General features: G+C 37.7%; 13 protein-coding genes and 3 pseudogenes across 22 annotated transcripts; 10 read left to right on the forward strand and 6 right to left on the reverse strand.

Moving 5' to 3' along the window:
* The first annotated feature begins 4,332 nt into the window (after positions 1 to 4,332).
* On the forward strand, positions 4,333 to 4,683 carry LOC103957559 (BURP domain protein RD22-like). Its single transcript, XM_048590649.1, has one exon. It carries the CDS (start codon positions 4,333 to 4,335, stop codon positions 4,681 to 4,683), a length of 351 nt encoding a protein of 116 aa, XP_048446606.1.
* A 2,918-nt stretch (positions 4,684 to 7,601) lies between these two features.
* On the forward strand, positions 7,602 to 9,951 carry LOC103957489 (BURP domain-containing protein 3-like). Its single transcript, XM_009369653.2, has 3 exons — positions 7,602 to 7,761; positions 7,856 to 7,964; positions 8,641 to 9,951. Exons 1-3 carry the CDS (start codon positions 7,723 to 7,725, stop codon positions 9,711 to 9,713), a joined length of 1,221 nt encoding a protein of 406 aa, XP_009367928.2. The 5' UTR covers positions 7,602 to 7,722; the 3' UTR covers positions 9,714 to 9,951.
* Positions 9,952 to 15,901: 5,950 nt separating this feature from the next.
* Positions 15,902 to 17,310, forward strand: LOC108865848 (annotated as a pseudogene).
* A 1,717-nt stretch (positions 17,311 to 19,027) lies between these two features.
* Positions 19,028 to 21,344, forward strand: LOC103957490 (BURP domain protein RD22-like). Its single transcript, XM_009369654.3, has 3 exons — positions 19,028 to 19,186; positions 19,281 to 19,389; positions 20,063 to 21,344. Exons 1-3 carry the CDS (start codon positions 19,148 to 19,150, stop codon positions 21,133 to 21,135), a joined length of 1,221 nt encoding a protein of 406 aa, XP_009367929.2. The 5' UTR covers positions 19,028 to 19,147; the 3' UTR covers positions 21,136 to 21,344.
* A 1,616-nt stretch (positions 21,345 to 22,960) lies between these two features.
* LOC103931045 lies at positions 22,961 to 30,346 on the forward strand (annotated as a pseudogene).
* Positions 30,347 to 49,444: 19,098 nt separating this feature from the next.
* Positions 49,445 to 58,443, forward strand: LOC103931029 (protein ANTI-SILENCING 1). 3 transcript variants are annotated; one of them, XM_048581836.1, is made up of 12 exons: positions 49,450 to 49,694; positions 50,339 to 50,725; positions 51,711 to 51,879; positions 51,981 to 53,065; positions 55,383 to 55,409; positions 55,720 to 55,812; positions 56,013 to 56,091; positions 56,254 to 56,344; positions 56,771 to 56,876; positions 57,011 to 57,127; positions 57,263 to 57,362; positions 57,886 to 58,443. In XM_048581836.1, the coding sequence occupies exons 2-11, from the start codon at positions 50,381 to 50,383 to the stop codon at positions 57,329 to 57,331; spliced, it is 2,181 nt and encodes a 726-aa protein (XP_048437793.1). In that variant the 5' UTR covers positions 49,450 to 49,694; positions 50,339 to 50,380; the 3' UTR covers positions 57,332 to 57,362; positions 57,886 to 58,443. The 3 variants fall into 3 exon arrangements, with proteins under 3 accessions (XP_048437795.1, XP_048437793.1, XP_009338712.2); XM_009340437.3 differs by having other exon boundaries at positions 49,451 to 49,694; positions 57,882 to 58,443; XM_048581838.1 differs by lacking the exons at positions 57,011 to 57,127; positions 57,263 to 57,362; positions 57,886 to 58,443 and having other exon boundaries at positions 49,445 to 49,694; positions 56,254 to 56,297.
* Positions 58,444 to 60,918: 2,475 nt separating this feature from the next.
* On the forward strand, positions 60,919 to 64,788 carry LOC103957563 (protein ALTERED PHOSPHATE STARVATION RESPONSE 1). Its single transcript, XM_009369747.3, has 4 exons — positions 60,919 to 62,251; positions 62,805 to 62,974; positions 63,225 to 63,448; positions 63,741 to 64,788. Exons 1-4 carry the CDS (start codon positions 61,294 to 61,296, stop codon positions 64,516 to 64,518), a joined length of 2,130 nt encoding a protein of 709 aa, XP_009368022.2. The 5' UTR covers positions 60,919 to 61,293; the 3' UTR covers positions 64,519 to 64,788.
* Positions 64,789 to 67,643: 2,855 nt separating this feature from the next.
* LOC103957492 (two-on-two hemoglobin-3) lies at positions 67,644 to 69,224 on the reverse strand. The gene is made up of 3 exons (XM_009369657.3): positions 68,925 to 69,224; positions 68,682 to 68,812; positions 67,644 to 68,080 (listed from the first exon to the last, which is right to left on the reverse strand). Exons 1-3 carry the CDS (start codon positions 69,059 to 69,061, stop codon positions 67,872 to 67,874), a joined length of 477 nt encoding a protein of 158 aa, XP_009367932.1. The 5' UTR covers positions 69,062 to 69,224; the 3' UTR covers positions 67,644 to 67,871.
* Positions 69,225 to 70,416: 1,192 nt separating this feature from the next.
* Positions 70,417 to 73,955, forward strand: LOC103957493 (serine/threonine-protein kinase AFC3). 2 transcript variants are annotated; one of them, XM_009369658.3, is made up of 12 exons: positions 70,417 to 70,554; positions 70,717 to 70,837; positions 70,943 to 70,969; positions 71,056 to 71,209; positions 71,299 to 71,347; positions 71,624 to 71,738; positions 71,898 to 71,989; positions 72,080 to 72,227; positions 72,991 to 73,055; positions 73,135 to 73,232; positions 73,396 to 73,501; positions 73,616 to 73,955. In XM_009369658.3, exons 1-12 carry the CDS (start codon positions 70,447 to 70,449, stop codon positions 73,757 to 73,759), a joined length of 1,227 nt encoding a protein of 408 aa, XP_009367933.1. In that variant the 5' UTR covers positions 70,417 to 70,446; the 3' UTR covers positions 73,760 to 73,955. The 2 variants fall into 2 exon arrangements, with proteins under 2 accessions (XP_009367933.1, XP_048437835.1); XM_048581878.1 differs by having other exon boundaries at positions 73,638 to 73,955.
* Positions 73,956 to 74,110: 155 nt separating this feature from the next.
* LOC103957495 (putative pentatricopeptide repeat-containing protein At3g15130) lies at positions 74,111 to 76,305 on the reverse strand. Its single transcript, XM_009369659.3, has one exon. It carries the CDS (start codon positions 76,303 to 76,305, stop codon positions 74,245 to 74,247), a length of 2,061 nt encoding a protein of 686 aa, XP_009367934.2. The 3' UTR covers positions 74,111 to 74,244.
* Positions 76,306 to 76,338: 33 nt separating this feature from the next.
* On the forward strand, positions 76,339 to 78,451 carry LOC103957496 (pentatricopeptide repeat-containing protein At2g20540). The gene is made up of 3 exons (XM_018649912.2): positions 76,339 to 78,011; positions 78,144 to 78,216; positions 78,310 to 78,451. The coding sequence occupies exon 1, from the start codon at positions 76,339 to 76,341 to the stop codon at positions 77,965 to 77,967; it is 1,629 nt and encodes a 542-aa protein (XP_018505428.1). The 3' UTR covers positions 77,968 to 78,011; positions 78,144 to 78,216; positions 78,310 to 78,451.
* On the reverse strand, positions 78,358 to 79,707 carry LOC103957497. Of its 2 annotated transcripts, XM_009369661.3 has the most exons (3): positions 79,245 to 79,676; positions 79,058 to 79,159; positions 78,358 to 78,971 (listed from the first exon to the last, which is right to left on the reverse strand). In XM_009369661.3, the coding sequence occupies exons 1-3, from the start codon at positions 79,468 to 79,470 to the stop codon at positions 78,442 to 78,444; spliced, it is 858 nt and encodes a 285-aa protein (XP_009367936.2). In that variant the 5' UTR covers positions 79,471 to 79,676; the 3' UTR covers positions 78,358 to 78,441. The 2 variants fall into 2 exon arrangements, with proteins under 2 accessions (XP_009367936.2, XP_009367938.2); XM_009369663.3 differs by lacking the exon at positions 79,058 to 79,159 and having other exon boundaries at positions 79,245 to 79,707.
* Positions 79,708 to 80,425: 718 nt separating this feature from the next.
* LOC103957498 lies at positions 80,426 to 81,961 on the reverse strand (annotated as a pseudogene).
* Positions 81,962 to 87,501: 5,540 nt separating this feature from the next.
* On the forward strand, positions 87,502 to 91,001 carry LOC103957499 (NAC domain-containing protein 100-like). 5 transcript variants are annotated; one of them, XM_048581911.1, is made up of 4 exons: positions 87,502 to 87,657; positions 87,961 to 88,181; positions 89,028 to 89,299; positions 90,110 to 91,001. In XM_048581911.1, the coding sequence occupies exons 2-4, from the start codon at positions 88,016 to 88,018 to the stop codon at positions 90,716 to 90,718; spliced, it is 1,047 nt and encodes a 348-aa protein (XP_048437868.1). In that variant the 5' UTR covers positions 87,502 to 87,657; positions 87,961 to 88,015; the 3' UTR covers positions 90,719 to 91,001. The 5 variants fall into 5 exon arrangements, with proteins under 5 accessions (XP_048437868.1, XP_048437860.1, XP_048437866.1 ...); XM_048581903.1 differs by having other exon boundaries at positions 87,514 to 87,688; XM_048581909.1 differs by lacking the exon at positions 87,502 to 87,657 and adding an exon at positions 87,695 to 87,860.
* Positions 91,002 to 94,748: 3,747 nt separating this feature from the next.
* On the reverse strand, positions 94,749 to 99,437 carry LOC103957503. Its single transcript, XM_009369674.3, has 14 exons — positions 99,177 to 99,437; positions 98,622 to 98,749; positions 98,450 to 98,515; positions 98,232 to 98,345; positions 97,628 to 97,696; positions 97,486 to 97,542; positions 96,950 to 97,003; positions 96,811 to 96,873; positions 96,660 to 96,722; positions 96,168 to 96,332; positions 95,914 to 96,069; positions 95,423 to 95,503; positions 95,241 to 95,302; positions 94,749 to 95,135 (listed from the first exon to the last, which is right to left on the reverse strand). The coding sequence occupies exons 1-14, from the start codon at positions 99,358 to 99,360 to the stop codon at positions 95,060 to 95,062; spliced, it is 1,338 nt and encodes a 445-aa protein (XP_009367949.1). The 5' UTR covers positions 99,361 to 99,437; the 3' UTR covers positions 94,749 to 95,059.
* A 1,825-nt stretch (positions 99,438 to 101,262) lies between these two features.
* Positions 101,263 to 114,133, reverse strand: LOC125467939 (intracellular protein transport protein USO1-like). Of its 2 annotated transcripts, XM_048581921.1 has the most exons (15): positions 113,862 to 114,133; positions 107,160 to 107,521; positions 106,983 to 107,051; positions 106,744 to 106,857; positions 105,059 to 105,133; positions 104,916 to 104,972; positions 104,668 to 104,733; positions 104,392 to 104,505; positions 104,116 to 104,229; positions 103,526 to 103,588; positions 102,714 to 102,878; positions 102,506 to 102,628; positions 101,866 to 101,946; positions 101,690 to 101,751; positions 101,263 to 101,583 (listed from the first exon to the last, which is right to left on the reverse strand). In XM_048581921.1, exons 1-15 carry the CDS (start codon positions 114,013 to 114,015, stop codon positions 101,508 to 101,510), a joined length of 1,695 nt encoding a protein of 564 aa, XP_048437878.1. In that variant the 5' UTR covers positions 114,016 to 114,133; the 3' UTR covers positions 101,263 to 101,507. The 2 variants fall into 2 exon arrangements, with proteins under 2 accessions (XP_048437878.1, XP_048437884.1); XM_048581927.1 differs by lacking the exons at positions 101,263 to 101,583; positions 101,690 to 101,751; positions 101,866 to 101,946 and adding an exon at positions 102,000 to 102,138.
* Positions 114,134 to 114,885: the final 752 nt, after the last annotated feature.

The raw sequence follows: 114,885 nt of genomic DNA on the forward strand, positions 1-114,885 counted from the left end.
GACTCAACGTGTTGACAGTATATGCTATTTCTGGTCTAGTGATGGTCAAATAGATCAACTTTCCAACTAGGCATCTATACTTCGCAGGTTCGTGAAGTGAACTGCTACATGTAGGTGATAGTACCAAATCTGCCTCCATTGGAACCTTCGTGGGTTTAGCACCCAACAATCCAGCCTCCTCCAATATGTCCAGTGTATATTTCTGTTGGTAAATTGTGATTCTAGCTTTCGAACGTGTGACCTCGACTCCAAGGAAATACTTCAGAGGTCTGAGATCTTTAATTCGAAATTGACTACTAAGGAAAGTCTTTAGGTTCTTAATTTCTGCCTCATTGTTGCCTGTAATCACCATGTCATCAACATATAACAATATAATGGTGAGTGAAGTACCTTGACTTGAGTGAACAAAGAGTAATCTGCCTTAGATTGGCAGAAACCGATGGTACGTATTGCCGAAGAGAACTCTCGAAACCAACTTCTGGACGCCTGTTTAAGGTCGTATAAAGATTTATGGAGTCGACACACGACATTCTCCCCTTGTCGAGGATAACCCAGGGAAGGCAACATGTAGACCTCATCTTGAAGTTCGCCATGGAGAAAAGCGTTGTGGACGTCCATTTGATGTAAAGGCCAATTGCGGACAGCAGCCACAGTCAAGAGGCAGCGAACGGTAATAAGTTTGGCCATCGGTGCGAATGTCTCCTTGAAGTCGATACCTTCACGTTGGGTGAAACCTTTGGCAATAAGACGTGCTTTGTAGCTTTCAAGAGTCCCATCAAATCAATACTTAAGTTTGAAAACCCATTTACAGCCGATGGGTCGTTGTCCGGGCGGAAAAGGAAAAAAACTCCAAGTTTTATTTTCTTCGAGGGCTGTGAGTTCAGCTCGTATCGCTGCAACCCAGTGGGGATTGTGACAAGCCTGCTTATAGGTAGTAGGCTCCACCAAGTGGGATATATGAGAAACAAAACGTTGATACCCAGGAGATAGGCATGAATAAGAAACATACCGATGCAGTGGATGACGCGTACTGGACATGGACCGCGAGGAAGACTCCGTGGGCGTGAGCAAGGTGGAGTGATGAGCCACATAATCTTTGAAGTGAGCAGGTGGTTTGGTGGGACGAGTAGAGTGGCGAAGTGAGGCAGTGGAAGTGATGGGTTTAGTATGAGAAGTGACGGGTTCAGGCGGTGGGGCAGTGGTGTCAGGTAACGTGGGTGCAGTGTGAGATGAAGGCTCAAGGGTAGGAAAGATAATATGTGGTGGAAGTAGGGATGAAGGCTCAGGGTTGGTTGAGGAAATGGGGTCCGTGTTGTGTGGGGAAACAATCACCGTTTTGGGGGAAGTGTAGTTATGTGTTGGATGAACAATGGGAGTAACATGCATGTCATGTGTTGGAGGAGCAATGAGAGGATCATGCATGTCGGTTTGGTTTATAGTGGGTAAGTGAGTATAAGGGAAGATATGCTCATGGAAGATGATATCACGTGAGGTAAAAAATTTATGGGTGGCTAGATCATATACCTTATAACCTTTTGACCAAAAGGATAACAAGGGAAAACACAACGACGAGCACGAACGTCAAACTTATTGGTGGGTGTAAGGTTGGTAGCATAACTAAGGCATCCAAAAACGCGTAAGTGCGTATAAGTTAGAGGTGTGTTGTGCAACAATTTGTATGGGGATTTATGAGAGAGAAAGGGTGTAGGTAGACGATTGATGAGATAACAAGCAGTTTGGATACTTTCCCCCCAAAATTTTAAAGGTAAGTTGGCCTGAAACCGAAGAGCACTGGCCAACATTTAAAAGGTGCCTATGTTTACATTCAACCACCCCGTTTTGTTGTGGTGTGTAAGGACAAGAATGTTGGAAGAGGTGCCACATGAGTCAAGATAAGAACGCATGGAAAGAAATTCACTACCATTATCTGCACGAAGAGCTTTAATGTCACGTTAAATTGTGTTTTGACCCAAGAGAAAAAGGATTTCAAAATCGCTTATGTGTCGGATTTGAAATTCATAAGATGTACCCAAGAAAAACGTGTCAAATCATCGACAATAGTAAGAAAATAGCGTGCCCCAGAGTGTGTTGGATTTCTGTGAGGTCCCCAAATATCACAATGAATCAAGTTAAATGGTGCAGTAGTTTTGATTTCACTATGATGAAAGGGTAAACGAGTTTGCTTTGCTAAAGGGCAAACTTCACAAATGTGTTTGGAATCAAATATTATTTCAACATTATTTTTCGCTAATGTAAGTAAAGGTGCAGATGATGGGTGTCCAAGGCGCTGATGCTATAGGCTAGTGGTATGATGAATATGGTTGGCGATGGTGAGCGTTTTGTCTTGGTGTAAGATAGTAGAGCCCATCAAAATGCTTGCCCAGGCCAATCACCCTCCTCGTATCCATGTCCTGCACAACACAAAAATCCGGATAGAATGTCACTATACAATGCAAAGCTCTCGTCAATTTACTAACAAACAATAAGTTGACACGAAACTTTGGGACATAAGAACTTTATCAAGAGATAGATCATGTGACAATTTTACAGAGCCAATATTTTTTATTTTTGCTTGGCCCCCATTTGGTAAACCAACGGAATCATGCTGAGCATCAATGATGTTGTGTGTTGGTAGAGAATGTGATATATGATCGGTTGCTCCGCTATCAACAATCTAATATAGAGTCGAGTGTGAATCTGTGCGTGCTATATTGCATGTAGGCAAGAAGATACCTGTTGCGTTTGCAAGTGGTTGTTCATTACCATTGCGGAGTCATGGCAATGATCTAATTATACTCCTCGGTGGTAAACATAGGACCGTCAGAAGTATTAGGCTTGGTGATTGTAGTAGAATTGAGAGCCTCGGCATTGTTAACTGCCGATCTCTTATTCTTGGGATTCACGTTCTTGCCATGCCATTTGTGTCATTCGGGAAACCCAATAATGTAGTAGCAACGGTCCACCAAGTGTCCATCTCTGTCACAGTAGGTGCATTTAAGTGACTTACGTGAAAAGATGTTGGAGGGCTGTTTGTTGGATAACGATGGCGCTGAGATTCGCTGAACCTGCATTACATGAAAGTGCGTCCCCATATCTCAGCGACTAGTCACATCCATATGCCATTCATGTTGGAAAATGAGGCCATGAACTCGGCGTGTGTTAGGGAGTGGACTCATCATCGGAATCGAGCCTCGTATAGTCGCATAAGAGTCATTCAATCCCATCAGAAACTGCATAACTCTTTCTTTTTCTTCCCGTTCAGTGAGTCCTTTTAAGCCTGCAGAAGTGCAAGTTAATGGGTCATTGTAAGACGCTAACTCGTCCCACATGGCTTTCATCTTGGTGTAATAGGCAGAACCCGAGAGCTGCCCTTGATGATTTTCGATAATTTTTTGTCGAATTTGGTAGATCCTCAAGTCACTGCTCTGTGAAAACCTATCCTTGAGATCGTTCCAAACTGCAACATCAATTTTAGTGTACATAATGCTGCAGGCAATGTCTGAGTGGATTGAGTTCACAATCCATAGCGTTACCATGTCGTTGCATCTTTTCCAAGCTGCATATTTTGAGTCCGAGGGTGATGGAGCTTTAATGGTTCTATCAATGAACCCAACCTTGTTTTTTGTACTGAGACCTATGCACATGGCATGGCTCTATTGCCCATAATTGTTCCCATCAAGTGGTTTGGAAACTAGAATAAGCCCAGTATGATCCGAGTGATGTATGGCATATGGGTCTGAGAATTCCATGAGATTCTCATCTAGTTTCATAATTTTGGTTGGTTCTGTCATGGTGTTGGCAATGGTGTTTGTGAGAGATCTGTGGTGGTTATGGGAGGGCTACGGTGGTTATGGTGGCGGAAGCGTGATAAAGTCACCAAGATCTGTGCTCTGATGCCAACTTGAATTAAGAATTTGTATATTGCATTGATTTGAATATTGGCACATAAGGTAAGCTATTCTAAGTAAACAGATCCTAGAATAAAGCTAATTATATTTACATCTTATAATCACTCAATCCCAAGAGTTGACAATTTCATAAGCTACAATCACTCTCAATCAGATCGTGTGCTTTCTTTTCCTTTAACATGTTGGTCGGGCAAAGGCTCAGCATATTCTGAGCCGGCCTAAAGACCAGCTTGGGTTGGGTGCCAGCCTATCTGCTCGGCTGGAGTGGATCAACTGGGTGCCGGGCCAATAATTTGGCTGGGTGCCAGGCTAAAGGTTCCCGATGGAACTACTCTAAGATGATATATCCGTATGCCGTTTTCTACTGCCATGCAATTGAAAAAGCATGGACTTTTATTGTGCCTCTGGAAGGCGCTGAGAATTAATGAAACCAAGCTCGGAAGAGGTGGAAAAAGGGGTGCAGAATTACACAATAATTTCCCCTAGAATGAAGAACTTTTCTGCAGTCGACAAGAGCAGAGTCATTGTGTGCCACAAGTTAAGCTACCCATATGCTGTCTTCTATTGCCATTCATTTCAAAGGATTAGGGCTTATATGGTGCCTTTACAAGGATCTGACGGGACGACCGCGAAAGCAGTTGCTATCTGCCAAGCAGACACATCTAGATGGAACCCAAAAATCTTACAAGGTTTGAAAGTTGAACCAGGAACCGTTCCCGTTTGCCATTTTCTTTCTGACAGCGATATTGCCTGGGTTTCGAAACAGAAACTTTAGCTACCTGGCATGATCACTTGCCAAAGAGCTTCCCTGTAAAATGAATTCAATAAGAGCAGTTGCACCCCGTTATGTATGGTAAAAAAATCCCATAATTAATAATGGGATGTTACTTTCATCCCATTATCAATAACTTGAATGAAAACGATTGATCTCTGTCAATAAACTTACTAAGACCTGAATCATAAAGTACTTGCTACCGGTGCCATAAACTCTGTATTTGAAAAACTCTTCCTTCTTTATTCGTTATTGTATATGTAATACATATATGATCAGATTTGTATATGTATAGTTAACCTGGTTCCTCATGTGGAACTCCAGGTTGAGGGGTTACAAAGGAGGTCTACAAGTTTGCAAAAGTGAACCACACTCTATCACACTGAGGATTTGTTTGGGAATGATTTTGTTTGCAATATGGAATAAGTATTTACAAATTTGCTATAGTGAACCACAACAGTCAATAACATGACTAAAGTTTCTTTTGATAATCGTTTCGCTTTTTTTTTTTAGTTTTCCCCTCTAGTACTTGCAATATGAGAAAAATATATATGAAAAGAAACAAGGGTGAAGAAGTGAAGGAAAACTGATATAATGCATGTAGAAGAAAAATACAAGGAATGATACATAATAAAAAAAATAATTATTTTAAGTTATTTTCACTTTTAAGATTTTATTTTCATTCATTGTTCTTTAGGGTTAGTCTGTTTTGGTGCCCAAATAGCATAGGGGTATAAATGGCATTTTCAAAATGTAGGATGACTGATCATCGCTCAATAGGAAAGGTCGATAGTTGGATAAAAAATTAATGGATTTTAATTGATAAGCAAAATCACGATGACTACGCATAGTATTGAATCCGTAAGTGGTCTTATATGTAATCATATGCAAGATGACTTTTATAGAATACTTGTTTAACAAATAATATTATTTACACAAAAAAAATTAATATATTAAGTTTCATAATAAGTTAGTAATAACGTAATTATATAGAGTACTTGTTTTCGTTGAAAATAAGAAGCTCGATGTATCGGGAAGGACTCAATTGACTAGTCACTACATTAATGTTTAGTTTGAAACGATTAAAGTTGCAAATAGTAAAGATTGCCCCATTCCTTAAGAAAAGATACAATAGTTTATTTTTTTGTCAAACGATAGATTTTGTTAGATTAGTCACTAACGAGGTTTGAACTCACGCTGTTATACAAGGGACTCAACACATTTTCACTACTGTGGTAAATGGCTACTTACAACATAATTTTTGTGTGCGGTGGTAACAATATATATACTACACATTTTCTAAAGAGTACTCGATAAGTTTGCATTAATTTTAAGTATTAACAAATAAAACACGGTAATTCAATATTAATAGATTGTAAACCTATATGAAAGTGGTTTAAAAACAATCTAAAGCGTTTTCAGCTCCCAATAAACGTTTTTAACTGGCAAGAAAGTTCAAAATTTTTTTGTTTAAAAAATCACTTAAATTGTTTTATTTTAAAAGTAAAATTTTTAACATGCTCTAATTAAAAAGCTTAACACTTTTACGTAAACTGATCCTATAATACCACCTAACTTAGGGTACGTTTGTTGCACCGGACTGTTTCGGACTAAACTAGCTTCATGGATTAAGCTGGATTGGCTTAGACTAGACTAAGCTGGACTGACTTAATGAAGCGTTTGGTGCAAGTGTCAGACTAAAAAAGAGATTATAATATTATAATATTTAATAATATTTATTTTTAATTTAATATATCAATTAATATTTTGTTATTAATTTATCTTTTTCCCTATTTTTCTAGAACCCTCTCTTATCTCTTCATTCATTTTTTCTCTCCGCTTCTCCCTCCCCATTCCCCATTTCTCCCATTTTTGTTCCTTCTTTTTTTTTTTATTTTTTATTGTAAATCCTGTGCCTTTTCACTTCATCTTCTTCGCCTCCTGCCTCTACACTTCACCTCTCCCTCCTACCTCTTCACTGCCTCTGCACTTCACCTCTTGCCTCATTTTTTCCGATGAGTTGCAAATTTCTCGACGGGTTTTCCAACTAAACCTCATCGGGTTAGACGAGATTTGCACCACTAACAAACTCTTTCTCATCTTTGGTCCCATATTCGAGCTTTGCATGCTTGATCTGTCATGGATTCGAAAAAAACCCAAACTAGCCGAGACTTCCAAGCCATTTTCCAGCCACTTCTGACTACATTTTGGCCTCGATTCAGGTAGAATCGTAATCCCCTCTCTCCCATCTTCAATTTGGTATTTTATATGAAAATTGGTTGTGAAAAGCATCCCATGGTTTTCGAGGGTGAGTGGTCAAGGAGCAAGGCGAGGGGGAGAGAGGGGACAATCTTAGCTAGTCCCATGGTTTTCAAGGGGTTACGTTAAGACTAGCTAGTCCCAGATTTAGTCTAGGCGAGTGAGACTTAGTCTCATTAAACCTAGTCCCTGTCAGGAGCAAACATGGGACTCGACTAATTCTTAGTTTGCACGCATTCACACACTCAAATGCACATCCTATCTTATAACAATTTTTGTCACATATGATACACATCAAATCAAGATGATCATTAAAATGAAAAATTTATCAATGTAGTCGTTAAGTAAAAATGCAATAGATCAATATCATCCATATCTAGAGACTACACTGAATTCAAACACCTACGTTTAAAAACTACATTAATTGATTTTCGATTAAATTAAAACCATCTTAATTAGATATGTCGAGACATCTTGCGATAAAAAACCAACTCATATTGTTTCTTGTTCACTCTCATGCACCTGCATTGTCTTGAGTCCCTACATGGCCTGCACGTCCTAATAGATATCAATGAAATTAAGTGAGTGAGCCTGGGGCAGTTGAAGTAATTGAGTAGTCGACAATGCCGGTGGAGTGTTTCCAATGGACCCATCAACTTTCAGTACATGGTACATTTTCCTCTATAAATGGGGAATCTATTTGCTCTTGTTACCACATTCACTAGCTCTGAGTTACTTTCTTTCTTCATCCATTAGCTTTCTGCTCCAATATTTTCAGTCTCAATGGGGTTCTGTCTCCCTCACATCCTTGCTTTTCTAACTGTAAGCTTTCTAATTTTGATATATTACTTTTTGATCTCAGTTGATTTGCGTTTGCTTCCGTGCTGATGAGGGTTTAAATATTGTTAATTTGCAGCTCACACTGGTGGCATGCCATGCTGCTCTACCACCTCAACTTTACTGGAACTCTGTCTTGCCAAACTCAAAAATGCCAAAAGCTATCAGTGAACTTCTCCAGCCTGCAGGTTAGTATTAGAGTCTCAGAGAAGCTCAGATCTTGTGTATTCCTTAGACAATAATTCTATTTAGACATACAAAATTAACATCATTACTGACATTCTCACTAACGAGTTTAACCATCGTATACATGTAAGAAATGCATCTAAATATTCTCTAAAAGTGATATAATCCATGTAATAGCAACAATTTAGAATTATAAAAGATGAAGGGATGGAATAGCTTAAATGTTCTCATTGATCATTGGATTGTGGTCTTGGTATACATGTACTTATTTTCTCACATGTGTAAAAAAAAGCCAAAATATAATAAGTCAATTTCAAAACAATCGGTCAACTTTTTATTAACTTTTCTCTTGTGTAATTAACTGAAATTTCTAAAACCAAGTGGTTGATGCGTTTCTGATACCTTCAATAATTTGACTTCACAATTGTGCATATCTGCTGATAAACTTAATGGCACTTAGCTGTATGATCTTATGTTGTTAGAAAATATAATTTGACTTCACAATTATGAATATGTGCCGACAAACTTGACTGCACTTTTAGTTTTAGATATATGATCTTAACAGCGAATCCCCATATTTTCTATATACGATCCAAATATTCTCACAAATTTTAGCTTAATAATTTTGATGTTCTACCTCTTCTCACTTGCTCTCTATTTATGTTTGCTAATTTGCAGATTTCACAGAAGATAAGAGCACCTCTGTTGTAGTAGGAAAGGGTGGTGTCAACGTTGATGCTGGAAAAGGAAAGCCCGGAGGCACCCATGTCGATGTTGGGAAGGGTACTGGAGTGCATGTGGACGCTGGAAAGGGAAAGCCTGGAGGCACCAATGTAAACGTCGGGAAGGGCGGAGTGCACGTGGAAGCCGGAAAAGGAAAGCCAGGCGGTGGCACTAACGTGACCGTAGGAGGCAAAGGCGGTGTTGGGGTGAACGCCGGGAAGGGAACCAACGTTGGTGTTGGCAAAGGAGGAGTGTCCGTAAACACAGGGCCCAAGGGAAAGCCTGTGCATGTTGGAGTAACACCAGGACCAAACCCTTTTGTATACAAGTATGCAGCCACGGAAACCCAACTCCATCAAGACCCAAACGTCGCTATTTTCTTCTTGGAGAAAGACATGCGTCCTGGAACAACAATGAAATTGCACTTCACCACGAATTCAAACACGCAAACCTTCGTGCCGCGTGAAATTGCGGAATCCATCCCATTTTCGTCGAACAAGCTGCCAGAAATCTTCAACCAATTTTCAGTGAAATCGGGTTCTGTGGAAGCGGATATAATCAAGGGTACGATTCTAGAGTGCGAGAATCCAGCCATTAGAGGAGAGGAGAAATATTGTGCTACCTCTTTGGAGTCCATGATTGACTTCAGCACTTCCAAGCTTGGAGGAGGAAATGTTCGAGCAATTTCGACAGAAGCCGGGATAGGAGCCACTTTGCAGAAGTACACAATAGCTTCTGGAGCGAAGAAGTTGGCGGCGGATAAGTCCGTCGTGTGTCACAAGCAGAACTATCCCTATGCTGTTTTTTACTGCCATGCAACAAAAACAACCAGAGCTTATGTGGTGCCCCTTAAAGGTGCTGATGGGGTGAATGTTAAAGCAGTAGCAGTCTGCCACACAGACACATCAGATTGGAACCCTAAACATTTGTCCTTCCAAGTCCTCAAAGTCAAGCCGGGAACTGTTCCGGTCTGCCATTTCCTTCCCAGTGATCATGTTGTCTGGGTTCCAAACCAGAAATCTACATGATTTGATTGATCAAACCTTCAGTTCTACGTATGATTATGTGATCAACTTAATTAGCATAGTTTGAGTGGCAACAGTTCGAAATTAAATCGTCTGTCGATTACTTCTTATTGTCACTATGTACTTCAACCTATCTATAAACTCATAAATGAAAGCATGCTATCGTGTGGACTTGTACCGAAAGCATGCTATAGTGAACGTGCACTACAACATTCAGTAATAGTTATATATGCTTTGACTCTGTGGTGCCATTTGTCCATTGGTTTAGTATTGAATTGTGGTGCTACTATATGCATGATACACAGGTTACATCTCTTTTGTCTTAGGAGAGGGAGGGTGTTGAGTATGTATGGAGTGTGAATCTCATGTTACATATTTAATGAATTTTGTATGTGCTTATAAGGAAGTGTAACCTCAATTTCTTTACGATCTAATCAAAGCAAGAGAATGCCAAGAAGCTAAAATCCTAAACCAAGGGGACACCTCATAACATCGGGCTGCTCTGTTTTCAGACTATGTTGGCTTGCCTGGTTACTGCTTCTCAAATTAATGTACATGTTGGCATCTAGGTTTGTCTCACTTTCTTTTTTTTCTTCTAACTTTATGGGGTTGTTTGACTTGTTTTGTAGGTTTAGACCTTTAGCTTTGGTTTTAGAGGGGTTAGGTTTCATGTCCCCCCCCTCTCTTTTTTCTTTATTTCATTCTCGTTTTGTATTTCTAGAAGGGTAAGGTTTATGTCCCCTCTTTTTTTCGTGTATGCCTTTTTATTGTCTTTGTTTGTTGAGAGGTAAGGTTTATATGTACAACCTCAGATTGGCTTCAAGAACTCATTTCCACAATTGACTTCAAGAACTCATTTCCCCAACCAATCGTCCTTGTGATTTACACAGGTTTTCACTGTCGCACAAGAAGAAAATGAGGCAACAACCACGGAACAAGCTTGGCTGTTGCTAGCCTGGTGATTGCTAATACGTGACAAAAAGTTAAAAAATCGCACCAAAAAGTAAAAAATTATGACAAGCTGTTTGTCACGCTTGTAGGAATAGCTACCCCAGAAACAATCACCTGGCTCCGTGGCTATTTCCCTTTTTTCTTGCAGTGTTCGCATGTAGCTCTTGTTTCTACTTTGTATAGTTTGAAGAATTCCATTTTGAATTTATTTGCCTTTGCTTAAAATTAAGTTGCGGTTTTTGAAGAGTGTTCTTCGGGATTTCTAAATCTATTTTTAACTTCGACTTTTCATGTTCATATGATAAAGTAATTGAGTTAAAAAAGAAAAAAAAAAGCTTTTTAGTTAAAATGGTTTTTATGATTTATATAACTCCTTATCGGACAAACTCAAAAATTACTTTTACTAATTCTTATTATTAAGACAAAAGTGATGAGTTATATTAATCTCACGGACTATTTTGGCTATAAAAAGTAGAATAAATTACGTTTTCCCTTAATGATTTTGACTAGCTAGCTACCCAAAAATAACAACCATCGTATGAAAAGTTTGGCTAACATATCTTGTTGTCCATTTATGTTGGTAAATCCGCGGACTTCATTACTGTTGGCAAAGGGGGAGCTATCGTTCACAACCAAGTTGCAGATGTTGCAACTAACATTCAATATCTTTACCGGGATGATTCAACTGAAAGCAAATGTTCGCCTACAAGCAAGATGCGTCTGAAAAAGTATAGACTTACAAAGATGCTGCTGAAAATCTAACACTTGAAGACCCAACTCGAGTACTTTTCTTCTTGCAAGATCGCAGAGTCCATCCCCTTCGGTTCAAGCAAATTGGCAGAAATTCTTAACCAATTTTCAGTGAAACCGGGGTCTTTGGAAGCCGACATAATGAAAGAACCATCCAATATTGTGAAGGGGTGGCCATCAGAGCCGAAGAAAAATATTGTGCCACCTCTCTAGAGTCGATTGATTGACTTCACCACCTCCAAGCTTGGAAGAAATAATATTAAAGCAATCACGACGGAGGTGGAAAAAGGAGCTGCCCCGCTGCAGAATTACACAATAACCCCTGGAGTGAAAAAGCTGGCAGGCAACCAACTTAGTGTGTGCCATAAGAGCAATTACACCCCTAAAAAAATGCGCTAACATTCAGCTCATTTAATTCATTCAATGAACAGTAATAGACTCTAATAAACAGTAATAGGGCAAATGTATTTCCACCCCTAAAACTAAATAACCTAGTCAATTTTATTAAATTTTTATTAATTTTTATTATAAAATAATAATTTAATTTTTAATTTCTAACATGATCCCTTCTCATTCTTCTTCCCATTTTTCTCAAAAGGGTCTCTCTGGACCCCCTTCTTTTATTTCTTCCCTGATTTTCCAATTGTGTGGTCAAGCACAATTTCACCACTTTTTCTTCCCTTCTTCTTTTTCTTCTCTTCAAGCAGCCAAAACCGTTCCTCTAACGCCCGCGAAACCGTTCCTCTATAAAACGCAAACCCAGAACCCCTAATAAATCAGTTCACTCTCCCACCGCAACTCCCTCTGCATCTCGCTCCGTACACCCACCAAACTACTCACCACACCAACGCTCCCCTAAAAATGGACCTCCTCCTCCTGGAAAAGACCCTTTTGGGTCTCTTCATAGTCGTGATCGTCGCCATTGCCATTTCAAAACTCCACCGCAAGAAATTCAAGCTCCCGCCTGATCCCATACCCATACCGTTTTTGGAAACTGGCTCCAGGTTGGCGACGACCTCAACCATCGTAATCTCACTGACCTCGCCGAGAAATTCGGCGACTGCTTCCTCCTCCTCATAGGGCAGCGCAACCTCGTAGTCGTCTCCTCGCCGGAGCTCACCAAGGAGGTGCTCCACACCCAAGGAATTGAATTCGGGTCGAGGGAGGCGTGGCGGTATCGCCTAGCGTCATGTAGGTCGGGCAAGGGCTCAGCATATTCTGAGCTGGCCTAAAGACCAGCTTGGGCTGGGTGCCAGCCTATTTGCTCGGCTGAAGTGGATTGGCAGGGTGCCGGGCTAATAATTTGGCTGGGTGCCGGCCTAAAGGTTCCCCGGTGGAACTACTCTAAGATGATTTATCCGTATGCCGTTTTCTACTGCCATGCAATTGAAAAAGCAAGGACTTTTATTATGCCTCTGGAAGGCGCTGACAGGACGAAAGCTAAAGCAGTAGCAGCCTGCCAGACACATCTGAACGAAGCCCAAAACATTTTGCCTTCAGAGAGCTCAATGTTAAGCCAAGAACAACTGACTCATCTGCCATTTTCTTGAAAACGAGAATGTTGGTTGGGTTTCAAAACAAAAACCTACATGAGTTGAATCCGCCGCTCGGGTCCTCTACTTGATTATGTAGCCCATCAATAACAGTAATTAGCCCGCTCCATTGATAAAAACAATCCCATGAGATTGATTAGCTATTTATGTCTGAGACTATGTCCTCACTTCATAACATATTCTTATTACTCATTGGCAATGCAAAATTCCCTCTTGTAATAGAGACAAAAAAAGTACCCAAAAAAAAAAAGAAAAAGCAAAGGAAAAAAAAAGATGGGAAGGGCAAAGATTAGTTACATATATTTTATTGTATCTCTTAATCTTATCCTACCTCCCATATCAATAATTTGAATGGAAAAAATAAGAGTAATGCTAAAAAAACTAAATTTGAAGATTAAAATTGCAAACTAAATAATGTGTCACCAATAGAAATAAGGATGTCTTTTTAACACTTAAGTAATAAACCAATCATCAACTTTTAAGTTGTTTAGTTTTCAAATTTTAGTCTTCAAATTGAGACTCCCTATCATTACTCAAAAAATAATAATATCAATGAATATGGAAAAAATATATATATAAAACGGTTGATCTCTATTAAACCTACTAATGACCCGAAGCATAAAGTACTTGCTACCAGTGCAATAAACACTCGCATTACTCAAAAAATAATAATATCAATGACTATGGAAAAAAATATATAAAATGATTGATCTCTATTAAACCTGAATGACCCCAGGGTCGGCCCTGAGAATTTGTGAGCCCTAGGCGAGTCTTCAAAGTGGGGCCCTAAAGTTCTCGAACCTCCGACTCTTTATATATTGGTATGTAGTAAAAAGAATTCGCTAATTACATGAAAAGTCTATTTCTTCATCGAATATCTTTAAAAATTAATATCAAAAGAAAAAATATATACTAACATTACTTAATATTACATGTCACATGTCTTTAGACACAAATGCACTAAGTGTTTGCAGTCAAGAGTCTAAGTACTAATTTGGTACTGAGGTGTTTTTATAAAAAGTGGGTATAAAAAAAAAGTTGAGTTCAAAAAGGTGTTTGGTAAACATTTAAAAACAACTTATTTTCACAGTTTTGGGTGAAAATAAGCTGAAAACGTGAAGCAATAAAAGTAAGCTTATTCTCATGGCATAGCAGAAGCAGTTTTTTTTTTTTTTCAAAGCACAGCAATACCAAACTAGATTGAGAGTGAAGAGCAATAAAACTTGATGACCAAGAGAGTAAAAAACAATAAAACTTGATTGATGAATATAATATGTCAACAACGCCAAGTGGTTCTCTTGTGTTCTTTCTAAAATCAACACACACTAGCGAATCAAATTTTAGAATAACCTAGTTTAACAATGAATTATTGAAAAAGAAAATTTAAATTCAAAGAAAAAGGATTCCAAAGTTATGATTATTCTGGTTTTTGTTATTTTTTTAGGTTATTTTCAAAAGCAAAAGAAAAACCAAAAAAGCATTTGGACAGATTGAGGCCATTAATTTCACTAGCCTCTTGTCACACTCGTAGGCTTGTGACAATTGGCCTTTGTATGTTTTTTATTTAAGAAACTCAATTTTTTCTATTTATACAATTTTTACTTAAAATATTTTTGAAAATAAATAAGAATTTAAACATAAACCACCCATAGGTTTTGTTATTTTTTTTTAAAGTTGAAAATTTTAAATTCATTCAAAATTAATATTTGTTGAATTATTTTAACTCCTTTTGATTCTAGTAATTTTTAAATTTTTAAAGAGCAATTTATCTTTAATTTTAATTTTTAATTTCATAGATTTGAAAAAAGCAAAAACTTAACGCCCACAAGGTGTTTCGAACTTCCCACCCCAATAAAAACGGAGCGTAACTGTTTCCACTGCACCAACGAAATAATTATGATGTCTTTTACGTTTTATTTATTTATATTTTATATACAGGATGTATAAAAAAATTTGGCATCTCTTCCCCACCCCCCCCTCCGGGGCGGCCCACAAGCAGGGCTCCGGAACTTGAGGGCCCTAGGCAACCACCTACCTCGGCTATATGGGAAAAAAATATATATGGAAAGAAAGAAGGATGAAGAAGAATGAAAGGAAAAATGGTATAGTGAATGTAGAGGAAATATACAAGGAATGATACATGATAAAAACAAAAAATTTTAAGTTATTTTCATTCTCAAAATTATGTTTTCATTCGTTATTCTCTATTTTTTGAAGCACAAGTTTGGGTGACCAAAATAGCCTAAGGGTATAAATGACATTTGCAAAATATAGGATGACTCATTGTCACTCGGTAAGAAGTTGGTTAGTTGAATCAAAAGTTAATGTACCTTAATTGATAAGCAAAATCACGAAGACTAAACTTAATAATTGAAACATAAATGGTCTTATATCTAATTATGTGCAAAATGACTTTTTCAAAGGCGTTAGAGTGAAATAAGAAGTTCGATGTATCCAGGACTCAATCTACTAGTCACCACATTAATGTTGAATTAAATACTCCAATTTATTTCCACACAAAGAAACAAATAAGAAACGTAAGAAAAAAATAAAGGCCACCGCATGCTCTGCATTTTCGGTTTCATCCGGTATGGATTATTAGATTTTACTGACAGATTCATGTTTTAATTTCAGAAATGTTAAGGAGATTTTTTCAAAGTGACATTTTTCATAGATTTTCTACTTACTCATGGTTTTGACATAATATTTTATAATATTAACATGAAAATTTTGCTAAAAACACTAAATGACGAAGAATCCACAAAATATCTCACTTTTAAGAAAGTTTTCTTATTATTTCTATTTGAATCTGGTTCGCAGTTAGGAATAAATGCGGAACATCACACGAGGCAGTGGAAGGGGGCACATGTTACACCTAATCCCAACAAATTTGGCACTTTAGTTGGCTTCCACTATAAAACTTGAACCAGTCTCCTATTGTTCACCAAAGAACCTGAGTTTTCTTGTTTCATCCTTTTCAATGGGGTTCCTTCCCTTGAGAATATTTGCATTTTTTACTGTGAGTAAACTGTGTAAAATTTGAATTTTCCCAATGAATTTTTATGAATCTACTGGTGTCAACGGCAAGCCATGATACTTCTTTACTGCCACCTCAACTTCACTACTGGAACTCCATACTGCCGGACACACCAATGCCAAAAGCTCTCAGTCAACTTGTCAAACCAGGTTTTAACTTACAACTCTGACTCAAAGAGCTTTTCCCATCCCATCATTTTATTGACACGATACGTGGTTAAAACTTAAAACCAAACAATAGGAATAATTATGAGTTATTTTTGTCATTTCAAAATAAATATCCTGCAATCTTCCTTGATGAAAAAATATTCGACTAGAGCTATTTTCCTGTCCCGCAAAACTGCAGAGTGGATCCCCTTCTCTTCTCACAAAATGCCAGAAATTCTCAACCAATTTTCATTGAAATCAGGGTCTGTGGAAGCGATGAGAATTAATGAAACCATTCAAGAATGCGAAAGTCAGGCCATTAAAGGAGAAGAAAAACAATGTGCCACTTCTTTAGAGTCGATGATTGACTATGCCACTTCCAAGCTCGGAAGAGGTGGAAAAAGGGGTGCAGAATTACACAATAATTTCCCCTGGAATGAATAACTTTTCTGCAGTCGACAAGAACAAAGTCATTGTATGCCACAAGTTAAGCTACCCATATGCTGTCTTCTACTGCCATTCATTTCAAAGGATTAGGGCTTATATGGTGCCTCTACGAGGATCTGACGGGACAACCGCGAAAGTAGTTGCTATCTGCCATGCAGACACATCTAGATGGAACCCAAAAATCTTACAAGGTTTGAAAGTTGAACCAGGAACCGTTCCCGTTTGCCATTTTCTTTCTGACGCGATATTGCCTGGGTTTCGAAACAGAAACTTTAGCTACCTGGCATGATCACTTGCCAAAGAGCTTCCCTGTAAAATGAATTCAATAAGAGCAGTTGCACCCCTTTATGTATGGTAAAAAAATCCCATAATTAATAATGGGATGTTACTTTCATCCCATTATCAATAACTTGAATGAAAACGATTGATCTCTGTCAATAAACTTGCTAAGACCTGAATCATAAAGTACTTGCTACCGGTGCCATAAACTCTGCATTTGAAAAACTCTTCCTTCTTTATTCGTTATTGTATGTGTAATACATATATGATCAGATTTGTATATGTATAGTTAACCTGGTTCCTCATGTGGAACTCCAGGTCGAGGAGTTACAAGGGAGGTCTACAAGTTTGCAAAAGTGAACCACACTCTATCACACTGAGGATTTGTTTGGGAATGATTTTGTTTCACACTGAGGATTTGTTTGGAAATGATTTTGTTTGCAATATGGAATAAGTATTTACAAATTTGCTATAGTGAACCACAACAGTCAATAACATGACTAAAGTTTCTTTTGACAATCGTTTCGCTTTTTTTTTAGTTTTCCCCTCTACTACTTGCAATATGAGAAAAATATATATGAAAAGAAACAAGGGTGAAGAAGTGAAGGAAAACTGATATAATGCATGTAGAAGAAAAATACAAGGAATGATATATAATAAAAATAAAAAAATTATTTTAAGTTATTTTCACTTTTAAGATTTTATTTTCATTCATTGTTCTTTAGGGTTAGTCCGTTTTGGTGCCCAAATAGCCTAGGGGTATAAATGGCATTTTCAAAATGTAGGATGACTGATCATCGCTCAATAGGAAAGGTCGATAGTTGGATAAAAAATTAATGGATCTTAATTGATAAGCAAAATCACGATGACTACGCATAGTATTGAATCCGTAAGTGGTCTTATATGTAATCATATGCAAGATGACTTTTATAGAATACTTGTTTAACAAATAATATTATTTACACTAAAAACATATGATATATTAAATTTCATAATAAGTTAGTAATAACGTAATTATATAGACTATAGAATACTTGTTTTCGTTGAAAATAAGAAGCTCGATGTATCGGGAAGGACTCAATTGACTAGTCACTACATTAATGTTTAGTTTGAAACGATTAAAGTTGCAAGTAGTAAAGATTGCCCCATTCCTTAGGAAAAGATACAACGTTTGTTTTTTTTGTCAAACGATAGATTTTGTTAGATTAGTCATCAACGGGGTTCGAACCCACGCCGTTATACAAGGGCTCAACACCTTTTTACTACTGTAGTAAAGGGCCACGACATAATTTTTGTGTGCGGTGGTAACAATATATTACTACACAAATTTCTAAAGAGTACTTGATAAGTTTGCATTAATTTTAAGTATTAACAAATAAAACACGTAATTCAATATTAATAGATTATAAACCTGTATGAAAGTGGTTTAAAAATAATCTAAAGCGTTTTCAGCTCCAATAAACGTTTTTAAATGGCAAGAAAGTTCAAAATTTTTTGTTTAAAAAAGCACTTAAATTGTTTTATTTTAAACGTAAAATTTTTATTAAAATTTTTAACATGCTCTAATTAAAAAGCTTAACACTTTTACGTAAACTGATCCTACAATACCACCTAATAGAGTTACAGGACCTTAAAATTTTATCAACTGTCTCTCATTGAATTAACTTAAAGTACAAACCAATGACCAGTCCAAGCTATACACCTCTTTGTTTTCAGAGTTTGCACGCATTCACACACTCACATGTATATCCTATCTTATAACAATTTTTGTCACAAATGATACACATCAAATCAAGATGATCATTAAAATTAAAAATTATCAATGTAGTCATTAAATAAAAATGCTATAGATCAATATCATTCATATCTAGAGACTACACTGAATTCAAGCACTTTCGTTTAAAAAATACATTAATTAATTTTCGATTTAAATTAAAACCATCTTAATTAGATGTGTCGAGACATCTTGTGATAAAAAACCAACTCATATTGTTTCTTGTTCACTCTCATGCACCTGCATTGTCTTGAGTCCCTACATGGCCGGCACGTCCTAATCGATATCAATGAAATTAAGTGAGTGAGCCTGGGGCAGTTGAATTAATTGAGTAGTCGACAATGCTGGTGGAGTGTTACTTATGGACCCATCAACTTTCAGTACATTGTACATTTTCCTCTATAAATGTGGAACGTATTTGCTCTTGTCACCACATTCACTAGCTCCGAGTTACTTTCTTTCTTCATCCATTAGCTTTCTGTTCCAATAGTTAAGTCTCAATGGGGTTCTTTCTCCCTCACATCCTTGCTTTTCTAACTGTAAGCTTTCTAATTTTAATATATTACTTTTTGATTTCAGTTGATTTGCGTTTGCTTCCGTGCTGATGAGGGTTCAAATATTGTTAATTTGCAGCTCACACTGGTGGCATGCCATGCTGCTCTACCACCTCAACTTTACTGGAACTCTGTCTTGCCAAACTCAAAAATGCCAAAAGCTATCAGTGAACTTCTCCAGCCTGCAGGTTAGTATTAGAGTCTCAGAGAAGCTCAGATATTGTGTATTCCTTAGACAATAATTCAATTTAGACATACAAAATAACACCACTACTGACACTCTTACTGACGAGTTTAACCATCGTATACATGTAAGAAATGCATCTAAATATTCTCTAAAAGTGATATAATCCATTGTAATAGCAACAATTTAGTATTATAAAAGATGAAGGGATGGAATAGCTTAAATGTTCTCATTGATCATTGGATTGTGGTCTTGGTATACATGTACTTATTTTCTCACATGTGTAAAAAAAAACCAAAATATAAGAAGTCAATTTCAAAACAATCGGTCAACTTTTTATAAACTTTTCTCTTGTGTAATTAAGGAAATTTCTAAAACCAAGTGGTTGATGCGTTTCTGATACCTTCAATAATTTGACTTCACAATCGTGCATATGCCGATAAACTTAATGGCACTTAGTTATATGATCTTATGTTGTTAGAAAATATAATTTGACTTCACAATTATGAATATGTGCCAATAAACTTGACTGCACTTTTAGTTTTCGATATATGATCTTAACAGCGAATCCCCATATTTTCTATATACGATCCGAATATTCTCCCAAATTTTAGCTTAATAATTTTGATGTTCTACCTCTTCTCACTTGTTCTCTATTTATGTTTGCTAATTTGCAGATTTCACAGAAGATAAGAGCACCTCTGTTGTAGTAGGAAAGGGTGGTGTCAACGTTGATGCTGGAAAAGGAAAGCCCGGAGGCACCCATGTCGATGTTGGGAAGGGTACTGGAGTGCATGTGGACGCTGGAAAGGGAAAGCCTGGAGGCACCAATGTAAACGTCGGGAAGGGCGGAGTGCACGTGGAAGCCGGAAAAGGAAAGCCAGGCGGTGGCACTAACGTGACCGTAGGAGGCAAAGGCGGTGTTGGGGTGAACACCGGGAAGGGAACCAACGTTGGTGTTGGCAAAGGAGGAGTGTCCGTAAACACAGGGCACAAGGGAAAGCCCGTGTATGTTGGAGTAACACCAGGAAAAAGCCCTTTTTCATACTTGTATGCAGCCACGGAAACCCAACTCCATCAAGACCCAAACGTCGCTATTTTCTTCTTGGAGAAAGACATGCGTCCTGGAACAACAATGAAATTGCACTTCACCACGAATTCAAACACGCAAACCTTTGTGCCGCGCGAAACTGCGGAATCCATCCCATTTTCGTCGAACAAGCTGCCAGAAATCTTCAGCCAATTTTCAGTGAAATCGGGTTCTGTGGAAGCGGATATAATCAAGGGTACGATTCAAGAGTGCGAGAATCCAGCCATTAGAGGAGAGGAGAAATATTGTGCTACCTCTTTGGAGTCCATGATTGACTTCAGCACTTCCAAGCTTGGAGGAGGAAATGTTCGAGCAATTTCGACAGAAGCCGGGAAAGGAGCCACTTTGCAGAAGTACACAATAGCTTCTGGAGTGAAGAAGTTGGCGGCGGATAAGTCCGTCGTGTGTCACAAGCAGAACTATCCCTATGCTGTTTTTTACTGCCATGCAACAAAAACAACCAGAGCTTATGTGGTGCCCCTGAAAGGTGCCGATGGGGTGAATGTTAAAGCAGTAGCAGTCTGCCACACAGACACATCAGATTGGAACCCTAAACATTTGTCCTTCCAAGTCCTCAAAATCAAGCCGGGAACTGTTCCGGTCTGCCATTTCCTTCCCAGTGATCATGTTGTCTGGGTTCCAAACCAGAAATCTACATGATTTGAGTGATCAAACCTTCAGTTCTACGTATGATGATGTCAGCAGTTTGAAATTAAATCGACTGTCGATCACTTCTTATTGTCACTGTGTATTTCAACCTACATATAAACTCATAAATGAAAGCATCCTATCGTGTGGACTTGTACCGAAAGCATGCTATAGTGGACGTGCTCTACAACATTCAGTAATAGTTATATATGCTTTGACTCTGTGGTGCCATCTGTCCATTGGTTCAGTATTGAATTGTGGTGCTACTGTATGCATGATACACAGGTTACATCTCTTTTGTCCTAGGAGAGGAGGGTGTTGAGTATGTATGGAGTGTGAAACACATGTTAGATATTTAACGAATTTTGTATGTGCTTATAAGGAAGTGTAACCTTAATTTCTTTATGATCTAATCAAAGCAAGAGAATGCCAAGAAGCTAAAATCCTAAACCAAGGGGACACCTCATTATATTGGGTTGCTCTGTTTTCAAACTATGTTAGCTTGCCTGGTTAGCGCTTCTCAAATTAATGTACATGTTGGCATCCAGGTTTGTCTCACTTTCTTTCTTTTTTTCCTCCCAACATTATGGGGTTGTTTGACTTGTTTTGTAGGTTTAGACCTTTAGCTTTGGTTTTAGGGGGGTTAGGTTTCATGTCCCCCCTTTTTTCTTTATTCCATTCTCGTTTTGAGTTTCTAGAAGGGTAAGGTTTATGTCCCTCTTCTTTTTTGTGTATTTCTTTTTATTGTCTTTGTTTTTTAGGGGTAAGGTTTATATGTACAACCTCAGATTGGCTTCAAGAACTCATTTCCACAATTGGCTTCAAGAACTCATTTCCACAACCAATCGTCCTTGTGATTTACACAGGTTTTCACTTTCGCACGAGAAGAAAATGAGGCAACAACCACGGAACAAGCTTGGCCGTTGCTAGCCTAGTGATTGCTAAATACGTGATAAAAGGTTAAAAAATGGCACCAAAAAGTAAAAAAATTATGACATACTGTTTGTCACGCTTGTAGGAATAGCTACCCCAGAAACAATCACCTGGCTCCGTGGCTATTTCCCTTTTTTCTTGCAGTGTTCGCATGTAGCTCTTGTTTCTACTTTGTATAGTTTGAAGAATTCCATTTTGAATTTATTTGCCTTTGCTTAAAATGAAGTTGCGGTTTTTGAAGAGTATTCTTCGGGATTTCTAAATCTATTTTTGACTTCGATTTTTCATGTTCATATGATAAAGTAATTGAGTTAAAAAAAATAAAAAAATTAAAAGAGAAGTTTTTTACTTAAAATGGTTTTTATGATTTATATAACTCCTTATTAGATAAACTCAAAAATTACTTCTACTAATTCTCATTATTAAGACAAAAGTGAAGAGTTATGTTAATCTTAAAGACTCATTTGGCTATAAAAAGTAGAATAAATTACGTTTTCCCTTAATGATTTTGACTAGCTAGCTACCCAAAAATAACAACGATCGTATGAAAAGTTTGGCTAACATATCTTGTTGTCCATTTATGTTGGTAAATCCGCGGACTTCATTACTGTTGGCAAAGGGGGAGTTATCGTTCACAACCAAGTTGCAGATGTTGCAACTAACATTCAATATCTTTACCGGGATGATTCAACTGATAGCAAAAGGTTCGGCTACAAGCAAGATGCTGCTGAAAATCTAACACTTGAAGACCCAACTCGAGTACTTTTCCCCTTGCAAGACCGCAGAGTCCATCCCCGTCGGTTCAAGCAAATTGGCAGAAATTCTTAACCAATTTTCTGATAAACCGGGGTCTTTGGAAGCCAACATAATGAAAGAAACCATCCAATATTGTGAAAGGGTGGCCATGAGAGCTGAAGAAAAATATTGTGCCACCTCTCTAGAGTCGATGATTGACTTCACCACCTCCAAGCTTGGAAGAAATAATATTAAAGAATCACGGCGGAGGTGGAAAAGGAGCTGCCCGCTGCAGAATTACACAATAACCCCTGGAGTGAAAAAGCTGGCAGGCAACAAACTTATTGTGTGCCGTAAGAGCAATTCCACCTCTAGAAAAATGCGCTAGCACTAAGCTCATTTAACTCATTTAAAGAATAGTGATAGACCCTAATAAACAGTAATAGACCAAATGCATCTTCATCCCTAAAACTAAATAGCCTAATCAATTTTATTAAAATATTATTAATTTTTATTATAAAATAATAATTTAATTTTAAATTTCTAACATGATCCCTTCTTCTTCTTCTTCTTCCCACTTTTCTCAAAAGGGTCTCTCTGGACTCCTTCTTCTTTTTCTTCCCTAATTTTCCAACTATGCGGTCAAGCACTGTTTCACCATTTTTTCTTCCGTTCTTCTTTTTGTTCTCTTCAAACAACCAAAACCGTTCCTTTAATGCCCGCGAAACCGTTCCTCTATAAAACGTAAACCCAGAACCCTCTACATTTCACTCCGTACACCTACCAAACTACTCACCACACCAACGCTCCCCCAAAAATGAACCTTTTCCTCCTGGAAAAGACCCTTCTGGGTCTCTTCGTCGCCGTGATCGTCGCCATCGCCGCGACAAGAAATTCAAGCTCCCTCATGGTCCTATGCCCATACCCATTATTGGAAGCTCGCTCCAAGTCAATGACGACCGCAATCACCGTAATCTCACCGACCTCGCTGAGAAATTTGGCGACTGCTTCCTCACCCGCATAGGGTAGCACAACCTCGTCGTCGTCTCCTCGCTGGAGCTCGCCAAGGAGGTGCTCCACATCCAGGGAGTCGAATTCGAGTCAAGGGAGGCATGGCTGTATCGCCTGGCATCATGTAGGCCAGGCAAGGCTCAGCACATTATGAGTCGGCCTAGAGACCAGCTTGGGCTGGGTGCCAGCCTATCTACTCAGTTGGAGTGGATTGGCTGGATGCCGGGCCAATAATTTGGCTGGGTACCGGGCTAAAGGTTCCCAGGTAGAACTGCTCTAAGATGATCTATCTGTATGTTGTTTTCTACTGCCATGCAATTGAAAAAAACAAGGACTTTTATTGTGCCTCTGGAAGGCGCTGACGGGACGAAAGCTAAAGCAATAACAGCCTGCCATTAAGACACATCTGAATGGAGCCTAAAACATTTAAGCTCAATGTTAAGCCAGGAACAACTGATCCCATCTGCCATTTTCTTGAAAACGAGAATGTTGGTTGGGTTTCAAAACAAAAACCTACATGAGTTGAATCCGCCGCTCGGGTCCTCTACTGGATTATGTAGCCCATTAATAACAGTAATTAGCCCGCTCCATTAATAAAAACAATCCCATGATACTGATTAGCTGTTTATGTTTGAGACTATGTACTCACTTCATAACATATTCTTATTACTCATTAGCAACGCAAAATTCCCTCTTGTAATAGAGACGAAAAAAGTACCCCCAAAAAAAAAAGGCAAAGAAAAAAAAAATGGGAAGGGTAAGGATTAGTTACATATATTTTATTGTATCTCTTAATCTCATCCTACCTCCCATATCAATAATTTGAATGAAAAAATAAGAGTAATGCTAGGAAAACTAAATTTGGAAACTCAAATTGCAAACTAAATAATGCGGCACCAATAGAAATAAGCACGTCTTTCAAGACTTAAATAATAAACCAATTATCAACTTTCATGTTGAGTCACCCTAACATTACTCAAAAAATAATAATATCGATGAATATAGAAAAAAAAAATATATATATATACATATAACGATTGATCTCCGTTAAACCTGCGAATAACCTGATCGAAGCATAAAGTACTTGCTACTGGTGCAATAAACACTCGCATTTGAAGAACCCCTCTATGGTACTTGTAATACGTAATGGTAATATGTATATGATCTGATTTGTATATGCATAGTTACCCTACTTCCTTATGTGGAACTCCAGGTTGAGGAGTTAGGAGGTCTACAAGTTTGCTAAAGTGAACCACACTCTTATCACACTGAGGATTTGTTTGATAATGATTTTGTTTGCAATCTGGGAGAAGTAGTTACAGTTGAGTGGGCTAAGCCTCACCCTCATATTGGACTAGTCATAATAATATGATTCAAATTCACCTTAGCAAGATTCGAACATAAAACTCATCATAATACTAAGTGGCATTAAGATGCTAATTATAACATTAATTTTCAACTTTTACTGCCTTGTTTGGAGTACAAGACAACAGTCATTGACATAACCGGAGGAATTAAAGGCTTAAGTGGTTATTGAGATGGGTGAAAGATTAAGGATCGTTTGGGATATAGTTGTCTTCGTTTAATTTGGAAGTCCTACTAAATTTATCTGATTGTGAAGTAACTGATTAAATGAGTTTCTGAGCAGGTTTTCGAGCCGTCAAAAGTTAGTTTATCTGATTGTGAAGTAACTGATTAAATGAGTTTCTGAGCAGGTTTTCGAGCCGTCAAAAGTAGAGACATTTGAAGAAGATGGGATTTTGGTTTTGGAGATTGGAGAGACACTTCCGATTGGAAAGGGAGTTTTGGCTATTTTATTTGAAGGAATTCTGGATGATAAGATGCAGCGATTCCATAGAGTGTAATGCTCTTTTTGAGTTCCGGATTCGTTATCCTGTTTGTTTATCAACTTTTGATCTTTCAATGTGCCTATTATATTTCAATGGTAAAATTTGATTTATCCTGTGCAGTATGCGTGAGCATAACGGTGAGAAGAAATATATGGCTGCTACACAATTTCAACCGGTTGATGCCATGCGGTGCTTTCCGTGTTGGGATGAACCTGCTTGGAAGGTCGCTCTCGATTTTTCTCTCTGATAGTTGAGTTAGTTGAATAAATCTTGCTATATGTTTGTATCTAGTCATTTTGTGAAATCAATATGGATACTTTCGCACTTCTTAATCGCAGCTTTGAGTCTCAGAAGAAAGATAGGTTTTTATGGGATAAGAAATCATTCCTTAAGTTCTTGTTAGATTGTTTTACTAGGATTGTTTGAATCGACCCCATTTATTCTTATCGATTGGAACTTTGATTGACAGGCTACATTTAAGATTAGACTGGATGACATTCCATCTGAATTAATTGCACTGACCAACATGCCCATTATTGAAGAAAAAGTGGATGGACATCTGAAGACTGTTTTGTATGAAGAGTCACCTATCATGTCGACATACTTGGTGGCCATTGTTGTTGGGTTGTTTGATTACATTGAAGATCATACATCTGATGGTAAAACTCATACACAACATCTCTTGTTCTGTATTTGTTAGTAACCGTTTCTTGACAGTGTCATATTTGATCTCGTCACAGGAGTCAAAGTGTGGGTATATTGTCAAGTTGGTAAAGCAAACCAAGGGGCGTTTGCTCTGAACTTGCTGTCAGCGCTCTTGAATTTTACAGAGAGTATGTTTAGATCTCAAAATAACTCAATGAATCCTTTCTCTGATTTTTTCCCCTTCCGTGCTTATGTTCAATTGTTTATCATTTGATATGAAATCAATGACAAAAAAGTTCTACAGTTACTTTGCTGTGCCATACCCCTTACCAAAATTAGATGTGGTTGCAATCCCTGATTTTTTTGGCGCCATGGAGAACTATGGTTTAGTTACATACCGAGAAACGCTTTTGCTCTTTGATGAACATAACTCTTCAGCTGCCAACAAGCAAATGGTAACATACACATACTGAATGTCAATCTTGTTTTCATAATTTAGCTTCATTCTAGCTATTGTTTTTTAACCTTAATTATTTCATTTTGTTTTTGTGGAAGGTTGCAACTGTCGTGGCACATGAATTGGCACACCAATGGTTTGGCAATCTTGTAACGACGGAATGGTGGACGGATTTATGGCTAAACGAGGCATTTGTATCATGGGTATCACTTTCTTCATTTGTTGTACTTGTTGTTTTACATGCTTTAGACTTAAAGTTCGTGTTTTGACGTCATTAGGTGAGCTATATAGTTATAGACATCTTGTTCCCAGAGTGGAAAATATGGACTCAGTTTCTTCGCATTGAAGTTAGTGGGGGTCTTAAGTTGGACGGGCTTGAAGAATCTCATGCCAATGAGGTTCAAAGTGGACTAGGTCTTCCATAGATTTTTTATTCTTTGTCTGAAGTTTTATTTTTTGCCGCGTAGGACCTTGATCACCTGCATAACAGGCTTTAAATAGAAATATGCACGTATACTTTCACATTTGTAGTATTTCTTGTACACCTTATTCCCTTTTTTTCGCTAGGTGGATATTAATCGTGCTTCCGAGCTTCATTAAATATTTGATGCAATATGTTATGATAAAGGAACTTCTGTTGTTAGGATGCTACAAACCTATCTCGGTGCCGAATGCTTCCAGGTTGGCCTTTTGGTTTGTTAGCAATTGTCCTTGACGACTAAATCAACAATCTTATTTATGAGATTTTTTTTTACATTTATTCCATGGAAATTTCCGAGAATCCAAGGCTTCAAGGCATGCAGGATTATAAGAGGATATATCCTGAAAAATGATTATTCTTTGAGATTTTTGTTCACACGTCTGCTGGTTCGTATTGGTTATCAAATACGTTTCTCATGAAAGTTACAGAGTTAACTGCCTGCTATTTTTTCGTGCTTCCAGAAGTCACTGCTTCGTACATAAAAAAGTATGCTTCATCAAATGCAAAGACAGAAGATTTATGGGCTGCCCTTGAGGAGGGATCGGATGAACCAGTGAACAAGCTAATGAATTCATGGACACAACAAAAGGTTACCCTGTTATATCTGTCAAAGTCAAACATCAGAAATTGGAATTTGATCAGGTTTTTCCATATGTTGCCTTCCTTGAAAATCCTGTTTGACTATCAGATGAAATTCTAAACGAACATCTCAGAGGTCTAATGCACTTTTTTAAAGTTTTTAAATCGTTCATTTAGGTTTTATTCCATGGTACAAAGATCTAATAAGTTGATTAATAAATGGCAGACACAATTCTACTTGAGTGGTTCCCAAGGCAACGGGCAATGGATTGTGCCAATAATATTATGTTGTGGCTCCTATGATGCACGCAAGAGCTTCTTGCTACGAAATAAGTCTGAAACTCTTGACGTAAAGGAAGTTTTGGGTTGCTCCATAGCAAAGACAAGATCGAGTTGTATAAAAGTCAATGTGTATCAGACTGGTTTTTACAGGGTGAAATATGACGAGGAACTTTTAGCTGCTCTTGGATATGCTATAGAAAAGAAACACTTGTCTGCAACTGACAGATATGGTAATCACGTTTTTATGCTCGCACACTTGTTTATCTCTTCGATAGTGAAATTGGAAGTATTCAGTTCAGTTTTCAGCATTTCTTTTCCTTCAACAGGAATTTTGGATGACTCGTTCGCCCTTTTTACAGCTTGCTTGCAGTCTTTTGCTTCATTGCTTACCTTGTTGGGTGCTTACAGAGAGGAACTTGACTATATAGTGTTGTCAAATTTGATTACTGTAATGATCACCTCTGCATTGTGTTAATTTTCCGGACTTATAGCCTTAGTGTAATTCATGTTTTCACCTTTCACAGATATCTTATAAGCTGGCAAGAACTGCAGCTGATGCTGTACCGGATCTACTGGATCTTATTAATCAGTTCTTTCTTGGCCTTTTTCAGTACTCTGCAGAGTAAGCTTCTTCTCTTTTTTTTTCTTTCCCTCAACTAGCCAAGTACCTAGCTAGATAAAATTCTTTAGGCAGACACCAGTTCTTTAATAAATAAAAATGGGCGTCCAGTTGGTACTGCCTACAATGAAATCGTTACATTATTTCATGGCATATCGACAAATTGGTATTCATGCATACTGTCTAGGTAAATACGCTTTTGTGATGACAATAGGGCTGGAGCACAATTTTGCTTCTTTCTTTTCGTTTATTTATATATTTAAATTTGGTTTTGTTTCCAGGAAGCTTGGCTGGGAGCCTAAACCGGGTGAGAGCCATTTAGATGCAATGTTGAGAGAAGAAGTTTTAATTGCCCTTGCTGTGTTTGGACATGGCCCGACAATAAACAAAGCAAGTAGGCGTTTTTATGAATTCTTAGATGACAGAAATACGCCTCTTCTTCATCCTGACATAAGAAGGTTTGTTTTGTTGTAAACCATTAATTAAACACCTTTTAATTCTCTGTTGATCATCATTATTAGTAACTCTTAATTCTTGCACTGCGGGCTGTGTATGTGGGAGTAATGTAAAGAATAAACATGTCTAACAGATGGGGCTACGAATCTCTTCTTAGAGTTTACAGAGAGACTGATCTGAGCAAGGAGAAATCTCGCATTTTAAGTAATACTACTGATTAATTTGTACAATTAAGGATGTTGATCCAACATCTGAATTTGTTATGTAGCATCTTGTCCAGATCCGAACATAACACTGGAAGTTCTCAACTTTTTGTTGACTTCTGAGGTATTTCTGATTTTGTCTCTCTAATTGCAGGTTTAAATTGTAATTAGGTACCACAACATTAGAGTATCTCAAACCAATTGTGATTGACGATACTGGGTTTAATCCCATCGATTGCCAGCTATGTATATAGGTACGCCGTCAGGATGCTTCCGCTGTGCTGTCCTCAGTTAGTAGGGAAGGACGGGAAACAGCTTGGACGTGGCTGAAGGTAACTCTCAATACCACTAGTTTCTAGTGAGCATGCATACTATGAAATGTACGTACCCACATTCATGGATTTGGTTTCTTTCCTGGTCTTGTTAATATGGTTCATTTTGCCTTTCGGGGATGATATCCGAAACACTGGATAACTGGGAGCACATCTCAAAGACCTGGTGTTCTGGATTTCTAATTACTCAGATTGTCAGTGAAATTGTTTCACCGGTTCGTTCTCTCTCTCTCTCTCTCTCTTGAAACTTTTAATTGTTCTCGTATCTGGGGCGTTGTATCCTTGTGTAATTACCTTCCTTGCTACGCAGCTAGCGTCATTTGAGAAGGTTAAAGATGTAGATGAGTTCTTCAAAGTCCATTGTATCCCCTCGATAACTAGAACCTTGAAGCAGAGCATTGAGCGGGTGCGGATCAAGCCAAGTGGATTCAGAGTGTTCAGGGTGAGAAAGATCTTGCCGATGTTTTGAAGGAGTTGGCATATAGGAAATACTAGCTTTGATAGAAAAATGGGTCTGGATTTTCCTCAGTTATTATGCAAGTTACATATTTTCCAAAAGAAGAATAATGGGACATGGATAAATATAAATGTACTGTCAAATTATAAGACTATATTTTCAAGACACATAATTTTTGATCCATTTCATAGAGGGACAAAACTTATTTATGTGGCAAGTGATGTCATGGTTGCTTTTTTAATTGCCGTATTTGCATCCTTAGAGTTACTAAGCTAGACAGCTAAATCGGTCAATCGATATGCTGACCTCACTCGGAGTGCGTTGGTGTGAAAGTTGAGAATGCAAACCTACGTGCTATAACCGAGAGAACTAAAAAATCGAATGAAACAAGTGACTTGCATGTGAAGAAAGTGATGCATGCTTATGAAAGGGGCTGCAAGTTTTGCACATAATTAATCCCAAAAATTGGTACGTTAGTTCAAATTACGGTTAAACTTTCCACGTCCGAAGAAATATTTAAGCAGTGTCGACAGAGGTGAAAAAAGGAGTGCCTGGAGTGAAGATGAGCATCATTCCTTTGCCGTCTTTGAGGAATTCAGGTGGGCAGGGGAGAGATCCGTCAACACAAGCAATCAAACGGCGGTTCTTCAAAACTAGAACGATCTCAGGAAGCAGAAGGGAAGACGTTCAGCAGGAGGAGGATTGGTAGAAATGGTTGATGCGGTGGGACACGCTTGCGAGGGTAGAAGCAGGATTGGAAAAAAATGTTAGACAAATAAGGAATATGGTTGGAGTCCTTGTGTAATTGTATATAATATTATTATTGGAAGAATAAGCCGTCCTACAGCCGTCAAGCCGTCCTACAGCCGTCAAGCCGTCCTACCTTGTCCTACCTACACATTAGACGTCCTACAGCCGTCAAGCCGTCCTACAGCCGTCCTACCTTGTCCTACCTACACACTAGGACGGCTACCTTGTCCTCTACAGCCGTCCTACCTTGTCCTACCTACACACTAGGACGGCTACCTTGTCCTACCTACACATTTGTATCATGTATATATATCCTTATAATCTTGTAGAGAAAGATAATGAAAAAATAAGCATTCTCTTCCATTTGCATTCTCTTCCATAAGCATTCTCTTCCATTTGCATTCTCTTCCATTTTTCCACATTCATGTATCAATAACAAATATAATTTTTAGCCTACATACCTTTTTCTACATGGTATACAGAGCAGGTTTATAACCCTAGCCCTAATTTTTTTTTGGGCAGCTTTCTCTGCCGTTCCCATGGCTGTTCGTGGCCCGTCCCGTCCCTCCTCTGCTCGTCCTCCCCTCCACTGCACCTACTGCAATTTTGATTATCATACCCGAGACACCTGCCATAAACTTCATGACTATCCCGTTGGCCATCCCTTCCATGGCCAACCGTGGCGACCACCGCGCCGTGCCACTGCTTCCAGTTCTTCCCGCAGCCATGCACCTTCCAGTCCTCCCCAGCAGCCACGGTTTTCTGCTTCCCGGCCCCATAATTTCACCCAGGCCCATCACGTGCAAGGCACCCAGGCCCCCGCCTCCTCTTCTACTCCAGCGACCTACCAAGTGCACGGGACCCAGCCCACTTTGCATGACTTGCAGCTTGCCATGCCTGACCTCTCTGCCGAGCAGCACTCCCGTGTTCTAGCTGCTCTACGTGACACCACCACCCCTCCTCAGGCCAATGCCGTGCTCACTACTGATTTTGCCCAAGGTTTGTTACCTGTCACCTCTCGTCATGGTCAATGGATTCTTGACAGTGGTACTACGGATCATATTACTTCTTCCGCTTCATGTTTGGTTAATCGTTCTCCTTTACATTTGCCGCCTGTTTCTTTGCCTAGTGGTGCTTCCGCTCCCATTACTTTTACCGGCACTCTTCCTTTAAATTCCTCAGTTACTTTGAAGGATGTTTTATGTGTCCCTAATTTCCGAGTGGACCTTTTATCGGTTGGTAAACTTACAGATGGATTATCGTGTTCCATAACCTTCTTTCCTTCTTGGTGTGTTTTGCAGGACTTGGTTTCGAAGGCGATGATTGGTGTGGGTAAGCGACGTGGCGATCTGTATTACCTTGTGGCCCTTAACTCTTCTCTCCCCACCCGTCAACCTCTCTACAACATCATTACCATCCCCTCCTCCCTCTGGCATAGGCGTCTTGGTCACCCCTCCTCCACTCGTTTGCAAGCTTTAGCATCTAGCTCTCTTAATTGCACTTTTGATTCTAGTCATATTTGTGATGTTTGTCCGTTGGCAAAACAAACTCGTCAACCTTTTCCTTTGAGTTCAATTTCATCAACTTTCCCTTTTGCTTTAATTCATTGTGATATTTGGGGCCCGAATCGTCAATCTTCTCTTTCTGGTGCTAATTATTTCTTAACCATTGTGGATGATTTTTCTCGCTTTACGTGGGTCTTCCTCATGAAACATAAATCCGACACTCAACAATTAATTAAGGATTTTTTTGCTTATGTCACTACCCAATTCCGCACTACCATCCAATGCATTCGTACTGACAATGGTGGTGAATTTTTATCTCTTCGTAGTTTTTTCTCTGATCATGGGGTGCTTTTACAAACTTCTTGTGTTTATACCCCCAACAAAATGGCGTTGTTGAAAGAAAACATCGTTATCTTCTTGAAACCGCTCGCGCCCTTCGTTTTCAATCCCATCTTCCTATCAAGTTTTGGGGGGAATGTGTTCTTACCGCTACTTATCTCATCAATCGTCTCCCTACCCGTCTTCTCCATCATAAATCCCCATTTGAGGTTCTCTTTTCGAAAACCCCATCTTATGACCACTTCCGCGTCTTTGGTTGTCTGGCATATGCCACCTCTGTCACTCCCACCACCAAATTTTCCCCTCGGGCTCATCGTTGCATTTTTCTCGGTTATCCTCATGGACAAAAGGCCTATACCCTTTACGATCTCGACAATCACCGCATTTTCACTAGTCGAGACGTCATCTTTCACGAAAGTACTTTCCCTTATGCCGTTTCTCACCCTCCTATCCCATCCTCTTCGCCTACCCTACCCATCCCACCCCCTCTGGACTTTACATATAACCCATCCCTTCCTGCCCCGATGCCTCACCCTCCTCCACCTTCCTCCCCTTCCACGCCTCCCACAGATTCCCTTGCTGCCCCATTACCCGTTCCTCCCCATGCCCCTGCCCTCTCCGCATCCCCTCCTTCCCCCCCCCCCCCCCCCCCCCCCCCCCCCCCCCCCGCTACTTCCTTACCTTTCACCCTTTTACCCACGGACATCCCTACCCCCCCACTACCTACCAATCCTCCCCTTCCCCGCACCTCTTCCCGTGCCCATAAACCTCTATCCTATTTAAAAGACTACGTTTGCTCGCAGGTGATTTTGCCATCCCACCCATCTTCGACTTCGCAACCCGGTTCTACACAAGGTACGCGATATCCACTTTGTAATTTTCTCTCTTATCACCGTTACTCTCCCAGGCATTTTTCTTACATTAACTCTGTCAGTCGGACTGTGGAGCATTCCTCCTTTGCCGAGGCTGCCACTGACCCCAATTGGCAACGTGCTATGACTGAGGAGCTTCAAGCTTTACATGCTAATGGTACTTGAACTTTAACTTCCTTGCCCCCTGGCAAAATTCCCATTGGTTGTAAGTGGGTGTACAAACTCAAGCACAATTCCGACGGCTCTATTGACCGCTACAAAGCTCGTTTGGTTGCTAAAGGCTTCACTCAGGCTGAAGGTATTGATTATCATGACACTTTTTCTCCTACTGCTAAGATGATTACGGTGCGTTGTCTTCTTGCTCTTGCTGCTAGTCAGTCTTGGTCTCTTCATCAGCTTGATGTTAATAATGCTTTCTTACATGGTGACTTACATGAAGAAATCTATATGTCTCCTCCTCCTGGTCTTCGGCGACAGGGGGAGAATCTTGTGTGTCGCCTTCACAAGTCACTTTATGGTCTTAAGCAAGCTTCTCGCTAATGGTTTGCCAAATTCACTAGTGCCATCATTTCTGCTGGTTTTCAACAATCCAAAGCTGACTATTCATTGTTCACTAAAAAGTCTGGTATTTCTTTCACAGCTTTGCTCATTTATGTGGATGATATTGTGATTACAGGCAATGATGCTAGTGCCATTAATTCTCTGAAGTCTTTTCTCCGTGATCATTTTCGGATAAAAGACCTTGGTGATTTAAAATATTTTTTGGGTATTGAGGTTTCTCGTTCCAAACAAGGGATTTATATTTCTCAACGCAAGTATGCATTAGAGATTCTCAAGGACTATGGTTTTTTGGGAGCACGACCCATTGCTTTTCCTATGGATGACACAAAATTATCTGATAAAGGAGAACTTCTCAAGGATCCTGAAAAGTATCGACGATTAGTAGGTCGGTTAATATATCTCACTATCACTCGGCCGGATATCACCTATTCTGTGCATGTTCTAAGCCGTTTTATGCACGAGCCAAGGATATCTCATATGGATGCTAAGCTTCGTATTGTTCGTTATTTGAAGGCTACTCCAGGTCAAGGTTTATTATTTCGTTCTGACAACCAGACCAAGTTAACTGCGTTTTGTGATTCTGATTGGGCAAGTTGCCCTATCACTCGCCGTTCGACTACTGGGTATTGTGTATTCTTGGGCGGTTCTTTGATTTCTTGGCGGACGAAACGACAGAAAACCGTTTCGCTCTCTTCAGCAGAGGCGGAATATAGGGCCATGTCAAGTGCTTGTTGTGAGATAGTTTGGCTTTGTTTTTTGTTGAAGGATTTGAGCATTCCTTTGGATGGTCCTTCCATTTTATTTTGTGATAATCAAGCAGCGTTACATATAGCTGCCAATCTTGTTTTTCATGAACGAACTCGTCACATTGAGATGGATTGTCACTTTATACGAGATAAGATTGTAGATGGCACAATACAGACCAAGCATGTGGGTATGGCACAACAGTTGGCAGACTTGTTTACCAAACCTCTTGGGAAAGAAAAGTTTTCGGGTATGTTACGCAAGTTGGGAGTTCTTGACATCCACTCTCCAACTTGAGGGGGAGTGTTAGACAAATAAGGAATATGGTTGGAGTCCTTGTGTAATTGTATATAATATTATTATTGGAAGAATAAGCCGTCCTACAGCCGTCAAGCCGTCCTACCTTGTCCTACCTACACATTAGCCGTCCTACAGCCGTCCTACCTTGTCCTACCTACACACTAGGACGGCTACCTTGTCCTCTACAGCCGTCCTACCTTGTCCTACCTACACACTAGGACGGCTACCTTGTCCTACCTACACATTTGTATCATGTATATATATCCTTGTAATCTTGTAGAGAAAGATAATGAAAAAATAAGCATTCTCTTCCATTTGCATTCTCTTCCATAAGCATTCTCTTCCATTTGCATTCTCTTCCATTTTTCCACATTCATGTATCAATAACAAATATAATTTTTAGCCTACATACCTTTTTCTACAAAAAAGACGGTGTGAAAGAGGCGTAGGCAGAGAAGATGACTGAAGTGAACGGCCTCGATAGCTCATCAGAGGCATAAGGTGTGTATTATATAATCACGCTGTACAATGAATACATTTGATACATGTGATATATTGAGTTGATGAGATACATCTGTACAATCAAAGACTAAAAACATCTGATACAATGAATGATGATTCTATTGTTTTATCACCTGGCAGGTGACGAAAGAATTGTTTGTCATAAGCTCGACAACAGGTACGCTGTCTCTGGAAAGTGATGACAACATGAATGATAAAGCTAGCAGTTTTCAATGTGCAGAGACATCGAAATGGAACCCAAAGCACGCTGTCTTCTAATTTCTCAAAGTTCAGCCACGAACCATTGCCATCTGCCATTTTCTTTCCGAGGACACAATTGGTCTGGTTCAAGAAATCAGGAGCTTACGATCCTTGAACCCGTCAGTTCTACCTGGTCACTTAGCATAGTGTTTCTATTTCAGGCGGTTCTGTGCTCACTACATTCAGCAACAGATGACATACTAGGAACTGAACATCTTGGACAGCCCCAACCCGGATCACTACGCTATGAAAACCAGTGCATTATCACATAGTGCATCATAAAACTTTGCATACAAAAGCTTGAAGCATAGCTGCCCGTAGACCACTTTTGGATGCTATTTTTCCGTGGAACATACAGAGAGAGGATCTCACAAGTTCATAAACCTGAGCAACCGCTCTGCAAATTTTCTTCAAGAACTTCTAGATGATGTGAGCCGATGGCAGATATATTTGCAAAATTGAACTTTGACTGACATGCTCATAAGTCACAGTGCAGTCCAGCATCTTTCCAAGGAAAGCATCGATTAGCCAGAATACATAGTGAATTTCCCTGTGTATTATATATATCATCAGTAACATGTAAAAAAGAAAAAAAAAAGAGCTGCAAAATGACTAGAAAACATGTCGTAGAACATTTCTTTTGACAATAAGAAGTACATAGATTGGTAGTAAGGCCATCGCCCACCGCCATCCAATGCAAGAAAGTTTTACTTTTTCAGATCAACAACAAGAACACACCTTGGTCAATCTATGGTTCAGGCACAACAGCTTTATCTTTATATTTGTCGCTGTGAAAGGGTTGCAAGGAACCCCACGATCTTCCAACTTTCAGTTTGACATGCAACGGAACTGGACAACGAGTACTTAAATTAGGTACAGCAAACAAATGTCCTCAAATTATCGAGCACTAAGCAATGTTCCAGAAACTTTACAAATATACCACGAAGCGAAACAGCATTTTCCATGCTCGTCTGTAGCATCAAAGCAGCCTCCTTTATCACAACAGGATCAACTTCCAGTACTAATTCATCATGCACCTGGTTAGAAACAACCAACAAACATTGTTACATGAGTTGCCTTGTAAATGAAGCAAAATTATATTTAAATAACCAAGCTAACAAGATGCTGAATATTTTAGTTTATTAATATCTTCCTCTACATTTCAAATTGACCAAAGAACTTAAAATTATAGAATTGTAAACAGGATTTCCAAAACCGGCCCTTCAGTACGTGTAACTTTGTTGCAGGGTGAGAAGAAGAATCAGGCCTTTCAACACTTTCAACTATCACGGAATATATATTTATCATTGCAATCTTAGTTATGTCAGCAGCAGATCCCTGTAAAAGGAAGACATCAGAGAAAAATACTTCACTTTTGTGATTACCCTTAAACACCCACACTCCTCATCCCCACAGAAGGAAGGGAAAAAGTCATACCTGACATATGGAATTCACAGCTTGTCTCTGAGCCTTCGACTTTTCTTTACCATTCCCAAGTTTTATTTTTGATAAAAAGCGCTTTCTTCCCTTAAGGGTTTTGATGTATCTGGGCACAATAATGCACATAATGAACAGTTGAATAGCTTCAAAGAAATGTTTACAGCATTGTATTACAAGGGAACTAACAGACTCTTCTGGAATCCCAGTCCATCTAGCTGCTATCATGGTGAAGACATCACCATGGGGATCACTAAGGAGTTCAATGAGTGCAGAGTCTTTAGAGAATGTGCCATCAGCCACAATTCTATCTGAGAATAATCTGCAGTTAACAGTAACCAGTTGTCCTGCAGTAGAATGGCAACAATAAATCGCTTAACGTACACCATGGAGTCATAAATCCCAACCCCTTCTCCTAGTTATCCCACAAAAAAAGTCCTAATCTGAATATTTGACAATACTGCACCAACCCTCCCGCGCATCCTCATCTACTCGAGAATTTTATTGACTTTTATGGTATAAATATAATAGTAACACACAAATGGCCTTCAAAGACATGAGCAAGTTGATCGTTACCTGAGTAGGAATGAAGTAATCACAAGCATTGATGTTCAATCGATCAACATCAGTTTCGTTTCCATTTCCATCCTTATTTATTTTAAAGTCAACCATATGTTCAACACGCTGCATAAATCAAAAAGAACAAAATGTGATATTATAATAATGATTAAATCTTGTTAACGACTGAAGGAGAGGGAAGAGAGAATAAAACGACTCGTGGGAAACCCAAACCTGGAGATTTGGTTCCTCCATTAAAGGCGACCAGTTGCTGTTGATGTTTGGAGCCATTGACCATGTAATGTGTACTAATTCTGTGTCCTCACAGAGCCTACCCAGTGAACAAATTGATCCCAATGTATAGTTTAAAAGTTTTGCCAACATACGATGTTCCTTAATGACGGGAATTATGGGATGCTCATCCCTGAAATGAAATCGATTATAGGATGCTCATCCATCAAAACAATGAGAGGCTGATGCACAAAATCAAGACATTCAAATGTGCAAGCAAGAATACTTTAATACCATCTCCTTCAAGTGTTCAATATTCAAACGAAACAATCTAAATGGGATGGAAGCCTCTATGGAATCAAATAACTAAACTGTAATCCTATTCCCTTGAGTATTTATATTTCAATAGCTAATTCACACCTGAGAGGGGTAAGGTTACGAAGTCCAATAGAAGAAAAGAAGTGTAAGAACCCGTCCCAGGATTTACGTAAGAAAATAGGTATTTTTGTATTTTTACTAAGTTTAGGGGATACCTTTCTTTTTAAAATTGTTTTTGAACCTTAATTGGTGAGCCCAAGGGGCCCACCCCCTGTTTTTGTCCCCCGGTTCCTTCCCTTTCCCTTTTCTTTTCTTTTTTTTTTCTGAAAAGTCTTCTCCTCTCTTCTCTCTTTCTTCCCCCGTGCTCTCTCCTTTTCCCCCCCTCTCGGTCCGACAAGAACACACCCACACACACACACACACACACACCCATGCCCACGCCTATAACTCTTTTCTAACCCCGTGGATGTGTTTTGGGACGTCAAACCACGAAGAAACCACCTCGGGAGACATTTCCCAGTTTTCTGGCGAGCACCGCCCCTTTCGAGGCGATTTCCGGCCAAACCACGGCGAGTTGGCCGGCGTGCGAGTTTCCGGCGGACACCCGTGGCTTCCAGGCTGTTTTCCGGCCAAATCCGACCACGATGACAGAAACCAAGGGTATATTTCGATTCCTTACCTTCGGGGCTTCATTTTGGTATATTGAATGACATGTTTTGGTTGAGTTTTGAGCTCCAACGGAGCTTGGGAATTCTCCGGCCGAAAACCGGCCTTCTCCTTCCTTGGAATCCGGCGACCACCAAACCCAAAGGCCTTAGGGCCTTGGTTGCAGCCCAAACCCATTTTCTGTTAGCCCAAAACCCAAACCCATTTTCCTTTTTACCCAAACCCAGCCCACTTAAAAACCTAACCCAAAACCCTAAAACCTAAACCCAATTACCCTAACCCAAACCCTTAGGCCCAAACCCGGATCCAATACCCAAACCCTAAAGCCTGACCCGTTGACCCGTGACCCGTTGACCCGTGACCCTGACCCGTTGACCGTTGACCCAGTCAACGGTCAGCGTTGACTTTGACCGGTCAACGGTCAATGTTGACTTTGACCTCCGGGTTGACTTATTCGGTTTTCGTGCGGGACCCCTCCTAGGCTAATTTCGACGTCCTGAACCCGTTTCCGATGTCATGACTTCCGGTTTTGGTGTCATGACATCATTTGGATGTCATGACTTCCGGTTTTGGTGTCATTCGGCATAGTTGTGCAAACCTTTCTCTGTTTGAATTTTCACCTTCTGGTTGAAATACAAGAATTCGTGTCGGGATTGTGCCTCAGTAGTGATGAAGTGGATTGTTGGATGACTTTCGACATCGGATCGATACTCTACATCGTGCGTTCCCTGGGAATTTCGGACATAATTGGATTTACCTAGGAGCGTTGAGAAACGGAAAAACCCTAAGTGAGTTGTATTTGGAAGGTATGAAGCGGTGTTGTACTTTACGACGTGCATTCTCAGGGAATGGCGGGCACAATGAGTGTTACTTGGAAGCGACGTGTTCTAGAAATCTTAGTTGAGGAAGTCTGGTCGAGACCAGCTGTAGATACGAAATGGTGATGCCACTCTGCGACATGCGTTCCCTAGGAATTGCGGGCAGAGTCGGCTCTACATCAAAATCTCGAGAAACAGAAAAATCTTGACGGTACGAGGTGGTTGAGATCAACTAGAAACCTGAAACGATGACATCACTCTGCGACATGCGTTCCCTAGGAATGGCGGGCAGAGTCATATTGGAGTGGCAATTACTTGAAATATTCGAAGTTCTTGTTTGAGAAAGCAAGCGCTAGTGGTGACGACGATTAGTAAGTGGTAGTTGGCGGGAGCAAATCAATGTTCTCAGGCTCATTACCACTGAAGAAACTCGTGTGAACCGGTAGAATGAATCTTCGATGATTGTTCTACCAGTAACCTGCTTGCTTACCTCAACAGCGAAGTCAAGTTCCTTAACCTTTGACCGTTAGCTCTATACCAAATTCTTCAAGCTTTGACTTCATTTAAATTAGATAATTTCTTAAATGACTCTTCGGTAGCAGACGCTATTCCCACCAATTTTCCAAAAGGAGTTGCGATTCTTTTTGTTGTTGTAGTTGGATTGGGTTGATGAAGATCCATACTTGTTTGGATAAACAGACTTCTTGAACTTCACATGGATTTGGCAGTAGGCGGTAAATCCTAGCATCTTGTCCACGTACTTTTCAGTAGAAGTGAACTTAGCCTCTTGCGTGTAGCCCAACTGACCAGTACTCTTGTCCACTAATTGTTTAGCCTTATAATTTTCAATGTAATGGCTTGAGATTACCATATTCATCTTTGTACGAAGATCGAGCTTTACTTTGAACTTCTCTGGACTCATTGAGCTTTGGGTTGCTCAAGAGCATCACTTTGAGGTAGCCAATCGTGTTACTGCATGCTTATGCAGACTGCTTTGTATCTTTCTTCTTCGTCATTCTGTTGATTTAGAGGTTCTATGTTTAATTTTTGAACTTTGAAATAGCTCTCACAAAGTATTGTGAATTTCGAAATGTCTTTGGCCTCGTCAGATCTTATTAACAGTTCTTGACTATTCTTGAGCTTATACCTATTTCCTTTTTGGCTAAGGAACCAGTCAACCTTACCGTGTTGATTAACGAAATAATCATAAACAGTGATTTCTATTTCTGCATCTTTACCTTCCTTCGTTGGTTTGTTTCTCATCCAGATATCTTGTACTCTAGTTTTAATAAACTTGTTTTGATCCTCAAATTCTTGAGTGTTCTTCTAGCCTTCTTTACATGATTTCTCGCTCAATCAGTGAAGAATTCACGATCGATCAATTCGGCGGAAGTATGCGCCCAATTCTTATCAGTTCAGAAAGAAATGTTACGAGCATAATCTTTTCATAAGCTTATCCTACTTACCAGAAAAAGTTCCACGTGGGTGTGAGGTTGGAGTCGTTTTGTGGTAAGAGGTTGGTGAAGATTGTGGTGTAGGTGAGCAGCAGATTGCATCATTACCTTCACGCTGAATTGAATGGTCACCACTCATTATCTTGCTACAATTCATAACCATCATATCGTACTTTGGTAGACCTTTTCAATGATGTGATGTGTTCGCCTCAACGTAGCTTTCCACTACCTTGACACCAGGATCCTTCAGTTCGTGAGCACGTGAGCGTGATGTTTGGATGAAGGTTTGAGTACAGAAGGTCAGCGGATTGTATCATCATCTTACTATAATTCATAAGCATCACATCGGTTCTTTTCCAATGTTATGTGTCGTCTCAACTCATCTTTTTACTGTTCCGCTGCAAGACTTGTTTGTTGTGAGTACGTGGTTATTGAAACACTTCTAGCAGATCTGTTTAGTGCACTCTGGGTTGGCACCATATCGTGGTCGAGGCGAGAATCGAATAATCTTTACACTTATCTCGAAAAGTGTGTACTCTCATTTATTTTGTTGGTTGATTACTCTAGAGTCCTTCTTTCCATCAACTTTGACCTTGTTTTACTAGAAATATGCAACTAAGCAAAAATGGAGAGGTGGTTTGAGCACTACAATGATTCCCAAGAGATACCGCTTGTTGGGAAAGGTGACTTCGCGTTTTCTGCTTACTTGGCTTGAGTTTGTGGGTCTACTAGTAACATGGTAGCCACTTCCTTTGAATCCCAAGGTACAGTTTTCAAATGGGTTCTTTGTTGGCAAAACACTGGAGTAGTTGGTCACATTTGGAAGAATTGAGGAGGAAAGTATGCTTGATACTGGATAGAGTTTTATGACGACAGTTTATGTTTTGTTCGGTTTGAGTACGCCATTTTTGCGACATGGTATGAGAGTTCTACAGGCAATACTAGTTAGCGGAGGAGTATTGGGAACTAGTATTCGAAAGATTGAATTTACGACGCGTGAAATTGTGCAACCTCAGCAAATTACTGCTTGCTTATCGAGACAACAAATGTGTGATCGATATCACGGGCGGCCGACTGTGGTATTGAAAACTTATTCGTTGGGTTCGTTAAGCAAGTGGGCAGAAAGATTCATCTTCAGCAGTTGGTACGGATTTGCTATTGTTAGGACTTGACCTAGAGACGCATCTTTTCTCGGAGTACGTGACGTTCGTATGCTTAGGCGAGACCCATTCTCATTTTTTTCAGTTTTGAGTTCAGTTTTGATTTTCAGTAAGTATTTTAACTTCCTTTTCTTTAATTATTTATTTTGTCGTTAAAATGTTTTGGGGGAGGTATTCTCGTTTTCAGTTTTAAGTTCAACACGAATTTTTGACCTATATGTTAGTACATATCTATTTTGACTATTTTGACTATTTTGACACTATAGTATTTTTCGTACTTATTTTTGAACTTACGTCTATATATGTTTTCAACTTTATATCTTATTAAAGTATGTTTCTACTTTTACACTGATGGGGAAGAAAGTAAGAGCTTGGAGGCATGATAGAGGATTTGGCAAACCGCTCGCGACGGTGTGGCATATTCTCTTTGATGCACCCACTCTGACTTGAATTCTCTTTATACATATATTCTTCTTCCTATTTTTGAGTATTTCGATTTAAGTTGTGATTTTAAATTTCGGGACGAAATTCTTTTAAGGGGGGTAGATTGTAAGAACCCGTCCCAGGATTTACGTAAGAAAATAGGTATTTTTGTATTTTTACTAAGTTTGGGGGATACCTTTCTTTTTAAAATTGTTTTTGAACCTTAATTGGTGAGCCCAATGGGCCCACCCCCTGTTTTTGTCCCCCGGTTCCTTCCCTTTCCCTTTTCTTTTCTTTTTTTTTTTTCTGAAAAGTCTTCTCCTCTCTTCTCTCTTTCTTCCCCCGTGCTCTCTCCTTTTCCCCCCCTCTCGGTCCGACAAGAACACACCCACACACACACACACACACACACCCATGCCCACGCCTATAACTCTTTTCTAACCCCGTGGATGTGTTTTGGGACGTCAAACCACGAAGAAACCACCTCGGGAGACATTTCCCAGTTTTCCGGCGAGCACCGCCCCTTTCGAGGCGATTTCCGGCCAAACCACGGCGAGTTGGCCGGCGTGCGAGTTTCCGGCGGACACCCGTGGCTTCCAGGCTGTTTTCCGGCCAACTCCGACCACGATGACAGGAACCAAGGGTATATTTCGATTCCTTACCTTCGGGGCTTCATTTTGGTATATTGAATGACATGTTTTGGTTGAGTTTTGAGCTCCAACGGAGCTTGGGAATTCTCCGGCCGAAAACCGGCCTTCTCCTTCCTTGGAATCCGGCGACCACCAAACCCAAAGGCCTTAGGGCCTTGGTTGCAGCCCAAACCCATTTTCCTTTTTACCCAAACCCAGCCCACTTAAAAACCTAACCCAAAACCCTAAAACCTAAACCCAATTACCCTAACCCAAACCCTTAGGCCCAAACCCGGATCCAATACCCAAACCCTAAAGCCTGACCCGTTGACCCGTGACCCGTTGACCCGTGACCCTGACCCGTTGACCGTTGACCCAGTCAACGGTCAGCGTTGACTTTGACCGGTCAACGGTCAACGTTGACTTTGACCTCCGGGTTGACTTATTCGGTTTTCGTGCGGGACCCCTCCTAGGCTAATTTCGACGTCCTGAACCCGTTTCCGATGTCCGTTTTCCCAAATTCAACCGTTTGAGTAGAGTTTGACTAAATGTACCGTTTATGTGCTTAGGGGCGATTATCGATGGCGTTTCCTTCTTCGCTAGATGACGTGGCTTTTCGACGGCGAAGTACTGTGAGTGGACCCCTTCTAAAAATGCATGTTTTAATGGTAGAATTGCATACACAGAAAAGCATGTTTTGATGATTATGTTTTATGAAACGTTTTACGAGATAATATGCTTACTGAGGCTAGTTTGAATTATTACTATTTTTCCTATAACCCATGTTCTTATAGAATATCTGATGGATGACGATATGATATTTAGAACATGTTTAGAACACCTCTTTATAGTATAGATGATGGATGACTTTATACTATGAAGTTGATTTTCAATATATGTATGTTCACTGGTTTTGTACTTACCTAGTGGTCCTTTCCGCTACGGGACGTAGGGATAGATCCGGTCCGTCCCGGGCGACGGTTTGGTGTTGGCATAGGGCCTGGAGTGTGTTTTCCTCTGACTGTCTGCTCAGAGACGGGGAGCCGGCATGGGGCCTGAAGTGTATTTTCCTCTGACTGTGTGCTCAGAGACGGGGAGCCGGCATGGGGCCTGAAGTGTTATATCGGACATTCACTAGTGTTTATTATTTATGAGATTTATGATTTGAGATATTGCACGACATGCTAGGTTTCGGAAAACCTATGTTTATCATCATATATATGTGTTTTCATAAAACCTGGGGGTTAGTATGTTGATAACTGTTTTATTATATATATGTATATCAACTTGGTCCACTCATGTTTGTTTTGCGCCCCCTTCAGGACTTAGAATCGAGGCATACAATCCCGACGTCCAGACACTTCCGCATCGGCATCTTCGAGTCCTCTCGGTGTAGGACCCACTTCTTTGTTTCATTCAATTTTATATTATTTTCTTTTAGTGTTCTAGATTAGTGGTGTGCTCTGAACACGGTCCTTATTTGCATATTCATTATTCTTTTATATTTATAAACCTTATTTATCCTTTATTTTCAGCATTTGCACTTAATAAATGGCTTTCGTCACCCTCGGGTGTCGGCCAGCACGTGCCTATCCTGGTATTCGGGGAATATCGGGGTCGGGGCGTGTCAAGAAGTCTCGCTAATACCTTAATAAATCCAAGCAGTGCTTGTCCGTACTTGGATGTTGTTTCCCCTTATTGCGCCCCTCTGGTATGGGCAGCTTTAAGTGTCAATACAATACATTAGCAATATCTGCTGCCGTAGATAACGAAAATTTCATGCCAGCCAGCTTATAGGCTTCCTTCTCAAGCTGCCCTAGCTTTTTTCCTAACACCTTGCGTGCTTTTAAGCATCCCTCCATGTCAAGACCCACTCCCCAGAGCTCCATGTCGGCAAGAATATTAACCTAGCATACAAATAAGCAATAAGCTATTGTCGAAGTGGTTGGGTTGGGTACTGGTTCTCAAGCACCCAGCTAAACAGTGGTCATGCATTTAAATCCAAAACAAACAATAGCAATAATGTAAACCTCAAATAAAATGAAGCTCCCTCAAAAAAATTAAGTCAGATGCTATGAAAGTAACTTAGCAATGGGAATTCAATATCTAGGAGGGCTTCAGTAAGGTCTTCAGCAACAAGTAACTTCCAAAGAACAGAACATAAGGCTATTTGTGCAGCCCGACGGCAGCAACCGTTATGTGCAACTCTTCGCATCTGATTCTTCCACCTTCCGATTAGCAGCCGACGCAGCTTCACTGGATAACCTTTTCTTAACTTCAAATAAATCGTTCTAAAATCTTCAAATGCAAATTCAATAGCGATGAACATGTAAATATTGAATGAAAGAATTATAGTTAAACATTTCTGCCTTCAAGAAATGCTTTGATTGAAATGATGAAGTTCCTTTTTTATCTTACCTTTTCCAGGTTAGGATTAGAGCTTCTCTCCTCATCAGGCCAAAGAACCCAGGCCACGATGCACATGTCAAGTCCATCTTTTATATGAACTGGAGGCAACAATAAAAACGAGCTGTCTATGATTTCAAAACAAGCACTTTTCCCTCCAAGATTCTGACAGCCAAATCTCTGAGTATGAACTGCAGGACTTTTAAGTGCCTGAATCCGGACTTTCAACTTCCAAGTAAATTTTCTAACACCTCTTTTCCCCATTATTTTACCAATCCTATTCCTTTAGCAATTCCCCATTATTTCTAACCTTTTCTTGTTATATGAGGGGTAAGGTTTAAGTCCCCCTGACTAGGTGTAACTTCTTTTTTCATATCAATAAATTCGCATTCAGAAAAAGGTCTTGGCATAAGTTATCACACACTAAAACTTGCCTTCTTAGGCAGAATTCTTTTCTGTAGTTATTGGTTTGTAATGTTACTTAAACTCAATTCCTTTTTTAAAGGTCAAAGAGAATGCATGGAGTAAGCTAAGAAACACACTTCGGGGTTTCAGAATGTCTCCAAAGCAAAGAAATGCTAAGAACTAAGCTAAGAAACAATTATTTCTTAGTAGTCCTGGTAACCATCACAAATCAAACATAGTTTAGAAGAACATGATCTTGTCAGGACATCAGATGATATTAAGATATCATTTACCAGGAATTTATCATAGGAAACTGAGAAGCCGTGTACTAAAATTAGAATCTTATATGCATCACCTTGTTCGTTCCATGATGAAGATTCAAAAAGAGCTTTGACTATTTCAGGGAGTCAGGGATGGACGCTTCAGCAATTGCTACGCAAGCCAGCTTTATAGAGTGCCCTCGCTCGAGAACCCTACAGATCAACACATACCGTTTACATATAAATATATAAAAATTACTGTTGAGCATATATCAGGTGATGAGTTGATATTTTATTATATATTTTACCCTATTCTTAGTATTAATATATTAGTTATTTTGATAGAATTTTGATACTTTGAATTATATATTTTCAATATAGGACATTCGACTTTCTTTGAAGCAAAAAATGATCAAACGGATGAAATTTAGAGTGATTCGAATTGGAGGATGTTCGTGTGCCTTTCAAGATGATTGTATCAAAATTCCAAATTTCTTTACCAAGCCGTTTGACCATGGCAATGAAATTAAGGCTCAGCACGCAGCTTTCCTAGATTGACGTTTTGGAGGTCAAGATGGCGTATTTTGAGGAAGATTCATTTCGAGAATTTGTAGGTGATGTCTAGCTTTAAAATATACATTTTGGGACCAAATCGGAGATGATTTGGTCAGTCAAAAATGGGATTTTCTATCCATATTTTTAATAATATTTTGTTTTATGATTGTTAGTAACTAGTTTTGTTTGCTAGGGTGATGCTTTGAGCCTTAGCATGAATATGTAGTTTTTATTTAATTGCTTATAATATTACACATGCATACTTTAAATTATTAATCACTATGCTTTAAATTGTCTCTATATCTTAATGCTTAGCTACTATTAGGATGTTTAGATAAGTAATTGGATGCAATTTTGGTAGAGGGCTGTCCCTAAAATTGACTAAGGCTTCTTGTGGTTAACATGTGTAACTACTTAGGATGGATGACACGTCTTAGGAGTTACATGGTTTTTCAAAAGGTTTTCACAAAACTTAATGAGTCTTGCATGTTCACATTCGATCTGGACGCCACGGATGGGTTGCATGTTAAATATACGTTCTATGTTAGGGGTTCCAAGTAGGGCATACTTTAGGAAAACCTAACCTTCAAAATATGCATGTGTAATTCATAAGGAATTAGAAGAACTGCGTATGATTGTTAAGGGAACGGCGGAACTCTAGGCTTTTACAATTTGGTTTTCAAAACGTTTTCTTTGTTTTCTTTACTTTGCTAATTTCTTTAACCTTTTTAATTAAATTCGTTTTTATTATTTTTAAATTCAAAACCAACTTCTTCCAATCTTTGTTTTCAAATAATTAATTAAGATTTTATATTTACATAAATTATTCATTCAATCCCTGCGGAAAACGACCTTGCTTAAGTCGTTTATACTACAACTACCTTGTTCTCTTGCAAATATTTTTAAGTGTTTTTATTCCTACTTTTACATGCGATAAAATCCCCCTATCATCAGGTATCAAAAGGAGATTACGAATGTAACTGTAGTTCACATACCTTGATATATGGAATTGTAGTAAGCTCTACAATCTTTGCTCTCACTCCAAATGAAACACGATTTTGGAACTTGCAAACCAAGCCCTCGAAATCATGCCATCCAAGCCTCTCACAAAACATGGTTACCATAGATGCAAACCTTCCAGCATTCTCCTGTAAGGCCTGCACCATACCTCTGGCCACTTTGAAAGCTTCACATACCTCAGTGATAGCAGCTTCCTTCACCACAGATTGAAGAGTTCACATTTAGCAAGGCAGAAGTCAACAAATCTCACAAATTATATAGAAGCAATTGCAATTCATATCCCATAAATAAATCTAAACTGATAGATACTTGAAAAAGAAAAAGAACAAAAATTTAAATGACAAGACGAAAGGAACAAAATGCATGTCACCTCCCATGTGCGTGTGTATAAATGGTTGATTTCGTCAGATCGAGTTCATTGAAGAGGTGACGTCAAAGTTGATTTGATGCTTCAATTATATTGGTTTTATTCAGGCGAATAAGTAGTTAGCTTATATGAAATTAATATTGTTTATTCTAATTTTATAAAGTTTAGTAAGCAGTTTCAATGTGAAAATCCAATTTTGATTTTTCCTCTTTCCTCCCTGTCATTTTACTTACAAATTAGTAAACGAGCTATAATAAGAGCATTACCAATGAAGGTTTTATCCTAAGCCTTAATGAGAAATGAGGAGAAAAATATGTATGGTTAATATTTCTCATTTAACATGTTGAAATTAAGCATGCCGTATAAAAACAACCAAGCTTTATCGTCCCTTACTTGAACAACTAAACAGTATTCCATGATTTCTTTCACTCAAAGTAAAAGCATATATGTCCCCAAGAGAACCCACATTTTTTTATTCTTAATTAATTTTTAATAAGAACATTTAGTACTATAATCTAGTAGTATTTATCTTCACTTGTAAATGAAAGATCTTATATTCGATTCTCGTCAAAAACAAATTTGAACTGCATTTTCTATATATAAGTGTATTCTTCTCCAAAAAATACAAAAGAATCATAGAGATATCTAAAAACAAATGTTTTTATTATATATAGCATTTAAAAACATATGTTAGATTATAGGGAATAATATAGAAAATATAGCATCAGCCTCTCACTCAAAAATAAAAAGTAAAATGTAAAAAGAACAGAGAGACAAGTACAGTCGAGAAATTCTATAAATTGGAGCGAGGAGAGAAGAGGAAGAGTCCCGCGCAGCATCTCAGCGCGCGATCGTTTTAGGGTTTTTCATCAGAAACGAGAACAAGTTTACAAACAAAGCGAATCGGCTTAGGGTTCGCACTCTTCCAGTTCTCTGGAGAACCAGCATTGCATCGATTACTATCTTCGGCTCTGCAGAGAGCTGCTGTAAGGTTCGATTTTGCCCCTCTCATTTTTTTAATTCGTTAAATTTTCAGTCGCGAATTGTTTGTTTGATTGGTGGTTGTATCTGGGTTTTATTCGTTTGATTTAATTGTCAGATTTATGTGGGTTGGTTGAAAAGTTTTGGAATTTCATGCATTTGGGGATTGTTCTATGTGTAATTATCTGTTGGTTTTCATCATTTAATTATTTTTTCTTATTTTTTTTCCCTTCGGAGGTCTTCGGGATGTAATTTTGATTGCTTAAATCAGAGGCACAAGATAGTGCAGTGTTAGTGTTCCAAGAAATTGGGAGTCTGGGATTCTAGGGTTTGTTTTTGTATCAATTGAAAGCTGTTTTATTAATTTATGGAGAGAAAGTCTTGATTTGTTATCGAACAGTTATTTAAGTCTTAAGATAAGACAAATTTAGTAGTGTCCTGAATCAGTTTCATTTCGCTGGAATGTATTCCTCTTTATTGCTTTGAACTGCAGTAGCGTTTTCTGCTTAAGATAAACCGGGATTGGTAACTGTAGTGGAAAAAAAAAAAGATTTCTTAGGTGTAAATTGTTCTCGGGAATCATTATCTTCTTACATTATTGACTGGCAATTGTTCTATCAAAATATTGGTAATAGGTTTTTCCTACTTTTTCAGGTTAACTGTGAGTCTGCTTTTGAAGAGGCCTGGTGGGGGAATATGGAACAAGATACACGGACTGAAAAGCTTGAGTTTACATGGGGAAAGAAGAAAGGAAAGGGAGGGAAAAATAAGGACGTTCAGTTTTACGAATCTTTTACTTTTGATGGTGAAGAGTACACGCTGTATGATTGCGTTTATCTTTACAAGGAAGATGAACCTGAACCTGAGATTGGAAAGCTAATTAAAATATGGGAAACTGGTGAGAAGGCAAAGAAAGTTAAAGTTCTATGGTTTTTTCGTCCTTGTGAGATTTCAAATTTTCTTGGAGGTGAAGAGGTACTTGAGAATGAGTTGTTTTTGGCATCTGGTGATGGTGTGGGCCTTGCGAATCTTAATCCATTGGTACTTACATTTTGATTTATGCTCTTAACTAATTTTATTATTTGTATTAGTTAGAAATGGAATGATTAATTGATCACATAAAGGTGTGGTATATAGTTTGTTAGCTTAAATGAAAATAGTCTTTCTGATTTTCAATCAATAATGATGCAGGAACTTTCTATGCTATATATCTTTGCAATGTTATTGTTTCTTTTCTTCGTTCTGCTGCCAAGTTTGTCTTCAATTTTTCACTGAGTTCACTAAACCGTGCAGTTTCTTTTATAGATTGGTTGACGTGTTTGAATATAATTTACAACAAATTCTACTTCTCTGATATAGTAGGACAGTGAAACATTGTTAAGCTTCTTAGTGTTCTATTTTTTATATTTCTTAAAAGACTCTAATTGGCAATCCTTACAACTTTGATTTCCAGCAATACAATAAGATTTGCGTTCCCCTTGTGATGACAGTTAAATTGTGTCAGATTACATGTTGCCCCTCTCTCTCTCACACACACAATTACAAATACATGCTAAGGCTGAACTTGAGTTTTGAACTTTTGGTAGTATTTGATAGATGTTATATCCCTAATAGACATGGTAATATGACAAGTGAGAAATGGTTTCGATTGGTAGTAAATATTCTTGCACTAAATGAAACTAAGCACTTAGAAAAATATATTATGTTCATGTCTTGGTTAGTAGGAATTGTATTTAGACTTTATACTATGATAGCATTGTGGCACAATCTTAACAAGTTAAGATCCGACTAACGGTTATGTTATGTTCTAACACTGCCCCCCAATTTTGGGACTCTTTATCACAAGAGTTCATTTGTGGATTTCAAGCTTTGTTGGAAGGTACAATTCCAGAGACTTCAACATTGAAATCCGATGCTTTGATACCATAATAAAATTTTATGTTGTTAGGATATAAATCAACAATTATTTCATATTCTACTATTAAAGATCAACGGTCTAGTTGCTGAAGTTTTATAATCAAATCAGGAAGCCATTGCTGGAAAATGCAATGTTCTTTGCATTTCAAGGGACAAGGAAAATCCTCAACCATCAGACGAAGAGCTTCAAATGGCCGAATTTGTGTTTCGTCGAACCTTTGATGTTGGGCTGCAAAAAATCACCGACAAGATAGAGGGAGCAATTGCTGGGATTGATGGTATGTATATCTATCAACTTGGAGCCTTGTAGTTTGACTTATAACTACATGTTTATTTCCATATTTTGAGTCTTATATCTTTGTTTATGTAATTGTTGCAGTTAAATTCATGTTTAACAGAAAGGATATTCAGAAGCCTGGTGGCGTTCTGAAAGTTGATTTAGGAAAAAATGAAGTTTGTGGGAATTCCATAGCAAGTAATGAAACAGTGGTTCTATCAAACAAAAACTCATTTAAAGAAAATATCACTTTAGAGACAAATGGAAATATTGTTGATTCGTCAACACTAGAAAATGGTGATTTGGTTAAGCATAAACCATCACTTGTAGAAAAACCTGCATATGGTGTAGGTTTAAATTCAAATGAAAAGGATAAAATGAATGAAAAACAGGAACATGTGTCAAATCCCAAGGTCTTGTTGAGTTCTGAAGTTAAAAGTGATGAAGGTGAGGTTAAGCGTGGTAAAGTTCATGCACAAGAAGTTGAAGTGGAAGAAAAAGTGACGTTCACTAAGGATAACGTTGATTCGGATAATAGGCCAACCAAGAAGGCGAAGCTTGATGATGATAAAGGTAGTGAGCAAATACTTGCGGAGGTGGAAAGAAAGAAAAAATGTACCAATGTTTGTGATCCAAAGGTGAAGAATGACACTTCAATTGAAGCGGTCAATGACAAAAAGAATAGTAGTGACCTCAATTGTATGAATGTTACAAAGGCTGTATCCCCAAAGGTTCCTGTTGAAGTGGACCATGGACAATCTAAAAAGCCAAAGCTTGACACTTCAATTGAAGTGCCCAATGACAAAAGCAAAAGTAGTGACCTAAAGCGTGTGAATGCTACAAAGGTTTTATCATCGACTACCTCTGCTCTTGATGATGAATCCAAACATAAGCGTGTAGAGGATTCTCTTGGAACAAACAATGCTTTTCTCAAGAAGATGAAGCCTGATGATAAGGCAATGACCATTTCTGAAGGCAACAATGGCAAGTTGCCTAAAGCATCTCAACGTAAAGTCAAACATGTAGAGGATTCTCGTGGAGCAAATGAAGAGTCTTGCAAGAAGATAAAGCTCGATGAGAAATCCATGGCACTTTCTGATGGCAAGTTGCCTAAAGTACCTCCTACACAATCTCAAAGTATGGCCGAAAATGTTGATGGCCAAGAAGTTACTCGACGTCCCGATGTTGTAAGTAATGCCATTCTTTCCTCTTTTCATTCTAGTCCAAATGATTCCCTTATTGAGAGCGTGAGTTGTTGTTATTCCCCATATGAAGTCGAATATTGGTGTCATTTTTGGCATGTTTTTTTCTTTGGGTCTTACAAATACCATGCATTGTTTTATATGGTGGAGTGTCCATGTATCCTATCTCTCATAGTTGAGGGTTTTTCCAATGCGAAATTTTGGCGACTCCCTAGGTTGTCATACTTGGAACGACTTTTAGCGTTGATTTTGGAACGTTAAATACTTTGGAGAAGGTTGATAGTTATGTTTTCGCAATTGCCTATCCTTGGAGATGTTCTAATTATGGAGAGGTAGGATGTTGCGGTTAAGGCTTTTGTAGTTAAGGCACAAATTGGCACTTGATTGTAGCATTCAATAATTGAGTTCTACTCGAAGAATTGGCACACATTCATTGTACACCTGTGGCGAGTTGACTCTCGTTTGTACTTAATTGTGGTGTGGACATTGTGTGTCATGTGCTACACAAGAATTGCTTCATGCCTTGCCAACATTGGTTACTACCAAAGTTTTCAAGGAGTATTCAAATCATCAACCAAACTTCAAATTTGCAAAGCTTCTTTCATGACTTAACAATGTTTCTTCACCAAATTGTCCATTTGCGTCAATTTTTTTCGTGTTCTTGCCATGCGGAATTATGGTAAATTTTGAAACTTATGGAGTTCCAATATATAAAGTTGAACCATTCCCAAATGTTGCATGCGAGTTCATGTCATGAATTATTTCGCCAGTAGTTAATAGTAATGGCAACAATGTTCCACTATTTTATTTGTAGCTGAGGCATCTCCTTTGTTCTCATCCTTGCTAAATTTGATTAGTGTCCACGTGGTGAAACCCTTATTGGGTTGAAAGTAGTTTTTACTTGTTTCCTTCTTCATTGTGCTCCTTTCATTTAGAACATTAAGAGTGCGTTTGTTGTATTGACTAAATCGGACTAGACTAGCTTCATGGATTTAGCTGAACCGACTTAGAATAGACTAAGCTGGACTGACTTGGTTAAGCGTTTGGTGCAGGGTAATTATACTAACTCTAATATTATAGTATTTAATCCATATCTATTAGTATTTTGATATTAATTCTATCTTTTTCTTTTTTATAGAAACCTCTTCCACTCTCTTTATACCTCTCCCTCTTTTTCTTTGTGCCACTCTCTCTCTCCCCTCTTCCTCTTTTTCTCCCTCCAATTTAAGAAGTTGGAGAGCTCTAGAAGCATGACAAATCAAATCCCTCTAGAAGTTGGAAGATCAAGATGAAAAACCCAAAAGTCAAGACGAAAGCTAAGTTCAATCTTTTACTTGTTGGATCCCATTTGAAACCCAAATCGAATCCCTCCAATCCGTCAAAATCATAGCCTCCTCCTACCCGAGCACCACCACACCCTTTTCTTAGGTAACTTCCACAACCACCTAGGTCACAGATGACGAGAACAACCGATCCTTATCGCCTTTGTCCGAATGGGTTCGAATTCAGAAGCCATCGATGCCTTTTTGCAGCAGAAGCTCTTAAGTGGCAGGGACGACGAGGCACCTCAAGATCCTGCGCAGCCCTTCACCACTGAGTCGAAGTTCATGATGGAGAGGATTCTCATTGAAATGGGTGAAAACGATGGGGAAAATGAACACAGACTGCTAATCCCAACTTTTCACACGGTATTAGTGGTGAGGCGCGAAGGCTCTTCCCACTTAATCTCATTAAAGCTAGTCCTTTAACCGTGCCAAACAAGGAACTAGGACAATAACTAAGCCAATCCTAGCCAAGGAGGCCAAACAAACGGGGGCCTAAGGGCTCATTTGGAACTTCTTTTAGAATGGATAAAAGCATTTTTAGATAACCAAGGGCACTTTCTTTTTTAGGAAGTATGGTTACTCATAAGTGATTTTATACTCATTAATCTTTTCTTTTTTTCACATTAGATGGTTTCAAACTATGGACCTAGCCTACCGTGCAAGTCACCCTACGTCCACCCTCAATACTAGGCTCATAAGTGCTTTTATAAGCCACAATCATTTTTAAGTTTTTCTACCAAGCATTGAAGAAGTTTTTTGGTTATCCGCAAGCGCTTTAAAGCTCACTTGGAACTACTTGTTTAGAAAGTGTTTTGGCTACAAGTGCTTATTAAACACCCCTTGAGGGTTGGTGGTCAGATTTACTGTTAGTTATTTTGTGTTATTAATGCCTAGTTCTTCCAAAATGATAACATAAAGATTCCAAAAAAGTTAACCTTGTATTTAGCTCTTACAGTTGCTCATCTTCATTCTTGCAGGACAGAAGAACATGGTTCAAGGGATTTGTGAGTTGTTCATTTTCACTTCTATTCTTGGTTTTAATTGTTAATTTTGCTTGTGAATCTTAAGTTTTTGTTTATTGTTGAATTTGATTCTAGTGCATTGCACCTGTAAGGCCTTGAAACTGTCTTCCACTCTATGGCCTAGGGGCAAGGAAACATAATGGGGTGTTCCCAATTTGAACCTCAATTAGTAATTACTTTCACCAAAAAAGTTAAAAGAGAAGTTCCTTTAAATTGACATTTAGTGGATGTTTTAATGTGGACGGTAGTGAGTGCCATGTTGGACTGATGAAATGTCTTTTATCAATGTCAGCCTTGGGAGGATAGAATTCAGGCTGCACATGAGCAAGGCACCCTTGTTCTGCTCCAGAATTTGGATCCAGCATACACTTCAGCTCTAGTGGAGGTAATAGTTGCATTGGAGCTTTAGTTGCAAACACTGTTATTACTTGGAGTATAGATTTTGAACTAAATGTACTAATGCAGTATGTAGTTGTGTTTGTACTCGTTCAATTTTTCATCTTTGTCAACTCTAGGCTGCCACTTATGTGTTGGGTTTTCTACTTTAGAGCAACATCTCATTTGATCTTTTGTATTACATTTCAGGACATACTATGGCATGGTTTTAAGGAGAGCTGCACGGCTAAGATGATTCAGCGGACCGCAAATTCTAGTCCTCACTATGGTATGGATAATGTATTTAAATCTTATATTTATTCTCCTATCTATTTTCTCAGAAAAATTGACTTGATCTTGTTTTCGGATGATAATATTTATTTGTAAACACAACATGGATGAAATTACGCTTATAGTCTACTTCTAAATTATTTGTTTGTTCTTATTGTAGGACAAGCTCTTGTTATTCTCAAAACTAGGGACGCAGCACAAAAGGTTGTTAGAGAATTGGATAAGGGATGTTTATTGTTGTCAAATGGAAGGTTTGTAGTTGGCTAATATTTTGGCATAGGTCGTGTCATCAGGCTCTACAGCATGATGCATCTGTTTGCTATTTAGTCTCTATATCTTGTTTTATTTCTCCTTGTTTCTCTGTTCCACTCCCCATTAAATAATTTAGAATACTCCACATACCAAGTTTTTTATTTTGAAGTCCTTTCTTATGACTTACTGGTAATCTTTTCTGCTGTATCCTATTTTTCTGTCTTATCAATTCCAAGCAGTTGACATGTAAGAATTTTTCACTAGGTGGTATTTTTTTCTCTAGGTTCTGTTAATTAACTGTTTTTGATTGACGAAGGAGACGAGCTTCTGTCAATTTCAATGTGATTATCAACTTTTACTTTATATACAGCTAATTTCTGCAAATAGTGTGGTTCACATGATGATAGTTTTTATACAATTTGTAGGCCTCTTGTTGGCAGCTTTGGAACTCCTTGTTCCTCAGAAAAGAAGGCACCCTTTTTAGGTCATCTTACTATTGAGAAACTACGGCACCAAAATGCACGGGAAATGGTACAGTTGCATCTCTCTCTCTACAAGCATCAACACATATATGAGAAACACAAGCGTATAACGCTGGTATTGTTTGTTTCTGTTTTCACTGCCTTCTCATCTACATGTTTATACGTCTTCCTTTTTGGATCCAGAAAGAAGCCATATCTACTTCACATTGTTCCCAGCCCAACACTATTGAATACGATATGGCCATGGAGTGGTGTTTACAACAAGAAAGATCAGATCTCTTGTGGAGGAACTTATATAAGGTCTTGGAAATATTCATTGTCATTTACAATATATTGTATTGTGTTTGAATAATATGCGATTTAATGTTTCTGGGTGTTGTTTCCTTTGCGAAACTATCTCAAATGACTTTTTTCTGCTTTCAAATTTTGTTTTAGCAACAAGGAAAGGAGTTGAGAAAACTCAAAGCGGAACTTAAACTCAAACCTGCACTTAAGAAGAAATAAGCAATGTGGCTGGGTGAACTTGCTCCCATTGGTAAGTTTTACAACAAAGAAAGATCTCTACTTTCATTTTGAGTTACTTAATTGCATTGCTCAATGAATTTTTTTGGCCATCATTTTCATGTCGGCTCTATGCATTGTGATTCAAAAGAAGCTTTTCTCCTCTTTTGGAGCTTTATGAAATTGTCAAATTAACAGGATCTGCCATTTTTATAATAGTCATTCGTGAATGATCTTTGTTTTTTTTTAATCTACTTGTGCGGAAGTGACTCATGAAAGTTCAATTCAAAGGCTTTCAAGGCTTTGGGCATGCATATGATGTATTCCTGTGTACAGTGTAGATCCAACACATTAAGTTACAGTTAAATACGTGCATCATTCGTTGTCGTTTCCTTGAGTAGGAGAAACTCTAAAATCATGTATATGCATATTCTGTTTAGTCTGTATCATCTCTCTCTCTCTCTCTCTCTCTCTCTCTCTCTCTCTCTCTCTCTCTCTCTCTCTGAGTTCAGTCTATTTACGCAATCTTTTTTTCCTCCCCCATTTTTATTAGAAAGGTGATGAAAGAACTTATATGGTTGGGCCGTAATTCAAGGATCGGGCAATATCATGGTTGCGCAGGTGCAAGTCTTTTGTTCAGGACCGGTTTCCGGCTGTTGTGAATCTCATGTGAAGTTTTTGGCGGTAGGAAATAACTGGACGGTCTGCTTCATATGAGCACCATCACCGAAGAAAAGTGTAAATTCCTTTGTTTCATCTTCAGGTAGTGAATGCCGTTGTTTGTACAGTTATTGTTTAGGTTAAACAAGTGTTTTATCCCAGTCGAAAAATTAACAGCCCTAAGTTCTCGTCTACTCTTTCTTAAACTCGATTTACCAATGGGAAGTTTCTCTTGGTGGGGTAACTGGTAGAATTCAGTCTTTCTATGGGAGAAGTAAGGGGATGGCAAGTGTATGTTTTAAATTAATCACGTTGTGTCATGTGAGAAAGTTGGAACAAATGATGACGATGGTCGAGGGATAGATTTGATGCACTGCCACTTTGGCATGGGGTTTGTTGTTGAATTTCGGTATTTTATCAAATTCGGGATAAAAAAGCCTTGCCCTTTGCTTTTAGGGTGTGTTTGTTTGCCCTCACTAAGTTTCATTGGACTGGACTAGACTAAGAGTTAGTATATTCCAGTGTTTGTTAACAGAAAGGACTAATTTTAAAGAGATTAGGTGGGACTCGCATGGACTAAAGAACTCGCTAGGGGTTCTTAGCGAGAGACCTCGAAAAGCGTCGGACTACTAAGATCGTTTCTGGGTTTTGCAGCGTCTCGAGAAATCCAAGCGTTCCAACCCCAAGTCACCTTAGTCTCTCACTCCCTTGACTCCACAATCCTCCACTCTCCTCTGGTTAGCTCGTCGGGCCTTACTGTAGGCCGGTTTTACCGCTCCCTAGAAGCTGTTTGAAGATTCGATGACGAACAACGCGATGTCTCAACACATGATTCGGCCAAAAACATGAAGAAGGGGGAATTTGGGAATTGCAAAAACCCCAAATATGTTGAGAAGGCAAGAAGTGGAAGGGCAAAGAGGAGGGAGATTTGACTAATTGGGAGAAAAGAGAGCAGCAAAGAAATAGGGGTTAGATGCAGAGTTTGATAGAAACAATGAAGATAAGAGAAAGGAAAGTAAATTAAAAATAATATTTCATAATATAATATTTGACTGCTTTTGATTTTTTTAAAGTAAAAGTAAATTAAAAATGATAAAAAATTATTTTGGGCTCTAAAATAATTTTAGTCTATAAATTAGTCCGGCACTGCACCAAACACTTCACTATTATTATTCTGCTTAGTCCAAGTCAAGCCAGTCCAACTTAGTCCCTGAAGCTAGTACAGTCTGAGATAGTTTGATGCAACAAATGCAGCCTTAATTTCTAATTAATGGCTAGATATTCAAATTTATATCTTATTCCATGGATAGTGTGGGGATCGGACATGGGTCCTCTCCGGATGTATGTATCTTAATCCACTATATTCATGTATCCAGATCGTTGAAATTTGATCCAACGATTAAAGTTATTAAAATTTTTAAAAGTGAGCCTTATTTGTAGCCATTGAATCAAATTTCAACAATCTGGATACATGGATTTGATGGATTATGATACATGGATCCGGAGAGGACCCATGTCCGTGGGGATGTATGATACTTTTCTAATGGATTTTGACATTTCTCCCAGCAAAGCAACAAAAGTGTTGAACCAATGAAAAAAGTTGATTTACTTTCACAATTTTTAAAATTTAAACTCATTCAATAATAGTAAATAGAGGGGTGAACATTACTATCACTTCAAAGGATGAGCAAAAATGTTTCGTAAAATATATTTTAAAATTATAGATTCTATTAATGGGGTAATTAATAACACTTGATTTGTTTTTTCTAGTTTTGTGCAATTTAAAACTTATGTTTTTACAATTTGGCAATACCAATAGGACCTGGATTGTCTACCCTCCACATCTCATACCCTTTTCATCTCCTCTTATTTTTGTGGTCACGATTAAGCCACGTCAACATTTTATATTGATTTTTTTTATAGAAATAATAAAACAAAAAACAATAGGAATATAAAGTGTTGACGTGACTTAACCGTGACCACAAAAATAAAAGGGAATGAGAAGAGTATGAGACGGAGGAAGGTAGACAATCAGGTCCCTGCCGATAGGGCTGAGGGCTCGTCCAACAAACGTGTACTTTTTTTATACAAAGCACATAGTGGGAGGAGAAACTAGCTCCAAATCTCGGGTGCAAAGCGGGATACTTTTAACCAATTGTTTTACAAAAGACTTAGCAGCACATACGTGTTTATGAGGCTATTTTCCCTTAAAAATTTCATCCCTTCCGTTTGCTTTAAAACTCATATGGGTATGTGCCATTTTCGTTAAAATGACAAGAATTCTCTTTAAAAAGAACTTGTACATTGTCAAGAACAATAGTGACATTCTATTTTAAGTAACTTATTAGGACAACCCAAGACGATCTTCGTCGGATCCTCCAATCACATATGTTCATTGTATATCGTGCGGTAAAAAATTATTATAAATTTTTTTTATTTAAAATTGAATATAAATAATGTTTGATAAAAATTGACTGTACAATATATAATAAATGGATGTGATTAGAAGATTTCTGAAATATTTGTAAAGAGGATCGGGGGAGGACGGAGGATACACTCTCCATGACAACGGCACAAAAAGGAAAGTTTTTGTTGGAGATGATCAAAATTTCAAATCGCATGAATAGCTCTTCTAGTGGTGGCCACAGTAATATTACCTTTTACCTAATTCACCGCAACTGAACGTTTATTCCATTTCACATTAAGTAATTTTTTTTCTTTACTTTTTCAAATGAAGCAAGTAATTAGGTAGGTAATTATCTGGTTGCCTACTCAATTTTTGACTGATTCACCACTTAATTCATTAATCAACAAGTACGACGCCGTTTCACGTGCCTCAAAAAATGTGACCGTTACTTAAAAAAATCATAATTAGGGACACCGAGTAATCAAAGCGCGCGAGTAGACGTTAATTCCTCCGTTCCGTGCGAGTACACAAAAAAGTCACTCCCTCTCTCTCTCCTCTTTCTGTCCTCTCTCTCTCTGCTCTGTCTGCTCACTTCTGCAACTGTTTTGGCAGCACTCACTCTCTTTTCATTTCACTTCACTTCATTGTCCTCCTCCTCCATTGAACCCTCTCTTCTCTCTCAAATCTCTCTGACCTACCAGAGCTCCCAAAACCCATCTCCGACAAGCTTCGCTCTGCCATTTCCATGGAAGCGGCGCCGTTTTAGCCGCACCCAGAAGCTCCAAACCCAAAGCCCACATCTTCTTTTTGTATTTTTTTTCAACCCTTTGCTCTTAAATGTCAAAAAGTACACAACTTTAAGGAGTTTTTAGTCGTTTTTTCAAGACACCCACGAAAAATGGGGTGCGCCCAATCGAGAATCGAAAACGAGGAATCCGTGTTGCGATGCAAGGACCGCCGGAACCTGATGAAAGAGGCGGTGGTGGCCAGGAACGCCTTCGCTTCCGGCCATTCTGGCTATGCCGTGGCCTTGAAGAACGCTGGTGCCGCGTTGAGTGATTACGGCCATGGAGAAACCCAAGTGACCCCGGAGATGGAAATCCTTCACAGCCAACATCGGCCGATGGACCCCGCATCTGAGCCGCCGCCACCTCCGCCGCCCCATCTCGAGAACCTGAACCTTCCGCCGCCTCCGCCGCCTCTGCCCACTTTCACTCCAAGCCCGATCAAGCGGGCCACCAGCATGCCAGTGATGAGCGCTGAGGCTCGGAAAATGGGGGGGCGGAGAGTTGGGCTGGCCATTGCGGAGGAGGATGAGGAAGAAGAGGACCATGAACATGATGATGAGGATGAGAGCCATAAAGGGTTTCAGAGGAGATCGAGAAATGGGGCTTCGGAGACGACATCGTCGCCGCCGAGGACGCCGGAGATGAAGGCGGTGCCTCCGACGCCGGAGTCGAAGGGCATGGCTTGGGACTATTTCTTTATGGTGGATAACATGCCGGGACCATCTTTGAGTGAGAATGAAGAGGCTGAGGAATTTGGTGAAGATGAAAATATGGGGGTTGGCGGCGGTGCTGATTTGGGTGATGAGGTTGAGCCCAAGACTCCGGAGAAGGTGGAGGAGATTGTGGAGAAGGCGGAAGAGGAAACTCCGGTGGCAATCGAGCATTCGAAGACTGCGCCACCGGAGTTTAGCAGGAGAGTAGCTAATGTGATTCCTGGTGTGACTTTGATGGACATATTGAATAAGATTGACGACCATTTCTTGAAGGCCTCGGAGAGTGCTCAGGAGGTTTCGAAGATGCTCGAGGCCACTCGGTTGCACTATCACTCGAATTTTGCAGATAATCGAGGTATACGAGTTCTATGAATTCCCTTTAAGCCAAGTTCTTTATATGATGTTCTTGTTTTTGTTCTGCTCCTTGGGTGTAATGTAATGGTTAAGTTGATATTGAAGTTTGAAAGAGACCTTATTTTCTTCTCAAAAGCTTTCAAAAATGTCTACAAATTGTCCTATAAAAAACATGTGGGCAAACATCTTGACTTCACTCGGGCTTTAAGCCTTTAAATATCAAAATGATAAATCTTTGGTTTTCAAATTACTTTTTGTTGATCTGATCTCAACCTTAGATATTTACACAGATATTTACACTTTCAAAAAAATTAAAGTGAGAAAAAGCACTTTGTATAAGCACTTTGCCCATATGTTGCCTTTAGTTGTCGGTATTTACCCTTTTCTGTTTAAAGATTGATGCTTTGAATCTTCCTGTTCGAGGACTTGGAAATTGTTAAACTAGTTTCGGAAACCACTGTGTGAATGGCCGTTCTACCAAAAACATCTTTTGAATTTTAAATATTGTTGTCATTTGTTTTTGTGAGATATCCTTTCAATCATTTATTGTGCAGGACACATTGATCACTCTGCAAGGGTCATGCGTGTTATTACATGGAATCAGTCGTTCAGAGGCATGCCAAACGGTGATGTGAAGGATGAAAACTCAGAAGATTATGAAACTCATGCCACTGTTTTGGATAAGATGTTGGCATGGGAGAAGAAACTTTATGATGAAGTGAAGGTATATTGCATTAGTTTGTTTCATTTTGTTTTTTTGGCTGCTTTTCATCTTGATTCACTAGTGTCAATCCACATCATGAACACTGTTCGTGGTGGCGGTCCCTTTTGTATTTGGATTGTTGATATCACAAAAAGTACACACCCTCTACTCGGTTAATCGGGAGAATCATTTTCCAGCACAAAAATTATCTTCCTACTTATTTATTTTTTCACGCTGAACCTTTTATCGTTATCTTACTTTACATTGATAGCAAGGGGAGCTTATGAAGGTTGAGTATCAGAGAAAAGTTGCAGTGCTTAATAAGCAGAAGAAACGCAGTGCTAGTGCTGAAACATTGGAAAAAACAAAAGCAGCTGTAAGTCATTTGCATACAAGATACATAGTTGACATGCAGTCCATGGATTCTACAGCTTCAGAAGTAAATCAATTACGGGATGAACAGCTGTACCCGAAACTTGTTTCTCTAGCTGAAGGGTAAGTTTGTGCATTGAGAATTCTCGCTATCTCTTTGTTTCGTTCTTGTTGCCCCTAGTGTCTTCTTGATTGATCAGACTATCCTTATTCTGTCTTAAAATCATTTAGCATGCGTCTAAAAAGCACCATTTCTATTGCGGAAAATTTGAACTGATGGTTTCCGCTTCTGTAAGGATATGTGTTGAATTTTGTGGAAGTTATTGCTTCCTTCTTAGTTGATGTCCCCATTTGTTTATTGTGCTATTGAGAAAAGGTTTCCTCTACAAATATATTCATCACATCTGCATCACAGGATGGCAAAAATGTGGGAGAACATGTGCACACATCACGGCAGCCAGTTGGAGATTGTTACAGATCTAAAGTCCCTAGACATTGCCCATACTCCGATGGAAACAACCAAGCACCACCATGACCGCACTGTCCAGCTTTGGAATGTTCTCCAAGAATGGCATTCTCACTTTGAAAAGCTCGTGACTCATCAAAAACAATACATCCAAGCTCTTAATAGTTGGGTGAAGCTAAATCTCATACCTATCGAGAGCAGCTTAAAAGAGAAAATATCATCCCCGCCAAGAGTTCAGCGTCCACCAATCCAAGCTCTCCTCCATTCATGGCACGATTCTCTTGAAAAGCTTCCTGATGAACTCGCAAAATCTGCAATATCGTCCTTTGCAGCTGTGATAAAGACTATCATACTTCATCAGGAGGAAGAGATGAAGCTAAAAGAGAAGTTTGAGGAGACACGGAAGGAGTTTCTGCGTAAAAATCAGGCCTTCGAAGACTGGTACCAAAAGTACGCGCAGAGACACGCAGAAATGGATCAGGAGAGAGGTGAAGATGCAATTCCCAAGGACCCGGTCTCAGAGAAGAAATTCATTGTTGAGAGCTTGAAGAAAAGAATGGAAGACGAATGCGAAGCTCACCAGAGACACTGTATCCAGGTGAGGGAGAAGTCACTTGGGAGTCTCAAAACTCGCTTGCCTGAGATCTTCCGCGCCATGACAGACTACGCTCATGCCTGTTCCGAGGTTTATGGAAAACTGAGGTCCACCACAGAGGCACAAGTATGAGTGGTGATGTCCTAATATGTGTATGATTTGTTTTGCTAGGAAGGAGGCTTTTGTACTGTTTTGTATGCGGAAAACTTGTTTCGGTTGGTGATATCTTTGTCCTCGGGAAAATTTGCTGAAACATGCAAATCATGCGTAGAAGGCAATGAAGTTGTGACTCGAGGGAAATTTCGTGCAACTTATTTAACTTGTTCTTTTTCCTTGTGGATTTGGTAGTAGGCTATTAGCACTACAAAATAGTTATATTTGGCTCTTCTGCGTTTTTCTTAACAGACAGTGTTGATATCTTTGGAGTGTCGATAATAGTTTCATTAACTATTTTTTTGTTCGGGGTAAAGTGAGTTGATTTTGTGTAAGGTAGCATTGACACAAATGGTGACCAGAAATCGCGAATGATTTCCACATGCAGTTTAGATTCTCTCGTGTCACCGTAACGACTTCTTATTAGACGGGCATTGCATTTTTTCAACACATGGCAATTGATTATGGACGGTGGCATCACAGAAACTAAAGCTTAATTACATAACCCCTTTAATAAATAATTATCGTATTATAAATCAGTGATATGAGATAATCTCGTTTTTATGGGTGATGTGCACTGAGGCGGCCCTACACAAAAATTTCTTGGTAAAACACATAATTTATCAAAAGCAATCACGGTGGATGACCAAGTGACATTGTCAGCCAACGTGCGTGCCAAAATTAGAGAGAGAAAGATGTCGTGAAATAATTGAGAATATAAGACAATATGTCATAATTAATACGATATGTCATGTGACATTTTCAACACAAAAACGAAGAAACATTATTTTTTGGCTCTGATTAATTTAACAGAGTTTTAATGAAACATTTCTGGTACTGTTTATTTTTAACGAAAATCACATTTTTACCTTTCTCTTGTACTATTCACTACATCTTTATTTGTAATTTTTCATTAAAACAAATTTTTTTTTTCGTTAATTTTCCTTTAATTTTTAATCTCAACGTAAAATGTTCTTGTATTTATGTTTTTGTTTTGTTAGACTACATTTTAAGCGAGCATATTTGGTAATCGCTCCATTACCAATTATGAACATTGCTTTTGACACAAGTGATAATTGAGAATGGAGAATCGAACCTAAGATAGAGATGAAGAAATTTTTTTGTTTTAGTCACGTCGCAAGCGTCTTGTGATCCGAAAATATATTCGAAGAATTTCGACGGAGGGAAAGATGGATGGGGCCGGATAACTTGTCCCGGTTTTTCTAAGCTCGTTTTGCTAATCATGTTCGTGATTACATGTAAAATGATTGAATTTGGCCAAAGTTTTAGTCTTTGGACTTACAAGGAGAAGAACTTTCATACAAATAATACGTCACTATTACGGTATTCTAAACCAATCAGACATTATTATGTGTTTTAACTTCTTTACGTAGTAGTGCATGATTGACTTGAGATACCGTCACAATGACATTACAGTGTAGCCATGTAGGTGAGTTTTGCTCACATAGAAGGTGAAAACACAAAGACGAAAAGAGAGAACCTTGAGTGTTTTGAGTTTGAACCTTTTTAGTCTCTATTTTGTACAGTTTCTGTGATTACTCGGATATATCAAGAAATATAGAACTTAACTTTCCTCTTTGTTTGCACAGCCTTCCGAAAGAACAAAGCCAAAGTTGGCCACATCCTAACCACAAACTGCAACGTTAAATGGGTGATTAGGTTGTGGATAGCTGAAGAATTTGTTGAACCTAATGAAGGGGTCACACCCGAAGAAGTTGCAAAGGACTATCTTACGGAATTTACCGCGCGTAGCATGCTGCAAATTATGCAAACGAATGAAGATGGAAGAGCAAAAACATGTAAGATGCATGATCTCCCGCCTGAGGTTGCTCTGTCGATATCAAGAAAGGAAAATTTTGGTGCTGCATTTGTTGGCAGAGAAGTGGCAAAGAAGTTGGAATGCGTAGATTGTCAATTCGAATAACTGAAGAATTTAATTCTTGCACAAGTATGTCAAAGCTTCGGTTGCTTCTTGCCGATCTTTGCCACAAACATGTTGTATGAGTTTAAGAAATTGCCTTCTAGGTTCAAGTTGCTGACAATTCTTGATTTGGAGGACGTCCCAGTTGCTAGAGTCCCGAATGAACTAGTGCACCTATCCGATTTGAGATATTTGAATCTGAGGGATACTCTGATTGAGCAGCTTCCAGAATCCATAGAGTGGATGTGCAACCTTGAAGCCTTGAACATCCCGTGACAGTAGGATAAAGACACTTCCAAGAGCCATTTCAAAGTTAGTCAGCCTACGACATCTGATCGTGTACCATTACATCAGTGATTGGTATGTGTTTAGAGAATACATGGGATCAAATTTTAGGAAGTTGAAGAAACTACAAGTTCCATCACGCGTTGACTCAAAAGGACAGATCATTAAAGTCGTCTGGAATATGATCCAACTTACAAGGATAGGCATTACAAATGTAAAAATGCAAGTGACGAGATGCGGAGATGTGGAATTGAAGACATTGCCGGAATCTTGAGTTCTTTTTCAATATAGAAAACTGAATTAGAGGCTTGTCCCACTGCAACTTATAGAGTCCATAAAAGGAGGCATCACAAAAGCTTGTCTAGTATACATTGCAGAAGGCATGGAAATCAGGAATGTGCTGCACCTTTACACGATCCATGCCTCCTTTTACGGACTCTATAAGTTGCAGAAACTACATATCGATCCTGGTTTTCTTAATCTCGTCCTGCTAACCGCAACAAACAGCTTATATATCCAGACTTACCTCTATACATATATATGGAAAGAAAATCCTTGTAAAATGGATGCATCTGGACAATAATTCATGGAAAATTGCTAGCTATTATATCATTTTCTTGTTTTTGTTCTGTCAACTAGGGTTTTAGCGTTTGGAACTTAGCTTGTCCTCTCAATGCAAGAAGAACAACTTTTGTGCAACAAGGATGTCAGTGTAACGGTATTCCAAACCAACCAAACATAATTATGTAACTTCACCACATGGTAGAATCTTATTGACTTGAGAAGTTGCCGCAGTGACATCCTCAATGTTGTATGCTCGTCCCCAGCGGAAGTAAAAACGCAAGTGCAAAAGGAGAGAACCTTTGAGTGTTTCAACTTTAGGGTACGAAATGTATTTCTTCATGATTTATTCATAAGTGGCTAATAATGTATCAAGTTGTGCTCATTTAAGCACAAAAATGAAGAGGGTTTGACAAGTAATACAATCTTGTTTCTCCTATGTCTTCACAACACAACACAATTGAGCTCTGAATATGGAGATTAATTTCCTGTCTAAAATCTTTGGCACGCGCGGTGGTTGCTGCTGGTGATGCTTACTAAGAGGTTATTGTGCCGGATTCTGTCTCTTCTTCAACTCGTCTCCGGCCACAAGGAAGAACGCAGTGTGCCTGAAAAAGTTCATCATTTTGACCTTGGACTCTGCATCAATGTCTGGAGTAGTGTCCAGTGCTTGCTGCATATGATGCAGCCACCTCTCCGCAGCTTCGTGCGTGACGGGAAATGGACGGTGGCGTGCAATCAGAGCAGGATGGCCTGCCAATTTCCAATTACAACATAAGGACTCAGATTGGTAATCAAAACGTCACGGGCTGCAATGCAATGCATTTGCTAAATTTTAACCAGTCATATTGGACTGGTACATATTTCATGGTTGAGAGAAATATTCAGTGTAACAGTAAAATCACGTAACATACTGGATCGGACAATATCACGGTAAGCAGAGAAACTATTCATGTGTAGTGGCATAACACACCATGTCGTGTGGTGTTACAAGTCCATCCAAATTATAATTTTTGAAATCTGTAACTAAATCAAACTCGTCCAACAGAACATATGTAGTTGTGAGCATCAAACGCTATGTAGCATCGGATGAGATTTGTTTTTGGAAATTCGCGTGTTAAGTAGACTAAATCGAACTCGTTCAACGACGTAACATGATATGACAAACAACAGTATTTCCAAAATTGTGAATTATGAATACTAAATTTATCATACGCCCCATAAGAATGTCACGTAAAGTTATCGTCACACACAATAATAATGTTACGGACTTAAATTCGGGCCTCCATAGCACAAACCAAATGCAAATTTGGACAATAAAATGGAAATACCAAAAAACTTGACACACATGTACCTCTTCTCTGAGAGAAGAGATTTGGGCCTCCCATTCTCTGCACGAAAAACTCGTACTGGTTCTGGATGGCGTCTTCCTTCTTCGAATTGGCGAAAATCGACCGGAACCACTCCTGTTCGTCATCGTATACCCTGCCGATCAAGGGCATAATCGTAAATTCATGACCAATCCAATCCAATCCAATTCAGCACGTGGTACGATGAGATTGATGAAGACTGAAGAAAGACGAACCAGAGAACGAACCTGGTGTAGAAATTGGTGGAGAGGTTGATGAAGGCCTGGAGGCCGAGTTTCTGAAACAGGTTTGTCTCGTCGATGGCGAACGCGTCGGCCGAGTCGACGCCGCTCCACTCGGCGGCCTTGGCTTGCAGGCTCTGCATTCTTTTGCTCACTGGTTGGTAGCGGAGTCCGCGTGCTTGTTCGAGGAAGTGCGAATTTGGAGATTTGTGAGGAAGCTGTTTGGTTTATACAGGGGGACTCGTGCCGCCCGCGTGGATTGCACGATGCTGGATTTGATTTGCTGACCAACGGGAAGTCGAGGGGCTTGAAACTATGGGCAATGGCGGATTTGACATGTTGGTCCCCCTTTTCCTCTTTTATTCTTTATGTGACACTATGAGCTAATCATGTTGTCACTTACAATTTGCAAACAAATACAAAATGCCCTCTCTTTTTCAAAAGTAAAAAATAGAAATATCCTATGATCCCAATTGGAACATAATAATCATTTGATCGGTTGTAAAAGAGATATATAATGCAAAAATGTGGAGAAATTTAGATAAATATCCCCACCATAGTGGTAATTGTGGGGAACATCACATGAACAAGTACCGGAAACCTTGAAATATCTCTCTAAATTATGAGCTTAAACTACAAGAATTTTTTTTTGGGTGTGCGATCACACAATATTGATCTGATAGTTTATATTTAGTTTATTAAAATGTAAATACATTTGTTATAATAAAGTGAAATTGAATTCACAACTTCATATGACCATGAGGCAAAAGAAGATATATTTGGACAAAAGAAATTTTTAAGGATCAAGGAACGAAAATGAAATTACATGTGTAACACGAGTCCATTACTTTTTTTGGTTTCATTATTGTCTATTTTTAGTCCCAGTAGATAAAATGAGCACAAATTGAAAAAAGATAACAATGATAAATCAAATAGCTAAGGATGATGGTTGAAACTTGAAAGGCTCCTACGCACTAAAACACAAAATTCAAAGATTGAGATTTTAATTTAAGGGAGTTGTTATTAACATTTTAAAAAAAAATTATAATTAAAAAGAAAAATACGAATGTAGAATGAAAATTTTGAAATGCTAATAACAATTTTCTAATTTAATAGTTTGGAAAGAATAAAGAGCATTAAAAAAATTACGAATCATGAAATAGCAATGTGAGATGGGATCCGAATACAGTGTGGGGTCTAAGATGGGCCTAATTGGGCTTTAGACCAATAATAGAGAGGAAATGTTAAGGCATGAGAAATGGCGGCGCAACTAATCTTATCTTTGAAACCGCCAATCTCCACCGTCGCATACAAAGCAAAACGCAGACTGTAACATCCTTATATAACTAACATTTAACAAGCCCTAACCTCCTCCGTCGGTACGGTGCCTGTTGGTTGCTAATCTCTCTCCGTTTCTTTCTCCAGTAACCGATTCCTCCGAGCTTCGTCTCAGAAACCATAGAAAATTTCCCAAATTTTTGTTGTGAGAATTTTGGTTGCAGACGGCCGGGGATCGAGTTTGATTCAGATGGTGTCGACGGTGGGAGTAGAGACTAGAATGGAGAACTCGCAGAATCGAATCCGGAAGCGGCCAAGGTCGGCGTGGGACGTCGGCCCATCGCAATCGGAACCGGAGGTTGGTTTTGGGCTATTCAATTGTTAGGGTTAGGGTTTCCAAATGAGAAGGAACGACAAGATTGGGGCTTTTTTTGTGCCGCATGTGGATTTAGGGTTTGCAGTGATTAATGGTAATCGGACAGGGATGAAAATGGTTGATGGATGCATCTTGTTTTTGTAGGCTCAACGGGCTGTGATGGCATGTAATGAAGGGAATGGAAGGCGTGGATCGCCTCCGAAACGGGACGATGATCGGGAAGGGCATTATATTTACAATCTCGGGGAGAATCTCACTTCAAGATGTGAGTTTTTCCTGAAAATTTAGCGCATTGTTCTTGTTTTTTGTTAATTACATGTTTGTATCGGGTAATGATGTTGTTTTGGGGTTTTTTACGTTGATTTGGCAGATAAAATACTTAACAAGATGGGTGAAGGTTAGATGTCAAGTGTCCTGCTGTCTACAAGATTTTATTTTTTTGTCATTCTGCTTGTGTCATTCAGCATATTGCTAGTGCTGTAGGCACATTTGGCCGAGTTTTGGAATGTTGGGACCGTCAAACACGAGAGTATGTGGCAATCAAGGTAGTTCGAAGCATACGAAAATATCGGGAAGCAGCAATGATTGAGGTTGATGTGCTTGAACAGCTAGCTAAGCATGATAAGGGCAACTCACGGTACATGTCTTCTGGGTTTAGCTGATAGAATTGCTGGTTCAATCATTGTGATGTCGTCTAACTTCGAGCATGTTAATACATTGATGCAGCTGTGTGCAGATTCGCACTTGGTTTGATTACCGCAATCACATTTGCATTGTAAGTATCCCAATTAAATTCCTTCATGTTACTCTTTTGCTCCATTATGTTGTACTCTTTGACTGTTTTCTGCTTGCTGTTCTGAATCTGTGTAATATTTTTTCCACCATGCTGATTATCTTCCTTCAAGTAGTTTAATGATCGATTCTCATATGCATGTAATACCAATCGAGCTTTCAGATATTTACAGTTGATATTAGTGTGTCCATGGACTTTATTTATAGAACTGAGAACTAAACAGAAACCTTCATTTGGATGCATTTAATGGTTTCTCAGGTGTTTGAGAAGCTTGGACCAAGCTTATTTGATTTTATAAAGAGAAATAAATACTGCCCATTCCCTGTGGATCTTGTTCGGGAATTTGGACGACAGCTTTTGGAATCTGTAGCATGTGTGTGGATAGTTCTTAGTCTCATTCTCTTTTTTATTTTATTGTAACCAGTCACGCAAATCTGTTTATTGGCCTTTTGTCTGTCCATGGCTGTAACAGGGTGTTTTAATTCAGTCCTTTTGTTTTTAACTTACAATTTTTCTTCAATATATCCAACAGATATGCACGACTTACGCTTAATTCACACTGACCTGAAGCCAGAAAATATTCTTCTTGTGTCCTCTGAATATGTAAAGCTTCCTGGTTCTAAGGTATCTTGGACTTTTACAATTTAAAGTTCATGCCATGTTTCATATTTGGGTACAGACTCAGTTAATAAAAAGTGCTTGAAAATGGTACAGAGGTTTTCTTCAGATGAAACAAATTACAGGTGCTTGCCCAAGTCTAGTGCCATTAAGCTGATTGATTTTGGTAGTACAGTGTCTGATGATCAGAACCATAGCTCCATTGTTTCTACCAGGCATTACAGAGCCCCTGAGATTATTCTAGGTAACTAATTACGGTGCTGGCCAGCCAAAATGTGATATCATTTCCTTTTTTATTCACCTTCTGTTCCCATCTTACTGAAACCATACTAAGCAATATGGTGATTGATGAAAAGAACTGTCTTACTGGTGATTTAGAAAAGTACTTGAGGCTGGTACATCTGTAAACAAGATTATTCAAAGGGAGTGTTTAACAGAGTCATAGGAGGTCATTGTGGTGCATTAGTCACGTTTTTTTATGCTGGATGCCCCAACATGGTCAATAAGAACACATTACATTTTGGCATCAATAACCATTTGGAACATAATAAGGGCATGTTGCAGTATGGCATTGATAGTAGACTAACAATCTTTATTCGCTTTTACTGTATTGCTGTGGTTTTTTCATTTTATTAAGATGCATCAGTAGCATAGGATATTCATGTTTTTTTCCCTTCCCCTAAGCTCTTTCTTGGGTCTGTTTTGAGTTGAGTTTGGTGACATTTCCTGCATGGTCATCCTTTACTTGTCCTGGTTCTGCAGAGTGTAATCGTTTTTTGTGTTGGTTTGTAAAGATTATAGCTTACCAGCTATTTGTTAACCTAATTTTGTTTTATTTATTCTCTCGTCATTTTAACTTATTATGGAAGTAGAGAAAAAATCATTTAGTTGTTTTTGGTAATAATTATTCTGTTACAATGGTCAAGCTTTATCGTGCTTACATCTCAGGTACTGACCAGTAATAGTACCTAAATTGTTCTCATCATTGCTGTATGTCTATCTTGCAGGTCTAGGATGGACTTACCCCTGTGATCTGTGGAGTGTAGGGTGCATTCTTATTGAACTTTGTTCGGTTAGTCCTACATTACTTTATCCTGGTTCGAATATGGATTCTTCTGGTCAGGAATTTCTAAGATGGGGAATTTTGTCAGGGTGAGGCATTATTTCAGACGCACGAGAACTTGGAGCATTTGGCAATGATGGAGAGGGTATTGGGACCTCTGCCACAGCATATGACCCGAAAGGCCAAGTATGTATTGAAATATACTGATTCTGGCTATTTTTTTTACTAGAACATGGTTGACCGAGTTTTGTATTGGATCTGGAGCACTTTTAAGTTCTGATTATTTTATTGAATTAGAAATTGGATGAGATTTATTCAAAAATTGGTACCATTTTTTATCCGTGTGTAGCCATGGTGCTGAAAAGTATTTTAGGCGGGGTGCACGACTGAATTGGCCTTTAGGAGCAGTTTCAAGGGAGAGCATTAGAGCTGTTAAGAAGCTCAACTGTTTAAAGGTTTTTCCTTTTTCTTCTCGCTATTTCAGTTCCATAAAAGTATTTACATGATTTGATATCTTGTGGAATTTCTTGATTTCTTAGTTGATATGATGTCATTTATTTTGTATACAGGATCTGATATTGCGACTTGTAGGGTCGTCGAAAGCCAGTTCCTACCTGACTGATTTGTTGTACGGGTTGCTGAAATATGATCCTTCTGAACGCCTCACGGCTCGACAGGCACTCGATCACCCCTTCTTCAAGATTCCAACCTGAGGAACCGCATTGCGAAATACAATTGGGTTCCCTATGTTAGTATTCGAAGAAGGCAAAGCTAGCTCTTCTAAGGATAGCGAGAGATCGAGGGGGAGAGAGATGGAGAGAGCTCAAATAGTAAGTTGAGCTTCACTTGTATATGTACAAATAGTATAGTGGCCTCATCTATGAAATACTGAACTTTTTCACTTACCCATTTTGAATTAGTCTCGGTGATTCTAAACTGCATGGAGTTTTGGTGCTTTTTCGGCGCGCTCTGCCTCATATTTTCACGTCTTTTTACCTCTTGCACTCTGCTCTTAATTTTGTCCCGTGATTTTCCTTGATCTATTATATTCGACGGCCAGAAAGTCAGAAATAAAGACTGCTATAATCGCTTATTTTTTTTATCACCCACAATTTATTAGATTGCACAAGTACACAACGCTGCCATTGATTGGAAAAAGTAGACCAATAAGTTAGATGAATTACGTGTCAATTGGCTATCACCAATAATCTCCACAAGAACACAAGCCGTCCTCAAACTTGTGAAACCTATTTGCATCTCTCACCACAAACACCACCTTCAAAACCTTCGACAAGCCTTTGATAAAAGCATGGCAATCCCCACACACTCTCAAGTTCTTGAAAATCCAAATCGTTTTGTTTCCCTTCTCCATCTCACCACACACCAACGCCAACCCGATTGCCAACTTCTCACTGTGAAATCTCAAGCTCTCCTCCTTCGACTCCTCTTCCACGTCGTGCAGCGCAAACCTCACCCCATGAACATAACCCAGCTCGGATTTTATTCTCTTTTCCATCTCCTTCAACACTTGATGAATCTTTTCCGTAAGCGGATGTGTCTCATCCCCATTGTAGAAGAAGTAGACCTCCTTGTTGATCTCCACCCAACTGCGTCCTGCCTCTTTCTTTAACCCTTTCATCTTAAACAGTTTTCTTATTCTCTCGCACTCTTTCCAGTAACCGGCCTCAGCGTAGATGTTTGACAGCATCACATAGTTGACAGGGTTATTGCTGTCCAGTTTCAGAAGCGTCTCGCCTACTTCTCTCCCTATTTCCAAGTCCCCATGTACTTTACAAGCACCAAGTAGAGTTTGCTGTATTCCAACATTCGGTTTCAAAGGCATGTTGTCGATGAGATTCTTGGCTTCTTTTACGCGTCCAGCTCTGCCGAGGAGATCGACCATGCAAGCATAATGCTCTACAATTGGTTTGATCCGTTTGTCGAGACACAATCTTGAGAAGTAATCTTTGCATTCTTCTATTAGTCCAGAATGGCTGCAGGCTGAGAGCACGGCCAAGTAAGTCACCCCATCGGGTTCTATGTCATCCGATTGCATTTGTTGGAACAGACGTACAGATTTCCTTCCAAGACCATGCTTTCCGTAGCCTGTGATCATAATCGTCCAAGAAATTACATTCCTCGCCGGAGTTTCATTAAACAGTCTTTCTGCCTCGTCTGTTAATCCACACTTGAGATACATATCCAGAATCGAATTAGTTACTGATATGTCTAAACCAGATGGGATTTTGAGAGTGAAAGCATGCATTTGCCTACCTTGTTCAACCAGGGAAAAATCAGCAAACACGCCCATAAGGCTTGAGAGAACAAACCCGTCTACTTGATGATCGATACTAACCCTGAGCTGCCTAAACAAGTCCATGGATTGTAGTAGATTGCATTCTTGGGCATAACCAAGAATCAGGGAACTCCAGGATACCAAATTCTTCTGTTCAATTTGATCGAATACCCTCTGAGCTTCAGTTAAGTGCCCGCATTTTACATACAGATCGACAAGAGCACCAGCAATAGTAGTCCGAACTGAGCACAGGAATCCTCTTGTGATTAAGGAGGAATGTATTTGGCTTCCTTGCCGGACTGCTCCAAGACCACTGCAAGCTTTCAGCGTACTTGTAATCGTATATTCGTCGGGGACTTCTCCTAGCCCTTGCATTTTCCTAAATAAGAGCAAAGCTCTCTCCCCATTTCCTTCAAGTGTGAATCCAGCTATCATCGCGTTCCAACTGATAAGATTCTTAACTGGCATAACATCGAACATTCGTGCTGCTTCGTGAAATCTTCCACATTTCGCATACATGTCGAGGATAGAATTGCTCACCACTGTAACCCATTCAAAACCAGATTTGGTGCACATATTGTGAATCTGCATTCCATTCTCAACAATGCCCACAAACCCAGACGCCTTAAGATTGATCGAAAAGGTGAACTCATTCGGCTTAATTCCCGAAAACCCCATCCTACTAAATAGAGACAGTGAGCCTTTGGCATTACCATTCTGTAAGTATCCACACATTAAAGCCGTCCACGAAACAACATTTCTCTCAGGCATTCTATCAAACACCTCAAAGGCAATCCCCATTCTCCCACATTTGCCATACAAATCTATAAGATCGTTGTTTAACATTAAGTCAAGCCCAAATCCCAATCTCATCACCATCCCATGAGCCTGCAGTCCCTGGTCAAGCAGTAAATTCTTCGAACAGTTCCGAAGGATATTCGCCAACCTCTGCCGCTCGTTCATCCTTCCAAACAACCCCGTTTTGCAAAGTCCCTAATGGCAACGAGAATCAGCGCCTTATCTGTCAGAGAACTGGAAAATTCCTTCGTACCCAAGTTACTGAATTGCAAAAGCACAAAAGGGTTGAAGAAAATTCACGCTCAGATTGTGAAGCTCTCGTTGTCACAGAGCAATTTCTTGCTGACAAAAATGGTGGACGTGTGTGATAACAGTGGGGATTTGCGCTACGCTGGTTTGCTATTCGAACAAGTTATGGAGCCAAACGTGTTTCTGTTCAACGCCACGATCAGAGCTTATACGCATAATCAAATGTATGATTTAGCAATCAATTTGTATAAGCAAATGCTGAGAGAAGCAGAGAACCAAAAACTTCCTGACAAATTCACGTTCCCATTTGTGATCAAATCTTGCGCGGCGATATTCTGTGAAGTTCTGGGGAGGCAAGTTCATGCCCAAGTGTGTAAATTTGGGCCGAAGTCGCATTTACTGATTGAGAATGCTTTGATGGATTTGTATTTGAAATGTGATAATTTAGCAGATGCACACAAGGTGTTTGACGGAATGTCTGAACCGGATGTCATTTCTTGGAATAGTCTCCTTTCTGGGTATGTTAGATTGGGGAAGATGAGAGGGGCAAGGGCAGTGTTTGAGGAAATTCCTAACAAGACTATTGTGTCTTGGACAGCAATGGTTTCAGGGTATACGGGAATCAGGTGCTACGCCGAAGCTCTGGATATGTTCCGGCGAATGCAAATGCTGGATATTGAACCTGATGAGATTAGTATTGTTTCTGTTTTGCCGGCTTGCGCACAGCTTGGAGCTCTTGAGGTTGGGAAATGGATTCACATGTACTCGGAAAAGAAGCTGCTATTGCAGTCGGTTTGTGTTTGCAATGCCCTGATTGAAATGTACGTGAAGTGTGGCTGCATTGATCAGGCTTGGCACTTGTTTGATCAGATGTTGGAGAGGGATGTGATTTCTTGGAGTACCATGATAGCAGGGCTGGCGAATTACGGGAAAGCTCGCGAAGCAGTTGAACTGTTTCGAGAGATGCAAATAGTTAAGGTTGAACCGAATGGTGTTACGTTTCTAGGTCTTTTATCAGCCTGCACACATGCTGGTTTATGGAATGAGGGAGTTAAGTACTTCGATTCCATGAGAGAAGATCATAATATAGAACCAGAAATCGAGCATTATGGTTGTTTAGTTGATCTTCTGGGACGTGCCGGACACCTTGATCAGGCTTTTGACAGAATAAACAAGATGCCGATGAATCCAGGCTCAAAGATTTGGGGTTCGTTGTTAAGTTCCTGCAGGACTCATTGCAATCTCGAGATTGCCATTACCGCAATGGAGCACCTTTCGGTGCTTGAACCAGATGAGGCAGGGAACTATGTGCTACTTTCCAATATATATGCAGACCTAGGGAAGTGGGAGGATGTGTCAAGGATGAGGAAACTTATAAGAAGTAAGAGCATGAAGAGAACCCCAGGTTGCAGTTCGATCGAGGTTGACAATGTGGTTATGGAATTTGTGGCCGGCGACGATTCAAAACCATTTGCGAGAGACATCTTTTCCATGCTAGAGCTGCTTCTTTCGGAGCAGAACATACCAGATGATACGTTAGACGCTACACCAGAGGACTGCAGTCAACTTTTGTGTTAATTCGGGATACACTCAGGCTGAGAAGCGCCCAGAAAAACAAAACTGTAAACCTCAGTTACTCTTTCAGGAATCTAAATTGTTTTTACTCATAGCTGGTTACCCTCAAGTTGCAACCCATTGCATTCGATTAGCAGTTTTACCTGAACTGTATAACTTGACCAAAGTTGGTTTTGCAGATGAGGAGGCCAACGGCCGAGGAAAATGGTGTTAGAACTATCAAGACAAGTAGGAAACTGGCGACGACGAAAGGTACTAGCTCTTCTTTCAATCATTTTTGTTAATCCCAAATGAATATATAGGTGCTAACATAAAGAAAACATTGCTATATTTCTCCAACTGCAGATTTCCAACCAATACAAAATGACACCACGACAACAAAAATATCGGAGATTCAAAAGCAAAGTTGATCAGTTTCATTGATATAAACTCCCATACCACAGAAAAAAAAACATACAAATCCTACTCCTAGCGGAACTACTGAGCAAAAGAGAGGCCACAGACAACAATTATTGCATACACAGCACAGTCCATAAACAGAGCATCAAGTACCTTCTTCCCCAATAAGCCTATCCCTAAAGCCTTCCCTAACCGCTCGGCCCACTCATACTCACTGCCACTCATAGTTTGACCCTCACCAAATCCGGCAGGCACTCTGTGGTGTCTTTGTCGACCGCTGTCAAAAATTCGAGCAAGCACAAGCGTGACATTGGTCACCAAAACCAGGTACAGAGGCCTTAAACCCAAAAGGGCTTTTACCATTTTACTCCCCAGTAAAGGAAAACCCAGATGGGAAAAAACCACCAGTACCGCAACCGCCATGGAAATGTAAATTCGGATCCTTTCTGATGCTTCAATGGCGCCACTTATTCTACTCGCAGTGAAAAGTCTAGGCTTCTCAAACGACAATGATGTTGGTCGTGATTCATTCTGAACCGTTGATGGTGCTGATTCATCCTGATCCGTTGATGACGATGACCGTCTTTCCTCAATCTCGGGAGTGAAAACTGCAGACCCGCAACCGCCGTTAGCAAGCACAACAACAACAGCAACTTAAGATGGAGACGTTTGGAGATAGAGTGTGAGAGGGTACCTGGGATTTGATCTGGGACGTGGGTTCTGGTCTGGGACGTCGGATATTCATTCTGACCCGTTGATGGTGCTGACCACATTTCCTCAATCTCAGGAGTGAAAACTGCAGACCCACAACCGCCATTAGCAACTACAACAACAAAGCAACTAAAGATTAAGGCTTTTGGAGATATAGAGAAAAAGGGTACCTGGGATTTGATCTGGGACGTGGGTTTTGGGAATCTGATCCGGGGAAATCGACGGCTGGGATGGCAGGTCTGTATCTTCACTGTGACTTGCTGGGTCTGGCGGTGGTGAAGAAGAAAATGAGGAGGAGGGGGGTAGGGTTTGGATCCGACCCGTGATTAGGGCAAGGCGGTCGGACCCTCGCTCCATGATCTTCCTGCGTCGGGCTTCTCGGCTGTTTGTGGTCATATTTTCCTTCAATCAATCGATGACCGCTTCGTATTTTGCTTCTCAGCGAAGGCTGCAGTTCATACGGCCTGTGATATCAGCTCTAGTTCTGGGTCGGTTGGTTTGGATACTCTGCTTTTGATTCGGACCCGAGTCCGATAGCAGTAATTCCCAACTTCACCTCGTCTATTAACCAGCCTTTTTTCTATTTCTAATTTATATATCTCATGAAATTTGAACTCGAAATTGACTTCAACAAAATAAAGACTGAATTTCACCGACAACGGTTATAGACTATTACTTGACTCCACGACAATTCTTTGATTCAATTATTTAATAAAAAAACATTCATTGAAAATGAAAATAAGCGTGCGTTTCAATACAGTAGAGTTCAAGTTTCACTGACAACAGTTATCGACTATTAATTATGTATCGACAATATCTTTGTTGAAACTTAATTAAAATTATTAATTGGAGATGAGAATAAGCGTGTCTCACAAAGTAAATATTGAGCATTGCTAAACGAAATAGTCATTGATTATTAACTAGTCATCAATGATAATTGTCGATTCAATAAACTAATCACAACCGTTCATAAACAAGTGAGAAATTGGCTCTTTTCAAAAGTACTAGTTAATTTTTTCTTACCATTTACCGATTTAGGTGGAGTGGGAGAGCCTCGAATTCGGATGAGATGGGCCACAATGGTGCGTGGTTCCCACTATGACACTAGCCCTCCTCGTTTCCATTTACCTAGCCCTCCTCCTTACCAATAACCAACTTTGATAACTGATAAGTATTAACTATGAATACCTCTTAGTACTCCGGTTTAGTGAAATTTCTTTTCATTTGTCAGTGATTTTAACCAAATTAGTATGACCAACACATTGCGGAGATACATGTTGCAAAATTGCTTTCTTAAATAGCATGAATAATGACTTGCTTCTTTGTAAAATATAAGTGATATAATGGTAAATAGTGTAACGCTAAAAACATTCATAGTTCAACAAAAATTTGTAAATCAAAGATTTCAAAAACCAGATGATCTTCTGAAGAGTTGTTAGCAAACTCCTTCAAAAGAAAGAATAATCCACTACTATTTTAAGTTAATCAATCCATCTGTCGACTAAGATAAAACACCCAGAGTCATAGAGATGGCGCAATGCGTCTGTAAACCGCTCGGAAAGTCTTGTCCCCCATTTCTGTCAACCTTCCGTCCTTCCTCGGTTGCAGAACTCAAGAGCTTCGTAACTGGATCTGCGTTGAGCTCTTCGTCGGTGAGAGCTTCAAACATCGGGTGATTCTCCAAGCAAGTCTTCATCCAGTCTCCGAGTTCCTCAACATCCGTAATTGTGTATATGATCCCACCGCCTTCTAGAACATAAGCATAATCGTCCAGCAAGAAAGGACTGATCACTCTACGCGGATGATTTTTCTCTTTGAAGTGAGGATCCGGGAACAGGAAAAACATCTTTGAAAGCTGGCCTTTCTCAAAGTAGTTTGGAATGTATTTCATGGAATTAGTCCGAACGACTGAGATATTTTGGTATTGACCCGGATTTGTCACCCTTGATGCCAAGATCCTTTCCTTCACTCTGTCACCTTATCCCTAAGCTCCATTCCGATCATCAAAGTCTCCGGGAAAAGGGTTGACAGACTTATCAGAAGCCCCCCAAAACCACAACCGATATCTGCAAACTGGGTCTTCTTACAGCTATCAAACTTGATCGGACGAGGGGAAGTATTGCGGGTAATGAAGAGAATAATCTACGTGACGCGGGGAGACAGGTACTGGAAATGGGAGTCACTCAGAGGGTTGATGTGTGCTCTTGCTCGGTAGAAGCGCTTCCGAGGCAGGGCAGTTGACTTGCTAAACGTTGGGTTTGTTTCCTTCCCCAACATGACTTATTTCAGTTAGCTGCAGTAAGAAGCAGGAATTTCAGGACATCTTGCTAAATTATGAAGGGAATCATAAATTGCAAATAACTGCAAGCAATGTATGAACCATTAACGAAACTCTATTCCTTGGATTTAACTAGACAAACCAAATTGTAAGGAAAGAGGGTTGTCTCGGATAGCTAACTTTTTCCGCTTCTCTTAACTTCCAAATAATTTATTGGTGCATAAATTCGAAAACAATTTCATAGCCGCATTACCGCAAACAGGTGGTGGGCGTATGTAACACATACCAATTTCAACAAAACAAAGAAGATGAATGTTTACCACAGATTAAAAAATCAATAGAAAACAAAATCAAATCATTTGAATTGTTCTGAAGAAGCCTCAGATGGCAACCACAATAACAATGGAAACCCAGAGAAGGAAGGTTCAAAGAGAAGAAACACAGACCTGGGAACAAAAATTTGAAGCTTTTTGGAAGATGGAGGAGCTCTGCTACCAAGTGACGGAGGCGGGGAGGGAAAGTACTGAGAGACTGGGATTAATTTACAGAGCCAGACAGGTCGGAGCGAAACGAAAAGGAGAGATTAAGGTTGGGCTCTCGTTTAGGTTTGGGCACTGGTGTATGCGGGTTGACTCAATTTTAGCCCAATTTCTTCAGGGTTAATATATCCAAGCCCATTTTTCATACAAGTAAATAAAAATGTGCAACGAGGCCCACGGGCCACGACTTAATGGCCGATGACCCAGCTATTTTTCGAGGTGAAGCTCTTTTGGCACACAAAATTTTTATATTTTGTTGGCGCACTTTATAGTACATGTAAATCTCACATGCAAGTGCGTTATTTTTGTGCATCGAATAGCTCATATAAAAATAATTAATGAGGGGACAGAATCACTAATGAAAAGAAGCATTGAGAAATGTTTTTTTTCATAAAATCACTAAACACGTAGAATGCATTTTGCTTCAATATCCTTAAAGTAATTACCCAAGTAATTTTATTGTTTTTTTGATAATATTGGAGGTGGAGAAATTGAACACATGACGTTATGTGCAAGGGAAGTGCATTCTCTCTTGAGCTCAGGATGGGGATCCTCCTGACCACGAAATTCGAACCGTTTAAATTCAATCCAACGGTTGCAATTATTATAACCTTTAGAGGATCGACTTGTTTGGAACCGTTGGATTAATTTTGAACAGCCAGGATTTCATGGTCAGAAGGATCCTCATCCTGAGCTCAGGAGAGGATCCTCTTCCATGTGCAAGAATCGTATTGAACAATATATCACTTGTGTCGAAGTAATGTTCTTTAATCACTTAGCTGCAAGCCCATTGTAAAGACTAAACTATTTAGTTAAGAAAGATTTTAGTTCTTAAATAAAAATTCAAGCCCCAAATTCTTAGCTCTAAAATTGCCGAAACCATCTGGTACTCCAAATTCAAACTTCGACTATGAAGTTGTTCTAGAAAAAAATCCACTACATTACAAAGATCTGATTCAACATAATTTAGTGTAATGGGTAATGCTAGAGAGACTAGATTTATAGACAAAATTTACAAACTAAATAACATAGAACCTCATGATTTGATTATTACTTAAGCATTGATAAATGTGTTCATTTTTTATTGATGACACATTATTTAGTTTGCAAATTTAGTCTCCCTTTACCCCTAATGTAATTTATGCGTTGACGCATGCTAATAAGAGTCTAGTATATCAAGATCACAGAATGACGATATCTAATGATCGACTCGTGCCTTGAACAAACTTTGATCTGAGTTTTCCTTGTACTACTTTTTCAAGATATTAATTAGATCTCTACATATATAGCTAAGTGTATATAACTAATTAATCAGCCTCTCGACACCTGTGTATATGCAGGCAGAAGCAATTTACTGCCCGTCCCCCTCACACGTATTAATGGAAAAGATAACCTGAAAATTTAATGTAAATATTTTTACATCCCATCGTATGTGTTCTTGTCGTAATTATACGCATGTTTATATGTAAAATGATATCTAATTTAGTAAAACACAATCTCAGTACTCAACGGAAATCAGGTAAAACGTGTCCTTTAATGTTTCTCTCCATAGTCAGCTAGCTGTGGGTACAAAGTCTTAATATAGCAAATTGATGGGTCTGCCTGCATGAATGGCTCGAGTTTCTAATTAAGGTCTAATTCTCACCCAACTTGACCAATAAGCATCCTGTGTTGATATATTTTGAACAAGAAATGCCAATTAAATTAACTATTACATCTAACTTACGTACATACGTACGCATAATCAAGCACATGATTAAGGAAGGACAGTACTGTTCACAAAACTATCTATTAACTGTAACAAGGATCATAATTATAGACTTAGCTCTCATTTGGAAATCCTTTTAAAATAATTGAAAGTAGTGATTTTAGAAAGAATGTTTTTTAGTTCTAAAAGCACTTGAAGTACTGTTTTAGTACTAAGGATCGATTGCAAGAATAGTTTCACCTAAAGCCTTTCAGTTATTTTATAAACACTTTCAAATAAGCCATTAATCGGGATTCCCCCTTAATCTGCATATAAAACATTGGCTAGATAGCTTCATGAAATCTTTACATGCAACTACTCTTTTGAAAATTTGCATCCCTTTTGGGAACAATATTATCTCACCCTTGTGCTGTCTTCGTGATCTTTCTTGCACCCTTTCCATCCCCAACAACTTAAATCTATTTATACCGAATAATTAATTTAAAAGTTTGCTTAATTATTTTGTACACTACAGGAAGAATGCAAACACATGCAAGTGAGATTTACAGCAGCCTGGTATTTTATTGTGAAGTGTTTGACAAGTAGCATGTCAGACATGAACATTGTGAGACTGGCTTAGGGGTTAGGGTTCTTCATCATTGTAGAGTGTCTTCTTTGATATAAATCTATCAACTACTACTTTAATGTTTTCAAATTCGACAAAGTCGTCTCAAATTTTCAATTTTCAAAAGTAAATCGTTGAGCGTTAGAGAATTTGATCAAACATGCACGCATCCTCTAATTAATCATGTATATGTCAAGTCGCTCGATTTATAATTTTTTTTACATTATTTGTAGATGCACGCAAACTTAAATAAATCTTTTAGTTTTGGTACATATACAATATGACAATTGGTTACATAACTAGATGACTTGTTCCTTGAATAAATATTTATGTAATTACCAGAGAAACAACAGAGTAAATCAGTCACAACAAAAGCATAATCATTCATTCACATCCCCAATTTATCGAATAAACTGTGTGATATTTTTTTATTGATACAAAAACTGTGATTTTAATCATGTTAACTGTGAAAGCTACTCTGACTAGTAGCTTAATTAATGTAGTCATCCAAAACCCTAGCTAACATATTACATAATCAAACTAACATATTAATTACATAATCAAATATATCTCTTAATTTTAATCTGAGTACGTACGTAGCAGATAAATTAGTTTGGATAAATATAAATCTTCCATGGATATAGACTTAAATAATTAAACGTTTCAACAAAATTAAAACTCTTTAAAACAGTTTTATAACCTTGGAAAGGGGATGACACAGATGGTAATCGTCTCTACTAATCAATTTGTCTTTGCCTACTATATATGTTGATAGTTACACTGACAAACGTCCAACAACTACTTTGATCATCATCCTGGCTAATCTTCTTCGATACAGATTATGATAAATCGGTCCCAAAATTGGACTACCATGAAGAGAGGTTGAAAGTGTCCAAGTCCTTGTTTTCCTTTGCAATCTGGAAAGTGTCCTAATCTTTGGAACATTTCACAATTGTAAATTTAACTCTTCTGTATTTTAGTAATGAGGTTAGTTATGATTATGGAAAGATTGAGAGGAACAGAATTATTGAGCATTTTGGTCCATCAGCTTTACGAGAATTTAATAAAGCACAGTATGTATGTAGTAGTAATCCATCACATCTCTCTCTTGATTACTTGACAGACACTTCAAATATCAAATTGGTATATGGGTCTTGATCAAACTCACCTGTTCTTCCATCCAGTGCTGTACAGATCACAACTTGCTAATAATTTACGAGGATATTATGCGCGATTGACCAACATATTAGGTGATTGGAAAAGAAAATCAAATAAAATTAAGAATCTGTTGTATAGGACTGATTAAAAGGTGATAGTACACAGATTCAGTTACATGTAAGTATGTACCACTGCAGAAGCATTTCTCTTGCTTTCTCTCACTTCACTTTCTGCCAAACACTTTCATATCTACATGGCCTCTCCACGAACTTATTGGTTTGATATATTAAGCACTTGAAGGGCATGAAGGATATGTATAGGGTTTAGGGTTATATATAGATATATATGTATAACGTATAAAAGGATATCATATATTGCTATCTTGGTGTTGGACAAGTATATTAGTTGCTTTCTCTACGACTTCTTGTCTATTAGCAACCACAAGACGGACACTTTGCTGTTGTCAAACAAGAAAGTACCACCCTTGATAAATTGTCAAGCAAGGAGCCAAAACAAGAAAGAAAGGGATCCAAGTTGTAATTATTATTGTTGGGTTTTCTTCAGTGATAATGCATATACATTCTAAAGATCACTTGAGTTGAGATCAACAATTATAGGGTAAGTGTCAATTATCGAAGAATTGTAATAGTCAATTCATATATTCTGTAATGCATCATGGAGGTATTTAATATTTATCTTGGTTCCGGCATACTTAACATCATAATTGCTTATGTGCAGATATGATTGTACATTTTTGGTTCAGGATATTGAGGTCAATATACATCATCCGTACATATGCACGAATATATTTTGGACAGGAAGAGCTATAGCTAGCCTTCTAGGAATAAATACAAAGATTTGCGCTGGTCTAACCAATTTGCTATTCGATAAAATAAGGATGAGAACATTTGAGGGTGGTGCCATGAGACTGGGGTTCCCGTACGTTCTCCATATATGTATGTATGTATGTATGTATGTATGTATGTATAGATTTGTACTAACTTTTTTCTGATAAAGAATAAACATATTGTATGAGAACTAATTAGAATTATGGACATAAATTAACATAAAAGAGCCAAGAACACCAGGAACCGAGGGCAAGGGAAACCAGGGGGTTGAGTCTGGTTTGTGCCTCAAACCCTATTCCTCCCCTATTTTTCAGTACTCTTCAAGCATGTGACTGTCCGAGTCTTTCCAATTCGGCTTTGCAGGTAGACGCTTCTGTTATATGGGCTGTAAGTAGATGTTAGCATCTTATATATCAGAAACAAATGAGATAAAAATTGATATAAAAATTGAATAACTCATCAAACATACAATCATTTTGTAAACAAAATTTAGCAAGTACGTGAACTCATGTTTAATTGTCTCGGGGCGACTTGGTGACACATGCCATGCCCTAGTTAGTGAAAGCAAATTATACTCAAATGGACGGGCATACATTGGACCCCTGTGTCTAAATATGACCTAGCCATCACGCTGGCTGCTTCTGTCTGAATTTGAACGGAGTTTACGTGAAGCAGTGGATATGTATACAAGTCTTCTGCATGATTTGCCTTATTTGCATGTAGCAAGTCTCAGTAACTTATAATTATAATTTAATCCGTTATCATTTGCATCTTACTGCACTGCATATATATATATATATATATATATATATTCACTTATTCAACTTCTTCGTCTAAGCTTCGATCCAATCACAGTTACAAAAATAACCCTCCAACCTTCAGTATATACTGTACATGCGAGTACGTAAGTATTCGTGATATCACACAATCTGAGCTAAAAAATTTTTCCAAAAATATCTAAGAATATAGTTGTAAAATCAAATTCAAACTTCATATATATAACCAAAAAGGAAGATCCCAGCTTCAGTAACTGTAGGATGTATACTTGAAAACCAACAAAAATGAATGCGCACGGGGTCATCAATTACAAAGGTCATTTCTGTCAATTCACACTTCATGGGTGCAGTTAGACTACCATGTAATAATCCCAAAACAAGGATTTCGTCCATGATCTTTAATAATATTAAAAGCCGTAAACCTGGCAACCTTGTATCTCAAGACCCATAGTAGGTGGGAACTTCACCTTCACACACACAGTTTGCCCCCAATTACTTTTCTTCACACCAGCTACTAGAAAGTTTAAATTCCAAAATTGCTTGTGCATGCTGAGCAAGAAAAGCCCTAGCTAGGCTCACCGTCTCTAGATCTCTCTTGCACCTTTATCACTCATCCATCGTACCCCTCGTGCATCGGATCTCTTGATATTATATTATCCCCAAAACAAAAAGGTTTTGAAAAGTGTCAAGACCTAATCAATATGTATGAGCACATATCGCTCTCCATATATGCAAGGAAGATAGCTAGTTTTTTTTTCCTTTTCTTTTTTTCTTTTGGTTTTGTAAGAGCCAGCTAATTAATTAACTAGCTCCTACAAGTCTTCAGTACCCATCCAGGGTTTATGTTGTTGAGTATTTTTAGGAGATGAAGAAAAGTTAGATAGCTTTTTCAAACTTAGCAAGTTTCAAATTGAATAATTCAAGTTGTATTCTTGATCGATCGATCTCATATGATTGTCTTTGTGATATATGCAGAAGCCAGGCAAGCCGGGCAAAACCCTAAAAAGGAAATTTGAAAGATCATCACATCATGACAGCAGAGCCAAAGGAGGAATTGCCACCAGGTTTCAGATTTCATCCTACGGATGAAGAACTTATTACCTTCTATCTCATGAACAAGATAAATGATGCCACTTTTACTGGAAGGGCGATCACCGATGTTGATCTCAACAAATGCGAACCCTGGGAACTTCCTGGTACACATAATCTAACCCATGTTTTCAGTTCATCCGTCACATGCACAAATTTGATCTATTTCTATATATCCATAGTTTTGTAGTTTTTGCAATCAGCTTGTTCTTTACATACATATACCCTTTAAAAGAACCCCAAATATTTTCACCGAGCATCAGATCTTTATTAGTTTTATACGCATAATATGATCTGAGGGGCCGGGAAAGAGAGGGGGCCCCCCGCCGGGGGGGGGGGGGGGGGGGGGGGGCGGGGGGAGGGGTTGGGGTGGGATTCGGATTTGTACAGAGAAATAGCATTAAGAGCAGTAGCTAGTGGGTAAATCTTGCTTACTTTTCTGGGCTCTTTGTTAGATTTAATTTCTTTTGCTTATTTGATATTATTAATTAATTTTTAATTGAGACCAAGTTTTTCATAAAATGTATTTAACTCATGTGAACTTTGCATTAAGAGCAGTAGCTAGTGGGTAAATCTTGTTTACTTTTCTGGGCTCTTTGTTAGATTTAATTTCTTTTGCTTATTTGATATTATTAATTAATTTTTAATTGAGACCAAGTTTTTCATAAAATGTATTTAACTCATGTGAACTTTGCATATGAAAATTACATGTTTCATCCTATATACTCTTCTTCGATCAGAAGTATATATTCTTCAAAGTTGTTGTTCTCACAAGATATATTGTTCTGAAAACATTTCTTGTAGCATTGATAATGGAAAATAATTAAAAATTTTCCCATATATATACACACACATATATCAATATTCTCACCAGCTAGCATAGACAAATTAGCTTCTTGTCTAATTTAGTAGTGTTGATGAACAATTGTAATTTCTTGGATCAAATATTGTAGCAAAAGCGAAAATGGGAGAAAAGGAGTGGTACTTCTTCAGCCTACGAGATCGAAAGTACCCAACGGGAGTGAGAACAAACCGAGCAACAAACATAGGTTACTGGAAGACCACAGGGAAAGACAAGGAGATCTTCAACAGTGTCACATCTGAGCTAGCTGGGATGAAAAAGACCCTTGTTTTCTACAGAGGCCGAGCTCCTCGTGGCGAAAAATCCAACTGGGTCATGCACGAATATCGGATTCATTCTAAATCCGGCTTTAGAACATCGAAGGTATACCTAATTAAATTGATTAATAACATCTAAGTATGAATTTGATTAAGGATCTAAGTTCAATTTTAAGTAATCTTATAATTAGTGGAAATCACCTTTGATATTAAAAGGACTAGGGCTGATGAACTTGTGAAACTGAAATTACACTTCCAATCTCTCTCTCTCTCTCTCTCTCTCTCTCTCTCTCTCTCTCTCTCTCTGAGATAAACTCGTGAATACATGAACACATTGAGTTGAGCACAAGTTACATTTATATACAGCATGATTCCATGCAAGATTTGTGAAACGATGTTCGTAGACGACATACCGTCCTTAGTCCATATATAATAGTTATATAATATCAGGTTTTGCAAATAGCTAGCTAGTACTTGTACCTTGAATATAATATTCTGACAACTAAGAAGACTAATACAGTAGCCAAGTCGACCCATTGCATGAAGTTAACGAGTTTCCAATAGTATGAACCTTAAAACTATTATGTTCCAATTTATAGGATCACATCGTATTTTGTCGATATTTTCAATAGTTCGCTCATATTTATATCAATAAGATATCCACAAAACCCTAAAGCATATATAATTAACAACATATCAAATTAATAGTATAAATTGCTAATACACGATACTCAAAAATATAACGAAGAACACTAAAAAACACTAAAACATCTATATCAAAAGTAAAAGAATATAGATATTCTTGCCCCTTGTGATTTATGTCTTCCACTCTATATTATTCCTTGAATATAGATTTGATATTATTGATCAAATAATGAATAATTTAACTGATTTGACCAAATTAATGTTGTACTAGCAGGATGAGTGGGTGATTTGTCGAGTCTTCCAAAAGAGTGCAGGTATAAAAAAGTACCCAACGAACCAATCAAGAGCGGCCAATCCCTACAACCTAGAAATAGGTCAAAGTATGGTACCATCACCCCTAATGCAGCTAGGTGATCCAAACCATCATCAGTTCCCCTATGGCAGAAATTACATGACTAGTGCTGAGATGGCAGAAATTTCAAGAGTCTTAAGAGGCGGCGGATCATCAAGTAGCACTGTTAACCTACCAATCCAACCCCAGTTCAATTACCCAATTGGTGGAGGAGGTGGTGGTGTTGGAGGAGGAGGAGGAGGGTTTACAATATCTGGGTTGAACTTGAATCTTGGTGGCCCAGCATCACAGCCTATGTTGAGGACAATGCCACCACCACAGCTGCATCATCAAGGCCCTCCATCTATGAATCATCATCCTCAAGTGCAAGATGTTACTAATACAGCCATGATGAACGGTCCAGATCATCAAGGTGGATATGGAACAATAGACATGAACAACAACAACAACGCAAATGGTGGGAGTGGAAACAGGTTTATGAACATGGAGCCTTGTGTTGATCTTGATAACTACTGGCCAGCCTATTAGGGTACTTAAGAGTATCTAGTATTCTCAAGGCCAACTAAGTTAGCGACAACCTTGATTATTATTAGTTATTGTTATGCTTTAGGTATAAAATCGATTTACGTGTCCTTCCCAGTTAGGGTAATCAAGAACTTAGAACCCAGCAACTATAGTCCTATGAATTAGAGTCAACTGGCTACTCTCGTTCAGAAACGTTACATCTTTGGTTGTTCAATCTACTTCCGTCATTTTAATGTCTTTCAACAATTATTAAGCTTAATTATAAAGTTGGTTTTGCCTTCACACACATTTGACATCCCTTTTTTGAGTTGCTTAATTATTATTACATTTAAACATGATTCCCAATTACTCAAATCGATGCTACGATTATTTTTCAACATGATTCACAGTTAATTACCCAAATCTGTGTTACGACTATGCACGTAGAAAGAGAAGTTGTGGTCATTGGGTCGTGTTCATATTCTACTAAAATAATGTCATGTGATGTAACCAGTGGTGCAACTAGAAATTCTACCATGAGATGAACCCTGAATATCGATAAGCTTAAAGTGAAAAATGAAATAAAATTATGAAAACTTATATAATAACATAAAATCATACTTTGAAAACTTATTGAAGACAATTTTAAATGTATTATGTATATTAACTTCTACATTTTTAATATGACATGATTAGACATAAAATATATAATTAGGGTTGGTGATTAGCTAATCATTGACATTGACACAATAGAGAGAAAAAAAAAAAAAAACCAAATGGTAAATTTCATTCATAAGTTATATCTCTGAAGATAGGGTCAAAGAATCAAAGTATAATACTTTTCAATGAACCTTCATTGGCTCTGTCAGTGGATGTAAACAATCTATGTATTCTAATATGGGAATACAAATAATTTTGCTCTAGGAAGTAGTTTGATGGACATGCTATAACATGCATGGATTAATGTATTTTGCATTTATTTTCACAGTTCATCTCTAAACACGTGGACTTGAACAATTTTGTCCCCTTATTCTTCGAACTCTTAAGGATTCGTTTGGAAATGTTTTTAAAATGACTGAAAATTCATTTGATAAAATATTTTTCAAATCAATTTTTAATAAAAATTCAAGTGGATCCTAGACTAGCACTTAAAATGCAACTTGTAAGAAGCATGTATTTGGCTCTTCTTCCATTTTGGAACCCAAAATCAGTAATTTCATCAACATAGGCCGAGGCACTATAGGCCAGCATAGGCCTTTGCCAACCCTCACTCTTCTATCTTTCTATATAATTTAGTATTATACTTCTTTTTGTGGGGTAAACTTAGTATTATGATTCTTTTAATTTACAAAAAAAAAAAAAAACTTTTTAATTTTATTCACCAATAGTTAAAAACAAGAATTCTCTTTTTTCTTTTCAATTCCATTGAGACTCATCTTAAATTAAATTTAACATCTTATTTTATAAACAAATCAATTGATCCTAAGATTAAAATCTAAAGTTTGATTTACTTTTATCAAAAATTATTTTTTTCACATTATCCAACCCAAGAATTATAAACTTGAGCCTTTCTTCCCCTTTCTACTAAATTTTTAAAATTTCATATATTTTATTATTCAAATTTTCAATCCATTCTTCTCCTTTTTTGTTCTAAAATTCCCAATCCATTCTATATTGAATTGGGTTTATACTAGAGAGACAGTCTACTTAAACCACATTTTGGCAGTTAATGGTTGGACTACTCTTTTAAATTATTAAAGAAGAATTCCAATCATCAACCACCACATCAAGTGGTCTCCAATATACAGTCTAAAAACATGATTTTCCAAGCATTTTTCATTGACTTGATATTAGAAGGTTAATTTCTCTAAATCCTCTATAATTTTTTATTAATTACTTTCCATATTGACTTGATATTGGAAGGTTAATTTCAACATAAATAATAAATAAAATAAATAAATAAAAAAGCATTTAGCACCTCAAAAAATTTAATTAGCTCACAACTCCAAGCATGCATTCTACTCTCTAATTAGTTTATTTTGTTTAACATTTATGTGAAGCCCCTCATTTCCCAAAATCCTAACTCCATCACTGTTCATCAAAAGTGTTTTCAGTCGTTTTAAAAGCACTTCCAAACGAGTCTTAAGACTCCAATTTTATACATTTTAACTTTTGTTTTAAATGTAACTTTTTAGTTAAATTTAGTATAGGCTATCTTAATTTAATTTTGTGAAAATTTAACCTTAAAAACTCAAATTCCAACCCAGTTTAAAAGACCACTTCAGTTTGACTTCATTAAAACGAGATCAAAAAATATTGAAGACACTTTGTTAGTGAGAGTAAAAAATTAAGGGTAGTTAGATCCATGTCTAAAAATTCAATTTATTTTTTAAATTGATTCTAATTGTAACGTACCTATATTATAAGAAAACTACAAAAAATTTCAGCAAAATATATTTAAGATAGAATTGAATACAACTAATTCTGGAGAGGTAGATTATAAGTATAGAAAAATATCTATAATATAGGTAGCCAAAAAACAGTTAATCTGTGATGTAGGTAGATAATCGATGAAGAAATCTATGATATATGTATACTAAATAAGTAAAAAGACTAAATGCAACATGCTTGAAGGGATTTAATTCTTCCTAGCCTTTCGCCACAAGACTACGCGTGCGACAATTCGTTATTTATTTATTTATTATGTTATTTGATATTGTTTTTTTTTTTTTTTAATATTACTTACTATAGTTGTTATTTTTTTTTTTCCATTAAAACATATTGAAAATAATGAACTTACTAACCATCCACAGTTACCCTACTCAATGTTTGAAATATCCTAAATATGCTCGATATTTCCACGGAAATATACAAAAATTCAGGGAACAATATGGAAAGAGGGATGAAGTCTAAACTTCACTCCATATCCACAATATTTCTGAAAATCAGTCAATTTCATCGATATTTTTGATATTTTTAGGAACCATCTAGTTTTTGCAGACAATTTGCAAAAAGTTTGCAGGAAATATCCATGAGTCTATGCATTCTTTATTTTTTAATTTCTTTCTTTATGCTATTAGTTTACTTCAATAAAACTTGTGCTGCTTTCATGACAAAAATTTCAATTAAGTTATGTATAATTTATTCTTTCTAGTGAAATGCTTTATTTTATTACTTGTCATTATAAGGAAGTTTTTCTTTTCACATATCACATACTCATTGTTTACACAGTATGTAATCATTAATTCTTGTTTCATACGTGTGTTGTGGCTTCATATGACATTCGTTAAAAAGTAATTTTAAATTTTGATCATTCCATCGAAGACAATTGATATCGATATCGAGATACAATAAACGATATATCTATTGATATTTCCACAAATCTGCCTATCGATATTTTCACCAATACCAATGTTTTAAACACCTACTTGGGTTTTTTTTTTATAAATATTTTTCTTTGTTTTTTAAATTTTCTGTTTGATCACGAACTTAACAAAAAGATAATAGTCAATTTGGACCTATTTTTAAAAAGTGAACTATTCTTAATAATAAATGACAAAATTAGATTACTGAATCTACCCAAAAATAAATGACTATGTAAATTATCCAATAAACATGTAGGTATTCATAGAGTTTGAGATGAGGTTGGAGGATGGATAAGATAAAAACTAAATAAAGTCTATTACTATTTTGGTCGTCAGATTGAAAAACGGTCGGTTGGATTCATGGTCAGGAAATCTCTGAGACATGCAATGGGAAGTTTTGTTAGCTAAAAGTTCAAATTAGGCTAACTAGCGAGGGGAGGGATATCAACAGGCAAAAGAAAAAAACACATTGACAAAGCGTTGAGGGCAGTTGGTCACAAAACAGTCGTCCCTTATTAAGCAAGTTCACTTGGTGCAGCAACATCACCATTTCGATTATTAGTCTCCGTCACAACCAACGCGCGCATCGGCCATCCTGTAAGGGCCGACCCGTGCCATTGGGGGCGAAAGGAGTAACGTTAAGGAAACCATTAACCACCGTCACGTACACTACAAGGTGCTCACACAGATTAACCACCATCATTAACATTCAACAGCTTTATTAACCACATAAACCGGTCATCTTCACTAAAATATTGATTCTCCACGGCGCTTCAAAGTTCAAAAGAAAAATTGACAATCCTTTGGGCTGTGAATATGTAAGAATAAAAAATAAACTAAAATACACCCTTCAACAACATAAGTAAAAACTGCCCACACTACACAGCAACAACTCCTAGACTTATCTTTCGTCTAACTCGTGTATCACAGTTTCTAAAGTTGTACACAGACGATTCAATCATGCACAGAAAAAGGACATGAGAACAAAGCCAGTAGCAGCTTACTTCTCTGGATGGCCCCTTTTAGCCTTACGACGTGTAGCGTTGGTACCTTGAACAGGTTTTTTAGGCTTTGTACTGCATAATGACGAAGAAAGTCGTAATCAGCAAACAGAAATATGTTGGACTACTTTTCATTTAGAGAAAGCGATGTGCATGCCTAAGCACGCATAAGTAACTAACCTAAAAAGTGAGGAGAAAACTCTGAACAGAATGATAATGGGCAGGGCCAACAAAGCCGAGGCCTGCAACATTTTAATTGCGACTAAATAAGGCGATCAAACATAACATTCAAACAAAAAGAAAAAGAAAAACAGAACAAAGAAAGAAATGCAAGAAGATTGATTTCATTACACTGCACGTACCGCAAACCACTCCAACTCCTTTGTAGCAAGAGGTCTTGTCAGTTCATGCCTCTTCAGCAAATCTTTTACTGTCCCTTGAACCTTGAAGAAATATTGATTACAAAATTTAATAAACTACTACAGCTGGTTCGCTGAATGGCTTCAGCTACGCATCCACCATGGCAAGAACACCAAAAGGAATAAACAAGAAAACGTAATTCATGCACAACATGCAGTAACAGTCTTCAACAGCAAATAACACATGAACTGAAGACTGTTCAACGTTGTCACTATAAGATAGCAGATAAAACATATATGTCATCTTATGTCACAATGAAGTGATTGGTCAAAGCAGTTGATGATTAAATGTTAATTATCATCATGAAATGGAGAAGAAAAAGTAAATGGAAAGAGAAGGAATAATAAACAAACTTGCAGCAATCAACCCTTGAAATAATTTGCATCTAATAGTAGCATAATGAACGGAGATTATTTCAAATTGATGCTGATACCTGATGATGGTATGCTGTTGCAGATTTGAGAAACTTCTCGTAGGCAATAACTGCCTTTTTTGTATAAGGCTTCAATACTACTCGAACCTTATCGACATGAGGTTTTGCCACAGTGGCCACCTGATCAACATATGGCTTGCTGAACTTTTTTGCTTCCTGTCACCCAAAAATACAGTTGTAGGATGCATGTAGGCAACATGAATGGACCAAATTCTTTGCCTAATGAATGTATGTATATATGAAAATATACATACCTGAAAATAAGGATCAACAACTTCTTGTGCTTTTATAACGTGTGGAGCTAGTGTAGTCTTTGAAACCTCATAAACTTCAAAAGTTTTTGTACTTAACGATTTCACATGAGGTTCAACAGTATCCTTCAACACCTCCCATTGTTCCTTGATTGCCGGGATCCATTTCTTCAATAGAACAGACATGAAAAGGGGGGATAATAAAGTTTAGTGAGAAAGGCAAACCATTTCTTATAAACAAGGCATAAACCACAACAGAATAGGAGAACATACTAGCATCCATACATACATACATGCATACTAACATACATGTATACATATTAGCACACATGTGTGTGACTGTATCCTGCCCAAAATTATGAACACCCTGGAACGATTTTATAGCTAGAGACGTCGGAAACAGCAACACCATCAATTGCAGGTTGTAATGATGCAAAATTCTACATTGTTACACAAACGTGGAAATTGAAAATAAAATAAATTAACCTAGCTTACAGTTTTTAATGTTTCCACATGGGGTTCAGCCCACTTTTCAGCCTGGGCTTTTTTCTCCAGAGCCTGAACAAATTTGAAGGACCTCGTCAGTTATTAAAGGATAATAATACTCAGTAAATTTGAAGGACCATACAGCAATTAATTGTAATACCTTCTGAATAGCAATATCCACTGCAGGTTTTCCATGCACATTCCAGCATGTCTCTACAAAGGACTGCAAGTTGATAATGACTTCAATTCCTTGAAAAAAATTAACTTTTCTTTACAACAGTGAAATGCACTCAGTTTACCTGACACTGCATAAAATGTGCAGCAAGCCATGGTGGAATCCATGCACCATGCACCTGATTCAAAAGAAAAAACAAAATATTCTTTAAGGACCGCAATCAAAATCTAATCACCACACTACTTTGAATATCATATATAAGTTATAACACAAGGGAAAGATGTGTGAGACCATATGATATATAGAGAACAGAAAAAAAGAAGAAGAAGAAGAAGAAGAAGAAGAAGAAGAAAAAGGAAAAAAAAAAAAAAAGGATATGTGCGAATTGAAAAGAAAAAAAAAAGCAAACCAAGCTTTCGCATCACTTTCAGATTCCAACTGAACCATTGATGGATGAGTTATCTAAATTACTGAAGACAATTGCAAAATTAACTTTAAAGAACCTTAATTCTATGACACGCTTAAACAAAACCTTCAAATTCTATGTTCTTAAGAAACTCACTTAACTGATTTTTCTCAATTTACAACCACCTCAGAAAGAATATAGACAAACATTGGGAGAGAGTTATAATGAGAGAGAGAATTCATGCAACTTAGTACCTCATTTAACTCTTTTGCTTTTAGAGTAGCTTCAAACTTTGCCTTCAACATTTCCTCCTGAAGACAAATTTTAAAAAATATACTGAGCATAAGCACCAACCCCATCTAGAAAAATGTGCTTCCGCAGAGACTTAAAAATTACCTCAGCCACTTTAAGAGCAAGCTCGGTTTTAAGGATTTTGGTCTTCTGCTCATCATTAGTCTTCTCAATCTGTATGAAGATCATCAAACATCATTCTACTATCCCCACGGGATAACATTAAGCAAATTTGAAGTAGCATTACAACTACTATAAAATGATATGAAAGAAAAAGGAAGTAGACTTTTTTGTTCAGCATTATATAGAAGTCAGGATAATAATACAAAAAGCACTACAGCATCCCAATTGTGTCTACATTGGTGCCAAAGAAGGATGTAAACTAACATTGTTTTGCCCACCAACAGCGTACATTCTATACAAAAGACATATACATCAACAAACTTATTTCTGGGGAAATTAACAGAGGACTCATCACAAAAGGGACATGAAACGAATTGACAATATCTACAAAATCACAAAAATACAAACCCAAACAAAACAGTGATCGATTGACAGAGTTGAGTTAAATAAGACAACTTTTAGTATCCTTTCATCTTCCCTCACTATCATTCTTTAATTAACTCTTAAATCCAATCCAAAACAATGTTCTGTTCTTATAATCAGAATCACTAAGGACTTTCACTATGAGCACATTCAGCTAACTCACATTCTCTATTTTTAAAAGCAAAACATCGATCTTCTTCTCAGCTTCATTCGCCCGGGCTTCCAAGCCCTCTTTCTCCTTACGTTGCGATTGCAATTCCTTTTTAAGTTCATTAACCTGCATAGGAGAATGAAATGAAAATTCAGTGGTATTCTCTTTTTTCGGCAACAAGAATGTAGTGGTTTTCACAGAGTAAAATAGTCCATTTCATCGTATCTAACCTTTTTCTCTAGTTCACCGGCACGTGCATGAGCCTTCCCAAGCTCAGCATCTAATGACCCTTTTTTCTAATATACAGAAGAAACACAGAATCAATGTGCAGATAAACAAACCGTCATTCAAAAAACAGATTGGGTAATTGGTTTTCTGGCATTTCATGCAAATGTGCCTAACCTGGAGAGAATCAATTTCACTCTGCAACGAAGAAATGCTATCCGAGTTCTCTTGGATTACTTTCTCCTTCTCTTCTATAAGCTCATTCTTCTTTTTTAGTTCCTTAATCTTCTCACCGACGTCGAATTCTTGAACATTAAAGAAACACAAACCGTCAGCCAGGAAAACCCAAACAGCACTCAAAAACACTTAAAAATGCTCGAAATTGAAATTTAACTAACATCGATGTTGTTTCTACTCACAAAGTAACTAAACAATTAAGCATCTTTATTGCTCTGATTAAAATTATAAAAACTGAAAACTCAAAGCTTTACAAGTAAGCACCAGAATCAGCTAATTGGCAGTATTACTTGGATTCCAAAACAGAAACGCAAAATTATAAATGGAAAGAAATTAAAACACTTCCCAAGTGAAAAAACAAAGGATCTCTAACTTCAGTAAAATCTGTTTGGATGGCGAGAAAACCGAGGGAAAAAATCGACCCCACAAACACTTGAAAAATCACAAATTTCGTCCAATAAACCCTATAATTCGCAGAAGACGATAGAAACGAACCTAGGGAGTGGATCCTAGCCCTGAGCTGATCCAACTCGATCTTCAGAGCGGCCGAATCAGGGCCGTCCGATCGGGGGCGCTTCACTGGCTCGTCTTCCTCCGCCGGGACTGAAGCGTCAGCCCGAATCTGGGAGAAAATAAGGGCAAGAAAGATTGAGAGAATCGCGAGCTTGGAGGCCGCCATGGGAGCATGCAATCACGGCCAACGAAACTCTCACAGCGACAGTTTTTCCAGTGTTTTTTTTAGTTCGAGTTTGATTTCTTCCGACTACAAATATTAAATACCCTTTTGGTACCAAAAATAAAAAAAAACAAAAATGAATATAACTGTCAACTAATTCATGACACCAAAAATTGTTTTTTTTTTTTTTTTAAGTAAAATCTCAAAATATTAAATTAATTAATTAGAAAGAAATTTGCCAAAAAAAAAAAATAGAAAGAAAACGGTAATTTCAAAACAACCCTACTTAATGGCTATTACTTTCATGTGTTACTTTGAATTTACAAACATAATATTAGCTCATGGTATACGCCTACGCATATGCTAATTGGGTTTTTTTAGTAATTATATATTTTTGCTACTAATAAAAATATGGGGCTTTTAGATCTCTAAAAACATAGATTGTTATTAGGATATGTAACATTTCGTGTTTGAAAGAGATGAGTAATTTTCATTTTTATACAAGTAAAAATTCGTTGAATTGTTTAATTTTGACTTTTTTCAAGTGGAAACTGTTTTTATTACAAAAACATTATCAGATATGAACAAACTACAAGATCATATTTATTTAAAAAATCATCTCTATTAACCTAAATTTCCTTTAACATAAAGATAAATAGACGATAGAAATTCCTCATTGAAAATACAACATATATGACTTTCATTTTTCTCAAATTTGAAGATAAACGTGACATTGAATACGAAAAACAAGGAAATCCTTGTTGATGTCAAGCTCGAGATAGCAAAAGAATATCATGAAAAGTATCATCGTTGATTTCTGAAAGAGCGTAATTGAAGTGTTTTTTACTATAAAAAGTTGAGATATAAGATAGGATTTTTGTTCCAAGACCTTCGCTAAACTAGTTGATTTGTAACGTACTACCGAAAAGGTAGTGCCAGTGATTTATAAAGAGAAACAAATTTCCCAAAACTATGTTACCGACATTTGTATTTAATTTAGAAAGATAAATGTTTTAAGTCATTCTTTAACCAAATTAGAGGACGATTATTATATTCGACGAGTGGAATTCAAAATTTATCCTTTGTCGATGGCATGCTTGAAATAGCAATAGAATATCATCAAATAGCCATCATTAGTTTTCGAAAAAGCGTAAATTGAAATATTTTTTGTTGCAAAAAGTCGAGGTAGAAACAAATTTTTTGTTAAAAGACCTTCAATTTGCTGAGTCATACGTACATTCTTTTGACCATTTAACTCGAATTAACAAAAAGACAATACTGGTGACTAACAAAGCGAACCAAGTTTTCTAGAAAGATGTTAGCGACCTTTGCATTAGATTAAAAAGATAAACTTTTTAGATCATCCCTTGACAAAGTTAGAGGACGACTATTTTATTCAACGGGTGGAATTCAAAAAAGATGATGTCATGTTTGAAACTTTGAAAGAGCAATAGAATATCATCAAAAATCTCACCGTCAATTTTTGAACGGGCGTATATTGAAATACTTTTGCTTGAAAGAGTCGGGGTAGATGATTAAATAAGGGAATCATCTAAGAGCATTATCATTAAAGTGCCATGGAATTATTACCTTTTTATTATTGTGAAAATGATTTTGTCTTGGGTATTTTGTTTGATAATTTGTACCCACCTACTTCTTTATATCAGTTAACATTCCCCTTTATTTTATTTTTTTATGGTTATAAACTTTTATACTTTTTAATTTTTGAACTTCAAATAATTTTAAATATTTTTTGAATAATGCACGTAACACCATATTATTGGACATGTCACCAGAACATTAAGCAAAAATTAATATTATGAATCAAATTGATGTGTGCTAGTTGATTTCAGAGATCGATTTTGAAATTCAAAAATCAAATAGCGAGTGTTGTAAATTCAAAGATTATTTATGATCGTAACCCCACTTATATAGAATAATATTGATATGTAGTTTGTCAGCTTTTATTCCAAATACACTAAAAAGATAAACTAAAATACACCTTTCAACAACATAAGTAAAAGCCGCCCACCACCACCAACTCCTAGACTTATCTTAACGTCTAACTGGTGCATCACAGTTTCTAACATTTTACACAGACGATTCAATCATGCACGGAAAAAGGACATGTAAACAAAGCCAGTAGCAGCTTACTTCTCTGGATGGCCCCTTTTAGCGTTACGACGCGCATGGTTGGAACCTGGAACAGGTTTTTTAGTCTTTGTACTGCATAACGACGCACAAAGTCGTAATCAGCAAACAGAAATATGTTAGGGTTACTTTTCGTTTATAAAATGCGGTGTGCAGGCATGAGCACGTATAAGTAACTAACCAGAAAAGTGAAGAGAAAATTCTGAACAGAATTATGATGAGCAGGGCCACCAAAGCCGAGGCCTGCAACATTTTAATTGCGACTAAATAAGGCGATCAAACATAAATTTCAAAGAAAGAAGAAAACAGAACAAACAAAGAAATGCAAGAAGATTGATTTCATTACACTACACTTACCGCAAACCACTCCAACTCCTTTATAGCAAGAGGTCTTGTCAGTTCATGCCTCTTCAGCAAATCTTTTACTGTCCCTTGAACCTTGAAGAAATATTGATTACAAAATTTAATAAACTACTATAGCTGGTTCGGTGAATGGCTTAAGCTACGGGTGCATCCACCATGGCAAGAACATCAAAAGGAATAGAAAAGAAACCGTAATTCATTCACAACATGCAGTAACAGTCTTCAACAGCAAGTAACATATGAACCGTAGACTGTTCAACGCAGTCACTATAAGATAGCAGATAAAACATTTATGTCATCTTATGTTACGATGAATTGATTGGTCATAGCAGTTCATAATTATCGTCATCAAATGGAGAAGAAAAAGAAAATGGAAAACACAGGAATAATAAGCGAACTTGTAGCAATCAACCATTGAAAAAATAAAGGAAAACTAATGAAAATGACTTGAAAACTTTGAGTTTTAACGAAAATGACAAAATAAAGGGTAAAGTAAATAGTACCAGTATTGACTTTTTAGTGTAAAAATATGATTTTTCATTAAAGTGAACAGTACCGCGGGCTTTTCGTTAAAACTCCCTTGTATCTAACAGTAGCATAATGAATGGAGGTTATTTCAAATTGATGCTGATACCTGATGATGGTATGTTGATGCAGATTTGAGAAACTTCTCGTAGGCAATAACTGCCTTATCGACATGAGGTTTTGTCACAGTGGTCAGCAGATCAACATATGGCTCGCTGAACTTTTTTGCTTCCTGTCACCCAAAAATACAGCTGTAGGATGCATGTAGGCAACATGAATGGACCAACTTCTTTGTCTACTGAAATGTATACATATACCTGAAAGTAAAGATCAACAACTTCTTGTGCTTTTATAACATGTGGAGCTATTGTAGTCTTTGAAACCTCATAAACTTCAATAGTTGTATTACTCAACGATATCACATGAAGTTCAACAGTATCCTTCACCACCAGCCATTGTTCCTTGATTGCAGGGATCCATTTCTTCAACAGGACAGACATGAAAATGGGGGATAATAAAGTTTAGTGAGAAAGGGAAACCACTTCTTATAAACAATGCATAAAGCACAACTGAATAGAACATACTAGCATCCATACACATGCAAGTATACTAACACACATGCATACACGCTAGTATGCATGTGTGTGATTGTATCCTGCCTAACACTATTAACGCCATGGAACAATTTTATAGCTAGACACGTCGAAAACAGAAACCCCATTAATTTCAAGTTCTCACTTAGCTCTAGTTTGGTACTGAGGTGATTCTGAAAAAAGTGGCTATCAAAAAAAGTTAGGAGCTTTTTTATGTTTGGTAAACATTTAGCTTCAGTTTTTTTTCACAGTTTTTGATGAAAAAAAGCCAAAAACACAAAGCTGCAAAACTTAACTTTTTTTTCACATCTGTTTTACATAAAACTTTATCAAATACTATAATACTGTTTTTTTTTTTTTCCAAAAGCACTTTTACGAAAAAGTTTATCAAACATTCTGCTGCTTTATTTCACAACTACTTATTCTACAGTACAGCAAAAACAGTTTTTTTTTCAAAGTACAGTAATACCAAACCAGTAATGTTACTAAGCTCTACACTGTTACACAAAAGTGGAAATTGAAAATAGCTAGCTTACAGTTTTCGTTGTTTCCACATGGGGTTCAGCCCACTTTTCAGCCTGGGCTTTTTTCTCCAGAGCCTGAACAAATTTGAAGGACCTCGTCAGTTATTGAAGGACAACAATAATCGGTAAATTAAGCACACACTTGTAAAAGAGAAAATTGTAGGAGTGAGGTATCAGGTTCTTCAAGTGACCATACAGCAATTAATTGTAATACCTTCTGAATCTAATCACCACACTACTTCGAATACCATATATAACATAAGGGAAAGATGTGTGAAAGCATATGATATGTAGAGAACAGAAAAAAGAAAAGAATATGTGTGAATTGAAAAAAAAAAACGCAAACCAAAGTTTTCGCATCACTTTCAGATTCCAACTAAACCATTAACGGATGAGTTATCTAAATTACTGAAGACGATTGCAAAATGAACTTTAAAGAACCTTAATTCTATGACAAGCTTAAACAACACCTTCAAATTCTCTTTTCTTAAGAAACTCACATAACGGATTTTTCTGAATTTACAACTACCTCAGAAAGAATATAGACAAACATTGGGAGACAGTTAAAATGACAAAAAAAAAAAAAAAAAAAAAAAACTCACGTTCTCTATTTTTGAAAGTAAATCATCGATCTTCTTCTCAACTTCATTTAACCGGTCTTTCAAGTCCCCTTTCTCATTACGTTGCAATTGTAATTCCTTTTCAAATTCATTAACCTGCATAGAATGAACCTTAATTTCATGACAAGCTTAAACAAAAACCTTCAAATTCTATGTTCTTAAGAAACTCACTTGGCTGATTTTTTTGAATTTACAACTACCTTAGAAAGAATATAAACAAATATTGGGAGATAGTTAAAATGACAAAAAAAAACTCACATTCTTTATTTTTGAAATCAAATCATCTATCTTCTTCTCAGCTTCATTTACCCGGTCTTTCAAGTCCCCTTTCTCATGACTTTGCGATTGTAATTCCTTTTCAAGTTCGTTAACCTGCATAGAATGAACCTTAATTCGATGACAAGCTTAAACAAAACTTTCAAATTCTATGTTCTTAGGAAACTCACTTGACTAATTTTTCTGAATTTACAACTACCTCAAAAAGAATATAAACAAACATTGGGAGACAGTTACAATGAAAAAAAAAAAACTCACATTCTCTATTTTGGAAACCAAATCATCAATCTTCTTATGAGCTTCATTTATCCGATCTTCGTTAACCTGCAAAGAATGAAACTTAATTCAATGACAAACTTAAACAAAATCTTTAAATTCTATGTTCTTAAGAAACTCAGTTGACTGATTTTTCTGAATTTACACTTACCTCAAAAAGAATATAGATAGACATTGGGAGACAGTTAAAATGAGAGAGAGAGAGAGAGAGAATTCATGCAACTTAATACCTCATTTAACACTTTTGCTTTTAGAGTAGCTTCAAATTTCGCCTTCCACATTTCCACCTGAAGACAATTTTAGAGACGTAGACTGAGCATAAGCACCAACCCCAATCTAGAAAAATGGGCTTCCGCAGAGACTTTAAAATTACCTCAGCCACTTTAACTTCAAGAGCATGCTCAGTTTTACGGATTTTGGTCTCCTGCTCCTCATTAGTCTTCCCAGTCTGTAAAAAGATCATCAGACATCATTCCATTATCCCCAAGGGATAACATTAAGAGCAAGTCTAGCGTGGTTGATAGCCCGATGGACAGAACCGATGCAACCCAATTGCCTTTCAAATTTGCTTTAGCCCGGGCAATTGGGCTAGGGGGAGTCGGTGAGAGAGGGCAGTGGGAGTTTAAGGCCTGAGTATCTGAGGGCTCTATGAAGCAAGGCTGACGTCAACCACGTTATAAAAATAATTTGCATTAGGTGCGTGCATAACATGCGCGAGTGAGGGTGCGTCTCCAACAAGATTTTCAGATGTTGGGACTCACATGTCAGCCCCACTCAGTTAACTTGGAATCTGGATCGTTGATTTCCAGATCAATGGTCTAGGTTTTTAGGCTTTAAATTTTTTTTTAAAAGAAAGAAAAAAGGAAAAAAAATAGAAATGTTCTGGTGGGCAACGTGTCACATTCTGGACTGTTGGATTTCAAATTTTTTTGTAATCCAACGATCTAGATTAATTAAGTTAATAATTTTTTTTTAAATATTAAAGATCCGAAAAATTTCAAAAAAAAAGATTAAAAAGAGTATACTTTTTTTTTCTATAAATACCTTATCATTTTCTCCTACTTTACACCACATTTCAATATTTTCAACGATTTTAAAGAATTAAGAACACGTCGCTCGACAGAATTGGTTAAAAATTTTATCGTAATCTATCTGCAAAAATCTTACTTTCAGATAATGCCATATGGCGTGACAAGATTGGTTAAAAATTCAATTCAAAATTTAAAATTATTTTTTATTATTTTATAAAATAAAAAATACTAGTATTCTATTACCTATTGCCATGACTATTCAATTTAAAGGTGGAGATGCAACTCCTAGTTGGAAGTGCTCTAAGCAAAAATCCAAGTAGCATTACAACTACAAGTATAAAATATATGAATGAAAAAGAAAAAGAAGCAGACTTTTTGTTCAGCATTGTGGAAGTCGAGATGGTAAAAAAAAAAAAAAAAAAAAAAAACGCCATAGTACCCTAATTTTGTCAACATTGGTGCTAAAGTAGGATGTCAATTTACATCCTATGCAAAAGGACATTCCCATCGAAAACTTCTTTACGGGGAAATGAACAAAGGACTCGTCACAAAAAGACATAAAACGAATTGATAATATCTACAAAATTACAAACCAAAACAAAACAATGATTGACAGAGTTGAGTGACAACTTTTAGCATCCTTTTTATGAAGGCGGATTATCTGCCCTTCTGTTACCGTGCTCTTCTTATCTCCTCTTATTTGTGCAGTTACAGTTAAGCTACGTTAATATTTTATATTAATTTTTTAATAAAGATAATAAGACAAAAAGCAATCTGAATATAAAATATTAACGTGACTTAACCGTGATCGCACAAATAAGAAGAGATGAGAAAGACACGGTAACAGGAGGACAGACAGTCTACCTCCCCTTTTTATTCCCTTACTATCATTCTTTACTGAACACTTAAATCCAATGCAAAACAATGTTCTGTTCTTATAATCAGAATCACTAAGGACTTTCCCCATCACTATGAGCACATTCAGCTACAAAATAACTTTTCTTCCAAATGAGAAAAAATAACTTACATTCTTTATTTCTGAAAGCAAACCATTGATCTTCTCCTCAGCTTCATTTGCCCGGGATTCCAAGTCTTCTTTCTCTTTACGTTGCGATTGTAATTTCTGTTCAAGTTCATTAACCTGCATAGGATCGAATGAATTGGCAATTCAGTAGTATTCTCCCTTTTTTTTTTTTTTTTTTTTTTTTGGCAACATGAATGTAGTGGTTTTCACATACTAAAATAGTCCACTTCATTGTGTCTAACCTTTTTCTCTAGTTCATCGGCACGGGCTTGAGCCTTCCCAACCTGCTGCTCAACTAATGACCCGTTTTTCTAAAATATAGAAACATAGATAGAAATCAATATGCAGATAAACTAACTGTCATTCGAAAAACAGATTGGGTAATTGGGTTTCTGGCAATTCATGCAAACATGCCTAACCTGGAGAGACTCGATTTCACTCCGCAAGGAAGAAATTATATCCGATTTCTGCTGAATTACTTTCTCCTTCTCTTTTATAAGCTCATTGTTCTTTTTTAGTTGGAGTTCCATCGAAGAAATTCTATCCAAGTTGTGTTGAATTACTTTCTCCTTCTCTTTTATAAGCTCATTGTTCTTTTTTAGTTGGAGTTCCATCCAAGAAATTCTATCCAAGTTGTGTTGAATTTCTTTCTCCTTCTCTTTTATAAGCTTATCGTTCTTTTTTAGTTGGAGTTCCATCGAAGAAATTTTATCCAAGTTGGGTTGAATTACTTTCTCCTTCTCTTTTATAAGCTCGTTGTTCTCTTTTATTTCGTTTTCTTCTACATTAAAGAAACACAAATCGTCAGCCAGGAAAACCCAAACAGCACTCAACAACACTTAAAAATGCTCGAAATTGACATTCGACTAATATCGATGTTGTTTCTACTCCCAAAGTAACTAAACAATTAAGCATCTTTATTGGTCTGATTAAAATTATAAAAACTTAAAAATCAAAGCTGTACAAATAAGCATCAGAGCTCAGCTAATTGCAGTATTACTTAGATAACACTTCCCAATGGAAAAACCAAAGGATCTCCAACTTTAGGGAAAATTTTTAGGTGTACCGGGTACACCAAAAAAATTTGGTGTACCCTCACTCATTAGAATTTTTTTGGTGTACAAAAAGTGAGGGTGCACCAAATTTTTTTGGTGCACCCTCACCATTATGAGTGAGGGTACACCGAAAAATTGCTCCAACTTTAGTAACATCTGTTTGGATGGCGAGAAAACCGAGGGAAAAATGTTATGAACTCAAAATGAATAACGATAGGGGAGACCAAAATTTAAGCCGAATTTTCCAATCAAATGATAGGTTATCAATAGGAAATGAGCACGTTAATCAACACATGCGTAATAATCTAATTGTCAACATCCACATCATTTGATTTACAAAATTTGATTTAAAAATTTAATCTCCCTAGCATTACCCACTCAAATTAGGATTGATTTGTGATTGCCTTAATTAATCACCAATTAGAGAGTTGTTTTTTTTTTTTTTTTGTCAAACGATAGATTTTATTAGATTAGACATTGACGACATTTAAACTCACACCATCATGTAAGTACTCAATACATTTCTATAATTGTTAATTGAAAGTTTTATTCTTTAGTTTTATTGTTAAGGATTATTAAACATACCCGCTAGCATTAAAAAGTATAGTGACTGTATAAAGGGAGGCCAGCTCCCAGGTTTTACAGAAGAAATCAAATACCAAAATTATTGCTCCTCTCTTCCGTGCTTTCCTCTTCTTCCATTGCAGTCAGGGGTGGAGCCATGATGGGATCAGAATGGTCCCATGCTTATTTGGGCATTTTTTTATCCCTTTAATTTCCAAAGATTTTTCAGGGTAGTAAAGCCTCAACAAAAATCTTCTCCTTATTCCTTCATTGGATTCAATTTGAGGTTGATGGCACTTAATGTAGTTAACCAACGTCAATATTAGTTTTTAAAGGACTCAAACGATCATAAAAAGAAGAGAGAGGAAGTAAGCGGGATAGTTGGCTTTTATTTTTGCTTCATTTTTTATTCCTTGAAGACTTTTAATACTATTACTTTTGCTTCTTCTTTTTTTTCCTAATTCACCTACCTCCATTTGATGAGATAAGACTTTGTTGTTGTTGTTCTATTCCTCTCATATTTCCTTCTTTCATTCAAAAAGACTTTTATTTTGAATATGAGTCATGATATATAATATGCCCTACTTCCTTCTTTCATTTAAACAGACTTTTATTTTGAATCTGAGTCATGATAATACGCATGGGGATTGAGTTGAGGAAAAGAATGACAATAATGACGTCATACCAAAAAGTCAAATGATAGTGGTTTGTAGTTAGGGCAAGACGGATCTTTATTTTTTTTAGATCAGACCAACGTTTTGAGGTGAGACTTTTGACCCCTCCTGAGCCAAAATTCTGACTGTGCCACTGCTGATTGTAGTAGTTAAGGTTAAGTTAGGGTTGAGATTTGGGTCCTAATAAAGTATCGAATCGATGAAAAAGCACAAATTCATCCAATAAAGCCTAGAATTTGCAGAAGACGATAGAAACGATGAGTGGATCTTATACATGAGCTTACGAAAAAAGCCCCCCTTCGGAGGGCTCTCGCGTTTCTCCGCCGGGATTGGAGAGTCTCGTTCATTTTCCTCCCACGAGATTCCAGTTTCTGCCTGAATCTGGGAAAAAATAAAGGCAAGAAAGATTGAGACAGTCGCGAGCTTGGAGGGCACAATGGGAGCTTGCAATCACAGCCAACGAACCTTTCACAGCGACAGTATTTCGAGGTCTTTTTTTTTTTGAGTTGGAGTTCGATTTCTTCCGACTACAAATATTAAATATCGTTTGGTTCCAAAACAATCTTGTATTACCTCAAGGAAAATGGATATATAACTGTCAACTAATAAAGCATTTTAGGATACCAACAATAATTTTTTTTTACTAAAATTTCAAAATATTAAATTAATTAGTTAGGATTAAAATAGTAATTTCAACTCACTTTTAATGGATATTTCTTTCATTTGTTGCTTTGAATGAATAAAGGAAAAATATTTTTTTATTGGCAAAAAATAAGAAAAATATTTTATTCTTATTTAAAACAAAAATATATCATGCAATTAAAAAAAATCCTATTGGCATATGTGTAGGCGTGATTGAAAGAGATATAAGTAAAAATTCGTTGGGTTGTTTGATTTTGAATTATTTTTTGGTGGAAAATTTGAATATCTATATTAGCCCAAATTTTCTTTAATATAAAGGCAAATAGATGATATAAATTCCGCCATAAAAAAACAACATATAACAAAAGAAAAAAGAAAAAATCCTTTGTTGATATCATGCTTGAAAGTTGGAACAGCATAAAAATATCATGAAAGTATCACCGTCCGTTAAACTTGTTGATTCGTGCATACAATTTTTTTACTGTTTGGCACATACTAGGGCAGGGATTTATATAAAAAACTGACTGAACCGTCCGAATAGTACCGATGGTTTTTTTTTTTTTTTTCCTTCTGTATGGGACGTTTTGATATAGGCGTTTTGTTTTTTAGTTTTTTTAGATTAAACATACACTTCTTTTGAAAATTTGATCAAACATTTTCCTAAAATTTTGGTTATTAATTTCAGTTTTTCACATAAGTTTAATTTTGTTTAGAATTTAAATTTTTCATGACTTATGCTGAACATTTTGTTTTTTTTTTCCTTTCCTATTATCCCTATATTTATGCATTTATTATCCATCTCTATGCATTTTTTTATTGTTTGTTATAATTTTTACTTTTTTTGTGAATATAGTAGAATATTTATATAAAAAATGTCAGATTTTATTATTTAGAAGACCCAACACATAATAAAAATTTGTTTGATTATATAGTTACGTCTAGTTACTATAATATGGACACATGTAGTTTTATAGTGGATTTGATTTTTTGTATTTCTCGGTACATTTGGGATGTAAATGTTCCAAAAGGGGTTATCTAATGGAGATATTTGGTTTTGTGGTACATTTGGGATTTTTTGTTCATTTGGTATTTTGGTACATTTGGAATATAAACGTACCAAAAGGGTTACCTGACAATGGGCACATTTGGTTTTTCCGTATATTTGAAATCTAAACATACCAAATTGGTTACATAACAAGAGGTACATTTAGTTTTATGGTACATTTGGTTTCTCGGTACATTTGAAATATAAACATAGTAAAAGTCGATATTTTTGTTCTTAAATGTACCATAAGTTTTAAGTATATTTTTTTATATATCTATACGTGAAAAAAAATATATATTGAAGACTTTTTATTGAGACATTTTTAATAGAAAGAGAAATTTTTTTTTAAATACTGATAATAAGGAAATGAGAAATTAGTTAATTATTTTTTTTATTAAAAAAATATCATTTAATGCGTGGAAGGGGATTCGAAATTAAATTCTTATATTATAGGCAATTAGTTGCTAAGCTACTTTATGCTTCTATATAAATGCATTTAAATTAATGACATGAAAATTAAATAAAAAGAAAATTATTGAGGTGTCAATTGATCAAAGCACCTTAATCAAATCTTTAAAAGGAATGAATGTTTAATCTAACAACTATAGAAAAGATGTAGGGCATTCTAATTTTTTTTTTTTTTTTTTTTTTATGGTGAAACCGAACCGTACTGATCACAATCGGTCTAACAAACGGTTCTCCGAAGGTTAACCGAACCGCATTGCACCTGAATTCTTTTCTTCACCCAACCAAAAAAAAAAAAAACAAAATCCAAAAGAGAGCAGAGCACCCAGAAGTAGAGAAAAAAAAAGAGGGAGAGAGAAGAGAGCACAACACCCAGAAAGAGAAAAGAGAGAATTAAGACAGAGGGAGAGGCTTAAGCACGCAGGAGAGATGAGGTAAAAAAAAAGAAAGGAGAAAAGGAGAGGCATAGCAAGCAGGAGAGGAGAAAAAAAAAAGAGAGAGAAAGAAGAGCACTGCAGGCAGAATGAAGGAGAACAGGATTTAGATAACATATGGATTCAAAATGTGGAAATTCTAGGAATCTTTATATTTTAGTAGTTTATTGGGCAGTCAGAAATTATTTTTAAATTTTTTATTTAAAATTAAACAAAAATAGTAATTAACGAAAAATAAATGATAAACGATTAAGAATTCTTAAATTTCCCGCAAAAGAGGATCCGAAGAGAGGATCCTCATCCGCAGAACAGAGCGAAGACAAAGAAATGAAGTGAATTAACAATTGAAAAGGATAACAGATTTGGGGGGGGGGGGGGGGGGGGGGGGGCGGAGACGAAAGAACCCGTGCGTCCGCAGAACAGATCGAAGACAAAGAAATGAAGTGAATTAACAATTGAAAAGGATAACAGATTTGGGGGGGGGGGGGGCGGAGACGAAAGAACCCGTGCGTTCTAGAGGGTTGGTGGAGTGGTTTTTTATTTTAAAATTGTTGATTAATAATAAATATTGTATTGTGAAAAGGAATTTTTTAATAAAAAAAGAAGGAATCCAATGGACAAAAGAAAATAACCCGTGGACCAATTGAAAAATTTATATATAGTGGGTCAGCTGTATTCCGAGTATAGTAAAAAATTTATGGAGAAAGTGTGCCCCGTTTTGAGTGGGACCAATTGAAAATTCAACGCCTACCCAGGCGGCTAATGTCCTATTATTGCGCGCGCCTTCCGGATAATAGGATTTTGACCACGCTAACCTCACCCGCACACTGCACTAAACCCCAATCACCTCGCGACGCGTAATCTCATTTTATTTTTCCGGCGGGTTATTATTTTTAAAATTCTAAAAGAATCTAAACGCTAATAGGACGGTTGACTAGAGTCTAGTATCTAGGCGAATTAAGCGAATTTAACTAAATTTATAATATTTCATATAAATAAGTGTCTGCTTATACTTAAAAAATATATAATTTTATCATAAACTACAAAATAAAATGACTTATGTATTATAAAGTATTGGAATATCATGAAAATATGGAAACAAGGATATCATGTGTGTTCATTTTAGTATGCAACAAGTATCTTACAATTTATTGAAAAAAATAAAATACAAAATGAAAGTTATCTATTTTCCATCTAAGTGGATCGCGGTCTAGACAAGTCTGGACGGGCTAGACGGGCGCCTTAGCATGTCTAGGCGGGCGGCTCAACAGTTATAGGTGTCATTTCTTAATTTTCAAACCCCTATCATTAATCAGGATGGTGACCAGCCACCTAACTTCTAAACAGAGCCTAGACAACGCTGGGCGATAATTTTTAAAACAATGCTTTTTCTAATTGGACGAGCTCGCGATCCAAATAGTCACCGGCCGTGGCGGAGGATTCTAAGTCGCGTCGCAAAACGACCTATCAGTTTCTTCTTTTCCTCAGCAATTTTCAGTTTCAAAATGCTCTGAGAAATGAATTTTGAGAGGGTTTATGAATTGGGACTTGAGGTGGAGTACATTTATCTGATTAATTTTGTTCCTTGGAATTATGGATTGTAATTTGCTGATTAGTTGTAGTTTAATATTTAATTTGCGGATCAAGTTTTGGGTGATGAATTTTATGTGAATTTTGAGAGGTATTAGAATTGGGTTTTGAATTTCAGTCAGAGAAATGAATTTTCATGAGAATTTGTGGTTGGTAGGAGCGACGTGAATTTAGTAAAAATTGTTTGAAGCTACATCCCTGAATTTCCATGCAAATATGCCTTACCTGGAGATACTCGATTTCTCTGCTTATTCTTCTTTTGTTCTTTCTCCCAAACGGCACTAAAAAAACACTTAAAATGCTCGAAATCGAAATTTAACTAATATAGATGTTGTTTCTACTCACAAAGTAACTAAATAAACAATTAAGCATTAAGCATCTTTATTGGTCTGATAAAATTAAAAAAACTGAAAAATCAAAGCTGTATCAGAGCTCAGCTAATTGAAACTTAGATTCCAAAACAGAAACACAAAATTATAAATGGAAAGATATACAAACACTTCCCAATTGAAAAACCAAAGGATCTCTAACTTCAGTACATCTGTTTGGATGGCGAGAAAATTGAGGGAAAAATTCGAATTGACAAACACTTGAAAAATCACAAATTTCACCCAATAAACCCTAGGATTCGCAGAAGACGATAGAAACGAACCTGTATTCGAAGTGGACGGGTCGAACGATGAGCCTTCCGGGCGTTTAAAGAACAATAAGCCTTCCGGGAGTTTAAATCGTGGCCTGTCAGCCCGAATCTGGGAGAAAATTAGGGCAAGAAAAATCGAGAGAATGGCGAGCTTGGAGGGCGCCATGGGAGCACTCAATCACAGCCAACGAAACTCTCAGCGACAGTTTTTCGAGTTTTCCTTTTTTTTTTTTTTTTTTTTTTTTGAGTTCGAGTTCGATTTCTTCGGACTACAAATATTAAATATCGTTTTGGTACCAATCTTTTATTACCTTAACGACAATGGATGTATAACTTCCAACTAATAAAGCATTTATGATACCAACAATTGTTTTTTTTTTTTTTTTTTTTTTTTTACTAAAATTTCAAAATATTAAATCAATCAGTTAGGATTAAAACAGTAATTTCAAAAAGTAATGTTAAGAAAATTAAATTTGCAAAATAAATAATACGTCATCAAATGAATGAGCACGTTTATTAACTTTTAAGTAATAAATCAATCAATAAGGTCTATGTCTTTTAATTTTTAAAACTTTATCTACAAATTTAATCTCTCTAACATTACCCAATTCCAAAACAACTAACTTAATGGATACTAGTATATGTGACACACCCCGACCGAGATCAGGGCATGCTGGCCGCCACGCAGAGGTGACGTAACCATGTGCACGTGTGGAAGCTAATAAAAAGTAATATAAAAGTACGAATAATGAAAAACTAGCATACAAGGTAGTAAAAACAAGTGCTAGCGTATGTGAGACGCTAAGTTCAGAGCAATAAGTCTACAGCAGTCCAAAAGAAAATGATACGACAACAGTACACCCGAAGGTGACCCTACACTGGTGAGTGTCTGTCAAAAATGCCGGGAAAGCCCTCTGGGAAACCACCGAACCTGCTAAGCAACTAGAACCCGGAGGAGCGCAAAACAAAAGCGTGAGTGGGCAAAAACAAAGCTTTTCGAAAACCATTTAGTAAAATACATTCTAACCCCTCGCCG

Source organism: the organism of the source record quoted next, unplaced genomic scaffold, assembly GCF_019419815.1.
Source record: "Pyrus x bretschneideri cultivar Hongxiangsu unplaced genomic scaffold, Pyrus_bretschneideri_v1 Contig1, whole genome shotgun sequence".
NCBI classification, from domain to species: domain Eukaryota; kingdom Viridiplantae; phylum Streptophyta; class Magnoliopsida; order Rosales; family Rosaceae; genus Pyrus; species Pyrus x bretschneideri.

Coding starts and splice junctions, on each gene's coding strand:
- LOC103957559 (XM_048590649.1), top strand. CDS start 4,333: ATGAAACCAAGCTCGGAAGAGGTGGAAAAAGGGGTGCAGAATTACACA.
- LOC103957489 (XM_009369653.2), top strand. CDS start 7,723: ATGGGGTTCTGTCTCCCTCACATCCTTGCTTTTCTAACT. Junction 7,762..7,855: donor ACATCCTTGCTTTTCTAACT/GTAAGCTTTCTA, acceptor GTTAATTTGCAG/CTCACACTGGTGGCATGCCA. Junction 7,965..8,640: donor TGAACTTCTCCAGCCTGCAG/GTTAGTATTAGA, acceptor GCTAATTTGCAG/ATTTCACAGAAGATAAGAGC.
- LOC103957490 (XM_009369654.3), top strand. CDS start 19,148: ATGGGGTTCTTTCTCCCTCACATCCTTGCTTTTCTAACT. Junction 19,187..19,280: donor ACATCCTTGCTTTTCTAACT/GTAAGCTTTCTA, acceptor GTTAATTTGCAG/CTCACACTGGTGGCATGCCA. Junction 19,390..20,062: donor TGAACTTCTCCAGCCTGCAG/GTTAGTATTAGA, acceptor GCTAATTTGCAG/ATTTCACAGAAGATAAGAGC.
- LOC103931029 (XM_048581836.1), top strand. CDS start 50,381: ATGGAACAAGATACACGGACTGAAAAGCTTGAGTTTACATGGGGAAAG. Junction 51,880..51,980: donor AGCAATTGCTGGGATTGATG/GTATGTATATCT, acceptor TAATTGTTGCAG/TTAAATTCATGTTTAACAGA. Junction 56,877..57,010: donor ACCAAAATGCACGGGAAATG/GTACAGTTGCAT, acceptor TTTTGGATCCAG/AAAGAAGCCATATCTACTTC.
- LOC103957563 (XM_009369747.3), top strand. CDS start 61,294: ATGGGGTGCGCCCAATCGAGAATCGAAAACGAGGAATCCGTGTTGCGA. Junction 62,252..62,804: donor GAATTTTGCAGATAATCGAG/GTATACGAGTTC, acceptor TTTATTGTGCAG/GACACATTGATCACTCTGCA. Junction 62,975..63,224: donor AACTTTATGATGAAGTGAAG/GTATATTGCATT, acceptor TTACATTGATAG/CAAGGGGAGCTTATGAAGGT.
- LOC103957492 (XM_009369657.3), bottom strand. CDS start 69,061: ATGCAGAGCCTGCAAGCCAAGGCCGCCGAGTGGAGCGGCGTCGACTCG. Junction 68,813..68,924: donor TCCACCAATTTCTACACCAG/GTTCGTTCTCTG, acceptor CTTGATCGGCAG/GGTATACGATGACGAACAGG. Junction 68,081..68,681: donor TCTCTTCTCTCAGAGAAGAG/GTACATGTGTGT, acceptor GGAAATTGGCAG/GCCATCCTGCTCTGATTGCA.
- LOC103957493 (XM_009369658.3), top strand. CDS start 70,447: ATGGTGTCGACGGTGGGAGTAGAGACTAGAATGGAGAACTCGCAGAAT. Junction 72,228..72,990: donor AGCCCCTGAGATTATTCTAG/GTAACTAATTAC, acceptor TCTATCTTGCAG/GTCTAGGATGGACTTACCCC. Junction 73,233..73,395: donor CATATGACCCGAAAGGCCAA/GTATGTATTGAA, acceptor ATCCGTGTGTAG/CCATGGTGCTGAAAAGTATT.
- LOC103957495 (XM_009369659.3), bottom strand. CDS start 76,305: ATGAACGAGCGGCAGAGGTTGGCGAATATCCTTCGGAACTGTTCGAAG.
- LOC103957496 (XM_018649912.2), top strand. CDS start 76,339: ATGGCAACGAGAATCAGCGCCTTATCTGTCAGAGAACTGGAAAATTCC.
- LOC103957497 (XM_009369661.3), bottom strand. CDS start 79,470: ATGACCACAAACAGCCGAGAAGCCCGACGCAGGAAGATCATGGAGCGA. Junction 79,160..79,244: donor CGTCCCAGATCAAATCCCAG/GTACCCTTTTTC, acceptor GTGGGTCTGCAG/TTTTCACTCCTGAGATTGAG. Junction 78,972..79,057: donor CGTCCCAGATCAAATCCCAG/GTACCCTCTCAC, acceptor GCGGGTCTGCAG/TTTTCACTCCCGAGATTGAG.
- LOC103957499 (XM_048581911.1), top strand. CDS start 88,016: ATGACAGCAGAGCCAAAGGAGGAATTGCCACCAGGTTTCAGATTTCAT. Junction 88,182..89,027: donor CGAACCCTGGGAACTTCCTG/GTACACATAATC, acceptor CAAATATTGTAG/CAAAAGCGAAAATGGGAGAA. Junction 89,300..90,109: donor CCGGCTTTAGAACATCGAAG/GTATACCTAATT, acceptor ATGTTGTACTAG/CAGGATGAGTGGGTGATTTG.
- LOC103957503 (XM_009369674.3), bottom strand. CDS start 99,360: ATGGCGGCCTCCAAGCTCGCGATTCTCTCAATCTTTCTTGCCCTTATT. Junction 96,874..96,949: donor CACATTTTATGCAGTGTCAG/GTAAACTGAGTG, acceptor ATCAACTTGCAG/TCCTTTGTAGAGACATGCTG. Junction 95,504..95,913: donor CAACAGCATACCATCATCAG/GTATCAGCATCA, acceptor TATTTCTTCAAG/GTTCAAGGGACAGTAAAAGA.
- LOC125467939 (XM_048581921.1), bottom strand. CDS start 114,015: ATGGCGCCCTCCAAGCTCGCCATTCTCTCGATTTTTCTTGCCCTAATT. Junction 104,506..104,667: donor TGGTTTCCAAAATAGAGAAT/GTGAGTTTTTTT, acceptor CATTCTATGCAG/GTTAACGAACTTGAAAAGGA. Junction 103,589..104,115: donor TACTTTCAAAAATAGAGAAC/GTGAGTTTTTTT, acceptor AAATTTGTTCAG/GCTCTGGAGAAAAAAGCCCA.